General features: G+C 41.9%; 1 protein-coding gene and 1 long non-coding RNA gene across 2 annotated transcripts; one reads left to right on the forward strand and one right to left on the reverse strand.

Moving 5' to 3' along the window:
- Positions 1–51,821: 51,821 nt before the first annotated feature.
- LOC131378583 (uncharacterized) lies at positions 51,822–120,297 on the reverse strand. The gene is made up of 3 exons (XR_009208038.1): positions 120,003–120,297; positions 102,461–102,587; positions 51,822–51,973 (listed from the first exon to the last, which is right to left on the reverse strand). It is a non-coding gene; the product is annotated as an uncharacterized LOC131378583 (long non-coding RNA).
- A 2,667-nt stretch (positions 120,298–122,964) lies between these two features.
- On the forward strand, positions 122,965–127,872 carry C1H18orf21 (chromosome 1 C18orf21 homolog). The gene is made up of 5 exons (XM_040085019.2): positions 122,965–123,050; positions 123,135–123,157; positions 123,921–124,120; positions 127,052–127,260; positions 127,669–127,872. Exons 1-5 carry the CDS (start codon positions 122,977–122,979, stop codon positions 127,820–127,822), a joined length of 660 nt encoding a protein of 219 aa, XP_039940953.1. The 5' UTR covers positions 122,965–122,976; the 3' UTR covers positions 127,823–127,872.
- Positions 127,873–129,928: the final 2,056 nt, after the last annotated feature.

Here is a 129,928-nt window from a genome sequence, read left to right on the forward strand (position 1 = left end):
GAGGTTGGGGACTCTACCCCTCTGCTCTGATGAGACCCCATTGCAGTGCCGCATCTAGCTCTGTGGTCCCAGCACAGAAAGGACATGGACGTCTTGAAGTGGGTGCAGAGGAGGCCACCAAAATTATTAGAGGGATGAAGCACCTCTCCTATGAGGCAAGGCTGAGAGAATTGTGATTGTTCAGCCAGGAAAAGAGAAGGCTTCAGGGTGACCTGACTCTGGCCTTCCAGTACTTGAAGAGAGCCTCCAAGAAAAATATAGAGAAATGTGGTGGTGCAAAAGTTATTTTTATTAGGTTTTTAAGTATTTTATATAATTAATTTACAGTTTTTTATAAGAAGTTTTGTAAAATGGTTTGTTCCCTGTACCCCCGTTCTTCCCAATGGTTCTTATCCCTTATATTGCTCTCAATCCCCTCTCTCTCCTTGGGCGCCCTGTCTGTCACTTTGGGATCATTCCCCGAATTCTGGGAAGTTCCAGGGAGGGTGTCAAGTGATAGGCTGGTGCCCAGGGAACCCCCTTTCCCCCATGGCAGAGTGGTTCCCCTGTTGAATGCCTACATCCCTAGTTCCACCCTGAGTTAACCTGGTTGGTTAATCTGTTGTTACCACCTCTTGTTCCTCCCCTGTTTAAAAGTTACTGCCTGACCATTGTTCGGGGTCTCTCCTGAGCAGCAGTGGTCAGGTGTGGAGCTCCCGTTTGGTCTCCCCCTCAATAAAACCCTGCTAATCCTTCTCAGAGAGTCGCCTTTCTATCCGTCGCCGTGGTCGTGACTACCAGCAAGTCTGTTGTAGGATGTGGGGAACCAAGATCCCACAGGGGGAGGGAGCTAGTCGAACTAGCGACTCCGACCTAAAGCACGTGTGCTGCGGTGAGGAACTGAGCTAGCCCGCAAGCCTGTGCTTCCACGCGCACAGCGGACACCGCGACAGAGAGATTTGTAAGATCATCTTGTGACAGGACAAAGGTGAAAGGACTCAGACTAAAAGAGAGTAGCTTTAGATTAATTAGTAGAAAAAAATTCTTTACTATGCGGGTCATAAGGCACTGGGACAGGTTGCCCACAGACCCTGTGGATACCCCATCACTGCAAGTGTTTACAGCCAGGTTGGATGTGGCTTTGAGTGACCTGGTGTAGTGGAAGGTGTCCCTGCTCGTGGCAGGGGTCCGGAATTAGGTGATCTTTCAAGTTCCTTCCAATCTAAACCATCCTATGATTCTATGATCACAGCTGGACACAAAACAAGAGTTAAGCTCAAGGAAGAAGTATTTGTAAAAACTCAGCTCTAGACATCTCAAACACCTGAGACAGAAAGACATCACGCCTTGTAAGTCAGCAGTCTGGGTGCCCCCTGCCCAGATGAGGATTTTTCTAATGGCACTTTTAGATGCAATGCCACGCAGAGAAGTAGTGCTTATCCAGACTTTCAGGATTACCTTGATATGAAGCTTTCTGGTGTCTTTTGAAGCACTTGCCTTTTCTTTATCACAGAAAGTGATATTTGATGAAAGTGACAATCCACATGATCCTTTCGATCAAAGCAGCAGGCATTACTGTTTAACGAAGCTTGTGACTTGAGGTTCTATAAAATATGCTAAGAGCCTGCATTACAAGATCCAGTAATAGAGAAATTAGCTTATAGTGTACACAAGAGAAAAGCTTTGCTCTGAGACAATTTACAGAGGTTCTGGGAAAGGATTGGCCATAATTTTGCTCTGAAACAATGCTGCTGCTTTTATAGCAATTTTTATTGGCAAGTTCATCCTCAAATGTGTTGTTTTATCATTACTTTTCTATTATTCACAGTGAAAAAATATCACCATAAAAATATTACTTGCTCCAGTAGAAAACTCAGTTACTAAGGTTACTAGATGAGATCTGTTTGGAATGATTTACAGCTCCTAAACACACTTTCATCCCCCAACGAGCTGACTGAGAAGAAGAATCTGCCCTAATAAATTAACCATGGTAAATGCAGACTGACCTACAAATTAAGAAATACAAGGTTAAATACAAACATCGATCAAAGGCAAGAACTATAAATAGATAATGAACTGAAGAAACAATGCCTGCAAAGCAAAAGACTCCTGGAGTTTTCATGTTGGCTGGCAAATGCTACTTAAGTACCCTGCTCAGCAGAAGAGGAGGATACTGCTTACATGCATTCAGAGGAAATGTTGTGCAGCAGGAAACCTCATCACATCTACCTAGAATAATTCAAGAAAAAATAAAAAACATCCTCCATGAAACTCCGCCGGGAAGCTCTGCCTAACTCCTCCAGGGCCAAGGCTTTGACCTGACACACAGTATCACTGCCTTTACACAGATGAGAAATTGTTGCTTTGATTGTGCATTTTCTATTGTTTGACAGTTGGTGAAAAACCAACCAAAACCGTATTTTACAGAGGGGTTACCCCTTATCTTTGGACTTTTTGGTAGAACTGAAATCTGTAAAAACAAGTACAGTCACTAACAATGGAACATAAATTGTACAGGCAAACAAGCACACTCCTGTGTATCATCACAGGTCTATTGCCTTCAGTGATTCACACAGACATTCAGCGAGTGAGGATTCAGACTCGTAGGAATGGGGCTGGCTCTCCCAGGCATGCATTTAGTTTTTGCACTGTTGGTATCCCTGTTTTGAAAGGCAGGTCTGCGGTGTCTCTCTCTCTCTCTCTTGAAGCCCCGGCTCCATTTTTGCCTTGGCTAGCTTGAGAGACAAACCACAGTTGGAAGGATTTTTCCGCAGGGCCCCAAAGATCTCAGAGCGGCTGTGAACCTTTTCCTTTAGAGAGAGCAGGCACCTGTCGATGGCAAAGGAAAGGTCTGTACTTGATTCGGGGGAATCTGGGCTTTATTCAGTCTTTCCCCTGTGGGCCTGCCCCCGCAGGGTCAGGAGCCCCTTCCCTGTCCCCCAGCCAAGAGACCAGCTCCAAGTGCTTCTCCTGGCTTTTACCCAGGGAAGGGGCTAGAGGCGGGGACAAGCCACTACCCAATCAGGGATAAGGTGGGGGTGGAACAGAGTTGGATTACATTCCAATGTGGGAGAACGGGCGGGGAAAAGCAGCAGGGACAAACCTCATGATACATTTTCCTAGAGAACAGGGCGGTACAGAAGAAATCCTTACAAAACCCGAAGTAAAAATGAAATACAATATAAACCCAAATAATGCACAACAGCACAGGTCCTAACCTAAAGCTCTCACCTGAAGTGGGATTCTTTCTCTAGAGCCGTATAATACACCATCAAAGGTTTTGGGAACACCCTGCTTCACTGAAAACGTGATCCTTGCTGGAGGTCCCTGAGCCTTTGTGGTGGTAAATAATGGATAGACAGAAGCCCTTAGAGATGCAGGACAGGCCTTAGGGAGGTGAAGAGACTAGGAAATGTTCTCTGCTAATTAAAGTCCCATTTTCATGTAGCCACCTCTGGCAACAGGGAATATTGTGTGTAGCGCTGGAAGGGCTGTAGGAGCAGATTTAGATCTAGAATGGTACTACTGAGATGAGAACATTGTCTTTGATAACCAAGGAGGAAAAAATCAAGATGGAAAGGATATGGTTTAATTAGGTCACCAGAGTAATAACTCAGCTGGCAGGGCCACTTGGAAGTATGCTGTAGCAAACAAGCATCTTCTTTTACCCTTAAGCCTCTCTTCTTTGGAAGGTTCTGTCAGCTTTCCCACTGTCGAGGCCCTGAGGAAACAGGACCAGCATGGCTGAGGTTGGAAGAAGCCCTGGAGATCATCTAGTCCATCACACTCAGTGCAGCACCTGCTAGACAGGTTGTCCAGGATCAGGACTGCTAGCAGGCTGCTCGAGACTTGTGTTCCGTCAGATTTTGAATACCTCCAAGAACAAAGACTTCACAATGTCTTTGGGCAACTTGTCCCAATGTTTGACCAGCTCAACAGTAAAAATGTTTTTAATTCTTATGTTTAAATTGTTTGGGTTTTTTTTTAATTTTCGGTTAATGCTCTTTCGGTTAATTTCTCTTTGTACTATCACCAGGCACCACTAAAAGCTCGTGTCTGTCTTCTTTACTGCCTCCAATCAGGTACTTATCCACAGTGCCAAGATCTCTCTAGCCATCTCTTCTCCAAGCTGAACAGTCCCTCCTCTCTCAGCCTCTCCGGCTTGCCCCAGATTTTACTTTCAATTCCTGGCAACTGAATGTGCTTATGAAAGAACAGATTTTGCCCTAGAGGTTTGCCACAAGGTGATGCTGCTCATTAAACCTATTTCTCCTACACCCCACCTCTCAGACTGAGATCTTAGAGACTTCATTTCCTCACTGTTATCAGCTAAAGGCACATCAGCTTTCTGATTCACTTAGGATGATTTTTAAATCAAGCTGGTGCTGAACTTGATTCTTTCTAGCTGGTACACTCTGACTTATCACCTTGGAGAAGTCCTAGCCATGCCCTAAATCCTGATGATTAAATCAGCCTTTTAATAATATCCCAAATCATTTCTGTGCAGGTGTACAATAATAATTTTACGAGGCAGTATCTTGGCTGTAGAAAGGCATAGCAGAGCCTGTCTTGGAGCATATTGCTCATTTTGATGCCAACCAAGGGCCATCCTGTCACTGAGGCATTGCTCTATGTGGTGCGCCTTCCTAACCCCCCCTCTGCCAGCTGCTAAAATATCTCTCTTCTTGTCACTCCATTCTAGCCAGTTTAGTGACCTTCCTCAGGAAATCAGCTGTCTGTGCCCCGGGCACACCACGTTATGCTTGTGCACCTGGGCACTGCTCCCTTGGCTCATTCACAGCATCTTGGAGTGGGAATTGGAAGATCACAGAATGTGCTGTTCCACAGTTCCTGTGTATACATGGAGTCAGTGACACCTCATGCCTCCTTGACTTGACACTCTTCTGGATGGCAGAAATGAGAAGGAAGGGTTTTTTTCCTTTTGTCAGGGGAACAGAGTGAGCTCTCTCTTGCATGCTGCCACAGCAGAGTTCATCTCTGTGATAGTGCTCTGACCTGTGAGGAGAGGCTGGTGACCAGATCAGGCATGAGGAATGTCTGAGTGTGGCATCATCCATCCAATGCTTCTGTTTTCCGTGATCCATCACCCCAGTGTGGAGATTTCTATCAGTTGAGGAGGGGCACAGAGGAAGGGTGTGAAGGGACAGGCAAAGATATTCTGACTGTTCTTAGGTCTTCCGTGTTGTGAATCCTGTGGGCCAAGGTTCCTTCCTTCTGAACCCAGCCCAGAACCTGAGGAACTACCCACCGGTCAAGTTGTTTTACATTGGGACTTTCCTCAAGAATCTGCTCTTCTTGAGGAGCAGCTGGAGTGATCACAAAGAAGCAACAATACACTATGACCCAGCAGGGAAAACAGTAGTCCCACATACTGGGAACCTAAATGCTGTTAAATGTTCACCCTCTTTCACTCCCTGTCCTAAAATGGCAGTTTAGCGGGAACAAATTGAAGGCTACACATGATAAATGCCCATACACAGACAGAGAGACAGCTGAGCTTGGGCCTGGCTGTCGGGATGTGCGTGTTGCTGGATTGCAGCCTAGGAAAAGCTGGAGGAAACTGTGACAGCTAACAGGAAGCACTGCTTTCAGATCAGGCAATTTGGATGCTGCTGTGGTGCCCTCTCACAAGGGCTTTACTTTTTGCCAATGAAAGATGTTCTGAAGGGGGTAAATCCCTTTCTTAATCCACTCCCACATCGTCATAAATTCATGACAGCTGATGGGCATAATTTGTTCTAATTGCTTTGGTCCTTAGATGACTTCTTTACCCACGTGTCCTTTGAATTTAAAGTACAATAACCAGCGGTGTAACTTGCCTGCATATCAGTCAGCTGTTATGTGTTTTGGCTAAGGAATAGCACAGTTGAGTTCACATATTTTTTGAATGAGTTACAAAATTTATGAAAATCTGTTCAGATAACCTTAATTAATTGCATTACTGCAGCACTTATAATTCAGAGCTTTGACTGAAAGTAAAGAGGTAGTTCCTCTAGGCACCATCAACCTCTTTGGTCATGGGACAGAGTGCAGCAACCTGGTCGTGCCTCACCTTGAGGAGGGAAAGGAAACCATGGTTGGACAGGTGCATAACCCTTGTGTGGAAACACATGCCCAGATCTCGGTTTGGCTCTGCTGGCAATGGCTTTCTCATCAGCCTAAGTCTAGGTAACGGGTCAGCCAAGGAAAATCTACTTACTTCCACCTCTCTGTTTTATTTTAAAAAGTGGGTTTTTTTCATGCAAAACTGCTTTTTTCTGGTCAAAAACCATTCATCAGCCAGGAGAAGGTCGTGTACCTCTGACAGTACTGCCTTGCATCAGTAGAACAGTGCCCAGCCTTATTTCTCAATAAGGGCAAGGTCAGCACAATGACAGCGCATGCTTTGCGCTGTCAGGAGTCCTGGGCTGAGTTCACTTCTGTATCTGGTTCCTTTCTCCTGGCTCATCACAGCACAAACATGGTCATAAAATCTGATCTCTGATAAAAACATTTCAAAATTAGCAGGTGGGAAAATGTCCACCTCTATTTTCAGGATGACCCTAAAATTCTGTAAGTGTAACAAATACAATGCTGAGGGGATATTTAAAACATAAATGTTCTGAGGCAACCAGATACAAAGTTTGGGTCCTGACCAGATATGACGTAAGTGGCACAGGAAGACTCTATATTAAAAGCAAACCCTTTTTAGCTGAATGATCAGAGAGTACTAATCTTCTGTAGTCTATAAAAGCAAATTTATATAGAGAGAAAACCTCTACAAAGTATAAACAAGATCAAAATGCAGCCTCATTACCGGTTACCCTGGTAAGTGCTGTGCCACACAGAGCTCTACAGGAGAGAATTTCTGAGGAGAAGAAATGAGCCAGCCAAAATATTATCTTCTAGGCTCATAGCCCACTGCTTCCTGTCAGTCACTAGATAAATTCTTCCTCAGGATGATTTTCTTTGCCAAAGGGAGCACAGTGCTGCTGTCTGCGATACACAGTCTCAAAAACATAGGTTTCTGTTTATCGGCTCAAGCTGTACTTGGGCTTCTGTACCTTCACTTGGGTTATCATGCCTAGTTGCTGGCTTACAGCTGCAAATCAGGTGCCAGAGGAGAGTCAAATTCGATTTGATGCTGTAATTAATTCTGTAGGAATAAAAATGCTTGCAGGAATATGATAGCTCCTTCTGTCTGCAAGCAGTGATGTTTGGTTCCGGCAAGGCTAAAAATACATCATATTTACTCAAATGTAAAGCATTGGATTAATTTTCAAACATATTTGTTAACAGCCAAAAGTCTCTGCCTATCACAGAGGAAAAGCACAGCCCATATCTGAATGCCTAGGTCCGGCTGAATTCCTTCAAGCCCTGTGAAGCAGCGTGAAAAGAGGAAATTGGCAGCCACTATTTGGGGTTTTGTGTCCTTTCTCCAGCTAATGCAGAAGTTCTTTTATCAATGAACCTAGAGGAACACTGTAGGACTTGCTCTCTCATGATGTAGTGAAGGACCAAGGCATGAGGTCTGGGTGCAGCAGACTTGCAAAATGGGAAGTATTGGATGGGAATGTCATAGGAAGGACTGTGGTTTGGAAATACAGGATGATGTGGAAAGAGGAAAAAGAAGGCCTAGAAGTGACATATAGGCAAATTATATCTTATCATCTTAGCTCATGAATCTATGTTGGATAGTGAGCAAAACATCCTAACCTTACCCAAATTTTTTGGTAAGGTGTCTTTGTATGAATAATGTACATCTAAGAAGCAGAAATTTATGCTGTTCTCATTCATGGACAGGCTGTGGGATTCTGTTTCTTCAACTGCTCTTCCAATGATAAGCCAAGGACTAAGGATTCCTTGTCCCTTACACATAAAATATCACCATAGGGCCGGCTCTGCTGTTGACCTCACTCTGCCCACGAGTTAAACAAAGCTGATACAGAGCAAGGCATTGAGAGTTTCTTTGTGGACCTCCCTAAATCCTGGGTTTCCATTCCCAGTGAAACTGGACTTGTTCACACACTCGAAACAAGCTCAATACCAAGGAGAGTCCCTTTCCTGCCCCAGTCCTCAGCTGCCCAAAGTCTGCAGGCCACCCTGCTGAGCCTTGAAAGCAGCAGAGATGCTACGGGCACGCTGACGTGGCTGTGAGATGTGCCATCCACTGAGGCTGAATAATGCACTGCTCTCCACATGAGGTTTTTAAAGGTGAAATGCTCAGTGTAGATAAGTAAAATAAATGGTAACTGTGGTTATCTCAGTCACCCACAGTGTGGAGAATTGCTCGTGATGGTGTCCCATCACCTCACCACTCAGCTTCACCATCCTTTTCAAGATAACTTTGTTTTGTAAAAAGCTAAAAATACTTTTCCTTTAATCTAGTTTGTTTTGTCAACAGTGTAATGCAATCCATGGGTGACTGTATTAGGTTTGACATGAAAAACTCATGGCTGCAATGCCTTCCTCAAGGAAGAGGACACTGTAAATATTTGTCACTGTGAACATACTAATGTACTAATGGTTTTGATTTTAAATGGTGATATTTCAAACACCTCATGTGAAAACAGAAGAGAACCAGTATAGGAAGGAAGATGCTTTTCGTGAAGAGTTGGATGTTTTGCAGAAAAAACTCCTTTGACTTTAGCAACTTCAGTGCTAACAACAGCTAAAATTTAGACATCTGCAACCTAATTATTTTTCCTGGGGGCTATGGCATAGTAACATGTTTAAGATTTGAGGAAAAAACAGTAGAGGGGAAAAACCCCACACTTTGTTGAGCCATCCCATGATAAAGATGTGCTAAAAATTCAAGTTTCTCTCACCAGCTGCTTAGAGATTCCATTACCCTTTCAGCTTGGAAAGTAGTCATTAAACATCATCTTGTTCCATTTTTCTTTTTCGCTTCATTGTTTCAGTTTGTCTCACTTGTAACTGTTGTATGTTGTTTTTACTACTTTTCTGCTTCTCTGCATCCCTTTTCTTCTATGGATTTTGTCTGTACTCCTGAAGGGCTCCTCATAAAACTGGAAGCTCAGCATGGACTCACTCAGATCACTTATTCAACTTATTTTCCTCTGTTATTTCTTGCCCATTTTCCCTCAGCATGTCGTGATAAAGACAACAGCTGTATGACAAAGACATGCTAGTCTGTTTGATTCTGTTCCGATCCTGTCCTCATCCCTGACCTCCTCTGTGCACTGCTCCTGCTCTGTCCTGACCATTTCGGTGCTCCTTTTCAGGCTGTCTCTCACTCCCTTGTGGGGATCTAACACCCAGTGATTGTTGCAGCACACAATGCCTTCCCTCTTTGGAAGGGAGTTTTAGAGGTCAAAACCACCGTGGTTTTTGTGCCTCTGCAGCTCAGCAGTAGCAAAGCCCAGCCAACAGCACACTGCCAAGGATTTGTGCCAGAGAGGACCTGGGAGGGGTTGGAGCATGGGTCCCCTTTTCTTATAATCTCACCTCTGACAAGATGTGCCTTTGGTTAAGACTAGGCTTTGCCTAGAGAAACAGGGACTGTGAATAACCGCACTCATTGGTGATTTTCCTTGACACAACCAGCTGCAAGGGCCACCTGGATGACCAATATAGATTCAGCTTTAGTGGGGCTGTTAATGCCCAGCAGCAGGGAGATTTAGGTTTCTCTAGGAGATGCTCCTGTTGTGTTTTAGCAGAGTGGTGTTTGGCACTCATGTTGGGTTATTTATTTTTTTTTCCCCCCAGGAAAAGTGTAAAAAACACACAATGGTGTAGTTTCCTGTGAAGTCCTTCTATCCATCACAGAACTGAGTATCTTCCATTCACTGGGATGTACCTGGTACCCCCTCCTAGTCAGGGGGTTGTAATGTTAATGCGGAATGGGAGCAAAACAGCAGTAGTGTTTTATTTCAGTCAGAGGACTCTGCAAGCTTCTGCCACCGCATGGTCCTACCTCCAACCTGCCTCATTCTGTGTGCTCCTGCAGTCACACTCCCCGTGCTTGTACCCAGCCCTAGGCCTCTCTGCTCACTATGTCCTTATCCTTCTTGAACAGGAGGAGTATATTCTGTCCAGGCACCTTGTCTTCATGCGCTCTCTTACCTTTCTCCTCCTACACTAACTTCAGCTTTTCCCACGCTCTCTTCCTCCTCTGTGCTATTTATCTACATCTGTTGATACTCGTGTCCCCTGCTTCATTGTTCTTCTTTATGTTATAATTAGGATGTCCAGCACAGCTTTAATTCATTTAATTTATTAATCTTTTATCTTGCTCTTCATTCCTCTTTCTCAGAACCTCACTTCTTGCTGTTTTAAGTTAAATCTTCTTGTTGGTTATTCAACTGTTAACAAAATGAGATATAATGACCATCTATCAAGATCCATTTTCCATTTACCCATGGAAGTGTTATGATCACTTTTGATTAAAATACAGATAGGCCTGGATGGATCTGAGTAAAAGCTAAAGTTAACGAAAACTCACCTCAAGGCTTATTTAAAACTTCATCTGATTCCAAATCTGTATTTCTGTAACATCATCCCAAGTCTGCATTCTGTGCTCTCTCATAATACCCGATTTCTTTGGTATTAGGAGTTCACACCTCATTTGTCTTACATTACCTGTAGTGCTAGCACAAAGCCGAACTGTGTAAGCTTCAATTTACCTCCCTAGAACTGAAAATTAGTCATCTGTAAGCAGTCAATCGTGCTGATTATAGTGATCACTAAACCAGATGCATCCTTATCTTACTTGCTCTGTTTTAGGACTGGAAATGGTTGCATCACTTCATTTCTACTACATGTTCTCGCTCTCTGTCTCTCTGCCTTTTTTCCTTCTAGTTTACATTTGTTTTGAACTGAAATTGAAAGCATCACAAATTATCAAAAAAATACAGCTTCTAAATATAAGGTACAGCCCTCAGGGAAAAAACAGCCTGGCTGAACACAGTTTCTCCTCTCTGTTAGAGTACCCAAACCAAAGAGATCCATTTTAACTCCTTGATTAAAATGTTAGTATCCTCCTCTTTGTGCTCATTTTTATTCTAATTATTTTCCCCATCCCAGATGCAACACAATCCATCCATTGCATCCTGGGCAGATCATCATCTTTTAAGGATGACTCCTCTATTACACTTAGTAACAGGTGGAGTCATTTCCTCACGTCTATACATCTGAGAGGTGGAGAAATAAGAGAGCTTGGACTGAGGGCTCCTAACTGCAGGGGTTTCTCTTTTATGTCAGACATATTGAATATGCAGCACACTCACTGACTCCCAACACCTGTGCCAGTATTGATTCTCTTTGGAAATTTCATATTAAATTGCTTTTCAAAGGCATAATGGAGAGCTGGTGACTTGTTTCTGAAAGGGCAAGGTTTCTTTACTTTGCCTGCTCTGCCCTGTAGCATCCATATAATACCATTAAAAATTTCTTTCTTCTGAACTCTGGACAAGAAGAAGCCAGACATGTTTAACACATCCTTCCTTCTTTGGCTCTCAATTTTCAGACCAAAAATGTATCTTTTCCCTTACTTAAACTGCAGCTGCAAGTGCATATCAGATCACTGGAACCAAGGGATCCCTAATTCCAGTATTCCAATGTCCCCACATGCTTCTGGCTGTCAAAGCTACTAAGCATGAAGGATATTAAGCTGTCCAGGTTTCCAGGTAAACTTCATCTCTGGCTTTCTTCACCTGAGATTCTGCAAACCCTCTCTGCTTGAAGACCTGTGCCATAAGGAGTCTGATTTCTATTATCTGCTCAAAACTTTTTTTTTTTTTTTCTTTCCTACATTGCTTTATGTAGAATGGCTCCTCAAAAAACCACATTCCCCTCTAAGTATTTTTCCCCTGTATTATACCTAGATATTAATTGATTCTTCCCTAGAAATCAGCCTACTGTGATGACAGAAGCACTGGATAATAGGGAATGTGCCTGCTGAGCACTGGCAATTGTGGCACCTTTTCTGTGTCAGTTGGTTCATGGAGGTTGTCTCTGTCTCTCCAATTCATCTGGCTGATGAAATTTGTCAGATATCTTGTGGATGTACTTGACAGGTAAAGCCTGAGCTCAGAGGTCTGGATGCTACAACTCATTCCCGAAGAACCTGACTGCTCTAGGCTGTAGAGAAACTCTTCTTAGGAGGTGCTGCAGCCTTGGGATATGAGAAGGACTTGGGACTGTAAGACTGAAGGATTGGATGTCTGGGCTCTGCTCTGGTGTTTGTGTATTTGTTTGCACAAATATGGCCAGACACAGACACGAAGCGTGGGTCTCTCTCCCTCGACTCCCAGAGCACACGAAGCGCAGAGAGGATGTCTGCACGGAGGGAGGGAGGACAGAGAGCTGGCTGAAAGCTTGCCACAGGAGCCACACTGCCCTTGGTCTGCTCCAGCATGCAGGCACAGGTGCGTGAGGCAGCCCAGCTTTGGCCGTGTCAAAGGTCCCTGCCCAGTCCTGGCAGCGTGTGGCACCTTCTCCTGCAGGTGTGCTGCAGGGAGCAGCGCTGCAGCTGGCCTGGCAGGCAGGTCTCGCCCAGCGCCCCAGGAGCAGGGCAGGTGTGCAGCAGCTGGCTGGCTGAGCCCATGTCTGTCCCAGTGCCCTCACTGTCCTCCCGTAGCCCAGGGAAGGGAGAGGGGAGGGGAGGTACCAGCTCTGCTGCTGGGGAGTGCAATTCCCTGGTTCTTTCTGCACTCATCAGGGCATGGATTATTTCTGCCTGCAGCTTTAATGAAGAAACAATGTCGAGAGACAGCAGCAGCAAACCCAGTCTAGCTTCATCACCTTGCAGGTAAGGGCTAAACCAGCAGTGCTGCCATGCCAGCGTTTAGCGAAACGGCGTCCATTCAGAATGAATGCAGTGTGACTGAGCAGCAAGTTCACCATTTAAAGTGAAAATCAACACTTCCCAGCAGTGAGGCAGATCATTAAACATTCTGTTGCATGAGCCAGCATCACTTTTCTAAAAAAAGTGTCAGGGTGTTCAGCCAAATGGGCAATTCAGTTGGCTTAACTTTCCTGACCGCTTTCTAATTCCGTTTTAATGAAGATATAATTAAGAGGTAATGTCAGCAGAGCAGAACATTGTCACACAATAATGGTCTCCTGCTGCTGCATAAATGGTAAATGCAGTAAATACAGAAGGGAAGCCGGGATGTTTATTTTCGAAGCATGAGGCATTGATCCTGGGACACACTTCTGTTTTGATACCTTTATTTCCATTTTGCTAGAAAAATGAGGGGCAGCAGACTTAATCCCTTTTGGCCTGCAGCCACTTCACAGGAGTAGGAGGACAACTTCCAAGGTGGCTCTGCTGCTGTTGGGAGGTGCTGCTGCTGGATGGTGGCTCATGGGTCAGACTAAAAATTCCTCTCTTTAACCTGATTGTCCAGTGGTATTCGTGCTGCCGTGGGGAATGCAACAATTGAGAGCTTCAGTCAGCCAGCACTACAGAATAACTTGGCCATTACAGTGCTGTTTATGAAAGAAAACCACCTTGAGAAACAAGTCCTTTTATTTTTTGACTGGCTGGAGCTTATGATCTTCTTTTTTTTCTGGTGAATAACGTCTGCCTTCCAGCACTGCAATAGCAGAAATAAGGATTTTATGTTCTAGCCCATACCGTTCACCTCCACTGCAATTCAGGCTGCAAAATTGTTTCCGTTCTGAACTTCAGTTCCTATTTTTCTTTTAAGTTTTTGCAGAACTTCTTTGGGGAGAAATTCTCTTCTAAGGCATTTAAGTCAAGTAATAGCTTTAACAGTTTTTGCATTATGAAGGCTGACAAGATATACTATCTCCTAAAGCTAAGACTGTTTTTTCAAGCAGAAAACTGCATGAAATAACTGCAAATGAGACTTATGCTAAAATATGGATAAATCTTGGAAGTAAAAACTTCCTGCGAAATTAGTACTTGCTGAAGAGCACTGCCTTTGTTCTGTCTGAAATATTTGGTGTTCTGAATTTGCAAACTAATGACAATTTTAGAGCACGTGGAGTAAATCTTAAGTCTTCCAGGACATTTGAGAAATAATACCACTTATATAGTGCTCTTAATCAATACCTCTCAAGGCATTTCATGCTGATCAGAATACGGGCTAACCAGATACGGGCTCATTAAAAAAAAATCTGGGGTTTTTCCATTCTGAAGTAGAAGCAAATCCGGCCGTTCAAAAATGCTAATAAAAACCGGGAGACCACTAGCACACCATATGTTAAGCACATCCAAACTGAGGGGGATTTGCCTTCCAGCCCAGAGTAGGCCTTGCATTTAAATGTGCCCTAACTACTGTGTTGCTTGCAGACATTTTGCTCCTGCGGTGGGAGATGTTCACACTGACAGGGACGAGCCCAGCCCCATGTGTTTGTGACTGAGCAGTTGGCTGGAAGATGGAAACACCCAAACTTCTGAACCCCCCTCTTGGTTAATGTGGGTTTGATTTGGGTCTGCCATCTTCTGTAAGAGGATATGCTGCCCCTTCATCTGTTCCAGTGACATGTAAGGCAGAGGCTCTTCACCTATCTCTCCATTGTGAATTACAACTTGTACCAGATTCCTGCTGCCTTATGGGGAGTGCTGAGTTGTTGTTTTCCATTTAGTCCTCCCCAGCTAAGGTCGAGCACTCTCTCTGATGAAGTGGGACATGTCCCCCTGGACCAAAGAAACTTGTCTGCCACTCAGAAGTTCTTATGGCAGATACATTCCTAGGAAGGCTTGTTTTGTCATATCACAATTTTACAGCCAGAGAAAGTTATTTTACCAACCTGCAGACCCCCAAGTCAGCATCACAACATCATCTCCTCAGAGAGCAAAGACAAGATATCATAAGCATGAAGCCTGCGGCAGAGCTGGGTGTAAGACATAAGCTTCCAGTGTTTTGCACATTCAGCCTTAGACTTGGCTGTGGAGAACAATTGCAGTATTAAGAGCAGTGAGTGTTTTCAGCTCCAGTGCTGTGAATCTGGGTGACTACATGAATTTAAGTGTCAGGGGGCTGCAATTACATCAGGGTAACCCAATTTAGTCAGCATTGTGTGGAGCAATTTTGTGTCTTTGTAGGCTGTGGCCAAATCACATGCAGTGATTGTGTTTGGATAAAGTAATATTTGTGTAGGCAAAGCAAATATTAGAAAGTGAAAGGGATCCAGTGTAATGGGATCACTTTGTCCTGAGCCTGTTTCTGCTGAGACCTGGGAGGTGGTCAGCTCCCCCATGCCGAGCCGCTCCTACACCAGCTCAGTTTAAAAGCACCTGGGGACAGCAAGAGTCTATCATCCAGCTGAAAGACTCTAGTGGGTCACCTATCTTCTTCCACGAAAATGGGTTGTACAGCTTACCTATGCTGTCAGGAGCTGAAGGAAATAATGTAGGACCTCCTAAGCTTTCATGCCTTGGATACTTTGGTGAGGCAGTCACGCTTCTTCCCAAAACATGTCCTCCTGCAGCACTTGAGAGGGCACAAGGAGCCAGGGCTCTGGGTCACCCTTTCAGAAGGACATGTGCATCCTTGCCCAGCTGAGAGGAGGATGGTGATCCAGGAGGAGAAATCTCTGTCTGAGGCACAGTGCAAACAGCAGGAGAATGTCAGTGGCTGTAACACAGAGGGCACCTGAGGCTCCTCTCCCACTTTTTTTCAGGCCGAAGCAGAGAGGTGACCATGGCATACTGGTGGCAGGCAGGGGGGCTGCTGCAATGCCCTGGTGCTGTGTGCACCCCAAGAGATCCAGCACCCCAGAGAGCTGAGGAATCGGCCAGAGCAGCTGCCTGGGCTGTACTCAGCCACCCAAGAAAAACTTGAGAGTATGGCAGGGACAGAAGAAGCCCTACCTGAACAGCAAGGGGTAAGATCTCCCTATCCCTAAACCACTGTGACTTGGGAATGTGCTCTCTGCTTCCCTACACCACCAAAAATGCTGTCACCAAAACAGATGCACTTGGCTGGCTGCTGGAAGTAAATCTGGGAGAGAAGAGCAAGGAGCACCATATTCCCTCATGAATAAGAAACTCTCAGGATTTCCCCTCATCCTGTTGGGAGCATTTCATTTTGCAGTAAGCAACACTATCAATTTCACCTATTGGTAGAAGTAAAGATGTCTTATGGTTGTCCAGACTAAGCTATGATTGACTTAAAGTCTAACAGATCATTCTTTTAAAGTCGAACAAATCAATCTCCTCCCACCGTCCCTTTAACCACACTGCAGAGTGTGCCATCTCTTCCTTTAAAGATAACGGGAGAGGGAGGGAACAGCTGTCACCAGCACCCAATGAATGAATGATTGTTGAGCCATCCTATAATTTCCCTCTGCTTGGCTATCGGAACAAGGAGGAAAACAATCAGAGCAGAAATCCTCTGGCATGAAGCAGTCAGGGCCCCTGAGCACCACATCAGGAGCCAGACCAGTCCCTCTGAAGCAGCAGCTGCTTCCTCAGAAAGGTGTGGGGTGCTGAGGGAAGGATGAGGAGCCGGTGGGAGCCTCGCCACAAAGGGCTTTTTGTTGAGAGGAGCTGCACAGCACTGCACATTGTGGTGGAGAGGACTAGGTATTTCCAGGGGAGATGGTGCATTTATACAAATCAGAATGCATGCTCTTTCCTCTGTTGGAATATTGTCATTGTCCTTTATTACATTAAAGGGGAACATCTTTATCTCATGGTGATTTGGGTGGGATATGACATTGCCTAATGTAAAGGGGGACTGTAATATCAAGGAGACAACCGTGAAATAACACATTACACACTGAATTGAACAGCAGGCTCATTTACATTCCTTTAATTTGGAAATATGAACATTCAGGAAAGCTTTTCTCCACTTGCATTCCCTTATTTGGGAAACATGTAAATTACATTTATGGTAATTTAGTATTTAACTGGTACAAGCATTGCAAATTCCAGAAGCAAACATTTTAAAATAGGCAGGAGCTGTGCCAGCCTTCTTTGGAAATGCGTGAGGTAAAAGCCACCTCTGCGGATGACTCGGAACGCGGTGCCTTCAGCTTCTGGACCTGCCCTTGCAAGTGCTTGTAAAGCAGATGGGACAGCAATGGTGAGGCATGCAGGGCTGGACTTTTTGTCCCAGTCACAGTCTAGGCTTATCACATTTGGCAGATGGATTTAATTAATAAAGCTCTTCTGCTGTGCGTGGAGTAATTTTTTTGCAGCCTATGAGGTCCCAGAATCGCAAATGAAAATGACAGCAGAGGAGCTTTTAGATCAGCTGTGCTCAGATGATGCTGAGAGACCTCTTCTACGGTAATTCCACTGCTACATTTCCCAGTCTTGCCTTGGAAACCTTCTACCAATCGTGAGTCATGTTCAGCTGCTCATCAGTCAGCTTATTCTATTACGTGTGTAATAGCCCTTATTATAAAGTCATTTCTCTTGTATCTAAATGGGATTGTTCCACTTTTAATCCAATACCTTTCTTCTATCTCTGCTGCAGGGAAGGTCCATCCTGACAGCACACAAATACAAGCGTTCATCCCAGAGCTAGCCGGGACTCCCTCCTGCCCAGTGAATTGCTTCCTGCCACTCTCCCGCACCTGTGGTTCCCTTCACCATTCCTGCTGCCCATCCTCAGGTCCTCTGTCGCTTTTCACTGTCCTTTCTAGAGAGTGAGGCTTAAAAATGTGTGCTGTGCTCCAGCCCTACCCAGACCGCATAGTGCTGCACCCATCGCTCCCTTTTTGTCACATGGCAGGATCTCTCTTTAACCCCCCCGGGACAGTGATTGCTTTCCTCACAGTGGGAACTCTTTTCATCAGCTACTATAACCCCAAGCTATTTTCCTATAATAATGCTTCCTAAATATTTGTGTTGATTATTGTTATTTCTCTCCAGGTGCAGTACTGTCACATTCTTCAGTATTAAGTAAATTTTATTTTGTTAATGTCTTCCCGTGACTCAGAACATGCCAGGTAATTCTGCAATTGGGATTTGCTATCCTTTTTCACCTATCCGTTTTGTATTTTATTGCTTTCAGTGCTAGTAAGGTTAAACACAGCATTGCCTCATATAAATCAAATGACCTGAGTACAGTGGGGAATAAAAATATTTGGAAGTTGAAATAGGATTAAAAATAAACAAACAAATAAACACCCCCCAAAAAACAACAAAAAACCCCAACCCAAACGAAAACAAAAACCCAAGAATACACTCTTTTCTCATGAAATGTAACCATTGGCTTTAAAATTTTTCTCCTTGCCCAAACTTGAATAAAAACATAGAAGATAAAAAAACAAGCAAACAAAAAACACCACCCCCTCAAATATTTTCTTTTAAAAAACCCATTGAAAATATTTGCCAGACCTAAATTTTTATGCTAACATTTTCATCTGAGTTGTGCATACATTGGGAGCAAAGGTGTTCTGGGTAATTCTGACAGAGGCTGTGAGAAGGCAATACCTGCTTTTTTTTCTGTCTGCTTCACAGAAGAGACAGTACAAAAATCATTGCACTGAATAAGTTTGTCCCCTTTCAGGAGAGCTCTGAAATACTTGCCTGCAGTTAATCAGGAGCCATGGCTCAATGGGCTTCCATGTATCTTTGCTGTGCGGAGCAGGGACTGAAGCAAGAACATGCTGCAAAATTCAGTCAACAGCAGCCCATTGAGCAATGTTTTATTCAAACAAACAAACAAACAAACAAACAAACAAGATAGCCATAACAAAAAACCAAAACCACCCGAAATATATCTGAAAACCAGAAATGTTTATATACTCTGTTATAAATAAAATCGACCAGATTCGATGTATCAAAAATTTAGAATTTTATTGTGAGACAAAATATCAGTCTCAGAAAGCCACAATTAAAAGGACAGCGTCGAGCCCGGGATCGCCACTGGGTGAACACGGATATCAGCTTCTGCCAGCCTGTTATCCCCCCAAGTTCACAATTTTGGTCTCCAGCCGCCCCTTTTTATACACAAGATCGTGGAGTGAAGTCCGAGATTCTGACGTTATCCTCTCCGAGGCGTCTTCATTAATTATTCAAGTCCTGGTATCGGAGGTCTGAATAGACCGGTAGGGTGGAACAATGCAGCTGATGACCGGGCCCGGGTGTGTCGTGGATATGTTAATTTCGACGGAGACGAGTAGAGATATCCATCTGAAGTGATTATCTTGGTCTCCGGACTTGTATCTCCGTTTTCCGTTGTCCTTTGTATCCTTTCAGGGATTCCCGGCAGCGATAGTTTCAAGGCCCCCTCTCTGGTAATTCCAATCATACTTTCCTCGTGTCCCTCCCGTGCTTCCCAAGCTGAGGAAATTTTTCCATTTTGGTTTCTACATTTTACCTTTACCTATGTTAGTTTGAGCACATCTTTAACACCCATATTTATACAGTTAACATTTACCCTTTATAATTTGATAACACGAATTAACTTTAACACATATATCACATACTCATTTCTTGACATTGTCCACAAGCCTTTTTTTTACATTCATGAGCAATTTCCTACACAAACTTGTACAGATCAAGGAGAAGGGACAAGCTGGAGGGAATCCCATCTATAATAAGAAAGGCACAGCTAGAAAGAGGTCTAGTTAATGAAAAAAGACTTTTTTTTTTCTCAGAGACCCCAGTCATTGGACTGAGCACAGAGGAGGAAATGAGAGCCTCATGCCCATTCCTCAGGAATATGCACTTTACAAATTAGCTCTCATGCACTGTGCACTGAACCTGTACCTGCTATTGCATGAAGGTGTAAGAAATTCTGGGCATGGGTGGTCCATGAGGGGCTGCTGGTACTTCTGAAAATAGCATCAGGTTATGTCTGCTCTTTGGCACTAAAACAACCTGAATTCTTTTAATGGCAATACAAACACAGTGCCATTTGACATGCCCTGTGAATGGCTGACCCCCAGATGCCATTATCAGCTCGTGGCCAATGTTTTAAAGTACCAACTTCTCAGTAAGTCTACCTTGTGCCTGTGTTGCTTATTCCCATCAGGTTTGAGGAACATTGGTTTAGGTTATCCCTAAAGCAAAGAAGGGTACAGGAGGGAAGCCCAATCAGGATTCCTTGATTACCTGAGATCTGCTCTGACAGATTCATTTTCAGTAATTGTGCCTGCACACCTGATTTAGGGCTCCTCAGCAGATGGCAGTGGAAGCTGATTTCTTTGAAAGTAAATACCCAGCAGCCAAGACTATAACAGATGTTATGGATGGGACCAGTAATTCACTTAACTCTGTCTCAAAACCCCTCTTTTCTATACATTTCACCTCAGCATTCTCCCGGGCAATCACTAGCCCTGCTAAATTTGTGGTTCTCATTTAATTCCCTGACATGTTCCTTTTTAAGGCTTTATTTTCAGCTATTGAAGTACAAGTAGTTGCCTGGAGCTCTGATTTCCAGAATGGCAAGAAGAGACTTCACCCTTGGTAACTGAAAGGGAATACTTTCCATTTTGGTGTGAGCATCACTGAGGGCCTTTCTGAGCCCACCTGCACTTTTCCACAATGTTCTGTGTTTCCAATGGATGCAAATATTTTCCTGCGCTGTCAGTGCTCAAACCAAGCCCTGCCAATAAAGTAACTTACTCTGAGATTAATGTCTTGGAATTAGGGATAGTAAACACACCACTCTCCCCCAGGGTTTCTTAATTTATCTTACATCAGGGGCTCCACTGGGTGGGGGCATCCAGCTGCAGGGAGCCAGGGTCTGGGACAAGCCTAGCAGGAGTCACCCAGCAGACAGCAGTGCATCCCCTCTGGAAACAGGCCATGGTCGTAGGGGCTGTGGTCACACAGCCCATGGTCACAGAGTCTGTGACTTCACCCAGGTTAAGAGGCAAGTGCTGCCTCTGGCACCTCGCTGAGGCAGGCTCTGGATACACGTAAAGATACCATGAACAGGCAATCATTCTTTTCATGGCATTGCATCACAAATGTTACTGAAATCACTGCAAATTATGTCTGCTGTATAATCTTTTTTCCTTTACCTAGTCTGTAATTACAGCAGCGCCAAACAAAAAAAACATCAAACAGGATTGGATTTTTCTGTCATGATCTGTGTTTAGGTTTTGGCAGGATTCAATTTTAATTTCACCTTCAATGATAACACTTCATTACCTGTGTTCTTTATTTATAGTTACACGCTGCTCATTTAAACCGGTGTAAATATTTTTCGACTTGTATCCAGGAAAGTGCTGCTATCATTGGTTGAAAGAAAAGCAGCTTCTCTCTTTTGAATAGCTGCTGTGATTTCAAAGAGATGGGGTCTACAAATTCATCTACCGTCAAAATATTTAGCCCTTAATCTATACAGAAGAGAAATGACAAATACATTACAAAACCTTTCCTGACAGAGCCTGTCCATGCTCTGTTTTCTAAGAACATTGCACACGGTGATAACATGAATCACAAATAACATTCAGCATGAGTTCAGGCAAGCTAAAAAAAGCTCTTTTTTTTTCTTTGGAGGAGGGAGAAATAAATTGTATTATTAAAAACAGAGACGAGCTGAGAACAAAAATATTGTTTTAAGTATTTTGTGCATTTAGATAACCCAAGAAGATCCCATATGCAATACGAGCAAGTGTTAACAGAAAGATCATTAATCAAGAAATACGCCTACTGGAAACAAATCCCAGAGCAGCTTAGGAAAACAACAGACAAAAAGTTATCCCGTGGTTAGATAAGTAAATGGATGTCAGTGTGGGAGCATTATGGCAAGGAGAAAGCAGCATGAGACTGTGAGCAGTGAAGGGTTAGGCATTTCATCATCCGGCTCTCCAGTACCCCAGGAGTCCTGTACCAACCAGCTGGCATCCACCCAGTGGAAAAAGTGTCCTGAATAGAGTCTGCTTGCTGGAGAGCATGAGAGTGCCCACCGAGAGGAAACCTCCGGTTTATGTGATCCCCAAGTGATCCCCAAGACTGCGGTGTGACCTGTGTGAGTGCAGACACGAGGTTTCCTCTGACTCCAGTCAAGCTGAGGGAAAGCTGTGGGATGGTGGGCATGCCACCTGCATTGTCCCACCCAGAGCAGTCACCTCCCGTCCAAGGCATCCAGGTACGAAGCTCCTTCCCCACCTTCTTCCATCCACAAGCAGGGCAGTCCAAAGTGTTGCTGGGCAGTCCAGATGTTGCTCAGTAATGCTGAAAGTTGAGGAAAATTATGTCAAAATTTTCATGCACAAAGGGAAAGGCCTAATTTTGAAAGAATTCATAACAGCATGGAATAATTTGTCCCTACACACAGGAAAGATGGGAGTCATTGGTTCAGGGCTGCAGAGTGGGGAAATGGGAGATGACTGCTACCATCTTGATGCTGTTTGTTTGTTTGTTTTGCTGAGTGATTTGGCAGAGCAAACAAAAAAAAGCAAGGTTGTAACTCTTTTCCGTCATCACCCTAATAATCCTTAGTGCCCTGAGGAAATTACCACCAAGCATTTTGCACAAAGTACTTGTGGAACAGACCTTAAGAATTATTGTTAGTAAGAAAACAACAGATATTTATGTACATCTTCCCCCAGCTAGTGTACCAGTGGAGAATTTACAAGTCCTAATGTGCACTAAATTTGAAAAGTACGATTTAAATTCCGTCCTGAAGAGTACTTAAATCTAGAAGAAAATTCGCAGCTAACTAACTAGGGTATCCGAAGAACAATTGTCAGAGCTGAAATGTCCTTACTTCCCCCTACAAAAGCAACCAAGTCCATCAGTCTCAAAGTTTTTATTCAATACTCCATTGCCAGGAAATGCTTTCAAATTCAGATGAACGGAACAAAAATAATAAAAACAATCCTAAACATATCATTAAAAGCTTTATGCAGCAAACAAGGCAGACATTAGATCACCAGGACCTTAGAGCTCTTGATTTATGCCAGACATGCAGCCATGCAGCAGCACGAGAGAAATGAGTGCCCCAGGACTTGTGTAACAAGATATCGTATTTTTCCACATGCAATGAACAAAGTCAGAGGAGAAAGAAATCCTCCAAAACCTCCTCACTTTACAGGTTGGGCAGAGATGCTTCTGTAACGATGTTCAGTTCTTGGATAGCTCCAAATTAATAGCATTTTTTGGCCTACCCTGAAATTTGATGCACCTCACAAAGGGAGGGAGGCTGAAGTCGTGGACTGAGGGAAGCAGACAAGATGCACCAGTTTGCGGAGATGGTTCTCCCAACAACAGGTGCTCTTTTAGCTATGTGTGCATGCATGAGTAAGTACAGATGTGTGTGAAGATTGGGGGAAGCAAACCATAGCTTCTGGACAAGCTCAGTCTTCCAGCACATACTCTGCTGTGTCTTGACACTGGTTTACCTTTGATGACACAATATTGGCAGCAAACCTCAGGAAGCATCTGTTTGCCTTGGTAGGTAAATGAGTAGCAGCTGGGAAAAATAGAGTTCATGTGGGGACAGAGGCATTGAAGGGCTTTCTGAACTATTGATTTTTGCATGTTCTCAAGGGAACACAATGGGAAAACAGATTTTGTGTCAGCCCCGGTTTCCCAGAAATTTCTATATTTTGCCAGCCAGCCCAATTTATAGATTGATTGAATCTGGTTAACACCACTTAATAACCATCACAAATGATATTTGAAACAAATTATTAAATATTTTCTAAAAATATGCTCCAAGTCCTTGCTAAAGGATTTGTGTATCTTAAGTTACTACACAAAACATTTTGTGTTAATCATAGAATATCACTAATGGGAAAGGACCCTTAATTGGATAAGGATCACTGAAGTCTAACTCCTTACTTTGCACAGGACACCCCAAGAGTCTGTGCCTGAGAGCAGTGTCCAAACGCTTCTTGAACTCTGTCAGTCTTGGTGCTGTGACCACTTCCCTGGGGAGCTGTTCCAGTGCCCAGCCACCCTCCGAATGAAAAACCTTTTCCTAATATCCCACCTAAACCTCCCCAGACAGAACTTCAAGCCATTCCCTTGGGTCCTGCCACTGATCACCACAGAGAAGAGATCAGTGCCTGCCCCTCCTCTTCCCTCATGAGAAAGCTGTAACTGCAATGAGGTCTCCCCTCAGTCTCTTCCAGGCCAAGTGACCTCAGCTGCTCCTCCTTCAGCTTCCCCTCAAGGTCCTTCACCATCCTTGTGGCTCTGCTTTGGACACTCTCCAATAGTTTAATGTCATTCTCATATTGTGGCACCCAAACTGCCCCCAGTCCTGGAGGTGAGGCTGCCCCAGCTCAGAGCAGAGCAGGACAATTCCCTCCCTTGCCCAGCTGGCGATGCTGTGCCTGATGCCCCCCAGGACAGGGTTGGCCCTCCTGGCTGCCAGGGCACTGCTGGCTCATGTTCAACTTGCCACTGACCAGGACCTCCAGGTCCCTTTCCAGGGAACTGCTTCCCAGCATCTCCTTCCCCAGTCTGTCTGTACATCTGGGGTTGGTCCATTCCAGGTGCAGAATCCAGCACTTGCCTTTGTTAAATTTCACACAGTTGGTGATTACCCAGCCCTCTGATTTGTCGAGTCTCTCTGCACGGTCTCTCTGCCTCTGAGGTACTCGATAGCTTCTCCCAACTTACTTTCAACAGCAAACATACATGTCATGCCTCCAAGACCCATGTCCAAGTTTATGGAGAGACATATGGAGAGCTGAAGAGACAACATGGAAGAGAATACTGAGCTCTGTCACAGGAGAAAAAACCAGTGGTGACCATCAGCTGGGATGGCAGTTGCCCACCCCAGCTATCCCTTCCAACAGGTGGGTGTTGTGTATCAGCAGGGTGCTGGTGTTGTTCGTGTCCGGTTTCCCACTCTGCCCAACCAGACCTCAGGTATCCTGAGCCATCCAGCTGCTGGGTGGACAGAGGACACAGATCACAGCATCTTTCCCCCCATAACCCACATGTTTTTTGCTCCTGTCCAACTTCATCCTGGTCATAAAGGCATTGCAATTACTATAATTTTGCAAGAACACCCATGATGTTAAGATGCAGTTCCAAACCTCTGTATTCCTTGGATTCCTTACATCTCTCCTTGCAAGCACGTGCACAGGTTGCACTTGCTTTAGGACTGTAACAGCTTCTGCACGTGGAGCTGTGCTCAATCCCCTGCTGACACTTCTGAACCAAAGGTTCCCTCAAAATACTTCATACGGAGGCAGGGAATGCAGGATGGCAGCTAATAGCCATTTTCACACAGCTCTTTGAGAAATATCTGCACCCAGGGCCAACTCAAAGCACAGCTCGGCCTCTCAGTGCAACTCTCTCTCTCCTCTGCTCACTCAGCTCTAATCATTAGGACCTGATCACTTCAGCAAAGATGAATATGTTGATGGGGTCTTTTTGCATCCGGTTGTTCAGGAATCATTGTTCCTGTCACAAAATAACTATAATTACTTCTTTTCTAGACCTTTGGCTGATTGTCTTAGCAGAAGTAGAAAAAAAGAACCAACAGAAAAGGGAGGGTGCAAAATCAGACATCTTGGAAATAAAAATAACCTCTTGCCTCTTGCTATTAAAGTTGTTTCCTTTAGGTCAGAGACCATATGCACGCACATGTGCACACATTGCTTCCTCTACTCCACAGTGCCTGGGGTAGTTTGTCCAGTTTTAAATTGGCCAAAGTAGATGAAGAGTGGCAGAAGGTTGTTTTTAATCTGTTAATGTGTTATGGGAGATTGTTGTGGCAAGGAAGCATAGAAGATAGGGGGAAGGCAGAGGGAAAATGTGAAGTTTGTTTGAACAATGATATGAGAATTTCAAAGCTCCTTGTACCAGAGTTTTATAGTAGCAAAAGAAAAAAGAACTTCACCCACCCCCTCTTTTTTTATTCCCTGAGAGGACATGTCCTTATGTACACAAGAGTCTTGGCTTGGATGTGTCTGTGGTACAGGAATAAGGGACCACCTCACTACTGGACTTTTCCAGAAAGTTCCTGGCTGGTTACATAGCTCAGCATAACAAGAAGTGTCACCACTAATACACCCAGGAGCCGTGGATTTTGCGCCACACTGTTAGCCTGCCTGACCCTGGGAGATGGTGGGACCTGACCAGACAGGCAATCAGAGGATATCTTCTTCCCTTGGCAGCTGTCAGGTCCCTGCTATTCCCACTCCTTCCCCTATGAAATATCAATTTATGTATTTATTCCTGCTTCTCATGCTTCTTCTGTCTTTTTCTCCCTTTTTTCCTTCACTTCATATAAGAGAAATCTTAGCAGTTTCAGACGGGTCCAGCTGTGGTTAATTTGTCATGGAGAAAATAATATCAAATGGAGCAGTGCTGGGAAAACAAACAGCCCAGTGCAAAGCCTGCCCCTAATTGATTGATGAAAAGAAAATTAGGGTTGCCTCCAGAAACAATTTCCATAGCAATGGGAGTAGAAAGGAAGCTGTGCTGCAGATTGTGGGCGACCCACTGCAGCTCTTTGGCCTCTGAATTGCAGTGGCAGCGAGGGGCCGGCCAGTGTGCCTGGGGCTCCTGCTGCAGCCAGTGTGGATGCCCTGGGCTAGCATGGGACCACACTGCCACTGACGGGCCCCAGGGCAGGGCACGGCTCAGCACAGGCTGTGTCCCTGGCCAAGCCCAGTTAGGGGGCTGTGAGCACAGTGCTGTACTGAGGGATGGGGTTTAGCTTCCTCCTCCCACTCTACTCCTCCTCAAAAGAAACAGATGCCATGTTTTGTGGGCCTTGCTCTTCTCTTTGCATTTCTTTCAGTAAAAAAAAGAAAAAGATTCTGCCTCAGCTCGAGTACTGATTGCTACCGCTTCAAACGGACTGACTTTCTTTTATTTTCTCTGTAACAAAGTCATCCAGGAGACTTCCCAACAGGATTTTTTTCCCCTTCAGGAAAAGTTCTGCAGGTGCCCATGGCAATTGAGGGACAGTGGCAATTATTGGGATGGTTCAGGTGGCTTGCACTAAAATTGCCTAATGATACGGGGAATGCCTTTTGTTTGCTTGATTGGAGATATCTTAAGGAAGGCCCAGTTTCAGGGAAGGAGGTTCACTGCAGGAGTCGCAGGGTGGGGAAACACAGCTGCCCACATTGCCAATTGCTTTTGAAAACCTTGGTCGTACAAGTTTGTGTGTGCCTTTTGTTTTTCAGGCAGACCACAAAAAGCAAAATCAAGTTCCTGGCAACTAAATAATGAACAAATGTTAGTCTTAATTTGCTGTAGTACAAAATTAACAGTTTACAAATTTTAATAGACCTTAGAGAAAAAGCAGCCCGAAGAGAAAAAAAATTAAAAATAACCCTAATCCTGGACTTGGAGCTTTAAAAAACAAACAAATCCATTTTCATAGTTGTCCATTGGGCACACCTCTCCCAAGTCTTACATTTACCAGAGCTTTATTCCGGCTCTGTAATGGCTCAATCCTGATGGGAACTCAGCACCTAGACAGGAGGAACCATTTCTCACAGCACAGGTGCTGTGGCTGGCCTCACCTCTATGTTTTAAATCCATATCCTTTTCAAAACCAGGATGCACGCTGCTGCGTTTGGCAACGTTTTGATGGCTGGTTATGACCATGAAAGCATCAGAAGTAAAGAAAGGCAAGGCTGATGTGATTTTCTCTGTGCTGCCTTTGTCTGGCTCACTTTTTTCAGCAGTCATTCCTGAAGTAAATGGAAAGGCGGTCACTAAACAGCCTCGCTCCTAATGAGCGGCCTCTTTGTTATTGTCATCAGCACTTGCAGTCAGGAGAACATGTAGAAGAAACTGGCAGAAAGGAAAGAGCCTGAAGATAGAGGGAGAAATAATGGTCTTTTCTGACCTAAATGACCCTACCATTTTATGATTCTATGATTCTATGGCATGTAATGCACCAATTGACCTGAAGATGGATTTCTCTCAAAGCAATATGGTATATTTTTATCAGCCTGCATTTATAGAAATAAATTTTACAGCACTGCTGTTTGGGCAGACAAAAGTTAGTCGGCTCTGAGGAGCATCCATATTTCAGTAATTTGTAAAAGATTTATTTATTCAGTGTATCAAAGACATGACTTAAGGGACAACTGGAGCGATAAGAAGTAAGTGGAAGCAGACCAGTGCTGAGAACAAAGTTGTGCATTGGCAAAAATTTCTACTATTTTGTTAAATACCCTTTCACCAGCATCAGCTTTCTGGGGAAAACCAGAGTTTTCTATTGAAAAGCTATTGAGGTAATGTTGTGTTTGGAGCATTTTCTGATACTCAGCTTTCTAGTCTAGTAATTAAAATTTGCCACAGAGGGAGAACATGCTCTGTTGTTGTTGCTATTGTCAATTTTTAGTAAGAAATCTCTCCTTCCCTACCTTCACTGGGGAATGAAAGCTTGCACTTAATGCAGAGTTAGAGTAAAAGACAAACAAGGAGAATGACAAAATTAGACAAGTCAAAGCACCATGATTTTTTAATCTACTCCTTGGTACTTTCTCTTCTTAGCTTCTTGTCACTTTTTTTTTCCTGCTTTTCAGGGCTCTTCTTTTAGACTATCAGCATTTTGCACAGGGATTGCTATTGAGTTTTCACGCAGGTTATCATGTTTTGGTCTTGACTGGCAAGGGGTGAAGGGTTACAGCAGATGCCAATCACTGCAGAAAGACAGCTAGAAGGAAAGGTCATCCGGACAGACCTTTGCTACAGTAAACAGTAGAGGAACCCAAATAAGAAGGTTGAAATATTCCATGCAAATAATAAACAAACAAACGAAAAACATAAACAGTGATTAGAGCCCTTCTTCTGAAAGAGATTCAGGCAAACAACCAGCTGACATCCATCACAACCAGCACTCCTGCTGTTTGAGCATTTGTCAGGCCCTGGAAAGTGTTGTTGCTGAAGGCTGGTAGTTTTGCTAGGTGCTGTGTTTAGCTCCATCTTTCAGTCTTACATGCCATCAGCCCCAAGGCAAGCCTGCACATTTTCTAGCTGTACTTGGGCAGTCCTCCTCAGCTTGAACTCAAGCACTTGCTTTATGACCTTACTAGGTCTGGGTTGGCAGGGCCCTGGTGCTTGTTCACGTGTATTTATAGGGTAGGCTTGATGCTCAGATGGAAGTGGCATTGTTTCTAGAGAAAATAGATGGGACTAACAGGGTGAGGACAGATCAGACATGACATTGTCAGCCAGAGAGAGGAGCTGATACCACTAGGGTGGAATTTTAAATACACTCTTACACAGTTTATTTGCAAAGAATGAACATAATGCTCCAAGAGATGAAGAACTCCACCTGCTCTAGAGATGTAGCTATAGCAACCTCCACATGATTACATTGCTAATCTGCAGGTGTTGAAGAGGCATAGATAGATGCTGTTGAGTAATTCAGCTTCAAATAGATACTTTGATCTGCATAACAGCTTGCATTCATGTCCCAAATATGGACCTTTTCCAGTTCTGCAATTCTTCCTTATAAAAGCAGCATTCCTATCCTTTATTTTATAGGAGTCTTAAAACTTACCACTGTTATTTAACAAAGTAATCAGCTCCTTTACTCTTGGGTGGGGCAGGAGCAGGGAGGAAAGAAACCTTTTCATTGCCTAAAATGCCCAAATTGTTTGTTGCATGTTTTGTCCAAGTGACTCCTTAATGGGAACAAAACCAAACAGAAGAGAAAACTTGTTCTACTTTCCTGTATACATGATGTACTGACAAATCACTTGCATCTTCGCATTAAAGACGGTCTCTTCCACTGCAGGCTCTGGCAGCAGTGTCTGAACATTTACCAGATCAGGTCATGCTTCATTAACAGCCACAACACTGCTAGGAACATCAAGCTAAAGTCTGTCCTGCTTTACTCTCCACAAGATGCCATTGAACTTGGTGGGTTGCCTGGGATGGAAGTCAAGGCAGAATATGGCTCACCATCAAACAGCTCCAAAGGAACCTGGACCTTTGATAAGCGAAATCTGCTCTTCACTGATTCAGTAAAAGAAAGGAATTCAAGAGCTCCAAGAGAAAAATGACCCTTCATTTTATTCTCCTCCAATCTGCTGGAGCACTCCTTTGAAAGGGTAGTTCAGCCACACACTCATCATTACATGAAAGCTGGTTAAGGGCATTTGATGAAGCCTCTAAAGTATACATCACATGCCCCTTTCCTTCTTTTCCTTTTTTTATATTTTTGCCAACTGAACATCCCACAGCCCAATTGCTCCCCTCCTTTCCTGAAGAACCTACACTGTCTGCTTCCTGCCCCCATTTCATTTTTGGCTTCACAATTTTCTGCACAACCACCTTATTTATTTACCTGAATGAATTTTCTGTGTTAAAGAGCAACAAATCAAAACAGAAAAGCCATTTGAGACTCACTGGTCAATGTTAAAAGCTTACCTTTCTTATGAAGACCGTGCATGGGACACGTGACAGTGAAGTGAACCACAGCACAAGACCCGATTGTTCTGTCCACGGGAGCCTGTCTCGTCTCTTGCCCAGGAGGCAGCTCTTTTAGAAAATGCTCTCCTGTTGACAAATTCACACTTTCTTCATGCCTCCTCCCAGCTCCCACTACCCTGCTGCTGCCTTTACTCCTGCCTCACTGACCTCTGTCCCTATCTCGGTGTCCTGCATTTTGTAACAGCCCCAGCCCTCCTGCCTGCACTGGCCATCTGGGCTACCCCTGCCACCAGGAGCCACCAGGCTCCTCCACCTTCCAGCCTGGAAGTGATTTCAGAGTCTGTCCCTGCCTCCTGTGGCTTTTCCTTACTGCTGCCTATCACTGTGTGACCCTGGCTGGGGGATTGCTCACCCCTTGCAGGGGAGAGGGGAATCACAGGATCCATCTTGGATGAAGAGAAGCAGCATGTTGGTTTTTGCTGTGCTGGTCCTGGGTCTCCTGCATGCCTGAGCCTTGTGCACTGAACAGATTGGTCCTACCTGGTTACCCTCTAGTAACCACGCTTCCCACCTCAGGTGGTCAGGCTGAAATCACAAACTCCTTCTCAATACAGCCGTGTTAATTATATGCCTCTCTTATCACTCCTTATTAATTAAATTTTCCATTAATTTCTCCAATGCTCAGCCTGATATTGATATCAAGTAAACTGGACCATATTTACCTGCATGTTTTCATTTATCTCTGAATTTTTACACAGTATTGACATTGAACTATGAGAATGTCCTCATTATAAAAAATATTAATATTAATATTAGGAATTTACATACACAAGCTAAAAATATTCGGCATTGACTCATGTGGACCTTCCAACTTAAAAAATGGGTTAACCCTAATGAATATTGTTCAATATCTTTCTTAATTAGTAACGTGTCAGAAAATGCATTATTCCAAATAGAGAGCAGAAATAATCGTTGAACAGTTTGGGGGTTTTCTTCATTGCTATTGATGACTGGGCTGTCTTCAGCTAGTAATGGCTCTACGGCATTGATAATTTTTCTGCTAATATTTGTATGTTTTCAAGAAAATCCTCCTTCTTAAACAAAGCCTGACCAGCCATGAAGCTTTTTTCTGATGTCTTTAGTATCCTTTATCAATTTTCTACACCTCATAAACTCTTATTTATATGGATTTTTATTACCTCCCCCTTTTTGCCATATGTTGCGTATTGCTTTTTAATTCATTATTCCTGCCTTCATTCTTCCACGGAAAGAGAATGTGCTTTTCACCAATATTATTCAGCTCCTTTACTGTGAAGTAATGGCTTCTTGGCCATTTAATATGTGCTTCTCGCTAACAATTTTCTACACTCAGTTTCACTTGTAACTTTTTGAGTTTGGGAAACTAGTATATTTAACTATTGAGTGTATGTGGCACTTGGAGTTACACAGCTCATCAGGGCAGTGATGGCAGCTGTCCCTAGGCAGCCTGTTCTTCCTGTTTCAGCAGGACAGCAATCTACACCAGGACTGGGGCTGCAATGGGTCTCTTCACTCTGAAGGACACCCTTTTGGTTTCATAGGTGTGTGTGAATTTATGAAGCCATTCCCTGACACAGAGGCAGAGCAGGTTTGCTGTCCCTGATGTGCCGTGCCCGCCATCCCCAAAGCAGCAATGGTGGGGAATGTGCCACCTCCCCCCTTACAGCCTGTGCCCTGCCCAGCAGGTTTTACCCAGCACTTGTAACACTGCCCTCATACAGACCCTCCCAGGTGGTTTCAGCAGGCCACCTATACTGGATGTCTTCCCATGAGGGATTACTTTAGTTTTCTCCTGCTTTTTTCCCAAACTCCTCTTAGTTGACTATAAATGCATAGAAAACAAGGACTCTGATGACACAGAAGATGGGAAGGGTCTCTGGTCAAATGGAAACCCTGGACCCACAGAGACTCATGGGAATGGGAAGCTTGGAAGGAGAAAGAGGCTGGCTCAGAGGTCAGGACAGGGTTAACTGAACTTTCCTTTTTAATCCTTCACCTTGACTGCAAGACTTACCCTTCCTCCCGAATTGCTTTTGAGCTGTATTGCTCCCAGATGTGCAGAAGTGTTTCTAGTGAGCCCAAATAGCCTCTCAGTTATCTAGCTGAGAGGGAAATGTCATATATTGCTGTAAGAAAATCTTAACTTTCTCTCTGTATGTGCATACCAGTCCATAGCAGAAATAGTTCCATCTACAAAAACATTATTTTGGGAATCAAAATCAGCACTTTTTCTTGTTTGAATGTGCTATTTTTCACTTTGCTTGACACTTCAAGTGCAAGGTCATGTGGCAAATCATTACATGAGCAATGTTTATCTCTGTTTGAAGAACTCTGTCAAGAACTGATTTGGAAAAGGTTTGGGTAGTTGAAATACACTCCCTCTAGCCACCCCCTCCCCGGTTCTAGCTAGCTCAGTTGTTCAGGGGTTTTAGGGAAATAGATTTCATAGAGACAGAATAAAGATTTCAAAAGAGTGTCTCTCACCCCAGCTTCAGTCCAGCCTTTATTCTCAATGTGATGTTCCAAGAGAGCGAGGAGAGAGAGCGAACAGGAAGAGACGGGGGTTTATCTAGTTTTTGGGCCAAAGAAAGATATTGGCCCTGAGCCAATAGGGTCAGGAATAGGTATGATAGGGAAGAAGGGTTAAACTACGTGACACAGGCTTCAGGGGGACTCTGAGGCACACAACAGGTAGTGCCTCTTTTTTTTTTTTTTTTTTTTTTTTTTTTTTTTTAACTAGTCAACAGTTCCATTATTCAAAGCCTATTAATGCAAAATAATCTGTTGCACAGGTATTTTTGTTTCAATTGTAGAAAGAAGCCTGGGGGAAGGGAAAGGAAAAATGCTAATATTTTTGAAGCAGGAAAGTAGTTCTTAAAATTTTAATGTTAAATTGTGTCACATCCACACCCATGGATTCTATTGGAAATTCAGGGAAATGTTTAGAGTTCCCCTGGGGATCACTCGGGCAAGCCGCGGTGTTGAAGCTGGGACGGCATCAACCCAGGTCAGTCCACTCTCACACACATCCCTGTCTCTGTGTGCATGCACCAAATGACAACTTTTATCTGCCTTCCCTATTTTTAGTAGTCTTTAAAGCCTTACACAGGTTGCCATATCTTGGAAATGCGGCTTTTAACACCAGCTGGTTTGAGTCTGCTAAGTGTTTTATCTAGCAGATTTGATTACACACCCTAGGGAAGAAAGCGACTTAACCACACTGTACAGCAGGTAAAGTGCTTTGGGGTCTGTGTTGTGTCATTAAGACCAATATGAGGAAGCAGCAAGACTTATCTTAATCTTGCTGATTGCCTTAATTAACACAGTCCCTATAGTGTCCTCCTTGATATCTAATCCCCGCAGTTTCTTGTTCTGTATTTTGCTCTGACAATGTTATCAGATCATTGTTAAGGATATAAAAGTACATACTAAGTAGGAGAGGATGTGGTAGTTATTTAGAGAAGCCAAGTGCTTAATTAGCATGGAAATCAAGCAATGGACTATTAAGTCTTTCACGTAAAGCAAGAAATGTACTAGAGATGGGCCCTAAAAACAAAATTTTTAAAAAAATAAATTAATAAATAAAAGGAAGGAAAACATGTCCAGGAAAGAAGGGTAATTATAAGCAGAATTCAAAAGCTATGCCATTCATAACAACCTGTCTACTCCTGGCAAACACTTTCATCATTTGGAAATAACTCACAGCAGCATAAGCAAGCAGCAAAAAAAAAGGGGGGTTGTGCTCCCACATCTCACACATTCAAGATGTGGTGAAATTATCTCTTACACTCATGGGACTTTTCGTTATTCCTGAGGGTAGTCTCTACTCCCAGAGCAGCCCTGAGTGCATTCCTCAGTCATGCAAAGACAAACACCATGATTCAGATCTGGGGAACTTGATGGAATGATAATCTATATCTTTCCAGCCAATTCTGCTAGTGATGCCAAGCATAAAGATTGCTGTGTTAAGAAAAAAAAAAAAAAAAAAAAAAAAAAAAAAAAAAAAAAAAACACCACAACAACCATCCTAGCTGAGAATAAAAGTGTTTGAGAGGCTGACAACCTTGAACTGGCAATGAGTGCTGCTACCAGAAGTAATCCCGTGGCTGAAATTGCTTTCTGCTCTCTGATGTGCCATCTGATGCTCTGGATGGCTTTCAACCAGAGTCCCGGGGCCAGGATGCTGCGGTGAGTGAGCACGACCATCGCAGCGAGAGCACCTGCAGGCCCTTCCCTGGGGCAGCAGGGGGGCAGGCAGCACTCCTCCTCCCCGCGGGCACCCTGCATTGAAACCTGTCTTGAGGATTACATCCCCATCAGCACAAACTCTCTTTCCTCTGAAGGCTCCAAATGAGAGCATCCGGTTAAGAGATTTTCCTTATTTTTTCCTCTTTTCCCCATGCTGTCTTACCCACAGTGTGCAATATAAGGGATCATGTTTTGGAGAAGAACGGTGGAGAGTGAAATGTTCATTTCAAACCCTGCATATTTAATCATGTCAATCCCTAAATATTTTATCTGGATCAATCTTTTATATCCATTCATCACTCACTGGGCTCGCTGGGCAACTGCCATGAAAGAGAGCAGCGGGGGCTCTGGTGGTGAACAACTGCTGCGAAGACTTTTTCCTCCCTTCTTTCCTCTGCCAAAATTTTAAGCAATGTACACCAGTTTCTGAGCCAGGAAACCCACTCTGTCTTTTGCATTGCCTTTCCTAACTTAATACCTGACTGTATGTTACAGTGGGATGCCAGGGCAGCAACAAAAAAAAAAATATTTCTGGAAGAGCAACAGATCTCTGCTAGTGCAAGAATATCCCGTCCTTGCTGCTCACAATACAAACAACACCTCATTTGCATTTCTGTAGTTTAAATGTAAATGGTCTAAGATAAGTCATTGTCAGACTCCTGTAAATATTGATGACTGCTCCGGGGGACCCGGTTTGTATCCATTTCTTTCTCTTCTGTCACAATCTGAGGGCGACATATTAGCAGGGATGTGGATGGAGCTTCTGGGAGGGAAAAGAATAGCTTTGCTTAGTAGGTGACAGCAAAAGAAAAGAAGGAAGTTAGGGAGGAAAATTTCCAGATGAATAATGAATTGAGCCAGGTTGGAGACTGGTGAATCTTAATTTGAAATCTGGCACGTCATCGGCCTCCTGCCTTTGCGCTCTCTGCACTCAAAGGGATGCTCAGTACCAGCCACACGTCCCCGTGTTCCCCACCTCTGGGTGACTTCAGTGCCAGTGAGGGAGCCTGTTGTGAGACCAGGTGGGGCGCAGCCACCCACGCTGGGGACAACACTGCAGCTTCCCTCATGCAGATGAAAGGATCGAGAACGTGCCAGCAAAAATGGTGGGAAAAGGTGAGCCAGTGGCCACCCCACCTCCCTCCTGAGATTAGCAGCAGGTCTGGTGAATTGTATTCAGCTTGTCTGCTGTGAATAGATCCTGACACTCCTTCTATCTTCCTATATTATTTTTCCTAATGACGGTTTCAAAACTGCTATCTGAGATGTCTTGGTGAAGTGCCTGAAGTTACAAAGGAGGTAGAGAGAACATCAATCTGCGTCTGCTCTCCGCTGCAGAGAGTTGTCATCAGTCATCTTGTCTGGACTAGCAGGTGAGGAACAGTATGACCCAAAGGGCAGCCCCAGAACAAGGAGGCAGGTGAGGTTCTCCCAGACTGTGCTGTGAGAAGGTCACGTCCTTGGGCCTCAGTTTCTCCAACTGTAAAATGAGAAAAACACTTATTGTTTCAATTTATTTCATGTCTTAGAGGAAAAGTACTCAGTAAGTGCCACGGTTTATTATTCTAATGTGACTGTAAAATCATGATGTCTTTATTGCAAAATGATCTTTAAAACATGAAGCATTAGGATGGTGACTGAAATCATTAGTATCAAATTGTTCTGCTTTTGCCCTGTCACATTGATACTTCAAAGTAAAATTGTCCTGTGGGCGTTTGTAGGATTTTATGAGGATAACTTGTCTTTTCAAACCTTATTCAGGAGGGCAAAAAAGCCTCCAGATGTTTTCTTAATGAAAAAGGGCTAAGGTTTCTGCCTGCCTAATTCTGAAGCTGTCCTTTAATATTTAAATTCCAAACCTGCTAACAATCAATGTGATGAACAATCAACAGGATGAAAATGAATCTCCACTTGCTCAGAAGTGGTGCAGCCAAATGTCCCCGCACCTTGGTCCCATCCAAGGCTGTTGAGCTCACTGAGACTTTGAAGGCGGGAATGCCATGGTGCCTCATCCCTCCCTCTGCCTGCAGGAAGGGAGTGAAGGTGTCTCTTCTCTCTGCTGTGTCTGCTGGCAGGGGCCGCATTTCTCTGCTGCTTTGGGGTCTCTGACACCTAGCACAGGGAAGCCACACTCATGCCACAGCTCTCTGTGGTACAACCACAGCAGAAACACAGAACAAACAAGATGGCACCATGCACTGTGCAGCTACTGGGCTTTTAAAGACTGTTTCTCCAGAACTGCCCATTCTGCTCTGTCCCACAGGCTATATTATCACCAGGTTAACAAGGGCTTGACTCCTTGTCCTGCCCCTCCATCCTCTTTCAGGCTGTGCTGCATTGCAAAATCATATTTCTGACAGAAAGTCCAAAGGTGTTTCAGCAGTCCTGGTGAGTGCACTCTGTTTTGTGGGGAGACACCAGGAGCAGCCTTCCTCCATCAACAGCTCCACTGGAGCAACTTTCTCACTCTCCTTCAACTTGTCACTCCCAGATCTTTCAGACTTTCAGACCTTTCATTGCCTTGCATACACATTTTGAGGATCATGAACATGTTTGTGGAGGCCAATGGTTGCCCTGTTTTGACCCAATCCACATGTACCAGGAGGGAAGTGTGTTGTTTTTTTGTTTTTTTGTTTTTTTTGTTTTTTTTTTTTTCCTTTTTCTTTTCCCAGCCTTGCTATTTAGCAAAAACTGCTACTGGCAAGTTGGCAAGTGTGTTTATTTGCTTTTTCACTCCCTCTTTTTTTCCCTTGCCAGTTCTTCCAAATGACCTTGGGATTTGCTAGGCAGTTTCCAAACAATTTTGATCAAATGAAAGTGGCTCCAAATGCTACAACAATGAATTAAATATGTCTGGATTTGTTCCCTGGCGCAGAACAGTTCTTTCTTGTCCACGTGATTCAACAACTTTTTTCCCAACACTGTGTATTTGGAATGATCCGGAGCTTGACTCTTATATCACGTCCAGGAGTTGCTGGATGAGTGCTGGTCAGCACACGCCAAAATGGGGTAAGGGGTCACCACCATCTTGTGCTTATGTGTAAATGACAGTGTGTCCATAGCCACATTTTAGTTTTCCCAGATGGGCGTGTCCAATGGATATGCCTGAAAATCAAATAGAGATGAAAGCCAGACAGCAGAGAGCCAGGAACCTACACCGAGTCATCTCTTGACACTGGAGAGCCTGGACACAGGACAGCCTCACAACACTGATTTCCTCAGCTCAGGAATGAGTTTGTAGTAACTGTGGACAGAGATGCTCCCGGTCTGTGTGGATGGCCTGACCCAGGGCCATTTGCTCGTACAGCACTGCCCATGACTGCTTCAGAAAATGTGTGGGAAAGTGCTGTTCTCAGGCCTGCACATCAAAAGTTTAACAAGGTCACTGTTTGTGTGCTGGGCAAAGGAGCCACCCCACTGTCCCCTCCGTCATATGGTCTCGGACCCAGCTCTAGACGGTGTGATTGGGGTCACAGAATGTGCTTTCCGGAAGCAGTGATGCAGCTGGTCCTGATTGAAATGGAAAGAGCCTCTAATGGGCTGTAACCCCACCACAAGCCAGAGTGGGAAGTGCCTGTGTTCCTCAAAAAGGGCAGCCCAAAGGAACTGCACAAAGCTGGCAGAGGAATCCGGTTTTGAAGTGTCTGAACTACAGAGGACATCCCACAGGCAAAGCTGGGAACCACAGCAAGTCACCAGGTACAGGGCAGGAAGAGACAAGTACCTCTGCCTTTAACTCTTCCTCAGGATTCCACAAGCTCATGCCTGGCTCTACAATCAGATTTTCAAAACCCACATGAGCAATTTTGCGTTTTGAGAAGTTGCTTTCTGCAGGGTTTCAGGGAACCACCCCCACCCCCCTTTGCATAGGTCTATGACGCACAGCAACGTCTCTAAATTTAATGTCACAAGAGAAGTCCAGTGAAGGAAAGACCCATACCATGGCTCTGAAGCAGCTATTGAGTATGACTACTGCCTAGTTTCATGGCAAACAAGTCCATTAGCATTTAAATTGATTCTTAAATATTTTCGTAGAAATTCACAGCAATATAAGCCTTAAATCCAGGAGTGGTAATATTGTGATTTTTATGTCTAATTTTAGATTTAGTTTTCAGTCCGATAGATTGCACTTATAAGGCCACGAAATTTCAGAGAGCTGCTTTAAAATGCACAGATTAGTGTTCCTCCTTTAATGAGTAAAAGAAAAAAGGAACTAAGCATTATCCCACATCCCTGTGCAAAACCGTTGCCAAATCCTGATATTTTTGGACATAAACCCTTCGTACAGTCTAGTTACATGGCTTACAAATCAAAGGCCTAGACTGAAGATGCCTTTTAATCTGTGTGAAAGATACAAAATATAAATCCCTGACACCTGGACAATTCTGTAAACTGAATGGCACAGATGTCTGTCAGTGAACACCTGTGTTCATAGAAACATAGAATCATTAGGGTTGGAAATGACCTCCAAGTCCAGCATTTGGCCGAACACCACCATATCAACTAAACCTCATGGTTCCAAACTTAGTATGAAACACAGGTGACAAGTCTTGAATGGTCTCCATCCAGCCTCTGAACACATCCAACAGGGCTCAGCCATCACGATGCTCTCCGCTCAACAGCACCTGCTCCACCAGAGCCTCTGTCTGGGGGGAAGCCGAAGATTGCAGGAGGTAAGTCACACTCAAAATATGCTGATATTGATGCTGTGTGGACATAAGCAATAGTCTTTGCCTGTTTCACCTGTGTACTGCAGGCCATTAGTTTCTCTGATAAATTTCTCCACCCACTCTGGAAGCATTAAAAAAAAAAATTTCATGTGGGTACAAAAAGGCAAAATTCGGCATAAGCCAAACCTGTGTGGCTTTTCAGTGACCTTGATGATTGGGAGTATGTTTTTGCTACATTTATTTGATCCTGGTAGTTAATGTCACCCCATGTAAATCCTTAGGAGTTTTGTGATTTTAAGAGGTGGTATTTCTCCAGATGTGGTTTCCATGGATGAGAACTCTGCTGCCACTTAGGTTGGTCATGACTGAAATGTGAGACTCCTCAGAGACCAACAAGTTAACAAAAGGACACTTAGCAATATTGCTCCTCTGCTTGAATCTGTATTTAATCAGCTTGAGGAAGATATAAAGGCTGCTTTTTCAGGTGTGAGTTGGTACAAGACCCTGGGGGAAAAGAAAGAGACTATTTAAGGGAAGGAAGCATTTGTGCTATTACAGCCACAGAAGGCTGACTTCACTCAGTCCTGCCCCGTTGACAAGTGCTGATAATGTTGCACATGGAACACCCTTTCTCAGGCTTCTTCAGGAGCTCTAACATGGGAACCATTTTAGGTTATGAAGTACCACAACACTGACAATCCTGCATCTTCAGTATTGCATTAAAAATAATAATAATAAAAATAATAATAATAATTTTTTAAAAAAGGCTTGAAAAATATCCTGGTTGAGTATTGCTGAAGACATCTGCTTTTGGTGTGAAAAAAGCTAAGTCAAGCTCTCCATATTACTTACCCACGTAACAAGCATTGCTGCAGGGAATGTAGGAGCAGAGAGAAATTACTGTCACCAATTTTTATTTTACTGAGCTATATCTTCAATGCAAAGTGTGTGTTTCTCTTTACCAATAAAAGTTTGACTATGAACTGAATGTCAATAGTTCAGCAGAGTGCATTTCACTGAGTGCTAAATTCACTTCCTTGCCAAGAACATGTATCTGTAGATTAAAACATCAGGCTACTTGCACTGTGTTTGATACTCCATCAAAGGGGACACTGTGCAGCATCCGAGACACGCACATTTCCTCTCCCACACTTCTTTTACAAAACACACTGTACTTGTAAAAATCACAGTTAGAAACCTCAGAAAGTTATGTGAAGAAACAAGATTAAATCAAAAACTTGCAATCAAATCATCTTGATGTGATTTAAACTCAAGGTTACACACAGGTGTTCCAGGCCATTTGATGCAATCCCTGACTCTGAACCGTCGTAAAGGTGCTGATCCAAATGGAACTGTGAACTTTACATCTTTGGCCACCTATATAGTTTAATATAAAATATAATCCATTTATTTCCATAAATCTAATCCAAACTCCAGTACAGTCAACAGAAACCTCACCACTGACATCAAAACCAAAACCTATCACATTACCCAAAAAAAGAAAAAGAGCCAAACAAAACAAAACAACAAAACAACAACAACAACAAAAAAAATCAAATTCATGATGGATTGTTCTGTCTCCACAGAGTACAAAGTGGCTTCAGTTTCAATGCTCACACTTCAACTTTAACTCCCAAACCTATCTGTTTTGTGCGTGTTGTGGAATGTCATATTTACTAAACCATTTTTCATAGGTGTGCCAGGGCAATAATGTAAAAACAAAACCAGGTTTAGGTTTATGCAAAACTGACACCACAGCTCAGGGCTTCATGCAGGGTCCAAGAGGAGCGATCCCTCCATAGTTTTAACCAGGGTCAGATTAGGCCCTTCACTTTGAGTATTCTTCTGTGAAACAGTTCCTAAAATCACACAGCTGAGGTCTTTCAGTGCTAACTTTTCCCTCATCCAGGGATGTTTGACACTGGTTGAACAACTCTTCCTTCTCTCACAGCCCCATGAGAAGGCTGGGAAACAATTAAATGTGTCAGAAAGAAAACTTGTGGAGGTGCCTGCACACCCCAAACTAAGATAAAGTAGTCCCCTTCCTAAAGGTAGCCGGAGTGATTTGACCATAAAAGAGCTGCTATTATCTACCTAAATGATCTTGCTGATATCTCTTTCTTACAGTGACTACATCCTTCTATATCTTATATAGCTGGTGAACCAAACACATAAACCTTTCCCCCTGATAGCCTATTAGGTATGCTTTTGAGGTACAACCTCAGTAATTACTTCCTTCCAATGTAATTGTATTTTAATTACACATTTAAGGCCAAATTCCTTCCTCGTCTATCCCAGCTAAAACTCTCTGAAACCTTATTAATTTTAATTAAGTAGGAGTTGATGCAAAATTTTTAAGTGCTCAATTTTGCATTAAAATTTCAAATTCATTTAAACATGAATTTAATTTCCACAAGCCCTTCAATTGGTAATGCACTCCTGCGTTTAGTCTTTCAGAGCAATAACATGAAACATATGAAACATAATGCCCTTTCCAACAGATGATACTAGGACATAGCTCACCTTTAAATATTTCCTCATTTGCTGCAGCTACCTGAGGGATGTTTGCTACAGATTCTAACAGGACTTCTCTGTTGTGAACGTCAGTAGCAGCGCCGCTCCAAAGGGATGAACAGCAGCTGGAGATAAACTGTCGCTTTCTGAGAGGTGGGACAGAGTTTATGCCATCAGCCTGTGCAGTAGACACAGAAAGACAACCTGGGAATGAAGCAGGCAAACTGCCAGAAGAGACTTGGGTCACCGAGAGCTCAAAATCTGCTTTGAACTGTTCATGTGAGCAGGAAATTGATACATGGAGTTGGCCATGAAAAAGAGTGAGAAAACATGGAAGTAAAACTTTTCACTCTCTCACCGAGCAAAAAGGACAAGAAGTGACTTGAGAGAGTCACTAATTATTTTCAAAATAATACTTGGTACAATTGAACCATCAAGAAAATTATTTGAAGGCTTGACCTGGACAGAATAGGACCATAGAGGGACTCGGTAATTGTGCTCAAAACCGAAAATAAAAATATGAGGCAACTGAGCCTTATGTTTCAGATGTAAGATCTCTGACACTACACATGTCTTTGGAGACATTATGGAGCCCCTAATTAAAATCAAGAGCTGCTTGTGGGATTCCAGTGTGCAAGTGAAATTACTGAGAGAAGCCGATCCAGCCCTGGAGAGAGCAGCCACCATCACAAAGAGGTCCGTGCTGAGCACTCAGACAAATATAATACATGTCACTGGGCCTCCAAAGCTCTCAGGTGAGGAGAGGGCGGTGCCCAGCAACATCTCTGGAATACAGCAAGCCGGGTATGCTGCACAGGGTACCACGCAGAAGGGCTGTTTGCAAAACCCGCTCAGCCCAGAGGGGAGGCTCTGGCAATCACTGTAACCTACTGCCCACAGCAGGCACTGCGGCATGTGCCTGCGCTGCCTCCCAGAATTTCTCTTAGGCAGCCACCCAATAGCTCCAGCAAAGGTCTGACATTCTTACACACAACATACACTGAGCATGTGGGAGACAGGCTGGCCTGAGCAGGCCATATCCTCTGGCCAAGCATGACTGCCCACAGCAAACACCGTCAGAGAGGGAAAACAGTGAACTGGTGGGAGATAGTCCAGGCAAATCCCTGGGAGGGAAAAAATCAAACAGCGTGGACGGATCTGTTTGCTTTCAATAACAGGAACGTGTATAGCCACCCCAGCTCATTGCCCCAGCTCCACAGAGACCAGCTTCCTCAGAGCACCTTTCTAGGCTTTTGGGAGCCCTAAGTGCTAAAGGGCTGAGGTTACAGGCTTTGATGTGGAACAAAACAGTGGTGAAAAGTGATTTGAGTATGAATAATGGAAGGAAAGTCTGTCTAAGAGAAATTCCTGGGAGAGAAGTTAAAAAATAGCAGGAGACAGAGCTGGATGTGAGTAAGACAGAAGACATTACGGTCATGTTGGACATGACACTCCACATAAAATAGTGTGTGACAACAGGTCAGAAGCTTGGTGTGAGTTTCAGGGCTACATCTGCAATTGCCAGTTGTGCACAGTCCCATGACACAGAGGAAAGCGGGATCATATGGATGTCTGCCTGACCCTTCCATACCCTCTCCACTTTCAGTTCAAACCCAGAGAGAATGCAATGGTCCCAGGCCCAGAGAGTCGGGGCAGCCTCTTACCAGCCTCTGCACCAGCTTCACATGAATCCTCAATGGCAAAATCACTAGGATTGTCATCTCTAAAGTATTGTAGACAGATACGGGGCACAGGAAGCCTGAGAGATTAGAGACTGAAGTCGGAGAAACCCCTGGAGATGTTTGTTGTGCGTGGTGTCATTTATTGTTGTAACCCGTGGCATCGCCCAGGTGTCACAAACCCTGCAGTGTGAAAAAGCCCCAGCACCTGATGCCACCCTCAAGCCTGGGAGGAGGTTACAAAGGCATTCAGCTTGTAAGCTCTTGAACAGACAGGAGACTCTGCTGGCTGAGACCTCCTATCTGAGACTGTACAGCACCTGCCACACCAGATCACCACAGCCTCAAAAAAACACCTCTTTTCCTCAGGAAGGGGAAGCCAGTTGTAATTACACCAGGAGGGAACAGCACCAGATGCTACTGGCGGGGCAAAGCCAAAACTGAAAGATGTCCCAATGAAACAGCAGAGCTGCGATGAGTCAGGAGAGAATTGGAGGTCAAAACAGTGCAGGGTGACCCAGGGGTTCTCCTGACTTAGAAGACTGTGAAAAATTAAAAAGGTATATTTAATCATTGCTTGTTTCATATAACTGTTTGCTGTTAGCATGTGTTGTCTGTGCAGTGAAGGTACAAAGAAAGGTAGGATGCTCTGGCACAAGACAAGTGGACCCTGTTACACATCTTACCTACTGACTCTGCTGAAAGCTGTTCCCTGGTAGGCACTCTGCCTGATGGCTGAGAAGTGTGGCTACAGCATCATCCACAGCTGCAATGCCTCTGAAAGGAGCTGTTTTCCAATGAGGAGCATGTTTCATTTTTACAAGCAACGAAGGGATTTTTGGCTCTTGCTCAGCATGTGTTACCTGACATGCCAGGCATTCCCAGAAGCCATGAGGAGAGTCAGGCAGTGAGGAACTGCTCTGTGTACTGAGCTGAACTTGCTTTCTCATTTTTCCAAGTCTTGGAAGACAGGTAAATTTTTTAAAGGTACTTTTTTTCTAAATACAAGGTGTAACTCGTTTTGCTGCAGTCTATCCATCTAATGTTCTGTGCTTGTGGGTACAAAGTTACCAGTACCAGTTAGCGTGACTGAGGACTAAAAAGGAAATACATGGTTTTTTATCAGAGACAGAATGGTTGAAACTAAAAGATTCCAAGGTATTCTGCAGTTTTGAAGCTTGCTGTTCCTTGCCTGCTTACATAAAGGGAAGTGGAGCTAAATGATTCATTTATGCATAATTGAAAATGCACAAACACAGGGAGAGAGACAAAAAGAGAGAAAGCTAACTGGAAGCAGTTTCCCAAGCAAGTTACTTGATCTTGGCCAACAGAGCCTGCAGTTTCAAGCCATTTAGGCACTCTGGAAAATTTGCTCTGGATATGAAATGCACTTTACTCAGCGCCCATCAATTCTGGGCTGCAGCCAGCCCTGGGGAAAGAGAGGTCACTCGGTGGCTGCAGCCAGCACTCTGGGCAGCTTCCAGTCCTCCTCTCCTGCCAACAGCAAATAAAAGCATAATGAAATAAGAACAGCTAATGCTAACGCCCAAAAGCTGATGTTGGAACAAGGAGCGTGAGACCGGAGAATCGCAAGCAGCCTCTCCTCTCCACTGCAAAGCACTTGCAGCCCAGGCACATCCTGGGCCAGGCTGATTTTCTGTGTATTCAGTAGCTCTGAGAGGGTTCTCTTCCATTAATTCCTTCAGCCTTCTCTGAGGCTGCACTACTGATCAATGTTTTCTAGACAGGCAGCCACACCAAGGAAAAAGAGAATCAATATTCACTTTGGTCATGGTCTCTCCAGTCCTCAGCCATTCACTTATTTTCCTTGTGTTAACAACCCCATGTAAGGGATAGGAATGAGATCAGCAGCTGCCTGCAGGGCCCTGTGCCACAGAAATTTCCAAATAATGTTTTTTCTCTGTCTCTTAGGGACACATAATGCAGCTGATACTCCTGCCCTTTTATTGCACCTTTTTCTGTGCATACAATTCATCTGGCAAATATACATCAAAGTAAATTTGAGAAAAAAAACAATTAAAATCTTACAAATGAGCTCAAAAAACCAAATCAGTGTGAAAACTGGTTTTCTGAAGTTTTGTTCTGTGCACATAGTGTATGTTAGTATTTAGTAATATGCACAAATTACGGATGTGACTTAAGCCTTCTAAGACTTTATGTTAGTTTTTTTCTCTCTGAAAAATAAAATTCTCTGTGGAGTAAGCATGGTGTGAAAGAACTAAGAATTGTGATGACAAGATGGTTGGTATTATTGTCATTTTTCCTTCCATATTTTAATTTGACAGAACTAGGTAAGCACCTTTCCTAAAAGAATGAACCCAAATTGAATTGAGTTACTGAGCGAAAGAATGAATTATTTTCTTAATTTCCCTTAGGAAAGAAAGGTCTCTGCATTACTCGTACATGCCATCAAATTAAAATGGTGTGAAGTAGTACAAGTTACTCAGCAATGAAATGTTGTGGAGTAAATGGGAGGCAAATGTTAAAAATCCTCCTCTGAGCAGCCAAGAAGAAAATTCCTCTGTGATACATGTAGGTGACATAATCTTGGCACAGCCTTTCCGTAGGTGTGGGCCTTCTTTGCATGTTCCCCAGGAGAAATCTGCACATCGTCCATCAAAATGTCTGTAGATTTATGTCTTTGTTTTCTTAGAAATATGAATCTTTGTCTATTCATTGATTTTCAGTCTAGAATTAAAGTTTACAATCATGTCGTACATCAGTCCTTATAGGCTTGCCACAGACTTTCAAGCTTTCTTTAAGTTCCTATTTGCTAGCTGAATTGAAGCATGTCTTCTGCAATTAAAAAAAAAAATGCAAAAACAAACAAAACAAACAAACAAACAACCCCCCAAGTATTGATTTAGACACATCAGGTGTTAGAAAATTGTCAGACAGAATCCGATTCCTGGTCTGAGTTGTCTCCTGGTTTTCCTCATGTGGTTCGTTGGTCCCTGGGCATCTGTGAACTCCCTCTAATGCAATCATGAAATGTGATTGAGGAAGTGAAGTTCCTGGTATCTACATAGCAATTGACCTGTGTAAAATATCCTTGAAAACCTATATTTCCATTTAAAGAACTTGGAGAATCTATAAATTTTGAAAATTATTTACCTAGCATCTAAAAGTGCCAGGACTGGACCCTTCAGAGAATGATGCAAGCAGTTTCACATTCTGTAGTTATAAAGTAACGTGTCAGAAGAGGATATTGTTCCTATCCCAACCTTTCATGAAACTTGTTTATGCCTTGAAGCACAAATTTATTTCACTTACTTTTTTGAGACAACTTTTATTCCATGCTGTAAATCAGGGTGGCTTATGGGAAAACAATAGATGAGCGGCCAGTTTTCTAAACCCCAGCACAGTATCTGACATCACTTTCTTCAGCATTATCCTTCCAAAAACTACTAATTCCAGCCCATAGTCGTGTGTAAGCTGAAAACATTGCATAAATATATTGTATCATAGGTACAACAAAGTTACTGTTTGTCAAAAGTAGTCAGTATTTGCCCGATTTTCATACTGATATCCCAGCCTTACCTGATGAGTCAAAGATGGGATGTGTCATGCTGGAAGCTGCCTCCACAGGCACGGGGGAGAAGAGGCAGAGCTGTGACACAGTTTCAAATCCACCTTGGTGGAATGGTAATCAGACATGCGAGTGGAGACCTCAACAAATTCCCTTCTCCTTCTTTGTCCGAGGTCCAGTCACTTTTGGTTTTGATCTTTGTACTGGCATGGTTTCACTGCTGGGTGCAGGGCACCTCATCCTCCTCACGTCCTTAGTCCTGATGACATTATTAGGCATGCTGGTGAGGCCCAGGCCCAGCCTTTGGGAGGGAAACAAAAATTAGGAGTAAAATGGATTTTGAAGTAGGAAGCATTTTTCCCGTGTTCAAGAGTCACAACCCTTCCAAAATGAGAAGGCATATTTTTAGTGATTAGCTGCAGTTAATCCTAAGAATGCTTTAGGCTTTGTAATAAGTCAAACACAATATCCTCTCCTCCATGGAGAAGTGAGACGTGGGGTTTCAGAGTGGAAGAACAAAAGGATTACAAATGAGGTATTTGCAATAATTCCTCCACAGCGGCTATACACGCTACATGATATTTCCCCTGAAAACAGAAATCTGACTTGAATAAAGGAAGAAAATGACATTAGGAGAAAGAAGTCATATCTGCAAACTGCACGTAAATCAGAAGTTCATTAGGGGAGTATGCAGAGAAGCTTTTGGAATGTAATTTTGCTACTAACTAGTTTTCACAAGAGTGAAGTAAGGCTTTCAAAAGCATCATTGCTCTAAGTAATTCAAATTACTTACTCTACCTGATACTATCTCTTCCCATAGAGATTACAAAGCACTTAAATTTTACCCACTTTGTTACAGAAATCCCCGAGGAAGATTTCAATCCATCTGCAAGCACTACTGTGAGAAGAGAAGAAAATATACCAGAAGTTTTCAAAATGACCCCAAGTACATCTAGAGTTAAAAGCTTCTTACAAGATTTGTCTCTGTATCATAAAGTTCTTTGTTCAGAAATTTACCACTGGGTCACACAAAAAAAACCCACTCTGGACCAAAACTCAGTCTACAAGGGTTCAGCTAAGAAACAATAATTCCTGGCGCTTTGTCCCCTTCTTTTTTCTAGCACTGAAATAGAAAAGAGTCTATGTGTTCTACTGTTTCCAAGAATGAGTGTACTCCTATTACTCAGAAAATTACTTTAATTTTAAATCAAAAAGGTGTGGGCTTATAGATGAGATTGCTGACAATGTTTGAAGCATCAGGTGATTGCCGCCGCGCTGGTGGCCATAGACGGCTCAGCTGTCATTCAGAGGCATGCACACTCTCCTAGGACATCTCCTACTTTGTAGCAGTCAAAAGCCTTGCTTTTAATTAGGTTAACCTCCCTCTTGCACCCCCAGGGCTGTGTTATAGCACGGGTCATTAGGGAAGGTATGGCTCGGTTTCTGTCCCTCCCCATAGCAAGCAAGACCCACAGTTTGTAGTGTCAGAATGTACTCTGCACAGACACAAAAGTGCTGGGGCATCTCATGCTTCTCACAGCCCAGAGGGGAATTTAGGAGTGTGGCTGCGTTTTATTCTGGCTTGCCACGGAGCTGCACCAGGCTCTGCCGCTTGCAGTTTTCCAGCAGCTCCTTAGGGGAGCTGAAAGGGTGAGACCTGGCCTGGCTTCAATCTAAACCGTTTCAAGCAAGGGTTTTGTACTGACATACAAGGGGTTCACTGCGTTCTGCTTTGTGTGCTGAAGTTTGAGCAACTCCAAACTAAAAAATAAATAATAATAATAAATAAAACAGAAAATAAGATGCAGAGGAGGCAGACTATGTGGAACAAAAAGGCCCAAAGAATGAAACTTCCCGTAAGTGCTACTGCCTACTGTGCTTTGAAACCCACAGGTGAAAATCCAAGATTCTGTGAACCAGGAGAGCTTTACCTTCAGCTTTGATGTACCTAGGCTTCCAGGTAAGGTCACTACTTTGCTGTCTTTACAGGTCCTGCAGCTTGACATGCCTGCAAATTTCCTGCCAGTCACAGCATCTGCATGAGGAGCACATGCCATCCTGAACAGGGCAGCAGGGAAGGAGCAGCAGGGAAGTTACCAGAAAATGGTCTAGTGGAAGGTGTCCTACCCATGGAACCAGATGATGTCCGTGGGTGTTGGAACCAGATAATCATTAAGGTCCCTCCCAACCCAAGCCATTCTTCCATTCTATGAAAAGACACCGTTGTGGTAGAGTGGGCAAATGCCTGAATTACTGTGTCTGGCCTCTTCCTTTCCCTGCTGCACCTTGCTGCCTGTGTGAATACACAGCTAAAGCAAAGCTAACTGTGCAACTGACCAGCAGCAGGCCAGCAGAAAAGGTGACATAATCAGCGTCTGCTGGAGGCTGACAGTCATCTGAGAGAGCAACTTGCTCCACCAGCTTCTCTGGGGCTGGCACACCATGAAGTCTCTCAACCCAAAGAATGGCCTTCAGAAAGACCTGGAGCTTCTGAAAATGGCTGTGTTGTATCAATAACTGAGGGAATCACAGAGCTAGAGGGGCAAACCCACAAATGCCTTAAGATACAGCATAAAAAAAAAAAAAACAACCAAACAAACAAACAAAAAACCCCAACAACAACAACAACGAAACCCCCAAAAACGGTTTTAGTGTTCTTTCAGCATTGCCTCTTGCATTTACTCCAGCACGCTATATTTGGTATGGCTGTTTCTGTAGGAGAACTACTCTCTGACAAGTCCTCATGTAGAAGCAGCAAATCTCCAGGGAGTTTAAGGCAGCTTTTATTTAGACCCACGCTTTGTTATGATACCAAGTTTAGCCTCAGTCATGCTGCTTACTAAAATCCCTGGGCTGCTCAGGGTCCACATTTCTTGGGTTTCACTTATTTCACAGCATCACTGTCCATGCAAAACTCTGCTCCTGTTAACCCAAATCTTCGACTGCAGCTCAGATGTCTGGCAATGGAGAGAGGGTGGTGTCAAAGACAGCATGCAATGTACATTGATGGGGACAGGAACATTGTGTAGTTGTCAGCACAAAGAAAAGGAGGCTCATCTTGCAGCAGTGATATTTGGGACAGAAGGCTGGAAGATCAATTTAACTCCTTTGATGTGTCATATCTCGCTGGTAAAGATTTAAATGCTATTTCTGTCTGCCACATTGATTTTCATTAACGTGGATCCTCTTCCTGAGGTAAAGGATTTCTCCCAGAGAGGTTTCCTAAACTTGTTTAGCTTGCGGTGATGTTACATTTTAAATTACAACACAAATACCTGCATGCATATATGCACCAGCTCATTTTATTTGTAAGAAATCTGTGTATGGTACTGTGTAATTTTAGTTTTCCATGACAGCAGCATTTAAATTATTTATTTTCTTAAAAAAAAAAAAAAAAAAAAAAAAAAAAAAAAAAAAAAGAAAAAAAAAAAAAAAACATCCAACGAGCAAGTACAATACCCTGTCCCCTTGCTCCTCTTCCATTAATCTGGAGAATGGGAGGCATTAAGTGACGCAAGACCTTTGAATCTGCCCCCTCAGAAACTCTGACAGCTCAGAACATTGTACGTTCTCTGTTATTGTTCCAAAATATCAGCTTGCATACTCCAAAACTATTTAAGAAATACTGATTTAATCATATACTCCCCCACATTTTTTCAACTGCCATCACTACTGTGAGTGCTAATATGCTGAGTGGGACAATGGTGGTGTTTTGCTGCTCTAAAGAAAATTTTTTTCCTCATAAATTCCAGGAATGGGTTCTTTCTGCTGTTTTATCTATTTCATGTGACGAATAATCTTTGCAATAGGAGAATTTGGCTCATCATGCAGATTTGTGTTCTTTATAAGTGGAAAATAATAGCAGACAGTCTTCCTCCTGTGTCAATGCTTTTATTCCAGTCAAGGTTGATAAAATATTCCTTGAAGAGAAAGGCACAAATCAGCCTGCATGGGAAACCTGATGATGATGATGATTATGATGATGAGCGCAAGTTTTGGGGTGACATTCTGGTGTAGCGCAGTTCCTTCCCTATGGCACTTGGGGTTTAGTTGGTGGGGCTTGATAGGAGACCAATAAAAGTTCTCAAGGCAGAGATGAAAAGCATGCATGGTGTTACTGCTGGAAGAGCTGTTTGGAGGAGCCTACATTCCCAGAATAGTACGGTTTCTCTAACATAGCTACGAGCAACACATCGAGCTCCAAAGAGATTCTTTTTTTAGGCTTGGATCTAAGGAGGTGTGGGGGGGGACAAACAGCAGAAGGCTGACAATGACAAGCAGGCATTCATTTGAAGGAAAGTAATACATCTGCTAAACTCTAACAGCATAAAACCTTGGCAATCCCATCACTTTCCCCAAATATAATAATGTCAGGATTTTGGTGGTGTTAGAAAAAAACCCAACGTTTAAGACTATAAAATAGCATTTTGCATCATCATCATCATCATCATCATCAATATAATGCTACCTGGAAATATATGAAATAAGGCCACTTTTTTTGCCTTTTTGTCTGGGCTGAGGTGTTGCTGTTGCTCCTCCATAATCATATACATCAGCCATGTGGTAGCACATGGAGGCCCTATGGCCTCATATGGCCGCGTGGCAGCATAAGAAAGCCACTGGATTTTGCAGTAATTGCACTGTAACTTTAAGAAATATCCTGTACAGTTAGCATCCCACAGCATACTTATTGTTTTGTATAGTCACAGGATTTAATGACCCTGGGCTGCATATTTGAAGGGGTTATTTGGTTTATGTTTTTCCCTGCTCTTTGAAGAGTTCACCTTCCTGAGCAGTCTGGTGAATGCAGTCCAGCATGTCTCAGCTCCTCCATGGAAAGAAAGGAAAGATTTTGTAGTTAGACCCAGACATTTAGATTTCTTCAGCATCAGGTACTTCCTTACCCTCTAGACAGCTTGGTTCTCTGGCTTACAGCTCTGGGTTTCCCTGCTGTCTTGGTCGTGTGCAGAAAATACAATCCAATTACTTCTTCCATGTGGAGAAGATGCAGAGAGTCAGCAGTGATAGATAGATCCCTGCAGATCAGAAAGACCCATCCTCTGCAAAATAATGAACCCTGCAGAAAAAAAAAAAAAAAAAAAAAAAAAAAAAAAAAAAAAACAAAAAAAAAACCCACCACCTCGGAAAAACACAGCTTACAACTGAAGACGCCACGGCCCTGAATGAACTGAAGTTGAAAGTTCATGTATTTTTGAATCATTGCTCGAGGCTCTCTTCAGAGTCAAAGGGATCTCAGTTCATACACTGGTTATCCATTTAATCCTGCTTTAGCAGCTGCAATCAAGTCAGAAGTTTTTACTGTTTGGGAGGGTTTTGAGTGAAAGCTGGTACTGCATGTGGCGAGAGAGAGCTTTCTTCAATTCCACAGACCTGAAATAATCAGTACCACAGTGTGAGCTCCACTTCGTTCAGATGCAATGTAGGCCGAAGCGTCTTTCCTAGTCCTGGATATTCTTCACAGAGGTGAGAGCCTGAACACTTCTGAAGCAAACACTGGCATTATCAATCACAGCAGCACCTGAGCAAGTGATCTGATTTTAAAAGTGATGAAATGGAAACTGTTGGTGCTTTTTCACCTCTGAACATCAGACAGTATGTTCACAGCTTCTTCTGGATGGAGGCATTTGATAGTAGCCACTGTTTTGCAATTTTCCCTCTCTTCCAATGTGTTACAAATGTGGGTTCAAAAACCTAGGTACCACTATTGTTTGCAATGAGAAGCAGTAAATATCCACTCATCACTGCTTCACCAAGATCACATTAATTATAAACACAGGTAATGGGCTGCCTTTGATGTCATTGCATTCATTATTAGGATTTCTTTGCCTACTGTGGAAATCAGTATATTTGGGAACCTTCTTAATGGAAGCAGTTCCATTTGGATATGTAAAAAATTGTTGATCTTGCAAAACAACATCTGACTGTACTTATCCCTCCTCCCCAAACCAAATTTGCCAGTTATGTTTGGGGGGGGGGGGGGGGGGGAATTATATATATATATATATCTCATTCATCATGTTGGGGGAACACAGCTTGGATAACCTTCCCAATGCTCTTTGCCCAACTTGTCGATATGGTGATGTTCACCTTCTCTGCTTATCCAGAAGTCTGAACAGATACTATAAATTCACACTCTCCACACTGCATGTGCACTGCTGTAGTTCACAAGCAGCAGCACACGCTGTTCCCTCAGCAAAGCCCAGGGTGGGTGTTGGCAGCCTTGCCCCCACAGAGGAGGCAAATGAATCTGAATGCATCTGAAAATGGTTTTAGAGGAATCAGAAGGTGGCAGAAGAATAGGACTCTGCCACTGTAGCCACATCTTCCCTGGTGACTTGCGCATTGATTTTTTTTTTCCTGGAGAAGCTGGCAAACACATTTGAAACACACACAGATATTTTTTCAGCCAGTTTAAGCCATGGAGGGGAAGTTTTGTGGACTACAGAATAGGTGAGTGCAGTTTCAAAAACCTTTACCCTCTTTCTGTAGTCTGATGCTTAATGATGGTGAGTTTATTAGCCTTTCCATAAGGCAAATAAACATAAGCTTATTAGGCATAAGCATCTGTTTCCATCCATGATGGACAAACTGAATTGTCTCCAAGACTGCTGATGTTCTCCTCTTAAAAGTCATTGGCAGCAGCTGAGCAGAATCAAACTATGGTGTGGGGTTTGTCGAAAGAGCAACGCCGCCCACACACATCCTTGCCCAGACAAATTGCATTGCATAGATCTCATTTCTCTAGGAATTCAGACTCAAAAAATATTTTATTTTTGCCCTCTTTATTCTATGCATTTCATTCAGCTGGGCTTCAGTCACTCTCTGCCAGCCTTTCTTGCTTTTGTGAGGCTGGAGAAGTCATAAATATGGCAGGTCCCTTTGAGTGTTAGTGCTGGATGCTGTTCATGACTGCTGAGCTGCAGTATGTGAGCCAGCGATACCACAAACAGGGAGTTTATATTCTTTCCCTATTACATATTTTTAGTGTGTAAATCCACAGAGCAGAAGAAATTTATAGCAAAGCGAGTGGTCATGGGGAAAGTAATCTCCATATAAAGCAGTGGCAGATACCTCTTTCTGTCTGGGACTCCGTCTGTTGGGAAGTTTCCCACCAGGCTGAACGAAACCTTCAGCCTCTGCTGTTCTTTTTTTGTGCCTCAGTTTTGTGCCTCAGTGACAGGAGGGTCACTGACATTGTTTATTCATTATTCATTTAGCAATGCCTCTGGGAAGCAACTTAATGTCATGTATTTTTCACTTACATGAATTGCAACAAACTGGTTTCTTCTTCAAGCCTGCCTGCACTGGGGAAATTTTCTAAGCTGTTTTACAGCCAACATAGCTTAAACTGTTTGGAGGCTGCAACAAGAGCCTGGTAATAGACAGCATGAGGTGAGTGATTGGTTTATACCAATGTGGCTTCAGACTGTGGCACTAGCTACATTTACTAAAACATGAACTATTAAGACTACATAACCCAGAAATATTTTGGCTCAGTTGAAATACAGAGTATCTGTCTCCCTTGGACTGAAAATGCTTCTGTTCCACAAACTGCTCATTCTCCCTTGAAAGGACTGCCTTTCAGTGGGAGGTTTGAGTTTTTCTTGCTTTGCTTTCCTAGCCTTCTTTAAAGCAGGGTATTTTAAGTCAATATATCACAAACAAGCCCAGATGAGATTTCAGTGCAGCCTTTACTGTCAGAATCAAAATTACATGAAGTACTGCATTTTGAGGCAGTGATATGTGTGCAGTCAAGAGGAGGTAGATTCTGATCTGGCTGGGTGAAATGCTCTCGGTTAAATCCCATCACATGCAGGCCTCTGCACAACAAACACATTCAGCACTAATAAAACAGAGGGGCTATAAAGAGGAAAAAAAGTATCTCTGGGTCTAATAGGATGGATGTGAATAAATCACAGCTGGAAACATGGAGCAGAACTTTGGTGGATACCCAGGAGACCGAGATGGTAGATCCTTTGTTGAAGGAAGGCAGCTGAGGAGAAAGAGGAGGTGCCACACAGAAGGGAACACTCATGTCTGTCCTCAAGTCCTCCTGATCTTGACATGAGCAGTATATGGGTCACTGGATGTCGTAGATTAAAAATTATCCTGTAGTTGCAAAGACACATTTCCTGAACAAGTGAAATTTGCTGAATTTCAGCTGGAGTCAGATGCACATGCTTCACTCCTTGAGACAGTCTCCAAAAATAGCAGAAGCAAGGTGGGTTGTTAAAGCGTGAGTCCCAGCCCTTGTGTGAAAACACTTCTTTTGGCATGGGAGGCATTTCTACCTCAGGATAAGGCATGGCCAGGTTAGGGTAGCAGAGACTATGCCCACGGAGCCTGCATCAGTCAGAAGTGCTCAGCCTGTCCTGGGAGCAGCACAGGACCCTGCTTTTCCTACAGCTGCCTCCATACTGGGCTTCTGGCATGAGGAGGCAGGGAGTGTGCTTTGCAATGTGCCAGGAATGAGGACACAGGGGAGAGGAGAAGAAGGGCAGTAAAAACTAGTTGTCTTTCAGCCTTCACCAAGCCATTTTCCTCCTGAGAAGAGATCCAGGGCTCCCTGTGAAATCAGGAAGCATGTGGTCATACAAAGAGGCACTAGGAGCATCCAAAAGGAGGGAGAGAGCCTCTTCTAAAGCAGAAATTGTCTGTATTTCCCTTTGGTACTCCCACACCTTCTCAGATGGGTTATGCTCTCACCTCAGGCTGCCCCTGGAGTGGGTTTGGCTTCCAGGGTTCCCACAGCTTTGGAGGACAGTAAAAGGCAACTGGAACTGTTCACTGTCCTCTGCAAAGGGGTTGGTTGGTCACTCTTTCCTTCCTCTCTTCTTTCCAGGGCCAGTCATAAAGGAGATTCAGTATGTTGGCAAGGGTGCAAACCCAGGTTTAAATTAGCTCATGAGGATCTCTGTGTGCACTGAGAAGAGCCAGCTTGTTCACACCTCCATGTCCTCTACCTGACCAGGAGAATGCCTGATTGCCAAGCTGGAATTTCTGTCTGGCCAAGTGTCCCAACATGGGACCCTGACCTGTTCTGCTGTGGAGCACTCCTGGAAGGAAGTGCCTGTCTCTCTTCTCTGCTCCCCTGCCCCACAGACAAAACAGCCTTACACCTCAGGGTCAAAGCGTGGTGCTCAAAGCCAGGGTGCCATGCTCAGGTCTCGCTTGAGCTCTGCACTGAGTGCAAAGAACGCCTGAGGGCACACGACACTTTCCCATCCTCCCAGAATTAGTTTCTCTGCACAACAGTTTTGTACTTGCATGACACTTGAGGTTGTCACATCCCTTCTTTTTCTTGCCTCCCAGCAGCTAAGATTTTCACATAAAATTCAAATGAAAATGGTTTTGGTGGGATATGCAGTAAATGTTGAATGGTGAGACAACAAATCCTTTCTGCCTCTGAGAAATGACTGTATGTTGTCCTTAGTGCTAGACTGCCCAGATTGCCTGCTATCTAATGAACCCTTATTTTGCCTCTACCAAACATTTGACTATAATCGAGGCTTTACATATTTGCTTTAGTCTATTCTTACTTCAGCTGACAGGGTGGTGAGAACTAGTTCTCTTGAGGCATTCCTGGTGGCTCCCCAGGTTGCTAAATCATCCTCCATGCACATCCTCTCAGAATTGGTGGCTTAAACACAACCTCCTAAATTGGATTACAGGATGGAGGCCAAGGGGTTACTCTGACCACTGTGACAAAGACAGCAGCTCCCCTCATCCTTGCACAGCCACTGCTCAGGTTTGCAGTGAGCTCAGTTCTCTCTGTGCAGTCATGAAGCTTATGGGCAGCACGCTACAGACCATGAACTGTCAGGAAACTTCCCTACATTTTCTCCATGGCAGACAGATGTGTAGGTGGAGGTTTTTTTGTCTCAGAAGCCTGAAGCCTGATGATTCACCAGCACAAGCTTTGATGACTCCTACCCTCCAGTGCTGTTTCCTGCTCTACAGTTACACTGGCTGCCCAGCTGGCAAGCTGAGGGGAAACCTGCAAAGAGAGGGTGTGAGAGCCAGAGGAGTCCTGCAGTGAACAGAGAAGGCTGTGACTGGTGTGTCATCCACTTTTAATATGATCAGGCATCCCCTTGGAGACTGTGTCTCTCGTGTATACTGCATGCTAGGCAATAAATTCCTGCGGCATGCAGAAACACGGGAGAGCGAAGCCCTTTTGAGGCTCCATTGGGAGCTACTTGTCAGTGTTTTCCCACCCTAGATACAGGGGTTGTAGTCCCAGGTGGAATCAAAGATCAAGGTTTTTCCCAGCATCTGGACTGTGCCACCCCAGCTTCCTGCTGTGTCCTAACTGGAGGTACAACTCCAGCCCAGTGAGAAAGGGGCGGCAGGTGATCCCGCTCTGCCAAAAGCAGGCATCCATCCAGGCAAAGCAGGGAAGGGCAGCAGCACACCAGTGTCAGCCCCCTCAGAAAAGGGCAGCTCCTCCCCAGAGGGAAGGTAGGCTGCAATGCGCTCTAAGTGGCAATTTGAAGCAGCCCTATTATAGCCACAAAATATCCACAAAATAATTATGGATAACACAACATCAGCTATGGACTACTGAGGAGAAAACAGCAACATTCCTTCCCACAAATTCAAGGTTAATACTTTTTATCCAATTTATTTTCTATGCTTAATTTACATTCTTTTTCATGTGGCTGTGAAAATACTCAGAATATTTGTGATAATAATTGTGAATTGCAGACTCCGTTTAAATCCCTGTATTTATTTTCATTCTTCCCCTTTCACTGAAATTTTTGGTGGCACACAGGCTTCTGATGGGCAATTTGCATGCACATCTGTGGGTTGGTTGTTTGTTTTGTTTTTTTTTTTTTTTACCTGTTATAAGTATAAATATAAACATAAATTATATAAATTATTTCATAGCTAGATACTGCCTTAATTGTTTACATACCATTATCTGGGGACAGATAATGTGTAGCCTAGGCTTTATTTAGCAACTTAAACTGTTACTGAATGGTTGGTAGACAAAAACATTACATTGTAAGGGGCTTGGTTTTTTTTCCCCTTGTTCTATAATATTTTACTTTGATTAAAGCTGTACTGAGGTAAAATTGCACATCTCATGCAAAAAGCAATTTACCTCAGCTCTTATTGAAGTTAACCGTACTTATTTGTCGTAGCATAATGTATTTTTCTAGCTGCATTCTAACTGCAGTGCTTTATCATATGAACCAAGCTAGATTTAATCAAATTCAGTTTGTGTTGTGAATTTTAAGACATTTGTTCAATTAGTTGGAATAAAAGCAAAACATTTGGAAGAAAGATTAAAGCTGAAAAATGCTGTTGCTAAGCTGGGCATCCAATGCTCCTTCTTCACCTTTCTCATCCCAAGACATTTTTCATGCTTGAAAAAGCTCCCCAATCTTTTTTTTTTTTTTTTTTTTTTTTTTTTTTTTTTTTTTTTTTTTTTTTTTTTTTCCCTGTTCCTCAGATTGCTGGTGGTGCTCATGGGATGGGGAAGATAAGAGTTATTTTATCAGGTTTCAACAACCAAGGGTAAGACCTGATGGTTTTCCCTCCTGTTGTGTCTGTCATGAGCTTTTTCTGGGCTCTGATGGATGGGACCACATTCAAGCTGGGGGCTTTCTTAATGTATTAGAGTCCGTCGGGAAGCCACAGTGCAGCTACCCAGTTCCTCTCTAATCTTTCCAGGGCTCCTCAACTGCTTTCCTATTACTCTCCTTGTTGCCACCTGGTGGAAAAGTTGCTATCATTCACTCCTGTTAGCCCTTCAGACCCGTGTGTGCAGCTCAGGGAGACCAGCACAGGAACTGAGGAGCATCAGGGAGAAAGGTCAGACCCTTAACACACTTTCCCAGCAAGCAAATTACTTTCTCCCCTCTATCGCTTCCCCTAAAATGGCTTGTTTGTACACAGACTTTGGGCTATCAGAATGTTTTTACTGTGTTGCCCCGCCAATGAAATACAACATCCATTAATTATTATTGCATTACTTTTATCAAGAAAATTTTGTGTTTGTTGTTACTATGTCTTATTTCCCTCATTTTCCTCATAAGGGAATTCTTACCTAACTTGGCTTAGGTTCTCCAGCCTGAGTGATTTGAAAAGGCCATGGTAAAAAATTATGAGAAATAAAAATGTCTTAGTGAAGTCAGAGTCCACTCTCTCAACTGAGAAGCGCAGTGTTTTTATATTTTGAGACAGTTTCTCAGACAGCCAGACAAGGTGACATTAAACAAATCACACTAATTACAACACAATTTATGTAGAGAGATTTTACTGGCCTACTAATGCTTGGCAGGAGCTGTCAAGTACTAGTGTTTCAAAAAAGAGCATTTCCAGCATTCACTTTTTTTGGTCTTAGAAAAATGATGGAGCCTGTTGACATTCCCTGTTTGTGCTAAGGGAAGCAGAGCCCAGCCCAAGTGCAGAGAGAGACCAGAGCTCAGACCACGGCTCTAAGACAGAGTTACACAGACTGTGCTGCAGCCCCAGGCAAATCAGTCCTGAATGCACCCCATGCCAAAAAAAATCAGCAAGAATTTCTGTGATCCCTGGAGGCTTTGCACCTCTCTGGCTTCACAGATGTCCTGCTGTGTGTGTCATGCCCAGAGACGCAGACAAAACCCTGCCATTATGGGCTGGAAATATTTCACATAGTTGATGGTACATTTTATGACTGAGGAAAACATCTTCTATTAGCTGCCTTATTAACAGAGCAAGGATTAAACACTTACCTATAAAACTTGCCAACAGCACCATGAAATTTGTTTCTCAGGAGCTTGTAAAGTGCTTTAAGCTTAAACCTGAGAGATATGTAGGGCTTTGCCTCCAATTCACTTAGTTTAAGGTTGTGTTCCTGTAAGGCGGTATCCCCCCCCATCCAGCCCCAGCTAGGGGTTGCCTTCACTTTTACAGGACCAACACAAGGGTATGGGGCACACACTCCTTGCCCACGCTGGTACTTACACCATAGCTTCAGCACTACCATTTACAAGAAGCCACCCTGGGCCTGAGAAGCCCTCAGGTGCATCATGCTGATTTTGCTGCAGGGACAACAGCAGCCTGGTAATAGCAAATGGCTTTGGGAACAGGGCCAGGCAGAGAAAGCAGGAAGGGGAGAAGGCTGGTAATGGCCTCTCACTATGAGGATTTTTGGAATGAGTCTCTGGCATGGCTGTATGGACAGGCCTCCACTCCATGTACTGCTCACTGATCACACAGAGACAAGGGACACAGAATCACAGAATATTCTGAGTTGGAAGGGACCCACAAGGATCATCAGGTCCATTCTCTTACATGAATAGCCAGTTTGTGGGAAAGAAAAGCTCTGGGTTAGACCTCTAACTCAAGGGAGAGTGAAGTGCTATGGGGAAGAGTCCTTGAAACCCTGCTACTAGAGCTAAATGAGCCCAGACCCTCCCTCTGCTTCTCTGGGGCAGCTGGAAACAGAAGGCAATTAGATAACCATCTCGCTCTCTGGAAAAGTAGAAATGCTCTGGCACGCTTTTCCTCATGTGCTCAAAGGAAGACTGTGAATCAATCTGAGCTGGACATTCTCAAATAGGCTGGGGGTGAAATGTCTTGCTCTGGAGGTGGTTCAGATCCTTCTCCAAAGCTAACTGAACTCAGCTCTCTGAATTGGTAGCTGGATGCAGGGCTCCCCACACTCAGCCAAGTTGCTCTCATTTTCCCATAGTCATTCATGTAGCCTGTGCCTGGTTTTGGTATCATTTGGAAATGTCTGCAAGCATGGGCACACCTCTGCAGAGCTTGGGCATCTTCTTTTTTTGGGTTTCTTATATTTTGCTCTGAGCTAGATTTGCAAGCAACTCTTCATCTGTGCTTCCAAGGCTTCATGCTGTCTGTGGGAATTTCTCTCTGATGAGTCCTGGCTACTTGTAGAAATTGCTCAGGAGGTAAGCTGTATTTTTGAGAGGGTCATAAGGACTCTAAATAGTATATTTAGCATCAGCTGGAGACAGGAACACCTTAAGGGGCCTTGGCAAAGGTGGCACTTTTTGCCTGCATCAAGGAAATGCAAACTCCTGCCAACCATAATAGCACGTTAAGTCCTGCAGGGCTTGCACATCCAGCAGGCATTTGCCAGAGTTACAAAGAAAAGGTTTGAGGGGCGAGAGCAGGGTACTGCAAGGGGAAAAGCCTTCATGGGGAGTGAAGCCTCCTGGTCTCACCAGGAAATGCAATTCCTGGGAACTGAAGATGATCAGCACCTTGTCTCAGCAACCTCTGGGACTTACTCCTGACTACCAGCAGGCATTCTCCTGCAGTGGTAACACACAGAGCTCGTTTTCCCACACAGCTGTACCCAGTGGCACATGTGACTGTCACTTGCTGAGTATGGGCACATTTTCACACTTGACTCACAGTTAGCCCAGTGCCACAAGCCAGCACTGCCCGCGGTTACATGACAATCCAGTAGGAATTGAGAATGCGTATAGCAGGGGAGAGAAATGGGTCAGAAGAATTATTTCAAGCAGAAGTGGGTGATAGATGTTGGTAACAACACTAAGTTATCAAAAGGAAACACATACATATATCCTTTCAGAATAAAAAATGAGCATCTGCACTGGAACAGGGTTTAGTGATTGCTAAATGGCTCCATCGTCAAGTAAAAAGCCTTATGAACAGAAGGGTTTGCATGAAGCAGTTGTTGTTTACACCTGAAACTGGTGTACAAATAAAGCCATCATTCTTTGCTGCCAATTCTCCTCTTCTCTGAGCTAGAGCAGCCTGTGGAGCTGCATGATAGCCCTCCCTGCAATTCCTCCATGCAGGTGTAGCTTTTATATGTGTTTGCTAACGGTTGTTCAGGTCAACTCACACACAGAGCCCCATTTAATTCAACAAAGCAATGTGTTAAAAAACACATTGGGAAGGGAAGGCATTATGCAGAAAAGGGAACTTTGGCCTTGGATAGAAAAAGGAGAGCATGGAGTTAATTTTTTGCTTTGAATTGCCCTGCAGAGATTAGCTTTTTCCAGTGAGCTTCAGGGGAGACCAGGGACATAGGACATCACGGACAGAAGTTTCCTAGAGCAGCTACCTCCCTTGCCTTCCCTTCCACAGGCTGTAATCACAGCCTCACAGACTAAACTTCAGCTGGATAAAAAGAAAGCCTAAATTGTAAAACACTAAAACATTAGTCTGAAATCCAATCTTCTTCTCCCTCCCCATTACTGGAGGAAAACAACTTTTAGACAACCATCACCATCATCCCTTTCTCCTGCATCTTTCTCTTTCTAAGGTAGGTCACATGAGGCGCCGCCACCTTGAGAAGATCAGTCCTGGGAGTTGTGACCCTCTGGTACCACTCCCTGCAGCTGCACACCTCCTGTGGTGGCAAACCTCAGCTGCTACAGAAGTGCTGGGGAGCCCTGTGAACCTCAGCACCAAAACTGTCCTCTGTCAGGTGTAGAAGGAGGCAGCAAGCTCTGAGTGATTGCGTCTCTTAAAACCACCAGGAGCCCGGGGTTAATTGTGCCACTGATGGAAGGGACATGAGAATGGGACCAAGGGACTAAATAAAACTTTTCCCATACTCACTGGGTGCTTGCATGACCAGGAGGAGCACAGGGAGGTGGTGGGAAGGAAGGAAAGTCTGAGAAAGGCAATAAAGAGGGGAGGTGGGGACTGGAGTAACCCCAGGAAGAAGGGAATGGAGAAGCAGAAAGAATTAGGAAAGTGAGGATGTATTGATGGCAGGAGAAAGCATTGTTCTACTGTGCTGCATAATTGTAATGCAGTGTTGTCACAGCTACACTTAAAAAAACCCCACAAGCTGGATCATAGAAAAGCTTAAAATGTACTGCTTAAAACAATAGGTTTGACCCTTTTTCTTTTCACTTCTCATTGACAAAGGAGGAGATTGGTCATATCTTCAGCCCTTTTTTCTAGAAATTAACATTTAAGAAAACAATTCTCACCAAGCTGCGTGACTCAAAGAACTGGGGCACTGGGGGAAACATCAGCTATCACAAACCTTACCACTGAACGTCAAGCACTAACAAGTCAGGGATTAGGTTTTCCCTGGGACTGCCCCTTTAAGTTCCTGGTAGCTTTGATCTAGCAGCAGACAGCTGATGTGGGAGGACAGATCACTCACTCCCTCCTGGATATTTTCCTTTTGTAGTTGCATGTGATGCTGTCATTTAATCTTGACTAGAAATGGGAATTGATGGTTTCTCTTTTTGTGGGGAGCATGGATAGGTCCCATGAAGGCATTCTCAGCCATTCACAGATTTGAAGAAGCAGTGGGAAACTGGGCCCAGCCCCAGCTATGTTTGCTTCAGGAGACAGTTTCCAAGCAGAGGTTTTGGGGCTCATTGCTGCCTAGGCACATGTGCAGTAAAAAGCCAAGGCACAGACCCATAGCCTGCCTGTGAAACACTACAAGGTACAATGTTGCCCCCTGGCAAGCTTTGTTTAGCACTCAGAAACTCCTGACAAACAGCAAAAGTCTTCAAACTGTGTCTGGGCAAAGTTTCCAAATGGACAAAGAGCATATATCTTTGAGAAATGTGGGCTGTATCCAAAGCCAAAAAAAATCCAGTTTCCCATTCAGACACCAAGGGAGAGTCAGCCCCAGCCTTCAGATTCACAAAGGCAAGCCCAGATCTCTGCATCCCTTTAGACAACATGAAAACTAATTTTGGCATTTAAAGGTAATCCAGATAAAATCAAGCTCTCCTTAATCTTTCCCCCAATTAGACATTGGATGTATTTGAAACTTTATATCATCTTTTCAAAATCACTCGTAAAGTCTGAAGTCATCACACCCATAATAAATCCCTTCACAGAAGTTCAGTTTCTTGGAATTAAATTAGAATAGGAGGTATCTGGATGGACAGATACACAAAATAAAACAGGCAGGGTGGCTTACAATGATGTACACCATCTGTAAGGGAATACATCAGTGGTTCCCCATATAAAAAACACCTTTCTATAGCTATGATATGTATTAAATGACACTTTTTAATGTAGTTTTTTTCTTCTCCAGTAAGAAAAAGTGATTTCCCTGGTTATCACTCTTGCCTGAGCCAAAGCCCATGGGGTGTATTGTCATCCGTGTCACTGTAAATATTTCTGTAAGATCTCTTTCTGAGGATTCTTCCTCCAAGCTGACATGATCAAAAACAACAACTACAACATGTCGTCATTTGCTTCCTTGCTTACAGGTGTTCTGTCTCCTGAAATGTATCTTACAGGCATTGTCAGTATGAACTGGAAGACATAATTTTTAAATTCATAAAGAAATGCATGTATACTATAAATCAGTCCTATTCTAGATTAGACTACAGATCTTTCCTTTAAAGGTAAGCCATTTGCTTTTCCATTTTACTTTATATAATACAGAATATTTTCCAAGATTTGATAGATCACCCAAAGCCACAGATACAGCAACTCTCAAACAAGTCTTCATCATTCCTTGGAATTCTACTTTTTCCCAAGAAAGAAAGTCAAACCAATAATTTTTGCCTACTATGTTCAACCACATTTAAACTATTGATTACCCAAAAGGTTTACATAGTTAAGACTGCTAGATGTGAAGCAGCTCCTGATGACACCAGGTACCTCTGTCTTGAGTCATGCTGGCTCTGTTCACCCTTTTCACCCCAGGAAGAAAAATAACCCCCTCCAAGAGACACTGATACTCAATTGGAAAGATTTTCCATCAGACACAGATGGCAGAGATTTGGCAGAGGCCCTTGTTGGTACAGTCCCCTGTTCAGGAGCTCTCTTGGGCTTGTGCTGAGGCCCTTTGGGGCCCTGCATCACACCTCCCCATTGCTGAAGGCTCCCTTACCCTCTGCTCCAGCTCCACCGGGTGACACTGTCCTCTATCTCCTTCCACCTAGGAATGTGTATCTCACAACATCCTGCTGAGTTTCCTCTGCACATTGACAGGGGATTTATGGTTGCTTCTGCATGGCTTACTGGCTCTACCAGCTCTGGTTTCCCACTCAGCATCTTCTTCTTGACTGTGGATGGAAGAGAAGCCAGTCAGCAAGCCCTTTCCCTTTTCAGCTGTTTCCCAGCAAAAGAAACATCAGCATGTCAGACTGCCAGACAACGCACCACAGAGATTCTCCCACATATTGCTTCTTTCTTCCTTTTTTCACATCAAGAGCTAAAGAGGTGGGTGACAGGTTTCCGGTGGAGGAGGGGGGAAATTATGCTGAGCACTGCTATTGTGACCTCTCTGTCTTTTACACTTGAGTGGGAAGGGGCCCTGCAGTGAGGCACTAAAACCAACAGCCTATCCACAAAGCCCCTAGGTAATTAGTCATTAAAAAATAAAATAAAATGAAAAAAAAAAAAAAAAAAGAAAAATAATTGCAATCTGCCAAGAGAGGAGAGAGGGCTTTAGAAGGATGTACCTGTATAGCCATAAATCACTGAAGAAGAAGAAGAATTACAGGATAATGTACAAAGGGTCAATGCAATAAAAGGAGTGAAGAGACACCTGAGTTTCCTTGAAGTCACCCGGGAGGCAGCTGTGCTCGGTGTGCTTGCTGCACATACATGTAGCTGGATAATTGCTTGGTTAGGAACTGAAATAGCAGCATGTGGGCATCAACCAAAGGAGCAAGTACACATACAGGGAAAAAAAAAAAAAAGAAAAAAAAAAAATCACCAGTCCAGCCTTGGGCAAAATTTCGATGCATGCAGAGTAGATCAACAATTTATTTCTGAAATTTACACTTTGTAAAGCATAAACAAGCGGGGAGGATCAGCGTGCACCCTAGCAATGTACATACCCTCTGACAGACACTGTGTTTGGGTCGCTCTAATGAGGGCAGCCCCAGAAACACGACTACAGAGCTGCACGAGCTGTGTGCTCCCAAGTTGCTTTCCTTTAAAACACAGCTCGATTAATCTGAAGGTTTACTTAATTAAGTAAAGCTCACCTCCTTATCAGGCTCCTCTAGATTTTAACAGCACACTAGGTACTGTGAGGCCATTCATTAGGCCTTACAATGTGCCTCTCAGCTAGGTAAATATGTGCTAATTGCGTCTCACTGACGAGTTCAGATAAAGGCAGAACAGTTAAGCCCCAAGTTTTGAAGTCTGGCCTTGGAAGTTGTGTAGGAACCCCAAGGAAAATCCGGGTCAGGGAATGAATTCCACCGTGCCTGTGGGACCATGGAAGTCGGACAAAGGAGGAGAAGGTGACCAGAAATTAATCCTCCCACAAAACACCGATTTGTGTGCTGCACCAAGCTTTTGGTGTGCTCCCAAGGCTCTTGAGGCTGGGGTTGACTGCAGAAAAAGCACAGCCACGCTGCCCTGCAGCTGGAAGACCCCAGGGAGCCAAGGGCCCCGGGATCCTGTGATAATACATCTTGTTTCTGATCCATTTTAAGGTCCTGCTTTCCTCTTAGACAAAAAGGAGAGCTCACACCCATCAGCGTGTGTCATTTCTGGCAGGGAGATGACAGTGCAAAGCCCCAGGGAAACCCTGTGTGCAAACACAACCTGTGACACCTGCATGCAGTGAGGAAACCAAGCGACAACCGGCCTCTGACTCTCTTGAGTGCCTAGATGTTGGTGACAATGCAACACGGAGCCCAGGGCAGCGATGCATGCATGTGAACACTGGAGACCGGGGGAACTGTCTCTTGTTCTTACGTGATGTGATATATGTGCTAAAGTTAATTCGTGTTATCAAATTATAAAGGGTAAATGTTCACTGTATAAATATGAGTGTTAAAGATTTGTTCAAACTAATATGGGTAAAAGTAAAATGGAAAAACCAAAATAAAAGAATTTCCTCCACTCGGGAAGCACGGGAGGGACACGAGGAAAGTATGATTGGAATTACCAGAAAGGGGGCCTAGAAACTATCGCTGCCGGGAATCCCTGAAAGGATACAAAGGACAACGGAAAACGGAGATACAAGTCCGGAGACCAAGATAATCACTTCAGATGGATATCTCTACTCGTCTCCGTCGAAAATTAACATATCCACGACACACCCGGGCCCAGCCATCAGCTGCATTGTTCCACCCTACCGGTCCATTCAGACTCCCGATACCGGGACTTGCATAATTAATGAAGACGCCTCGGAGGGAAGACCGTCGGAATCCCGGACTTCACTCCACGATCCAGTGTATAAAAAGGGGCGGCTGGAGACCGAAGTTGTGAACTTGGGGGGGGTAACAGACTGGCAGAGTCTGTTATCCGTGTTCACCCAGTGGCGATCCCGGGCTCGACGCTGTCCTTTTAATTGTGGCTTTCTGAGACTGATATTTTGTCTCACAATAAAATTCTAAATTTCTGATAAATCGAATCTGGTCGATTTTATTTATAACACGTGATGAAGAAGGGAGTTTGTACTGCTGTCCTACAGTCATATATACTGCAGCAAAAGAAACCCGAAAGAACTGGACAAGGTCGACAAAAGAGAAAAACAAATCTGAAAGAGGGTTTTCGAGGCATCCTGACTTGAGTCCATGTCCCAATTACAGTCTTCCTGACTGTCTGCACATTCCTTACCTCCATTTTTCTTTTCCAATAAAAGCCAGTTGCAATGTTTATTTTTGCATGGAGTGCAATGCCATAATCAGGTTAAGAAAACAATTGACTGAATGCTGACGTATATTACTAAAAACTTAATTCTGAAAAGCTTCATTTGCTCATTGGGGATACTTGTCTTGTTTACAATGACACTTCTGTTACAAGTGTTTTTAAGGACAGATACTTCTGGGAATGAGAGGAGCCTGACAGTCTTACGAATTTGGCATGCAAATTTGCCAGGCAGATTCAGCCTTTGTTCCCCTCACTATCACTGCTAGTAAAAAGAATGTGCATTGGCCTTGTTTGAAAAAGAGAAAGGAACAAGACAAAGAGAAACATGCAGAGAGGAAGGAGGTTGGGGGGAAACGTGGACCTAGAGCAGTATGAGGAGTTAGCAGCAGAGGTGAGAAGAGCTGTTTGTACATCACTAGTGCATTGTCTCTGTTAGCATTACACCAGTTCTACAGCTGCCTTGAAAATACATTCCTTGGTGCTGCTTAATTACCGTAGTTACTGAAGTTTCAGAGACAAAAGCATCTCCCAATAACCCTATTTTCATCTTCTCCTCAGCATTTTCAAAAATGCACCACTTCCCACCCAAACCAATCTCTTCTTCCCTTTTCACCACAGATCAATTAATGTAAAAACAGTACACAGTCATATTAACCTTTTTCCAGCTTACTTCAGAGCTTCCTCAGGAATTTTTATACCGATTTACATGAATTAAAGTGTTTGCTTTCAAAGCTGATTTTTCCCATATGCTGCTGCTTTGGAGGTAACCTCAGGAGCTGGTTAGGATTTTCCCTTTCTCATACTAGAACTGAATCTATGTTTTAAGAACACATTTCTCTCATTGTCATGCTCATGTTTACCTTATTTTAAACAAGAAGACACTTCTTTTGAAAAAATCAAATTTGTGGTAGTACCAACCTGTCCAAGTTTGTCCTAGAGGAAAAGCTACGTGCACTCTGACACAAGAGATCAGCAGTGTAATAAATGATCAAGCCAAATTTCATGAATCAAAATATAGAGTTTTATTTTGAGACTTCAACTTAGTCTCTAACAGCCAAATTAAAAAGGAACAGCGTCGAACCTGGGTTTCGGCACTGGGTGAACACAGAAATTGACTCTATTGCTCTGAATCTACCCTGTTCACGAAGTATGTCCCGAGCTGCTGGTTTTTATACAGTCTTTCGCTAAGGATGAGGAGTTTCTTCATCCCTCGTGTCCCCTCTGCTTCATCAGATATTCATGTGCATGTCTTCGGTCAGTTGAATAGATTTCCTGGGGTGGAACAATGTCTTGATTGCTTTGTCCGGAGTGGGGTTTAGAGATGTAGAACTCGGCTGGAGCAGATAAGATACCCATCAGGTGTTGATCGCTGCGTCGTTAGCAGGTTCATCTCCGGGGGGGACACGTCTTATCTGGTCACTCCTTCCATTCACTGGGTAAACGAGTGTTCTGTCCCCCTCACATTCCGTTTCTCAAATCCCACGTACATTTTATATTTTACAAAGTTTAATTCAGACCGAACGCGAATTAACTTTATATTACATATCACAAGCAGCCAATAATTGTGGAAGTGAAAGTGTCTCTTCACTGCCTCACCTTGAGAGGTCTTGGGCATACATGGATTTGCAGCTCTAAGGAGGCTCTCCAACCCTAGCCATTTTTGAGGGACTTTAGATGATCTCCACTTCAGTACCTCTGCCCTCAAATGAAATCAAGTGTATTGGGCAGCCTAACGCAACTAGTAGAACTCTGCATGTTGCTGACTCTTTTCTAAACTGGAGCCTTTGGCATGTGAGGTCTCATTCAGCTGACAACATAGCAGAAGTCAATGATTCAAAAGTGTCCTCTCTAAAACAAGAAGGACCCATTTAACTGGCAAATCACCAGCAGCAAGAGATTAAGACTGCAAATAATGAAAGCATAGAAGAGCTATAGTTGATAGTTTATAGAAGAGCTAGAGTTATCCCCTGAATTTTGAGAGGTTGACTTCACAGTAAAGAGCCACAGGGGTTTATGCAGACCTCTCCTGGCTCACTGGAAAGGTCGGGAGGAGAGGTCTGCATAAACCCCTGTGGCTCAGGGTGGTGTGCTAGCAATCTGGAGCTGAGAAGTACATGCTGAGATAATCCTGTAAACAATCCTGTAAAGCAAAACAAAACAGGAGCAGAACTGGAGTCACTTTGTTAAAAGAAGTGTAAGTGGAAATACTTGCCAAGCTGTGTGGGACTGCCAAACTCACAAATGATCTGAGACTCCCTCTCACTTCAGGGCTTGGAAAATGTATTCTGTGTTAAGAGCTACAGGTGCTCCTAGAAGCCCATAGTTTAGCCTAAAAGTCAGTCTGAATAATTCACACAAAGGCTAGGTGGGAGCAACAAAATAGAGATGGGGGAAAAAAGAAACTAATTAAGGCAAAATACACTTAGGAGTTCTGTGGTGGTGGAGATACTTGGTGCTATTAACAGTCAGTGGGACTGATACTGGGGCACCCTTAGAAAAATCAGCAGATAATAGGAAACAGCATTAAGAACAAATTGAGGTGGGTAAAATTTACTGCTGTCTCCACTGAGACTGTAAATGGAAAACTTGGAGAGAGATGGTGAAAATGCTAAAAGAGGCCAAACAAACAAATCCCACTAGAACCAGCAGAGTGGTTTTAAATCATGTCCCTTAATAATCTACCACTCGCATTACCGTAACATGTCATTGCATTATTCTGGTCTGCAAACAATTGTTGAGTTCCCATCTTCTGCTGCTGGAAAAAACAATGACCTGGGGGAAGAAATTTTTGTAGTAAATACCTCAGCATGAATAATAAGATGAGGTTATTTAAGCGACTGCTCCTTGAGAAATTAGCCTAACTTCCTAATAACTGTACTACATAGCTTAAAGAAATCTAATTTTATCTCTGCCTCCCACACAGTAAATCTCCCTATCACATTCTTTCCTTGCTTCATTGCTATTTCTTTGCTTAATAATCACCTACTTAAAAGATTGGGGATAATATTAATAATGGGCAAATTAGACACACAGAAAAACAATGTCTTCTGTACTTTCAGAGATACCCAGCAGGACTGTCATTAAACCAAAACCAAGGCTTGAGGAGGGAGCACAGAATCATAAGCAGGCATCAGTGGAACAGGGCAAGGACTCTGGCTACCTTAGTGTTGAGTAGACAACATTAGTCAGCGCTGCAATGCTGAAATATTTAACAATGGGAGCGGCTTTCCCCTTCAGCATTTTTCTCCCATAAACTAATTAGGCTATAATATTGTGAGCACTTCCTTTGAGGCTAGGCTTTCCTCTTAGCATGACTCTTGGCAGGCTGGGCAAAGCTGGGTTATTGCTGTGATGAAAAAACTGGCACTACATTTTGCCTCAGTCTCCTTTTTTATTTTTTTCAAAGTTCTATACAAAGCCACTCACATGCCCAATGGCTCAATCTCACTTCCAATTAAGTCAATGATAAAACTCACATTGATTTAAATGGGAGCAGGTTTGCATCCCAAAGGCTAACAGTCAGGGCTTTTAACAGTCAGACTACTAATAGGGAAAGTAGAAAGAGTTAGAAAATGTCATCATCATCTCTTTTCTTAGGAGCAGTAATTCAAATAGAGTAGGCATGTTTGATTCAAAATTATTTTCAGGGAGAAAAAGTACGTGGTGAGTCTATTTATAATGTGGTGATTCAGCTCTTCTTATAATACATGTGGATGGTTCCATGGCAGAGAAGAAGGCAGCACATAAGAATTATTGACTCTCCCTTTAAATAGTTTGCAAAGACTTTCTTAGCCCTTACTATATTCAGCCTTTACTATATCACCTAGCCTGTACACTGCTAATAAAAGGCTTTGGCCAATTAACTTGGTTATATTGGAGTCCATTGCTGAAAAAAGAGCAAAAGACCTGGAGTGCCCCAGATGCTTCCTCAGCACTGGCCTCTGCTATGGACAGAGACCATACAAGGCCAGGGAAAATGAAAATATTGTTTTTCTTTTTATAACATTGGCAAACTTAGGCAAAAGGAAGATATTAGATTAACAATGGCCACAGAAATGTTAATTTTCTTGCGTGAACAAACATACTTTTGGAGGAGGAAGGGTAATCCATGAGTAAAAAAGCCTTTAAAGTAGCTGGGCAGAGATGCCCAGCATTTAAATTTCCCATGAACTTTTCGAGGGCAGATAATTCCACTCAACACCCCCAGCCTCAGTGTGATTCCCACTCCTCACAGAGGGCACAGGCACCCACACAGAAGCACAACCCTGTGGGAGCAGTGGTTTAGGTGACACCAATTTCTCGTCCTTTCTCCCTTCTCCCCTATCCTGCAGAGGACAAGGGATGCAGGTTGCAGAGTGACTAAGCTGCCGTCCCCAGCACACAGAGGTTTCTGCCAGCAGGGAGTGAGAAAGGAGGACATTGCCACCACTGACTGGGCCTTGAAATCTGTTCCCTTGCAGATCAGTGTGCTGCAGTGACTCAGTCACCAACGGAGACTCAGCTCAATTCCAGCATGCACGCAGCTGGACAGCCGCTCCGTGCCTGGATCTGCACCAGTACACACAATGGAGGCATTCTGGAGAGGACAACACCATGGAAAGTTTGGAACCTTCTGCCAGCTGGATTTGGTGTTTCTTTAGGATGTCCATGACAGCCACAGTTGTAACTGGACATGGTGTGTGGCAATAGGGAAGCCTGGCCTGGCCTGCCTTGCCACAATGTTGAAAGTATTTTCTCGCTATTCTGAGTATTGTTTGTTCGTCAGCTGGCGGGTGCTTTCCACCTGTAGTTATGTCTTTTATCTCAGCGCCTTTTCTACTCCTTGCTTTTCCCCTGCTAGCAGAGTAGAAGGAAATGTGTTTGCCTTTTGCAATGTTTATTATCAAACAGAAAAGACTGAACTGTAGCACTGCCTGAGTAACCTGGTGTGATACACCCATGCAGGGGGGAGAGGTAAAGAGAACAGCTTTTGTGAATGACATTCAGGTTCAACTTGCAGGTTTGCAGCTCTTCTGAAAAACTGAAATGACTCCTGCAGCAAAGACAGTGAGCAAAGTTTCATGAACCATTACTTTAAAGGGAAGCCAGGTGGCTCAGCAGAATTTGATGGAGTTGCTCTGGAGGAACACATGGGAAACAGGTGTCTCTGACATTGGCTCCCAGACATTTGCACCTCTTCTCAGCCCATGATCTGCAGAGTACACCTGCACACACCCACACACGCTCTGTTTTTGTCTCCTTTTCTGCACCACTCTCCATTTCAAACCTTTTTTGATTGTCATGGCTTCAAAATTCAAAATAGTCCCAGAGTCCTTCTGCAAATAAAGCAGAGATTGTGGCTTTTCATTTCTCTGTCAAATGCTGAGGGCTAATGGCATTCCAAACATCCATAAAGTTGAAATACTAGGTCAGTACAAGGACACACTGCAAAATCTCCTGAAGGGGAGGCAGTGTAGCCCTGCAGGATGTGGGTCTGGATCCCCTCCTCTTCCTCCCTCATCCCCTGACTCTTTCTACTTCCCTCACAGCCCCCTTAGAGAAGAATGACTGACACTGGTGGCCTTTGCCCACTCACATGCTGCCCTAATGGGACACCCTAATCCCAGCCTGATTCCATCCTGCTCCAGCTACACCACATAACCTACAGACCCCCTCTGGGTCCACATAGCTCAGAGCTCTTCTCAGCACAGTTGTGGTGAGGAAAACGTACCAATGGCATTGCATAGAAAATCCCACTTCTCTCCTCTGCTACTGGCTCCACTAGCAGTTTCTTTCCTTTGGAGAGCAGAATCAAGGGAGAAAAGCATCAGAAGTGCAGTGGGGCCAGACAAGAGCCCGTGCTTGAGGTGAGAGCACCTAGCGATTGGCACAGCCTGGTATCGCGTGCATGAAGATCAGCAATGCTGCCGCAGTGTCATGGTGTCAGCTGGGAACAGGATGCACGAGGGCTCAGGACATGGCTGGTACTGCCACGGAAGCCACTCAGCCTTTAAAAAGGTAGACAACTTTGAAAAATGTCCTCTCACAGTAACTGGCTTTGCAGGCCAGCGTGAAGAGGGGAAAAATACCCTCCTCACTTTTCTGCTGCCACAGGCACCAATCACTCACCCTATCACTCCCACTGGGATATTGTGTCAGCCCTCTGTCAGATTTCCAGGACTGCTCTGGCAGATCTTGCCCTGCTCCTTTCCTTCCCCTGCAGGGAGGAAGCATGTACCTACAAGTGGCCTGCCTTGCCCAGCCTGGCCCCATTCAAGGAGCACTTTGGGTACACCGATGATTGTCATGCCTCTTTGGTGAGGCTTAATTTACAGGGACAATCTCTTTTCTGACTACTGAAAGTTCACCCAAAGCTCTTAATGGATGTTTCCCCTGAATCATGACTACTGATAAACATTCTTCATTAAAGTACTAAATTAATCTCTGCTGAATATATGTGATGCAGCCTGAAGCCCACCTCAATCTCCATTAGCTGCATTGTTCTTGCAGCTGAGAGAAATGAGAAATAAGATTTATTTTAGTCAGTTAAGTGAACAAACACCACCTGTGAACCACTCAGGAAGCTGACCTGAGCTAGAAGGTGACATTTTTACTGTTCCTTTTTGACTATAACGAAGGCTAATGGTTCATGGATTATTATGTTTCCAGCAAAGCTGCCTTTTTCAGTTGAAAATGAGGTTTTTGTCAATTAAATACTCAGTGAATCAAAGACATGTAGACCATACATATGATAATTCAATTTAAAAATACTGAAAGGAGCTTTAAAGAATGGCACTGTAAATGACAGATGAGATTTTTTGTTGTTGTTTGAGTGAATTGCCACATTTGTTCTCATGCTCTATATGGTGATCGCAGACTCATTCAGCCTGCAAATATATAGATAGATACAGATATAGATTAGATATAGATATAGATATAGATATATAAATGCTCCTTTGCTTTCCAGCAAAGTTACTGGCTAAAGTAACTTATACAGTGCCACTGTCTTACTGATGAACAGGCTAAGTCAGCTCCTTATCCTGTCAGTATGGAGCTCTGACATTCACTAAGTTCCATGTTTTGAAGACAGATGGAGAAACTCTCAGTGAATTGCATGTGACTTGCAAAGCAGAAGTAGAGCACAAATGAAGGCAAGGGTGGCTCTTTATTAAATCTCTTTTTCACAGTGAAGGTAACCCCTGGAAAGTTCAGTGCCTGTAAGACTGCAGGCCTTTTCCATGTATTTGCAAAGCTGGTTTCTGCCAGCAAAGTCAAACAGTATCTGCCAAGGAGACAACGCCTTCTCACTTTGTCCTATAAGATGTACTGTGCTGGATTTCCTGCACATGGATGACAGTTAAAAATACAGTCAAAAAATTATGTACTAGAGCTTGCATTCTGCTATGTCCTCTGTCCTGGGACTGTCTGAGGGTGCCTGAGCCTTAATAAAGCTTAATGACTTTAGTGCTCATTAAATCAGAGAGGGCTGAGAGAATTCAGAGAAGGGGGAGGAGGAGAACAGGAAGCAGAGAACAGATGAAATCCAAAAGAGAGAGGAGGGAGGAGAGAGGAGAGGGAGAGGAGAGGATAGATTCTCTTCTCGTCGATCTTCTCTTCTCGCGCTTCTCTTCTCTTCCTCTCTTCCTCTTCGCTTCTCTTCTCTTCTCTGTTCCTTCTCTTCTCTTCTTCTCTTCTCTCTTCTCTTCTCTTCTCTTCTCTTCGCTTCTCTTTTTCTTTCTTCTTTCCTTCTTCTTTCTTCCTCTTTTAATGGGATGTTCAGGAAGCAAATCTTGTGAAGCAGGTAAGACAAATGCTGTAGTGATTATTACTGTCAAAGGCACCTAACTCCTTCAGATTCCCTGGAAAATCCCTGAACTGCTGCATGTTGCACTGATGGAACTGAGTACAGGCTCTGACTAGTACAGAAAGAAATAGCTCCCACCATTTTCATGCTTCATCCATGGTTTCCATAGCAGATTTGGCAACATCTCAAAGCTTCCTCAGCCCTACACCTATTATCAGTTACGTTATGTTACAGTGCTGCATTTTAATTGCTGGTTTTTCTGAGACAGAGGGAGCTGAATCTAAATATATCTCAAGCGCCAGCAGTGATATTTAGCACAGCTACTGTAATCAAGCATTCAGCCACCGCCAACAAATGAAACTTCTCACTTGAGCAAATAGGTTCTCCGAAAAACACCTGAATCTTTGACAAAATTTCTTTTTCTGTTATTTTAATATCATTAGGAGGCTTCAGCTTTCTTGATTGGCAGCGTGTGCATCTAAACTGCCAAGAAATTACACATTTTCGATCACAGCTCTTTTCCTTTTCTAAATGCAGACACTGACAGCTCTAACAAAGATGCTCAGCTAGGAAGCTTTTTCTCCAGTAAGAGAAATGAAATATTGCTGAGTTAAAACCACTAATTACAGTTTATAATAACAATACTTCCTGGGGAAAAAAAAAATAAACTATACTTAACTGCTGGGGTTTTTTCTTTAAACGAGGGGTTTGGCTACAGTCTGATGGCTAACTACTTGCAAAACTCTACTCAACTGGTACAGTCTAGCTGGCAGATTCCAGAGGAAAAAACTACACCTCTCCCACAGTATAGGTATATTTTTCTGTCAAACCATTTGCTTTGCAATTCAAGTGCAAAACGTAATGTATGCAATAGGAAGCAAAGTATTTGAATCAAGATCACTGAAAAAAACTGAAGTACATCCTTCATTTTCAGTATTTTAGGAAACTCTTGGAATTTTTGTAAGCCCATATGGGATATTTTAGGAAGGGAAAAAAACACTAGGTAAAATGCTTAGGCTGTAGTAAACTTTGCAATTGCACAAATTTACACCCAGAGTTCTGTTCTTCTATCCCAGTGGATGAGTTCTGGCTCTCTCCTGAAGTTTTGACAACTCCAAGGCTTTCCACTGAGACGGGAAAGTTTTTCTCAGTCCTTTTCCCCTCAAGAAGATGTCCAAACTTGACTTGTATTCGAGAATACTGAGAGATGGAGCTCCTCTAGTAAAATTTTTCAATATTATTAGGTTTTATCCTTCAGGACTGAAAGAAGTGCTGGAGGCAGAGACATGCACACACAGAGATGCAACAACTGGGCTTTTCAACCCAGTGGGAATCAGTGGGATAATAGATGGTATTGGACTATTGGTCTCTTGTGGGTTATTTTGTTAATTCATTCTACTGACTTGCACCAAAGCTCAAGAGATCAAACAGAAAAGTATAAATGGCATTGAAAAGTCAGCCAGTGACCCAAGAGGCCACTTTCTTAATGAAAGCACTCTCTCTCATTTAAATGATAACTACAAAAAGTGCGCAGAAACACTGAGCCTGATCAGAGGAGTGAAGGTGAGAATATTTATTTACATTTCTTAAAAGTACTCTTTTCTTTTTCCCCCTCAGAAAAAATAATCCAAAATGGAGTGCAAAAATAGAGCATTTTCCTGGCAAGGCTGTCTTCAAAAACTCTGTCTTTATGATAACCCAAGGTTTAGTTCCTGCTATTCTTAACTCCTTGATCAGAGCTTTATTTCGTGTCTTGCCACTGAAATCAATGAATAGAGAATGGGGCAAAGTCTGAGCGATCAGAGACAGTCTGGGAACATATTCTAAATTATTTACATCAAAATCTAAATGTGTCTATTGAGACGAGGAGGACACATGAGTCATTGCAGTTTCCTAAAAGAAGTCAAAATGGAAGGACTGGAACATGAATATTTTTGATCACCATTATTATGTTATTTTAACAACTCAAAAGTACAAATCCATAATCCTCTTCTGAGTATTTCAGTATTTCAATATATTTTTAATCCATATATTTCAAACATTATATCTTAGTGTATCCAATATAATGTAGCATTAAAAAGGAAGATTTCAGCTGAGTACACTTTATTGGATAGGAGGAAAAAAAAAAAAAAAAAAAAGGCATCAATGTTTTAAACAAGTGGCAAAGTTAGGCCAAAACAAAGAAACTGTGTTGTGTTGCAGCTCCTACCCAAGATGAGGCACACTCTGAAGTCAGCTGCTGAAAAAAGTGAAAAATTTGTCCCAATGAGAAACAAAAACTTCAATGCTAATCACAGGCATGCTCTCTGCTTAAAGCATGTGAGGATATTTATTTTAGTTCTATTTCTATGGAAAGCTCATACCTACAACTGCTGAAGTACAGAGACAAAACAGCTGAGTTTCAAAAGGACAGATCATGAGATAATTGCAAACTCTTTAGTGTTTAATTCAGTGATCATTGTCAAATTTGCAGGAAAAAAACCAAAAGTAGCAATGCCAGTGGCGTTGCAAGTACAGTAACTTTTACTACCTGATTCAGAACTTTCAATCTGCATTCAAGATCAGGCAGAAATATGACATCTCCTCTGGATCTAGGAGAAAGCTTCAAAGGCTAATGCCAAGGATCACATTCCTGAGTCTGCTTCTTTAGATGTTCAGTGAAGTCCCACGCCCATACCTGTCTCTCACTTTCTCTTTACATCTCTTTGGCGTTGGTTTCTTCTCCTTATCTCAGACTCTGTTGAAAAGATGTGCCCCTCTGGCTGCAACACAAGACACGAGGGTTCAGAAAAGCTCCCATGTCCTGTGTTGTAGCCGGAGGTCTCACAATAGTTTAGAGCAAACCCTCTGGTGTGCAGGTTCCCTTCGCAGGCAAAGCTCTTTTCCTGCACTTTTGAATTCAACCTACGTGTCAATCTGCGAAAGAGAATTGGAGAAGAATGGAAATCAGGTGCACAGATAACACTGTGTGCTATTGGTACTGTCAACACAGCAAATGGAAAAAGGACCTGAGTAGCTGCCAAGCTGGGGCAGAAAAGCCAAGTTCTGACCTGGAATCTAAAGCTGCCATTTAGTTGCCCTCAGCAAAGAGACACTAGCTCACAGCAGTTGGAATCAGCCCTACTGATTTTCAGCATGATCTCCAGATCTTGATGGCTGAAAGCATTTCCTTGGCAACTTTGCCAGCACCTGTTCTTTCAACAGTATATAAAGCTAAGCAAATAATTAGCAACTAATCGTGTAAAAATAAATGCTGCCTTTTGTTTCTTGTTTGCAAATTGCCCTTACATGGATCACAACATTTCCAAATTTGTTATGCAAAATTATTTATGAATGCCTTCATAATTAATAATTCCAAGTCTGCAAATCACTCATAAAGAGTTGTGAACATTTGTAAATCACACTGCATTTCTTAATTATATAAGCCATGTAAAAGTTATTTCTGATGAGGTTAGTTGTCTAATTAACTGACTGACACTGTGGATATGCAGCTCAAGAAACCACTTTTGGTGAACATCCAAACTTCTGAATTTAAAGGACAGCAGTTTCTGCTAATAAAACTCTATACCAAATGTACACAGAAAACAGCCCCTTGAAATGGTGCAAAGAGTTAAATTGAAATTCACTTGTGAATCCAAGTAGATATTCACAGGACAGCATGTTTTCTTACTGTTTGCTCAATTCAAGTCATAAATTAATGCTAACGAACATATTCACGGCTGTTGTTGAATTTCTTATGAGCACAGTATTTACTTCTACGTGTTCTTTTCCCCATGGACTTACATTTCACTCCCAACTGAAATGGTTTGAAAAGCAGAGCTTGAAAATCCCCTTATATACTTACCCATCTACAGATAGATATAGATATATAGATATAGATGATATAAATATGTGTCAATCCAGTACAATATATTGCTATGCATTATAAAAAAGATCAGCACTTTGAAGCCAGGTGCACAAGACAAGATTATTGTAATCTCAGTTCAAAAAATCTTTGGCAGATTTATTGGGTTTTTTTGCCTCTGACTCTCCACGTATTAATTTTATGCTGTCGCTACTTTGTTTGGTACTTTTGCTCTTCCAAACAAACTCGAAGAAGCAGGCGAGGAAATGAAGTGTACTTAGCTGCTATTTTTATGAAGATGACCAGCTGAATGCCTATTCAGGCACTCTGTTGATAAGTACTCACATTAACAGAATTAAGCAAATTACATAAGCTGTTTGCTCTAAAATGTCAAACTTCTGTTCAAAAGATTTTAATTTTTTTTAAGCTTTCCTATCTACTTCAAATAAAAGTATAAAAGTCACAGCTATCAGTTTGTTCATTTCCAGATTTATCTCGCATGGAATAAAGTGCGGTTCAACTGGTCCAACCTTAGATTAGGCAAAGGACAAAGCTATGAATTAAAAGGCCTTTCCCTGGGAGGGCATCAAAATGAATGCCATTAGTATTTTTGACAGTAACATGGCTCCTAAGGTTGCCTAATGATAAGTGCAACTACAGTTTTTAGCTATTAGTCTGCAGCCTGAAGAATCCCCAAATCTTTCTAAGGTTTTTTGCTACAAATTATATATTTTATCTAGAAATTAGTTATTTCCAGCCACCTGCCTTTCATATCTCAGCTGCATAGTAAAAAAATACCCAATGATTTTTACATTCAGTGTGAAAAAAAAATCATGCTAACCAAGCTCCATCTGTCTTACCAATTCCCTAGACTCTGCCTATATAGGCACTAAAAGGAAATCAAAACATGGAGTACTAGAAACTTGGGACCCAGAATTAATCTGTTTTTTTACAGAAAAAGTATGTTCAGATAAAACTAAATGATTCACTCCATCCCATTTCTACAGCAAGAAAATTCAAGGTCAGAGCTGAAATTGCATCCTTAAAGATTTGCTGATGCCCTGTGGAAAAAGCACAAAAATATTTTGAGTTAGAGAAGATTCTACTTAATTATTCTGCTCTTTCCTCCTTTTGTGTCTCCTCGTTTTTGTTCACTGAAAGCGTTCCTGAGAGAAGTTAGTCTGAGCCCACAAGGCTCTGTGGAAGGGTCTCATTGTCTGCTCTGTGTGACACTTCAGACAGGAAGCAGGATGTATTAGCAAGCAACCTGCTGTACACAGAGCATCCTTTTACCTGTTTTATACCACCAACAAGGATAAGTTGATTTATGGATAAATGGGAACCTGCTCATTCCTCAGGATTCATTTCCCTAGTCTGACAGTGCAATCATCTTTCACTCCACAGCTATAAACTTTGAGTCACGATGAATACTGATGGAACGGAGGCAGAGATTTGCAAATCACCTCTTGCCTGGTGTTTCACTCCCTAGTGTCAGAGGAAGCTGGAAGCTGCAGGGAATGCTCACTGAAATCTGGCCTCTCAGCTAAGCTGGCCAGTGTAATCCTTGAAGTGAGTCATTCAGGAACCATCACTGGCAGATATCATTAGCCAGACAGTCATTGCTTCTGTGGTTTGCATAAGGAGCAAGAACATATGTGTTCATATAACCTCAGAGGTGTCCAAGGGGTTCTTTCTCCAGGATGAGGAGATGCCATTCCATACCTGGTCATCAAATCAAATAAAACCCCTAAACTGGAGGTCTGAGAGGAATTCTGACTTCCACCACCAAGCCCACTCATAAAATTCAGCGGTGTGGTTGGACCCAAAGTGAGAAGAGAATTATTTTCCAGTTTCAGAAACACATTAAAGGAATAGTGAAGCCACAGAATATGAATTTGAACTCAAGCCAGGGTGATTTTTCCTCATCTTCTCATCCCATTAAACGTAAACTAGCACTTTCTTTTGGATCTGGATGCTGTCTTCTCTGCCCATTACTATCATTAGTTAAGGGAAAAATTTCTTGCCACTGTTGGAATCAAATTTTTTTTTTTCCCCAAGCCCCCATGCTTTGTAACAATTTTTGAGTTTGTGACAAATACCCTTTAGTTCTAATTAAATTTCATATCTCTTCCACACCAATTCATCCTTTTCTTTGGAGAGGACAGTTTTGCTGGGGCTAAAAAATTCTGTCATTTTATTGAAAAATAGATGTATGTGTTACAATTTACCTAATCACTGTGCATTAATTTTCTGTTTAAAGTGACACTGTACTGATTACATATCAGGACATTAATGTAGCTGCAGGCTGTAATCATTTCCCTTCAAATGAACAGTACACACTTCCAGCATAGTCCTCAAGAACTGTTTGGAATTCAAGAAAGCAATAATCAATTCTCTTATGTTGCTACTTCAATATAAAGCAAAGAACTGGCTAACTTTATTTTTTAGTAGATCAATCTCTATTTATTAGTAGTAAAATGATTTTGACAAACTGCCCTTGCATGAGCACAAACCCTTGTGGTACTCAATAGGTACAAATCACCTCAGGCAGAATTTGGCCCTCAGTGATCTTAAGTGCTCCATGAGCCTCATCTTCTTCTGATCTGTATCCACTGGGGGTTTTCTTCATTCCAGACTCCAAAGTCTATAAGCCTGCAGCTTGGGACAAGGCCTCTGTGGGTCATGTAGCAGTTCCGCTTTGACATGGTCATACAGAAGCATTTATCAGTGATGACTGTTAAACTTTAACTAGCATAATTTGAGAGAGCAAAAGAAAGGAATTTACTCTTAAATGTGGAAAACTTTATCTGGTATTTTCTGAATTAAAGACCACAATTTAAAATAATCCTGTAAATTGAAAATCTATATCTGATGTGGGTGAAGAGGGACTTCTAAACCTAACTGTCTTAAATATAGATTTTAAATCAATATGAGTAGTTTTGGAGCATTACTGTTCAAGGATTTTGTGCCACTGCTGTTAAAGTATTATTAATTCATGCTCTTATCTTTTTCATTTCATAAAGTGTATGAGGGTTTTTTTTTTCTGCAAGTCTATTAATGTAGGAACTATAATCCATCTTTTTCTATTTCGCCTCGGTATTGTCTCTCCAGATCAAAGTTAGATTATAACACAGAGTGAATTTCATAAATTATTTTGAATGATTTTAGTGAAAAAGAGGGAAAGGAAAGAAAAAATGCAGGTTAAAGTCAGAAACACATCACATATCACACAATTTACCAAGAAGCAGTCAAGGCTGCTTGAGATAATCTGTTAAAACTCAGCAAAAAAAAGTTTGTTTAATTTCTAAAGGTGGCAGGTGTCACAAAAAAAAAAAAAAGAGGCTGATGCAAAAATAAAGCCTCCAGAGTCTGGCAGTTCTGTTTGGATGTCAATAAAAGATAATGTAACCTGTCAAATTTGCAAGCATGTTTTATCCAACCATCATATTCTACCTTCAGCACTCAAGCATTATCTTCCAAGAAACATCCGCATCTGCCTGATTATCCTAAAGTAATTCTGATGAAGAGAGCAGACTGGAAATTAAAAAGTGTCTTCCTCTGACTAGTTTTCTCTATCTCCCCCCTCCCCACTTTTTAATCCTTCTTTTTTTACAGTTCAGCTAATTTTTTCTTGAAAGGTTAAGGAGTTAGTAATTATTTCAATGGCTCTTGCAGCTCTAGGCTATGTGTCTCATCTGGCTTTTATTATAAGGAGCTTTCCTTCATACTCCATGTCTCTCAGTGAGCACTCCAGAGCTGTGTAACTTGGAGCTACTAGCAGAGCATACAGACCATGGTATGGAGACGGCCTGTCGTGCTTCACACTCCATTGAGCTGGAGTTGCACCACCAGACAAAATTCTAAAGGCTAGTTCTTGTTTTATGCTGATTTAGACATATTCTCTCTAGGTAAATATTATTTATCCCTATATCCACTATGAATTCTCCAAACATTTTAATTTGTCTTCTATTAGTCCGCCTTCACTTTCTTTTACCATAAATTCATACATTGTGACTTCTCAAAGTTTCAGGGGTTGCTTAACTTTTTCCATTATATATTTTCCGTTCTGGAAGGAGGCCCAAAAAAGTGTACAATCTCAACAAATTGAACATTTATTTTGAGGCTTCTGCTGCCGGTTCTCATCACTGAACTGAGAAAGTTCATATCATATCCCCATGATATCTCCTCATGTTGTTATGCTTGATAGATTCAATCATCCTAGCCACTGTGTTTGGAGAATCTGTTCAGATTGTGGATCAGTCTCCAAAGAAATCTGGAAAAGCTAAAGCTCTGTTGCCCGTTTTCCAGTTGCACAGCAAACATGCATAAAATGTATGAATCAATCAAGATCACAGTTATTTCAGGAGCTCAGAAGGATGGAGCACTGGGTCAAGGTAAAAATTTTTGTGCCATGATTCTCTGGCATCAGTTCTTAGCAACCTCAACCCTGTGCAAGCATTTCCTCCTTAAGCAGAGCTAGTTTATGCTGTGAGGGGGCTGCAGTTCACTGTCTAGAAGCTTGGATAGCACAGGGAAAACTCATCGCCACAGACAAAACCAAAACTGAGTCAGACATTAATTCCTAAAGGAAAAGTGGGTTTTTCCCAAGTCAAGGAAAAGAGTGGGAGCTGGCCCAGCACTTCCACTTGGCACAGAATAAAACCTTTCACCACAGGATTGGCATCAGTTTGGGAGAAAGGCCATCAGCACAGGTTCTGTCCTCCCACAGCCTGCACAGCCACGTTCTCCTTGCTAGATGACCACTGGCACATGCAGGCACATCCTGCAGCAGGGATGCTGCGGATTGCACAGCTCAGGCTCCTTTGCCTCCCTGTCCCTGCAGGGTAAGGATGCACAAGGAGACTGTCATCGTCATTATGACAGGTCATAATTTTTTTTTCCACTTCTTATTCAGCTGTGATTTGAGCTGTTCTTTTCCCATAGAAATGAGCTTGTGTAACAGCATTTGTCTCCTGCTTGTGAGCACTTAACACCATCTTTCCACTGCCTCTCAGGTTCCAATTTACAAAGCAGAGTTAGGCAGTTATTAAAACTGACTTAATAAATTGAATGAAATAGCACCAAGGGAAGGCATGTGGACTGACATAAAAGTTTCATCTAGTGGTACCCTTGACAGGCACAGTGTCTCTCAGGCCAATGTCTCCGTGGGCTGGAGTTGGCCACTGGAGTGGAGTGCCACTGAACGTTGCTTCCTGGAGAACTGAGCAGCTATTGTAGGTATTTTACATCTGGGATCCCTGCCACTCCCTGGCTTATCTACAGTTATATGGAAAGTGTGGGCCAGAATTAACAATGAAAACAAGATTTTAAAGGTGGAACGGAACAGGCACCTGCTGATTTATGTAAAAATCCTTGGGAGGTTTAGAGCTGGTGTCCAGAGGGCACCAGAAAATAGGATTGGACACAGAGTGACTGGTGTGTTACACTGACACAGAAACGAGCCTCCCAGATACCATGAGGCACACACAGCACTTGACATGGAGCTCCTCCCAGTCAGCCTGTAACTGCAATTTTGCAGAAACTGATTTCCATATTTACTGTTAAGGCACCATCAGTGATGTCTGACGTATGTAACTGAAACAAGCTGGAGAATGGAGCTGATGATAGATTTAGAGATGATCTAAATTTGCCAGTCTGTAGGTGGTTTTGTCCATGGCTACTTCCTTCCAGTACTAAGAAATGACTATTGCTTCCAGAATTAAACACTCTATATGAAGAAAATTTTCTCATGGCACAACTGACAGAAATTTGAAATGAAATAATAATAATGTACAGTCCACTTGCTGTCTAATGTATGTGTGGGCTTGAATAGTACTTTGCAATACATTCCCTTCTTAGCAAATTACTCTAATGTCAAACTGAATGAAAGTACTTCGTTGTCACTACATCATTGAACTCTGATAGCTGGATGAATTCCAAAAAGCTGGAACTGTAATTGCTTTTCTTGCAGAAATTCACAAATAAGGGGGAAAAAAGAAGATTTATTTAAAAAAAAAAAAAAATAAAAAAAAAAAAAAAAAAAGAGAGAGAGAGAGAGAAAAAATAAAAAAAATACATTTTTAAAAATTTCATTTTCTATGCTCTGCTTCATTCACCAGTCTGGAAAGTACAATTAAGATGTGAAACATGTATGAGGGGGAAACACTCCACGCAGGTGGCGGTCCGCTGCAGGATGTGCTCCCACTCTCTTCCCCTGCAGTAGTACAGCTCTGGCTGAAGCTGTGTGTTTAGCTGTGCACCAATCAATACACTGAAGAAAAACACCCCTACTGGTAACTTTTGCAAAACCGTGTAGATACCTGCTACTGAATTCAGCCTCTCACACCCTTAGCTTGTGTCCCTCTGTCTTCCTTTAATACCAGCTATGTTGAATTGTGTGCGAACTCACCAAAAAATGGATTATAAAAATTTATACTAAATTATTGCACTATACAAATATTGCACCTAGAATCCTACCTCCAGGACACTTGTTAGCACTAGCTTAGTTGCTGTTTAGGCAACTTAGGTTGCAGCTGTGACTGTAGTGAGTCATGCACTTGGGCACAGCCACCTACCAAAGCATCTACACCACAGTATTTACTTTTGAATGGGTCCCACTTTTGAATGTACCACGATGGTGAAGGAGCAAAGTCAGTAAGGAACTGCAGTCATCAAGTCTGGTGCCTGTCTGCATAGCAGACTTCCTGCTCTTGTTGCATTTGCCTGGTAGTGAAGGATGTAGGCAGACTGACAGCCTGATGAAACTGACTACCAGGGAATCATCCTGCTGTGCTCTCTGTGTCTTCAATTGCTCTTTAATTCAGGGAAAAATTTGTGCAAAGTCCTTCTGACTCTGAACAAGCATATGTATGTCCATTTCAGTTCTTACAAACATGAAAGAACATAAAAGATTATGTTACCATCCCGTCCACAGATGCCCTTCTGCTACGCAGCCTCCACAGAGAACAAATGCTTTCACTTAAGGAAGGAATAACACACAAGGCATTTTTTGAAGTTCAGACTATTGAAGTGCAGTTTTTCAGCATTTCATATACTTCAATGACTATTCTTGCAGCTAACTGCAAAAGAAAAGGGACAGACACCCCAAAATAGTAAGGAACTAGTCTGAGGTCACACACACCGTGGCTACAATGTCTGGCAAGGGTAGGATCAAAGCTTAAATATTCTCAAAACTAAACATGTCTGCTGTACAGGGGTGAGCCTGAAAGCACTTTAGCTGGTATAGCTCAGGAACACCCTCCGGAGCATGTGCCCTTACAAGACCAGCACATCAGTGCACGGCTTTCACAGCCTCACACACATCCTCCGCTGCCTGCCTCCAAGGCAGCCACTGCAAGGACGTGAGGGAGGAGGCAGAGCACATCACCCTTGCACCTGCTCTAGAGACAACCCCTTCAAAAGGCTTTACATATGTCCAAGACACTGGACTTGAATAAGATTTAATGCTTTCCCCATTTCCCTAGGGGCAAAGGTGCTTTAGGGAAATGGCAAATTTTGGACAACTTTGGGGGCACCATGTTCAACACTGGAAATGAAATGGAGAGATAACAGAACAGAAGGTTCCCACATATAGCTGCGGGGGTGAAAATGGGAAGAGAGAAACAGAAAACAAAAGAATCAAGCATCCATGCATTCCTTACAGAAATCATTTGGTAGTATAACCTTTGGTTACTCCAGATGCCATTAGCCCTTCTGCAGTGTTGTTCATATAAAGCAGCATACAAAAAGTACTTCGGCTGGATTTTGTATTTAATTAAAATGGCTTAGCTTGATCAGTAAAATCCATTTGCATAGAGTGCATGTGCCATCTGGGTAAAGTGTCTCTAAGTAAATGTAGATTAGAGCCTGTAGTCTGTTTTTAATTCAAGTGAATCGTCTATAAATTAATTTAAATACAGTAAATGGTGACCAGAGCATGCTAAGGATACTTGGTCCAGGGTGGGTTGAGCTTCAGAGAAGATGCTGTCCAGTGATAGCAAATGCAGTTGAGTTGAATACCAAGGGACGGCAGGGAAGGTTTGATGGGAGATGACATAAACTTGGAACTCTGAACACTTTCTAAAGTCAGTCAGGTGAGAGGACAGAGCTGGAGAAGGTTTACAGGTATGCACATACAATAGACAGTGAGAATCACCAGTAGTTTTCAGTGAGATGTTTGCAGCAGTCTGGATTCTTTGTTCATGGGAAGCATCATGAGAGGACCAGTGCATGTTGTGGTACATATGATACAGGAGGGGAATGTGGTGCTAAGAGCTGATCCTTGTGGTGGAGCTGGTGGTGACCTACACTGGCTTCGTTTTTGCCAGCACTCCAGTGCTAAAATCCACTGAGCACCAACCTTCTGTCAGCTTCAGCAAAAGAATACATGCTTAAATTATCTTTGAGGATTCGTGTATCAAATGGTATTACTGCTTTCATCTGTCAGTCCACCCAGAGAATTCTTCATCTCCAGCTTGGGAAATACTGATTAATTAACAGAGGGTGGGAGAAGGTGGAGGTCTGGGAAATTTGTAAAAGAATATATTTTTGTATTAAAAAAAATACTAGTATTCAGTAAATTAATTTTCTGATATTCTTAAGGAGATGTTTATTTCTCTTTAAGAGGGCACAGACAGGTAGAATTAGCCCCTGTAGATGTTTTGGTATTCAGATAGACAGATTACCTTTGTAGTCCTGCATAAAAGAATGCAGGTAAAGGAGAAATTAACTATTGAATAAAAACATTTTTTTTGTATTCAAATGTTCAGAATTTTTTCCTCTTGTAAATACTGTTTTTGTAGCTCAAATCCAGGTTAAAAAAAAAAAAAAAAAAAAAGAAAAAGAAAAAAAAAAAAAAAAAAAAAAAGAAGAAGAAGAAGAAAGTAATCTCTATCACTCCAAATTATGCTCATTTACAAAACATATACAGGGATCATGCTCTACAACAAATCCCTGTGTCTTGTTATAAGCAAGGAGGCATCAAAATCCATAGTAACAGCATTTATAAGAGAAAGATCAATATGGCATCTGGTATTTCAAAGGCAGAAAATGATTCTATTAAATTTCTACTGGTAGAAAATGCACTAACAAAATATCTAAAACCCATGGTGCATTTTAGCCTCTCACACTGTGCCATTGGATAATCATATGGAAACCATCACAAAATTCTTTGTAAAAGATGCACTAAGACCTGCTTTACCTGCTTCAGATTGAAACTACAGCTTTCCAAGAGAATATTGTGGCTCAAGACATCACTGACATCTTCCAATGTGCATCTTATCAGAGCATCTCTGTTGTTACTGGGATGTGGGGATAAAGCTTAAGATATAGGGGGTTTTGCCTTAGGTGCCACTGTTCTAATATTGTCTGTGTGTGTGACTAATTCAGTTGTGCTGCTGGAAAAACAATAAAAATAATAACAAAGAATGAAATATTCTGATTTTGATTCCCATTTCAGACACATAAAAGCAAAACCTGAGAATGTCTACAGGGGGTTAGACCAAGGGTCTGTCCACTCCAGCAGAGCATCCTGTTCTTACAGAATTGACATTAAGAGAACTCTGAGACCAGTTTTTGCTCCTGGGACTATTGACAATCTCTTGTTCTGGTATTTCAATTAAAAAAAAAAACTCCACAAAGTATCTCCATAAATGGATGGTTATGGAATCAGAAGAACAGGACAGCCATATGTGAAACTTGCTAATAATCTCTTTGCCTTTAATGATTTTAGCTCAGGACCTTATTTCTCTGAATGTAGGCTTCAAGCATTTTGAAATGCTCAGTGGATTAATTTTCATGAGCTTCTGTCACCCCCTGTAAATTTTTAGAATCTATCAAGTCCTTTGGCAAGGACTTTCACAAATGATCTACCTGTCATGGTAAGAAGGGAATGAGACAGCCCCAGCCAGTGGGAAGTTACAGTGTCAGCCCACTGGCTGTCAGTGTTGTCATGTACTCTGCTGGGGACTCACAAATGGATCTGCAGGGCAAAATAGTTCTGAAGTGTGATGATGAAGTAGATGTTGATGGATATTTGCAGAGGGCAGTCCCTCAGCACGAGAGACATCTGAGGAGAAAGCATGAAAGGGGCTGCTTAGGCGGTGTGTAGGAGGGACCAATGTAATGGGTTTCCTGGAGGGAGATGGTACTCATGGCAGCCTCAGACTTTCCCAGAATGGGGGGTTCTGGGAATATAGTACTGAAGAAGAGCTCATAAGAGCAATATAGAGTCAGACTCCATTTAAAATACAAGACACATACCACTAGGCCAGGAAGAAGTCTACAAAGTTGCATCTTTGTTCCTTAGCCTTTATATAATTGATCAATCATACAGTTCCTTCATTCTTCACATGGAATGACTGCATTCAGAGAGGAGGCTAGACTAAAGCACTCGCTCCTCTTTTCCCCTTGGAACCTGTGTGAAGGCCCATTTTGCTGCAATCAACTGACCCTTTTTACAGTCAAATACAAATACGACTACTCATGAGACCTGTAAATATTTTCAGCTTGGAGTGACACTTAGGGCAGAAGATGGAGAAATTAAATTGAGTCAGAGATTGGACTTTTAGATGCATTTGAGACAAAAGCATAGCAACTGTACAGGACCTAAGGAATTGGTACATTGGTAGTAATTAATACCAGTCATTAACCTAGGAACTACAAGGGCTGGTGTCTGAAGGCCTCCAGTGGTTGCTAATAAATCCAGGCTTTTATAAAAGGAACAGAGCAGTTATGGATAAAAGCAGTAGGATGGATGTGACAACCAGCAATTTTAACTTATCACCCTGTAGTTTTATTTTTGAAAGCTTTTACTTCCCACTGATTGCAGGCTTCCAATTTTGTGTTGTCATGTAATAAATTACAAAAATTATCTTCTTCTTTTTTTTTTTTTTTTTTTTCATAATTCTTTATAGACAAAGTGTAGAAAAAGCTTCTTTTTTTTTTAACAAAATGAGACAAGTATTGCTGCCATGGTGATTATAAGAAGAAATCAGCACCAAAAAGTAGCCTAGAAATCTAGATACAAATTCAAAATTCTCAGAAGCTAGGGTATTTTGGTTTAGTCTTTTCTAACAGGAGGATTTTGCTGTGTGTTTCAGGGGGATGGGGATAATTTTGAGAAGTAGACCTTTAACCCTTTTCCTGAAAGCAGAGGACTGTCTAACTTAATATGTCTGAAGGAGATCTGAAGGATATCATAGCAGGGAAATGAACACCCTCCTCTCATCAGGGGTGTGAAGGAGAAGGAGAAGGCATCATCATCCCTGAGGTGGCTGTAAGGGTGGCACCACTGTGCTGATCCTTTAAAAGCTGTCCCATTTGATCAGGGACTGCCCTATTTAGCACCAGGGTAGTCTTGACTCTAACATTTATTAACATTCACTGCCACATTTACTGCTCAATATATTCATAATCTAAGTAATCTGGACCAAAAGGTCTACTTGTCTTCCTTGCTGACAGTGCATATGCCTTGATCATAGCCATCACAAAATATCAATAATGGATGAAGCTAGTAAATATGTTTTCAATATTTAAGTAATTATCTCCTATGCATTACACACAAGAAGGGGACAAAGGTGTTGTGGGTTAATTAGAGACCTAAAAGCACAAAGACATAAAAAAAAAAGCTTTACTCAAACCTGCAAGTTTTCTAGAGCAGATGTAAAAGCAGAAATTGTCTGTAAGCAACAGAGTAAAAGGTAAAGTCTTTGCATCAGAAAAGGGTGCGAAAGCAAAGATGCAAAGTTTTTGCCACTAATGTCCCGCTGTGGCTGGCTTGAGAAGGGAGTCCAGGGACTGACAGCTCAACAGATCTTTTCCAGGGACACAGAGCTGGTCAATTCAAACTGCTCTGTCCTCTATCATGTGCAACATTTGAAATAGGTCACATTTTACGATCAGTGACATTAAACTATTTCATAGTGATTCATGTGCTATAAGTGATAATATATTACTCAGAATATTTTAATCACCTAAGGTTCCGGGACCTCATAGCACATATTAATTAATGCTTATTTTAATTAGTTCTGCCTCAGAGAGAGGAAGAAGACAAAACTCTGCAGCCTTATTAGCACTACACTCCAGATCTGTAATTAAATCCAGAACACACAATATAATAAGCATAAGGACTTAAAGCAGTGGAATATTGGTCACCACCACAGCAGCCTCCCACTGTTACAGCTTTCTTGTTCCTTAACATCACACTTCTTTCTTCCAGTTTCCACAAGGGAAAAGGCAAAAGCGTTCTGCTCCTCATGGGTGAAACTCAGCTCTGTTCTTGCAGTAACAACATCATCTTTTGTGGAATTATTCTATATTCCATTGTACTCAGAAGAATAAACTATTATTATGAAGAAAAATCTTTTTGGCTACCAGCCACTGAGTATCTGCAGGCACAGAAACCTCTGTTTTGCTGCCTTCAAGCATTTTGCCTCTTTCACTGTCCAAGAATTGCTGAAGATGCTTTCTTTTAAATTTCACAGCTGCTGGATTCTGAAAAGAAAAAAATGGCTTCTTCTTATTTTCTGTCTCTTCATGATAAATTAGCTGTGGGCTGAATGGGCAAGGCAGTGTGAAAGGGTCATCCAGCCAGTCACTGGAAAAGCATCAATACAACACCCAGCAGCATCAATCTCTAGCCTCTTACCCTTGCCAAATGACCAAGCTAGGAAATTCCAATCATGCTATTTGAGCATCTTCTTATGTGCATTAAAGATATTAAAGACAAACAAAACTCCAATAAACTGACATTCTAAGTCCCTGAAAGTCAGTGATGGTATTCCTGTTGACTCCAAGTTTTTTAGGATAAGATCTTCAGAGCCTAATTACAATTCTGGGGTAAAAAAAATAAATAAAAAGAAAAAAAAATCTAGTTCTGTACTGGTGCTATCATATAGCATTAGTTTTCACTCTTATTTTGGTAGCAGCTCATTAAAATTTACCCCATAGTCTTGATTTTCTTAGCAAAGTTCTACAGACACCCTAAGAGTTGTTCTCACATTCTCAGACAGGTATGGGTCATGTACTGAAAACATCTGCTGCTAAGGGGAAGAAAATTATATTAATTAAAAAAAAAAAAATCTCCTAAACCTTACCAGTAAATAAATATGGGAAAGGTTTGTTTTCTTTTTCTTCTTTCATAGTAATTAACTTTTTTTTTTTTTTTTTTTTTAAAAACCCTTTAATTTGCAACAAATCCCCTCAATTTCACTCCTCCTGCTCCATTCCATGGAATTTCTCCAAATAAATAATGAAGTTGAATAGTTATGCTTGCAGAAATTGCTATTACTTTATCAATGCCTGAGCCAACAGAAGAATTTTTCATGCACCTGCACAAAAGAGAAGGAACTGAACAGCTTTCAAGAAATGTGTTATATTTCAATATGTCCTGGTGATATGCAAAAGTTCTACAATTATGAAAGAAATAGAAATGGAAGAATGGGTGGAGAGGGAAATTTTGTACACTCATGCTTCTTTGTAATGAATTCACCAATATCAGAACAAATAATGCTGCCTTGCTCCAGGAACAATTCTTGGCCAATAAATTTTGCATCCAATTCTAAAACATCATTTTAGTAATCTCTAAAATGCAAACCAATGTTAACGTTTCAGTATCTTCTACACTTACATGTAATATTTCACTTTATTACCTCCTTGTTTGCATTTACTCTTATTTTGATTTTCTGCATTCCAATTTATTTTGCAATTTTAACCAATTTTGGGATATATTTAAAGTGGTTTATGAATTCTGATAGTTTTGTTAACACAACTTGACAGCACATTTAGTGGATTGTAGCAGGTTTCCATCTACTCTTCAGCATCAAACTGTAGAGATATTCACGTATGTACAAATTAGACCAAAGCAGCAAGTGAGTTTAGACTAGATTAACCTTCCCCAAAGTTTTAGAGGAGCTCATTAATGTTGCTCTGCACAGCATTTATAGTCTTATAATGAAGACATTATGCGATATTGCTTTGATACTTTCTTGCCAAGCAGCCAACACCTTTCAATCAATTGACTTTTTATGCCCTGTTATTCATACAGTTACCATTTTTTTCACCACAGTTCCTAACTTTGACTCCTCTCGTAAAGGTTCCTGAAGTCCTGCTTTTATTATGTGGGTTTATTAGAAGGACCAAGAAGAAAGAGGGAAAGCAAAAGGCCAGGGTGCCACTACCCTCATTCATACCTATGAATAATGCTTTACCCCATAAATAAGGCACTGAACTCACAGCATATGGTACAGGTGCTAGTTTGCCAGAGCTTAGCCTCATATGGATATAAATAATACATTCATTAATATTTGGGGATTGGGAGAAGACTTGCTTTTCATTTGAAGTTGAAAATAACAGAAGTCAAATGTCCTAGGTTACAATGTAAGATGTGCCCAAAGTATGTATTCTATCACCATCTACATGAGATGTTGAAACTAGGTTGGGCAGCGTTTCCCTTGCCCCCTCCCTCCAGACTATCTTCTGTTAATGGCCCATCAATGCCCTGCTGCATGACTCATAGATAACTCCCTCCAGGAGCTATCTCTGTTTAATGGGCAGTCAAGGACCCATTGCAAGACTGATAAAATGGTATCAGCCCATTGTGAGATGCTCCACCCAGGGGGAGGAGCCAAGCATTCCCACCTGGATATAATCTGGGATTTGGGACAGCACAGCTGTCCCACAGGCAGCTTTACCCACTGGATTCCCAGAGGACAAGAATTACCAGACCTTTCTATGAGATCATTGCTTCCACAAGACCACTTCATCTGGACTGATACCACCATGGTTTCAGGTTGTATTCTGACTCTGTCAGTGATCTTTTGTACCATTTCATTTGTTTTATTTTATTTTACTTTTTTTTTTTTTTCCCTCTCCTATTAAATTGTTTTTCTGACTTGGAGTCTCTTGCTGGTTTTGCTTTCAAGCCAGCACAGTCAACCAAAATTTTATGAAAACTGTCTACAATATAAAAATACACAGTTACATTAGTGCTTCAGTTGCAGAACTCCAGCCTCAGGATTTAGCTTGAGACAAAATCTCATCTCAGAATGCCTCAAATTTGGACAGATGCAAAACTTAACAGGTTCATGGAGACATCTTTAAATAGAGCATAACAGAGTGTTCCGTTTACTGGGGGCAAATGTTACAGACAAATTTCATTGAAAACTGACTTCATTTTTTTTCCCAGCTTCTGCTTTCTCGTTAATGCATATCCATGCATAAATTGTGAAAGCCTAACGAAGATTTTAAAGAGAAAATCAAAGAGAAAACAAAACAAAGCCAACAGGTTCAATCCCTTCTGCAGAGCATTTGCAGAAGGATATCAAGACTAGATATTTTTAAGTTAGAGAAGAGCAGGTGGATGGACACAAAGACTGACTTTCCACAGAAATCTGACAGTTCTTTTGGAAATATAGAAAAAAAAAAGTAATTCTTTCTTGCTGTGTGTTCTTGGTTTCATATTGTATTTCATTTTTATATTGGGTTTTGTAATGGTTTGTTCTGTACCCCCCTAGTCTCCTGGAAAATGTAATATTCCAGTTTGTCCCTGCCCTTCCCCCAGTCCATCTCACACATTGTTCCCAGTCCCCTTCCTTGAATGTAATCCAACCCTGTTCCACTCCCACCTTATCCCTGATTGGGTATTGGCTTGTCCCCACCTTTGTCCCTTCCCTGGATGTAAGCTGAAGCCACATGTGGTCCGGCCTCTTGATCTGGGCAGTCAGACAGGGCAAAGGTCTGCAGCAGCACCACAGAAGAAAGACTGAATAAAGCCTTGGTTTCAGTCCTTGTATCAAGTGTGAGACCTCCTTCCTCTGCCGTCGACAGGGACTTGCTCTCTCTGTTAAGGGAAAGGTTCTTGACTGCTCCTGGCTTTTGGGACCCTGAGGAAACTCCTTCCAACTGCAGTTTGCCTCTCGAGCTAGCCAGGGTGAGAACGGAGCCGGGGAGCTCCGTGAGAGATACAATCCACAATTCTTTTCCGTCTCTTCCCCCAGCTTCTTTCCTCTGTAATCTTCAAGGAACTAACTTTTTTTTAACCATGAACCCAAGTGCATTGGAGCAACTCCAATAAATTAGGCAACAGCTGTTGCTTTTAGAATTCCAGTAGTAAGAAAATGATTAATTAACTATTAAATATTTCATCATTAAATATACTTCCTGAATGTGTGCCTGCTAGAATGCAAAATGGGGGGCCCAGTTTTTTAACTTTCTACATTCAGGTGGTAGAGCCAGAAGTGGAAAGCAAATGGAACATGGCAGATGGATATTCTGCTGCTGTAAAGAAATCTTTGGAGTTGTAAAAGGTAATGCAGTCCAGCTTCTGTAAGCTACACTTCAGGAAAGATGACTAATAGGAATAATCACAAAAACAGCAATATAAAGGAAAATATAACTTCCTGCAATGAAATGAGAAAGTCATTCAAAACAGAGACAAACTGGGAGGTTGGCTTTGCAACACCTTGTGGTAATGAGCAGTGATCAAGATTACAAAGCAGAGATTCATGCCTGAAAGCTGGCCTGCTTCTTTCAAGTATAGCAGTTGATCTAATAAAATATAGTATCTCCTCTAAAGCCTTGCCTCTCTTTGATTCTTGATCAATTCTGATTAGAAAAAAATAGTGCTATTTCATTTTTCATTGCAGATTTTAAAGAGCTTTACAAAGAGGTTTACAGGTGTCACTGGGATTCTTGATGCATGAAGTACGATGGACTACATCCTTAGAGACCATCCTTGGTCTTCCAGACATCTGGAAGGCTGATCTGATGAAGCTGGTTGAGTGATGCTGCTGGAGATAGAGGTGCCCTTCTTTCTCCCCTCTCCCCAATACAGGTGCAATCCTGAGCTGGGACTTCCACAATTCATCATTATGTACTATCTCCTGGAGATGGGTACTTAAGCCAATCCTTACTTGCAAAATACAGACAACATCCTCTCCAAACATCATGGAGCTCTCACTTGCAATATCAAATTCCAGCTTCAAATGCTTTAAATATTTGAAAATGTTTGGCCCCTTCTCCTCTATCTCTTGGTACAGTTCATTCATTCTCCTCCTGCCATCCCTCACTTCAATGAACATTTAATCATGTCATAGAAATTGGAACAGCTTGAAACAAGGGAAGGACAATCTTGACTCCCTGTCCCATCACCCTTTCTCAAAGCTTACTCTGAGCCTGTTGTTTAAGGTACTTCCCCAGAGAGGCAGAAAATGCAAATACCTATCTTCATAGGCAGAGGTAGGATTTGAAGTGGGAGGAAGTGAGACCTCCCAATTGCTGGAAAAACACCACTAGACCAGAACTGAGTGTGTCAGCGCCATAACACCGAACCTTGCATCCATTTCTAAGTTTGAAATCCTGAACTCTGAGGTACAAGACATGCTGAAGTGCTCAGTAGTCTCCAGGCTGGAGACACACTGGGCATGTCGAGTAGCAGGATATAAGGCACATCAGAAACACCTTAACATTAGATGTTTAGGCAATACCTGATATCCAGAGACAAGTGGTTCTGTCATATGGGATTCCAAGACCCTTATATTTTCTTATCTTGGAAATAATACCTTCACACTTTAGGAATTCCCAAGCACCAGCACCTTTCAAATCTAGAACACAGAGCAGCAGATTATGAACAGAAAAGACATTTACGGTACAATAATTTCAGCTTTTTTAATTAATAGCTGATCTGCTCAATAAGAGCCTGGATATTGTAGAAAGAGAGAGAAACCTGATGATAGCATAAAGGTGTGCTAGGACCAAGAAAATGAAGATGAAGCTCTGCATACCTGGGATCAAACTCTCCAAGCAGTCTCAGTTAAGTTCTGGTTTTTTCATATGGCAGTTTCACGTGTGCACATTACCTGTGCAGCTGAGCATATCTGGGCATGACTCCATTTGTACCCATTCTCAGTCAAACTGCAGGCACAAACCCTGTCAAGACTATGAATTACACCCTGGAATTTGTACAAATCTCTCTACATGAGTAATCTTATATTCATACAAAAGGAGGCTTTTCATATCCTTTGCCACACAGCTACCAGAATTTCATGGGTGTATGAGATGGACATATTTCATGACCCTTTAACTAATTATTGTGCCATTGTGCCAGACTGAGTATGACTTTCCTTTTATATTCATTTTCTTTTAACTCTGATCTGTCCCTTTTTTGAAATTCTGAGCTAGTTTTCATAGAAATCTTATCTGAAATCAAAGCTCTGTTTCTCTGTAATGCTTTGGGATAAGGCCTTATCTCATGCCATTATTAAAAACAGGAAGTTCTTTTATTCAGGTATATTTTTGACCTCTGCTCTTCTCTATTGGAACAAAACCTACAGCATCATGGCCAAGAATAGAAGCAGCATCATTTAGTTCCCAATTCTATACTTTAAGCACTAGATGATGCTTCCTGTGAGTATATAAAATTTCATTTAAATGCAAAATCTCATTATGTTTGCTTACAGTAACGATGTGTTAATATTATTTTTTATATCCTGCCTTTCCTTGACCTCCCTACTCCTCCGGGGTTTAGCAGATTTTCAAAGTCCATTACAACAGTGGAAGAAGGTTTATGTGACTACTTGTCACTCAGCCTGTATGTTAAAGGTTCCCATAAAACAGCTGGGGACATCTATTACACCATAGTCAGCACTCTTTGAACAAAGCACTCCATGACTCTGTGTGAACAACATTTCTGACAATGCAGATATTTTAGGAAACATTCACAAATAGTTTGAGGATATTACCACCAGCCAGGCACTCGTATTTTCCAAGAGTTCAGCACTTTCAATATGTGATGAAATGTCCAAAAGTACTTTTTTTGCAACCACATGTATAGAATGGGATGCATTCCACTTAAACAGAAGACACTATATTTCTATAAAATAGTGTTAAGACAGCCTCAATCCCAACCCATCGTAATTACAGTAAAAGAAAAACAAAATGTGGTACCATAGATAAAGTTACCAAGTAAGTGTATAGAGTTATTGTTTGTATATAGCGCTCTGCCAAGGAATTACTACTAAGAAGAAATTAAGAAATAAGTAGAATTTAATAAAAGGCTCAATAAAAGTGGCTATATTGCACATCAGTCTATTGCAAAAGCTTTGAATAGTAAAACGATGACTTATTTGTGACTCTGGCTTACTGTGTAAGTTTGAAGTTGTTTTCTGAGTGCAAAAGGAAGGTAGAAGAAACATTCTATGTTCTTCAAAAGCTTGACTTCTATTTAAAAACGTTGTCTACCAGAAGTGGAGTATCTGAGGAAGAGCAACTGTAACAAGTCTCATTATCTTCTGAAAAACCGAGGCATCACAGACAATGTATTCGTCCAACAGTATAATCATATGTTCATGTTCTTTTGATCAGCAATAACATTAGCCAGCTAAGCTACAAATTTGAACAGCACTTTAGTACCCAGCTTTTCATTGAGCTGGCAAACAGTCACAGTGAATGAAGTACTCACTGCACTGAGAGATGCTCAAAATTGGAATTTCTGTTCTGCAGGAAACTCTGACCCTTCAAAATTTGATGATGCTCTAAATCAGAAAGAATGTGACTACTTCAGAATTTCCCATTAAACAAATGGCCTGAAGAAAAGAGATTCAGGAATCTAAACCAAAAGTATTTTGGTAATGACAAAACAATTTCTTTTGATATGATTAATGGTTTTAGCTTGATATGGTAAAAAGCTTTGCATCAATTGTATTCTGAATGCTGTCTAAACTATTTAGATTACATTTGATGTCATCACAGTAACATGGTTAACATTAATATATAATGTAAAAGGACAAAATAAAGAACCAGAATTACTAAACCAGAAGATTTTTATGGGAATGAAATAATTATTTCTGACAGTTGTCCATGGATATCTCCACTGTATCTGTTATAAAATCATAACATACAACTACCCTTCATTTACTGGTAATAAACAGCATAATCCTCCCTTTTCCTGCCCCAAAACAACTCAGTTGAAAAATGTGATGAGGCTTGGCCTTTCTGAAGTGAGTGGGAGTTCTGGCATTGACATCAATTAAGTCAGAACTTTTTTCACTGATTTCAGAAGGAGTAGTTGCGTACTTGAGAACATGCAAACATAAATCCTGTATTGATCTGGAACCTTAACAACAAAACTTCAAAGGAAATGATCCCATCTAAATCCCAGCTGAGAGTATAGACCAAGACTCTTAAACATAGTGCATAGACTCTTCAAAAAGCGATGGTATTGTCTAGCCAGATTCTGAGACCATTTTCCATTAATTTACATCATCTGGAACAACAGCAGAAATAGATTATTTCAAAATCAGTATGACCAGTCCACCAAATTTAAAGCATCTTCAACCTCAGGAAAAAGGGTGACACTATTTTTATCACACACTTAGAAAAAAACCATTGCTGTTACTGCATTATTAAAATCTGCATACTTATAAATAAGGTAGTGATTTCTGACGTGAATAAGATACTGTTCTTAACAGTCAATATAATAAAACTAAGCTATGTAGTAGGATACACAAGAAGAGAATTCACCAAACGTGGGAAATATGCCTCAGGCACCATCTCTTATGTGCGCATCTGCCCACAGAGCAGATTGCCATCATTAAGCGTTATCAAAAGGCTCTACATATTTCTCAGGAAACAAGCACAAACACTCTCAATAAATCATGGTGCTAAATATACATATATACATTCCTCTATCAGTAAGCATTGTCTTCTAGCTTGGTTATGTCTGAGAGAGATTTTTCTTTTTTTTCTTTTCTTTTTTTTTTTTTTTTTTTTTGGGTGAGTTCAGATTTTAAAAAAAGCGTTGATTCTCTTCTTCCCTCCTGCCTAATCCCTTGAGCATGTCCTTTACTGCAGACTTGAAAAGCCTTGTGGGGCCCTTTTGTCATGGTGCAGGTAGGGCCTCATTGCCAAGCCCATCTACATTGCCTGCCACTTTTCTGATGGTACCTGGGAGACAAATTTCTTTGGATGTCCACTGGCCTGCATATAAACATGAAGCTAAAGATCTTCACATAATTTTTGGCCAGTATAGTCTAAAGAATATTCCCACTGCTGCAGCTGATGAAAGACTAACAACCATCTTCATCTACGTCCAAAATCTGCAGGTGCAAAGTAAAAGGTGTCTTAATTTCCAACAACAGAGCAGCATATTTAAGAGAAAGTAGAAAACAATATTTCAAGCACGAAGCATGCAACACTAATTATTGCAAAATGGCATTGAAATGTTCAGAATGATCACTTAAAAGCCTCTTTGTTTTCTTTTAATGAATGTTTATTTTTGATACATTAACTCAGTATTTTTGGTATCAGTAGGTGGAATGCATACTTTAAACTTGGTAAGAATATTAGCCAGAGCTTTGCAATTGCTTTCATCCAAACAGATGACTGTATTTAATACTGCAGTATAACCTTGCTTAGTTTCCAAGATAAATTTGCAAAGGGAGTGGATTACTCTGCGGATAATTAACATGATAGGGAGGGTTTTTTTAATCTCAATGTCATTATTTGAAACTGACTTACATTAAGTTACCTGGGGCACCAAATGGAATTTGAACCCTTCTTCCAGGTACAGCCATATAGTAGGAAACAAAGCTGTGCCACGAAGCAGGCTACCCAAAGAAAGTAATTCTGTCAACCCCACTGAAACTGGGCAGAGTGACTGAACTGTGTTCTCACAGCAAATACACCACAGAGGTGGAAAACAAGCAGTGATCTCCCAAGTACCAAGGTCTTTACTACAAGTCCCAACCATTACTAGGGAAGAACCTGCATGGACCCCACTGGATCTCTATTAGAACTATGCCAGCCAGAAACAAGACAAAACAGAGATGGGGAGCAAGTGTGCATCCACTGAAATGTGAAGCTAAGGACCACCTCTCTGTGTTGACAGATGTGATGCACCATTTTGACAATGAAATTCCACCGAGGATCTGTAATATCCATTTTAAGTATTGTTGGATATTGTTTGTGAATTTTCCACGTAATTTTTAATTATCAAAACCTTGCTCTATCAATGCAAATTTTTACCTATGTTTATTAATTATGTCTATTGACAGCAAAAGCATGTAAGGTGTTTAAAAGCGATGAAAATTAATGGCCTGGTGGAATGTGCAAAAGGTTCACTAGAAACTCGTGGCTAATGGCCAGAAGTCAACATTACCACAAGCATAAAACTAGAGTAACTGCAAGAATGATTCCAGGCCAATTAGGGTTTGGTAAACATTCAGCATCTGTGGGTTCCTTATGTTTTTTATTAAGCCAGAATGAAAGGTTTATGCACATAATTCTGCACCATTTTTTCCTTATGCCTAAATAAGGAACGTCTCCCTAAAGGTCTCCCAAGGTCTGAATCTTTCACTGCATTTAATCACTTCTGTTGTCTTTCCTTCTTCTTTGCAGCAATTTTGCCTAAGTACTCCTGGGACTGGTGTTGCATTACAGATTCATCAATGATTTGCTGCTTACTCTACATTATCCCACAAGTGCTGAGGCAAACAGTTCCCTGCCAGGATCAAATAAATCCTCTATATTCGCCTGCAGTTTAAAATCTTGTTAATGTTGACACTTCTGACGACAGCTCCATATTGACACTGGAATGTGTGAAACCTGCAGGCTTTGGTGATTGCCACATAAACAGGTACCCAGGGCACAAAGTTTTTTCTGGGTCCTCTATTTGCCCACAGGGACATAATCAACTTAGGCAACGTCTTCACCAGAAACAACGTCAAATAGAACAGCTAGCACAGCCAGTCTGTCTGGAGGTGATGTTGCTGATGGGTGACAGAGACTGCTTGCTATCCAATGTTGCTAAACTAGCGTGTCCGAGGATTTTGCTCTAAAGTCAATTAACTTTAATGGAAAGACTCCAAATTGCTTCAATGATCTTTGGACCAAGCTCAATAAGAACTAATTAGGTCTCCATTCCAAAGGTTAGTTGTCAGAATTATTAATGGATTTTTGATTGTTTGTTTGGTTTTAATATTGGACAAGAGGGTCTTTTTTAATTATTTGGAGGAACTGATATAATTTGGACAGTCATAAGCTGCAAATACAGGTGCCAGTATTAAAAAAATTTATTTCATGTAAACAGACAAGTAAAAAAAAAAAATTACATATTGTGCAAATGAGGTCCACTTCATGGGGACAAAGGAAACACAAACTAAAGTTAGTAACATCTGTAATTTAGTTCTGTGGTATTTATTACACTACACAGCCTTACCAAACGTGCGTGTGTTTTACATGAATACAGCTAGGTTTACTGACTATAGTCTCCAGTTCTGACAACAAAATCCAGGACCAGGGCTGGACTTTTCAGAATTTATCTCACTCCCTCTGGTGAAAAATCTTGACACAGGAGAAGATGATATGTCTGAAAAACTTACCACAGGAGGGAACATACTTGACAAAAGACTGCCATGAAGGGTCCTCATGTGGGAGTGATACCACAGCAAATGCCTGTGCAGTCTCAGCACTTTCTACAATTTATTTATTCTGTCAGCAGATCATCACCTGCAAATCAAATTAGGAAATGCTCAAAATCTGAAAGGCACAAATTACACCAAATTTTCCTCCTACTGTTTTCTTCCTACTTCTCCTTCCTAATTTTCCTTCCTTTCTTTTCCTGGAAACTGCAGGAAATACTAGAAGTTCAAAGTACAGCAAATATAACCTAATCAAATTGCATTTATAACATACAAGACAGGAAACAGAGATGTAGTTCTTCACGATGAATTGGTCAGAAAACAAAATTATTTAACTTGAAATGTAGTGTTCAAAAAAGACCTAAATTCACTCTTAGGATACTAGAGTCCAAATTCTCTCTGGCACTAACAAAATGTCATGTCATTTTCTGGAAGAAGAGGGTCTGCACTTTTGCTGCTGAGCTCTGAAGACCTTGTTATAAGAGGAGAGGAGCGTATGTCTTGGTGGTATAGTGGAGGGGATGAGAGGAAGGTCATAGTTCACACCCTCACATGGTGCATATGAAGGCAGAGACACAAAAAACTTTTCTTGTGGACAGTGACTGCCCTTCATTCTCCCTGACAGGGATTAAACCCCCTGAAATGCAAGAGAGTAAAGAAGGATTGCTCCTCTCTCTTCCATCTCCTGTCCACCTTGCAGTCACCAAAGGAGTAAGTTCAAATGAATTCTGACACAGAGATTTTCCCCAGGCTGTACCACCTGCCCCTTTGCCAGAGGCCTTGTCAGCTGAAAGGTGTGCCTGCTCTGTACCTGCTCCAAGTCAAGGTCACTCACTGTCTTAAAGCAGATGAGACACCAGGATACAATTATGATGTGCCAAAGGTTACCTCATGGCAGTCAGGGTGGGCAGAGGAATGTGCACACACATCACTTGCTCCGTGTCTGGACACAAACCCTTGGCAACCAGGTTTGGTCTGAAGTGCTGGGCTAAGGGCTGGGCTGCAGTTCACAGTCTCTGGCAGAGATTCAGATAGACTGTGCAGCTCTGGTGTTTAGAAGCAGTGACACTTGACTTGAGCTGGAGACAATGAAGATGTGGGCAAACAGCCTTTTTGAAAATCAGTTTCTCAACAGTCACAGAGTCATAGAACCATAGAATGGTTTTGGTTAGAAGGGATCTTCAAAATCATTGAGTTCCAATCCCTCTGACACAGGCAGAGACATCTTCCACTTGATCAGGTTTCTCTAAGCCCCATCTAACCTGGTTTTGAACATTTCCAGGGATGGGGCATTCAAAACTTCTTTGGGAAAGGTCTTATATAATAGCACTGAGCAACAGTTACTAAGATTTCGAATCAACAGACAGACAATAAAAATATTTTGGATTAATATGAAGAAAAATTGGAAGAGCTTAGATGCACTACATCCCTGCACCAAGCCCAGACTAAAGTCTCAATTAGGATGTGTAAGTATCTTTGCAACCCGTGTGAAGAATAATAATAAAATTTGCATTAAATTAGGCACAGTCAACCAGAATGATCCATAATGTGGAAGTTTTTAACAAGCTGCTGCCCAGCATTTTTGACATTTTTTAAAACAAGCCATGCTGATCACCCTGTAGGCAAGTGTTTCTAAACTTAATGGCTCTCCAAAGAAGAGAAGGCATAAAGATTTAGTGACTCAGCAGACATGACTGCACAGATCTCTGCTGCCAGCTTGGAAATGACAAATGATTTGTTAATAAAGAAGCTTCCTTTTTGTATTATTTTTTTGTCAATGAAGTGAAAACAGAGCACTGATTAAGCAACCCAAGCTGAGAAAATTCCATCCAAATTGGATGAGAGCTTTCAGACCATCAGCTTCAGACCAGGTTTCAATGCTTTGAAATACAACTTCTGCTTGTTGGTTGATGCTTAAAGATACCTATCCCGGAGACACAGACAGTAATTGATGTCAAGCTGACACTGTAGTTCACAGATGAGTTTCAGTTGTGTGGGCACAACACTTGTGTGAAAAAATGCTTTCTGTCTCAAATGCTACAAACTGAGAGAAAGGATTAATAGAGACATCAACAAAAAAGTTCTCTGCACAAATAGAGTATGGCTGAAGAATACCAATAGCCCAACATGCTCCTGACTCAAAATCACCCTTCTCTTCCACCTGTCAGATGAAATCATTTGTACAAAAATTCAGACTGAGCATTTCATTCACAATATTAGGTTTCTGCACAGCTGAAATCCTAAACTCATATCCTGTGGAATAATTTTACGGAAATCACCATATGTATTTAACAGTAAATAAAAACTAGGTGTCTAGAGTTAATTAAAAATATTTGCAGGTTTTTTTCCTCTTGCAGAGAAGAATTAAATTTTCCAGGGGAGCTTTAAATACAAGCTCTGGCACTCACAGATAGTAAAGTTTGAGTGACTCATATTCTCATTCCCTTGTGCAGCGACATTACTAGACTGTGTTTCCCGCAATTCATCATGGAATAGGCTATGTCCATAGCCATAAAGCAGACGTAGCAGCATGGCATGGAACACTAGGTCCAAACAGGAAAACAGGCCCCTAAGTAGAACAGGAGCAAAAAGCATCTAAATTGTAGTACTCAGAAGGCATTACAGAGCCTTATTTAAATTAAAAAATATATAAATTTTTAAGTTGACTATTTGGCATCTGGGGAGGGGGGGGTATTAAAATAAACTTGCAAAAAACCATGCCCTTTCACTACAAATATCCTAACACACCCATAGAAAACTGCTGCAATGAAAAATTTTCACCTTAATCAGGTCAGTTTGTCTGGATGACTGCTGGGTAAATAGCTATGCCATTCTATTTGTATTGCAGCTCTTGCTCCAGAGCTGGGAAAAATCAACATAGACACATAAGCCAAGTAAAAAATATGCTTTATTTTTAACAGATAAGCATTGAAAGAAATGTTGGTGGTGTTTTCTTTTATTTTTTTTTTTTTTTGCCTTTTTTTTTGTTTGTTTTGTTTTGTTTTTTAACTATTCATCTGTATATTTTACACATCCAAAAACTAAACCAGTTATTTTTGTGTCTCTCGATTTTAAATCAACACCCATCATTTTACAGCCTGTTAACAAATGGATTGACCCTGATGTAGCACAATTGTTTTCCTGAAGAGTTCATGCAGGACTACAAATCCTAAGGCTAAGATCCTGTTTTCTGAAAATCTTGCTCAGAAAACAAGTACAGATATGGGAGGATTTCCCTTGCCATGATTTATCAACTCTATTTAACCTATTATCTCCACATTCTTTGTCAAAAAGTTTCTAATTGTTTGAATAACTCCTTCTTCCCTGGAAAAAAAAAAAAAAAAAACCCAACAAAAAACCACCAAAACCACAACTAACCCTAAACCGCAAAACAATCAGAATAAAGGAACAAAGGTTTGTGTTGATTGTTTTAGAAAAGAAACTGAGGAAAAAGCATTATCGGTGATAAAATAATTTGGGGTTTTTTTGTTGCTATTGAAATGAATTACTGAGCACAACATTTGTTGGGTGAGTAACTGCAACACTGGTGCCAGGGGAGACCTTCTTGCAGCACTCTTTGTAACACTGTGGTGGTACCTGGAATTCTATTCATAGTCTGAGTACCATCTTGATCAGATTTTCCTTGAAATTCCTTAATATAACATTATGCAAGCACTTCTATGAGATTTGTTGTTCTTCTTTCTATAAATCAGAGAATCATAAAATGAAACATAGAATGGTTTGTGTTGGAAGGGATCTTAAGGATCATCTAGCCCCAGCCCCCACCCTGGACACCACTCACTAGACAAGGCTGCTGAAGGCCTTGAACACTGCCAGGTTTGTGCCTCCCTGGACAACCTGTTCCAGCATTTCACCACCCTGACAGTAAGGAATTTCTTCATAATTACAGTTATACTAAGAACTATTTCTTTCTAAATAGAGTACGAAGTTTCACTGCCTGAGAGGGAAGTAATAGCTCAGTACATACATGAAATGACACACTTCAAAAGAGAATTCTGCTTCCATTTCTTTCCTGCTTTGATGTGAAGATGACATAGCAGGTAAGTACTGAAACATATATAGATTCCTCCCTAATCTCTCCTGTATCTTTCTGACACACAGAGAACTGACATTCCAGCTGACTTTTATTGGTCAAACTTAGACTCACGATGCTGCTGAAGTGAATGCATGTAGTTACATGTGAAAGAGATTTGAAGAGGGTTTTTTTCATTTTCACAGCAAAAAGTTACACTATTCAAATTAGTTGTGTCCATTAGAAACAAAACATTATTTTTTTTTCATTAACAGATTATTTTAAATACATTTCATGATTTATCTGTAGTGGAAAAAGGATTTATAAGTAGAAATCACAGGAGAGTCAAAATTCAGGTCACATTTGTGCAGCTCACCAGCTAATTTGAAAATCTAAATCTACTGAGACTTTTTGGTATCTTCTCAGAACTGTGTGTCATATTACTTATGAATAGACTCAATTCAAAAGAAAGCTTCTAAAATACAAAAAAAAAATATTTTCTGCATTTTCATCTACTTCTTTGTTCAGTCTGTTCATCTCTTTTGCTGAATATTTGCAAATTAACAGACAAATTGGGTTTTGACCCATCCACTGCCTCCTCCCTATGACAAATTAATGGCTAATGTATAATCCCACTGGCTTGGCTATAAAATGCAATGGCTGCAGTAGAGAACATACCACGCTTTCCCCTTTTGCCAATTGCTTTGTGTATGGTGACAGATTATTAAAGTGAAACAGCAGGAGGATAAATGAAATTTTGTCTCCTTTCATTCCCAGTATCCTACTGAATTTTCCTACTCCTACTAACAACTGTAGTGGATGAAAATAGGAAAAAAAAACAAAAACAAAAACCTTCCTGTAACTGAGAAATTGAGACGTCAGGGGGACTGGGTGCAGCTACTGGTTGTGCCCCAGATGAGTTCTGGCTTCTTTCCCACCTTCCACAGTAACCATGAAAATGATGTTTGCTTCCTTTGGCTCTGAATGTGTTTTACATATTTCAGTTGCAACTCTTTGGGGCAGCTGCTAAATATGTTTTTCTACTGTTAGTGCAACACAGCCATGACACATCTTGAGAACTAACAAAAAATCCAAGCAATAAGTAGTTACCAAGGAACTTTTTCCATGCAACAATTTAGTTCTGTGAAAGACCATTTTCCCAAGCACTCAGAACAGTACTTGTACATTTGCAAATCACCAGCGTGCCAAAAGAAAATCTAGTAATATTTAAAAGACAGAAATAAAACATGAGTCGATTGGCAAAAAGGCCATTAGAGAAATACTGGGCACCTGAACAAATCCCTGCATTCTTCAGTTTCCAAGCAGTTTCATCTTCCAAAACGTTTTGCATTTCTTTTGATACTGCATATGTGTCTCTTAAACAGCTTTTACAGCACAGCTAGAAAAGCCACCACTGTGAAAAAACGCTGCACCTGGTGGAAGTACTTCAAGGAATGTAGACCCTAATCTGCGACCCTTTTCTCTCACAAATAATCTTCATAGCTTTGATTCTGACATGAGTAGGATTATTCATATAAGAGAGAAGAAAAGTAGGCATGGGAACTTAAGAATTGCACTAACATAGTAAAGCATTGTAAAATGACAATAAAAATGGCATTTAGACTCTCTTGAGTTATGCCTATTCTGCAGTACAGAAAAGGGACAGTAAATTGAACAAGTAGCTTTTACAAAGCTGTAGCCAGCAACCAAGCAGGACCTTGTAAAATGGAGGTACTAGAAATAAGCAGAGTTCACACAATGCCAAAAGTACTGTCCACAACCTAGAAACAGCTAAGAAGTCAGGAAGTACAAAGATAAAGTTTGAACTCCCATGAACTGACTTCGGTCCTGCAAAGAATTTGAAAGCACACACTAAAAGGCTCTTTGGTAGTATTAAAAACAAAAACAAAAACAAAACAACAACAACAACAACAAAACCAAACCCACAAGGAAAAATGCTGTGCCACTGTGAAGGAAGCATGGAAAAGAGATTAAAGGCAAAAAAAGAAAGGCCTCAACTAAGTATTTCCCCCCAGTTTTCAATCAGAAAATTTTAGATTAAATATACAGACAAAGATAGGGCGAATAATAAGAATGTGGATATGCAAATAGAAACTACCACAGCTAGCAAAAAAAAAAATTCAAAAAGTTAAATGCTTGAAGTCTGATTAATCACCATCTCACACTTCTAAAAATTTCTCTCACATGTAATGCTGGTCCAGTGATGAATATTTTTAATAGCACCATCTATCTGGGGGAGTGAAGCTGAAAAATAGTAGATATGGTTTCTTTACTTACAAAAAAATCTGTGAAGAAAAATAAGAGGAGATGGCAGTTGGGAAATTACAAGCTATTTCATTGGATCTCATTGCTATGAAAGGCTTTAAAATACATTTTGAGAGAGACAATATATAAAGACACAGAGGTAAATGAAAAATGGGATAAAGTGCAACAGGAATTTAGCAAGAGGACACCATACAAATCATCCATATAGTTTTCTTAGATGAGGTAAAAGATTTTGTGAACAAATGAAGTGTAATAGATCTCATCTTTCAGGACTTTAGCAATGCATTTGACATCATTTTATATGCTATTAAGGAATTTGAGGACTAAGACTTTTTGCATAGTTAAAAAACAGCTAAAGGAGAAGTAATAGCAAGTAAGTGCCATTAAGAAGGGATGCATTGAATCAATTAAGATTAGCAGTGTGTCTTCAGGATCTATTCTGGGGCTACAGTTGTCCTTCCATAGCTCTTGAGCGCTGTGACCAAGGCAGAAGAGTACCCGTGCACTCTAATGTCAGTAGAGTAGTAAAACTATGCAAATGGAGTGGCTTGAAGATGTGAGCCAAAGAAATGGGGTAAACAACAAGGCACAGGGCAGAAAATGAAAACCTAACCTGGGAGATGACCCAGTAATGACAAATGAGGACTTACAGTTGTCCATGAGTGAGTGACTAAACAGGTAACCTGATGAAAAAGGCAAGTGAGGCTGTAGGACATGAGAATCGGTAATTCCAGTAGAACGTGGGAGACAAGGAGATTTCCCATGCAAAGACACTAACAGAGCTGAGTTGTTTAGCACAGCAAGAGAAGAGCTAACTAAGCATATAACTGCTGCCTAGAAATACCTTGAGGCAGATGCCTCCAGGTAGACATAGTATTATCTAATTCAAGGAGCAACAAGAGCGTGGTGAGGGAAGGCAGTGTACCTGCCACACACTCATCTAGGCTGTACAGAAAGGAGGCAGCTATAAGCCTTTGAGTTTCTCAAATAGTCTCTCAGACAGAAGAGTGGGGGCAAAATGACAGCCTTGGAGTTGGAGGTTGATACATATCTGGAAGTATCACATGCTGTAACACCTTCTACAACCGCCTGGACCTGATGCTTGCATCCACTGGTCACAGAGTGTCCTTTACCTCTTCCATTATTAGTGCAGTACTGATATTGTTACTGTTTTGATGTTACTGGTTTCATTTTGGGGGACATATCCAACCCACCGTTCCATTTCTCACGTGCACTTTTCATTACAAAATCCATGTAAAACTAATTACAGAGATAAAGGCTTTTGCGATAATGCAGGCTACTTGCAAGTGAAAATAAATAGAAGAATGTAGAGCCTAAGATGATTTGAACAGCTAGGGCTCTCACAAATATAAGGTAAATAATAATTAAGTGTTTTCTGAAATAATTAATAATAAGTATTTTGTGAAATAATTCAGGGCAAACTGCAGAATTATTCCTAAATTATTCCTAAATTATTAGCTGCTGAGAAGAAGTTTGTCAGATGGGTGCTCTAAAGAGAAATTTAACCAAAACTGTATTTTTAGAACTTGTGGGGAGATGCATTTCTCTTGAAGAGAGTGAAGATTTGGCGCTTCATATGAGCAGAGATGATCTGGCCCAAACGTTCTTGTTTGCAAATGATGACTACTATATTATTCACTTTGTGTTGGCGCAGTCAGTCAATAGAGGGAATGCAGCAGAATAAAAAAAGCTTTTTCTCTATTTGCTGATAACATTTTTAGAACATAAAAGGAGAAATATGAAGAACCATAGTAATTTCTACACCCTAGAAAATGTGTTGAGCAGAGAGAAAAGGACAGAAAGGACGTCAGGAGTTGCAAAATACAAAACAAAACAGAAAAATGTCTCCAAAAAGGGAATGTGAAGTAATAATCCTTAGAATACATTGTAAGAACATATTTGAAAGAACCTTTCCAGGAAATAGTGCCTATTTATACCCATTAAGTTTACACTTACTTGAAAATCAGTGGATACTATACTAGGGATGAATCTAATCCTTGTATCCAAAATAATAAATTCAAAGGATTAGCCAGGACAACAGCATTTTTTATCAAACAGAATTCATTTGTATCCATCCTCACATTACCAGAAAAGTAGCTCTCCTAATTAGCAGATCTTGAACATTAACCTTTTGTCTTGACTGCAATCACTTGGATTAGTGGTAATGTTCAGCCTCCTCAAAACTTCTTCTTTCATAAATTGACTATTCCCATGGTAACAGCTGCTACTTTCACTCTACAAACACCAAGAAAATGTGATTTCCTTTATATCAGTGGGCCAGGCTGGCAGTGCAACTTTGGTCTTTGTCAATGCTTTTTTTCAGATAAAACTGTTTATTCCAGAAGAAGAGGAAACAGGTGCAAGCACAATTCAGGAAGCAGTTGTTGACTAATCCACGAAGCAGGTTTGGCAGTGCTCTGAAAGGAATCTGTCAGACGGCCTACCTGCAATGCCAATATGTTCTGTGGCTGCATGAGGGAAGGACAAGCACATTCAAGAGCAGCCACCAAACTTAAATCAGTATTTTCCATGAGTTGTTGTTTGAATGGCATTTTATTTCCTTTTTACTTGTTTCATCGGTGGCTCCATAAACAGTAGCAAGGCATCAGCTTAATATCCCCACAAGAATAGTTGAGAAATGCAAATCAAGGATTTTAATTCAAAAAATATTGAGCTTTAGCCAAAAAAGAACATAAATTCATGGCTGAGATGCTGACACAGCTTTAGTGATTGGTGGCTTCATCTTCAATGCTCACACGGTCTGTAAATAAAGTCCTAATCTCAGCTGAAGTGAATTCCCAAAGTAACATCAACTTTGGTGGGACCAGCAAACATTCACAACAAAGGTACTTCTTCCCCAGCAAGTCATGCACAATTTTTCTGAGTTTATCACATCTGAAGCTTTTTCCAGAAAACCCATCTGTTGTCTATGAACTCATCTGATACCTTTACCTTCTTTGAAACTGAAGGTTTCCAAGTCAATCTGTCAGGGTGAGAATGGATAAAGTGAGATTCACATCTACTTCTCCAGCAATCCACTGAAATAATCAAGTTTTCCCTTAGTCACAAATGTAAGATTCTGTCAGAAAATAGAGCTGCAATTTTCCAAAGTTAGAATTGCATGCTCAGTTTCTTAAATTGGTCTTTAAAATACATTTTTAATTTTTTTATGAAATTTTTAGCACTCACATAAAGGACTGGCAGACAGCAAAGAGACTGAAAAATTAAACACAACTCTAGAAGCCTTTATTTTTTCCTTCTCCTTAATTCCTCACTAACCCTTTCGGTACCAGACCAGGTGATTGCCTTTCTTGCCTTATATACTTTTCATTCCAGGCATAACCAATCCCTGTTGTTAATTAGACACTGAAAACCTGAACACTGTTTGGCATTAGGCCTGCTCTTTTTGACCAAAACTATCAAGTGTTTGAGGACAGAAAAATCATGGGTCTGCTTCTATGAAAGTGAACAGTCAATGGCTGCAATTGTGCAGCCTACATAAACTGTCTCTGCTCATTCCAGCAGATGTTAAGCTTGCTGAGAAATGGACTAATTTCTGACCCTCGTGTCTGAGCATTTATCATGCTTCTATATCTGCATGTTCTGTTGCCATCAGAAGGTACCAAACCCAACTCCAACAGTAAAGCCCACAGCTTCTCCCACTGCAGCCGAAAAGGAAAATGCCACCAGTTAGGAATGAATAGGAGGATGAAAATATATTGCAAGCCCTAAGCTGCTGTATTTATATTTACATGAATATCACACTGCATGCCATTCAGACTCAAAACCTCACTCTGAGACGGGATCATAACCAAAAAGGGGCCAAATTAAATCTCTCAGTTCTGGACTCACATTGGGGAAGTTTGAGCTGGCACCCAGCATTCCAAGCTCATGTTTATTTTCACTCCAGCTCCAAAAAAAAAAAAAAAAAGGTGAATAATCCAGAACTGCTCATCCAGGAAAGATTCCAAAGGCTTGCCAAGTTCCAGACTACAGTCCATGGAAAAAACCAAGTGCACAGATTTGTTGGCAAGAGATGCCTCTATCCACGCTCAATTTGCACGTGTTCTAGGGTGGATCTTAAAAATGGAACTACCTTGGGAAAAGAAGTACGAGGGAATTAATTAAACTCTACCTGTGAACGCCACTAATACCCCTCAACTTTAATGCAAAGGAACACCAAAAAATAATTCAAAGTAAGCAAAGAAACTGAAAGTATTCAAAGTAAACAAAAAAGAAACCAAAATATTACTGATCAATGAAAAGGAGGAAATGGTTGGCAGGAAGGGTTATCTGTAGGACTGGCAATATGGTGGTAACAAAATCATTTTAAAGGACAAGTCATGTTCTGATGCTACAGCCCAGTTTTGCAGTCGTGCTACAGGCACCAGGATTGTTAAGGTATTGCACACGCATCCCACAATACTAGTCCATATCCTGTTTGGCGCCTTTCTCTGCAGTCTGGCCCATCTTCCACCTTGCACCTTCCACCTGCACTCGCCCTGGAGTCAAGAGAGGCAGAGGAAGAAAGCAGTGCTCATTTTCCACTTTCCTCAAGGTTTGTTCTTTCTGTGCAGCAAAACACCAGAGCAGAGCAGCTGTACCTGTGTTTTACAAGGATTTGTGGATCATAGTAAGGTCAAGGACTGGCCAGAGCCAAGCTAGAAAGTCCCATACTGCAGAAGGACAGACAGAGAGGAAGGGATCCCAACTACAATGCCTTCAAAATTAAATCCTTAGAGAGTGAGTCCTGGCTTCTTTCCTACCACCCCTGCAACAATATCAGCTCAGATCTCACAGAAAGCAGGCTAGGGAGGAGACCACTGTCCTGATCCACAAGTCCTATAAATCTCACCCATTCTTGGGCTCAGGAATATTAATACAATTGCCACATTTAGTGTCTTTACTATATTAAAAAAAACCAAAAAAACAAAAAAACAAAAACAAAAACAAACAAACAAACAAAACCACCAAAACCAGTAATATGAGGGATTCAGTATGTTGGTTTGTCTTCATACTTCTTTTAAGTGTCTCCAATTCCTGCAAAGCAGTGCACCACAGGTGCTTCCTACCTCACGCTAGGGAAACATAAACAGCATCCCTGCATCGCTCTTTGAGTTTTGAGGGTTTTTTTGCATGCTTTCACCATATATTAATGGAACTTGTCCCACACCAATTGGTAAGCTAATTGCTGTCAAAGCAGATGGTAAGAGATGCCTGAAAAAGATATTTGGCATCTTTATTTCATGTGAGGGGAATGTAATAGGAAAATTATGTCTCTTCCATTTTCCAAGGGCTGAAACAAAAAGGAAAGCAAGCTTTTATGATCAACAGAGTTTGAGGAACAATTACCTAGTTCCAGTGGATGCATACCTTGCATCTAGCTCCATCTAATTCCCTCCTCTGTGGTTTATTTGCCTCGTGGGCATGCCACATGCTGGGGGCTCCTCGACTGACAGCATGCTATCAATCTGCTCCAGGCACTGGTGCTCAGAGAGCAGCATTGTGAAGCAAGTCAAGATACCAAAACCAGGAGCAAACTCATAAGGTACTCATGATAAAGAGGTAGCATTTTTTTCTATATTCCCTGCAGTTATCTCAGAGGGGTGCTGGCACAGTAGCATCCTCAATGGGAAACTACTGCTCAGTGCTGAATTCCCAGTGTTGGCCACCTTACATATTCAAGAAGAGATAAAAATAGCACAGCGTTATAAAAATTAACAGCACCAGAGGTCTGTGTGACGATCAGACCTCGAAACGCGACACTGCGGAAGAGATGCTGCATTGGAGCTATTCAGGCAGAAGGCTCCGCATTTGGAGAAGGAAGAAGAGCTTGCCAATTGGCATTCCAATAGTTAGTTGCTGGCCAAGATTTTCAAGGTTGAACTTTATACCCATAGCTTCACAAAGGTCACACTTAGCAAACTGTTGGGGCTTAGTAGACCAAGGATGCCTTTGGCTCTATTTCCAAGGCTCTTTCCTTGATATTAATATTGATGACAGTGGAACAAACATCTCAATAGCTGCACAGAAAGGCCAATGCACAAATGTGCTATACTCAACATATGGAAGAAGTCTGAAGCCTTTCAAACCACTTAATGAGAAATCTGTGGATAACAACAGCAGAAGGAAAAATCTAAAATGGGAGGAAGAAGCCTGTATCCTATCATGCTAATTTATACTGTTAGAGAGGAAAGGACATGGCAATGTTAGCTATGCTGAGGATTTTCAAAAGTTGCATACATTTTTGGTTTTCTTTCAAAAATAGTGTCTCAATGAATATGCATCATGCTGGGTTTGTGGCACTGGTAGTGTGTTGATCACCATGGTACCTGAGCACTCAAGCCAATGATTAACCAGCGGAGCAAATGAAACAGAAGCTGAGAGCCAAAAGGCACTGTGACAAGCTCTTCACAGGCCTTATGCATGCCACAGCATCTCTGTCTAGACTTCTACTCCTTCAGGCTTTCCACTGTCTGTCTTCCCTGCTCTTAGGATAACCGGATCTTTTTTTCCAAACAGAGATCTCAGACTGGCTTAGGAGAAAGGAGGAGATAAAAAAACCCCAATGAACAAACCCAAAAAAACCAATACACAAATATTTTCATTAGGAAAACACTGCTTAAGCACACAGTAAATATAAAAACTAATTTTTATTTCCATAATTTAAAAAATAATAATATGAAAAAATATAAAAAGTAATTTTCATTTCCATAAATTGATTATGAATTGACAAACTTTGTTACGTCTGCCCTGCTATCAACCTAGTCCTTAAAATTACTGTTCTGAAGAAGGAAGACAAGTCTTTGCTCACGAAGGAAATGACATTTCAAGGGACTGATGCAGACCATACTTGAGCTCCACTGTTACCTTTATCTAATAATAATGAAAAGAATACATAAAAACATATGGCTATGTGCCTTCTTGAAAAAGATCAGATTACATCAGCCCCTCTCCACACTGCCAATAAGCAACAAGTTAACACAACTCTGATGATGTTTGTTTAACATATGTGCGTACAACTAGTGTGAGCTTTTTCTGGCTTGGGATGCTTAAGCAGAGGCCTCTGGATTTTAGAAAAACAAATCTTCTGTTGAATTATCTACCCCTTGCTGATTTGCTTTCTATACAAAGTCTTTGAGGGGCACAGGAAAGCTGAGGGCCTTGCATGCAGGCCAACTTGACAAAGGTTAAATCCTTTCAGTACTGGGGAATTGTGCAGCTATAATACAACCCTCACTGAAGAAGTTTCCTGTTTTCCATCACTAATCAAGGCAATGATACTGCATTCTAATTAAACTGGTGTCACATGGAGTTTTTCCTCTTTACTGTAGCTGCTTCACACTTGGGAGGTAGTTACATCCAGAGTATCCTTTAAAAAGTTTATCCTTTAAAAAAAGTCTTTTAAAAGAGGAGTAGGTTCTGGGGACAAGGCCCCATTACCAGCAATGAAAACCCAAGTGCTCACTTCCTAGTGCAGTTACAATATGTTGTGCTACCACCGTGCCTCAGCAGCAGCAGCAGCAGTTTTGAAGCTGATATGAAGCGCTGCACCACCCACCTATATTTGACCGTGAAACTCTGGATTAAAGCTCACTCCAAGCATCAGCCTGATTCTGTTACCTCTCCTGTGTCTAAATTATATCCATCACTGTCATCTCTAAAGATTCAGATCCTCTGTGCACTTCATCGGGCATTATAATCAAAGCTAATGAAAGACATGTTTGTTTAGCTGCTGTAAATGGCTTTGAAGATCTTGGTTTCAGCCAGGGTGATGAATTAGGGATGTCAGCTGGGCAAACAGTTTAATTTGGAATGAATTTAGCTAAAATGGATTACTGAAAAAGCAATATGGATTTTTCAAATTTATGTTATTTCACATACTTTAGCAGTAAATGTTTCACCCTTTCTTAATGTCTGAGTCACCAGGCATAGAACTGGAAGAATCAGCAATGACACCAGCTTCTCAAACACAAGACCAAGTTAGGATACCATAAACAGGTGTGAAAAGCCACATTTTGATTGCAGCAGGGAGTACCGCCCTCAAACACGTTATCCCTCAGCTGACTACACTTCTGCCTAATAGCATCTCTGCAAAGCAGCCTGAACGTGGCAATTAAAGCATTTTTTGACAAAACTCAGAAACAAACAACAGCAAAGAACTATTCCATAACACAGTTTATTAAATAGAAGTACCTGGCTTTCATTTTCCCCAGTGCATTTAAAAATGAATCAAAATAATAACTTAAGGGGAAAGAAAATTATTCTTAAATAGTGTTTGTTTTTCTTTTTTTTTTTTTTTTTTTTTCCCCCTCTCCCAGGTAATTTGGAGTCATGAGAAATCCGAAATAACAGCATGATTGTTGAAAATTACAGGGTAAGGCTGGAAACCTCTAGAGGTCATCTAGTCTACCCTCATTCATGCTCAACCCAGTGCCACCTTAGAACAGATCATTCAGAATTAAAAGGGAAAGGAAATAATTAAAAGCAAAAAGAAAAAAAAAAAAAAATGAAGTCTTCCTCTACCCCCTTTTGCACCACAAGGAAAAAAAAATGCAAGGAAATATTTTCTTGAAACATATAGCTCTTCTGTGTTGTTTGCAAGTGCAACCAGCCTGGCAAAATTGACGAAAGCTGCCACGTTTGGTTGACCAAATTCCCTTTCTGCCTTCATGCAGGTAACATTTAGCACAATGTGTGGCAAACTCCGACTCAGTTGCCAGCTCTGCTCTGCCACACTGCTGGCCAGAAAAGGCTGGGAATGCTGCATGTTCGGCTCCAGTGACAGGGAAAACGCTCCGTATCACTCATTAGCAGTCTGCTCCAAGTTAATTAAGGGATGGAACTGACAGCTGCTGAAGCAGGTTCCACCCCATCTATTCCTGGGAAAGCAAGGCCTCCAGGGCAGGGCCTGGACTCCACAGCAAAGAAGAATAGGGTGGGGGAACCTTGTAAGATCTCAGTGAAACCCAGATGACTCATCAGAAAGTAAAACGTTTCTATTTTGGCAGGAGGCTGAAATAGCAGCCCTGGGTTGCACTGCAGCACAGCAGTAAATGACCCTAAGTGCCCGGGACAAACTCCTGTGCACACTGATATTCCTGACAGCAGGGGCTACTTCACATCTCATTAAGCGAAGGGGTTTACATGACAATTAGCACATTAATTAGCAGCATCTTTTTCACATGTGAAACTTTGGCTGTAGATTTCAACATTTTAAGACAACTGTTCTGTGAGTGAAAATTAAGGAATAGTTTATTATGACTCAAGGTGACTCATTAGGCAGAACTGTCATAGGAGTATCTTTGTGTGCGTAGTGAAGGACACTGCAACCTGGTGATGGCCTTCCCCATAACTTGCACGGAAGGAGGGCCTCCTTGTACAATCTGCACGCTGCCATTCAAAGCCCAACCCTTGGCATGGACAAGGTGCCAGGCTGGCCCCTTCATGAGCTGACCATAAACAAGCCTAATGTACCGCAAAGTCACACAGGGACAAAGCAAGGCCTGGACTTCGAGGAGCAGTAGCTCCCACTCCTCAGCCCCAGCCGCTGACCTGTGTGGCTCCCCACTACAAAAATCCCTTTGACTGTATTTGTAGAGACAGAACACCAAAAAGCAACCCTGCTAATTTCACTGAAAACAGGTATCAGCTGTAAGAGAATGTTTACTGCCTTAGAGCTTCACATCTTAGATACAGAGTTAATAATTTCTACCACAGACCACTTGAAAGAAGAGTTGGCACTATTAAGCTGCACAAATATTTCTCTCTAAGTTTTTGTTCAATACCATCTTTAATTTACATTATCTTTTGAGAGAATGGTTTTAAAAGTATACAAGAAGATGTAGAGTACTGGAAATTGAATGAAGGGATGAAAAAATTGGAAGCTGGAACTTGTAGCTTTCAAGATCAGGTGGATTCTGATAGTCATTGTGTCCATTCCCTATCAGATGGATGTTGCCAACCCCCGGGAAATAGTAGCATGCTTTGTATATGTTATCTTTCACCTCCCTCAGGTACATACTGCAAAGAAGCTGTGTTCTAAACAATGTTCTAAACTATGTTCTACACTAACAAAAGCACACTAATCTTTCACATGTTTTGGCACTCAAAGCATAGATAAATCAGTGTCATAGCCTTACCTATCATACCACTTACAAAATAAATCCAGGCTCAGGAGGAACACCAGAAAACTTGTCCTTTAATTAGCTTTTAAAAGCTGAGGTTTGTTTCAGAATATGATTTACTTCTTTTATTTATCAGCCTGCCTTGTTTCAAAAGGGTACTGTCTGGCTGACCTCTAGATACCCTTGCATTTGCCCTGTGATATTCCCAGAATGTCAATGCTTTGATTCTTCACCTTTCATTTCCCAAACATTTCTTATTGGTCACTTCTGGTAGCGGTGGCAGCTGAAGTGGAAGTTTATCCTCTGATAATCTGTACCGCTTTAATGGTTCCCGGCATCCTGAGGATATTTTCCAAGTGTTATGGTGACACCAGCTGAGATCTTGGCAATAGGAAAGTGTTTAACATGTTTATTTTCTAACTTAGTCTCTTGTGGTTTTTTTTCTGCTTTCCCAACCCTCTGCCACCCCCTTGATTTCTATGGCTTAATGCCTTTTGTTATTACTATATTCATAGTTATCACTACTCAATTTATTTCTGATTAAAAAGCCTTTGAAAAACCTGAGGGCATTCCCACTATGTATCCAAAAATCTCTTAATAAATTTCTCCAAACCTCCAAGTCACATTTGTCTAAAAGCTGAGCAAAAATCCCCTCTAAAAGGAACAACAGTAGTCCCATTTTTAAATACATTTCTCTGTAAATTCGAGTCTAGGAACTACAGCATATAAACCTTGTAAAATGATGTGCACATTTCAAACAGTTCTAATACAAATATGACACATAAAAGAGGTCACTGGATTTAGCATATCTCCAAAATAACATATGCTTGGAAATGCTTATCCTTGTAGCATCAGTATCCTCTTTTTTTTTTTTTTTTTTTTTTTTTTTTCCCGTGAGAAAAATGAATCTTGCAGAAGCATGCCTGAAAAAGCAAAATTCTCATATAATTTCAATCACTCAGTTTGTTCATGACTTTTACACAGCTGACTGAACATTTATTATCTCACGTGAAAGAGAAGCTGTGAGTTTGCTCACCTTTGTCACCTGCAGGATCTTTGAAATGCCTCCTCTTCTCTTCCTTCCAGAGTACGTTTCCGCATCTCCCAGTCCATTCCCGAGTCCACTGAACATGCAGACATCAATAAGTTCTGGCTAAGTTATCCTACGTAACTCTGAAGAAAAAAGGAGAGACTTGCAGATGCTGCAGAAGGTTTTCTCCACTCTCTTTGAAAATTTTGTTTTCTTGGTGGTCTGTCACAGTCAGGTCCCCGGTAGTAAACTGAACAACCTATCCTCCTGGCTCTTCTTTTCTTCTTTTTCTTTTCTGTAAACACATAATCAGGGCTTCAAATCCTTTAGGCATCACAAACTGCATTTCTCTATTGCCCTCTACTGACTGCTGGCTCACGCCGCCTTCCCGGGGAAGCGGCGAGCAACAGATACGCGGTACGCGCTGCGCGCCGCCCTCCCCCGGATCGATAATGATACACGATGACCAAAAGTCAACACAAATCATTCTATTTTTTCCTTTGTTACAAAACACCGGGCAAGATTTACAGCCTGTCGGCCAGCCGTGCTAGCTGCAAAGCGCTAAACAACAGAAGCAGGAAGCAGTCCGTAACACGGCTCTGCTAACGTGGGCTCTTTTTGGTGAACAAAAGCCAGGAAAAAGTAGAGACGACTGCGTTCTGCCTCGAAATGCGGATGAATTCATCCCACTGATGCCATAAATACTGTGCCAGGGATCTGAGAGGTCTGGTTTTAAGGGTTTGGTCCTGCCAGCACTGGATGCACAGAAATACTGCCTTTTGATGGGAGTTCTGCAGGAAGAAGGGGCTGGTAGAGTGCCATGAATTTGAGGCCACGGGTTTTGGCCATTTCCCCTTTGTTTCTAGTGCTTTGTTTAGCACACTCGGCACCACACCTAATACGGGAAAACCTCATGTGACGGGGACCCGGGATGAGGCACATCACCCTGCGTGTGGATGGCACTGGGAGTGGCTGTTTGCCCTGCTTTTTGGACAAAGATGACCTATAATGCGAAGAGAATCCAGCAAACTAAGATTAAAAAAAAGGAATGACCCAGTGTTGTCTCAGGAGCAGAAGAAAAGTATATAAGCATTTCAGGTAGACTCAAAGAGACTGAGAGAGAAAAAAAGCAGGTATATAAAGAGTGTAAGAGTGAAGGTGGAGGGGGGTGGAGGGGGGAACAACATTGGCAACATCCATAAATGAATCCTTTGCATTGTGTTAGTCGCTGCTTAATAAGTACAGCACATGCTGGTTAATCAGGTCGCTCAGGCACTTGTTCTCACAAGAAAAAGTTATTCCCAGGTGCTGGTGCAAATGCTCAGGCTCACCTGCACCACTCCAGGGGCAGGGAGGAGTCAGGTCCCAGCTCCAGGCAAAAGAAGAAATCCCTAGCACATTTCCCTTTATCTAGGCAGAAGCGGGGAGAGAGCATGGCACTACCTTGCCCCAACATTCTTCCTGTGCAACCAACTTCCCTAGGGAACAAGCATGCTTATAAAATTATAAACACACACCCACTCCTCAAAAAGGTGTTGGAATTATCTTTGCTTACTTGTGTTCAAAAAGTACTTGCATTTTCCTCCCCCAGTATTAATAAATGGAAATGTTTAATTTGCCAAAAAATCTGTTGACTGATGAACACTGGTTGTGGTTTGAGTAGATATTATGTGACATCCCTGCTCTTCCACTAAGAAAAGTTCACTCAAAAATTAGGATCCAAAAAACCAGCAACATGGCAACTAAAATGTAATATGGAAAGGTTAATTGAAAAAATTAGTTTCATTTAAAAAATAGAGTCAGCAGAGACCCTAATTATACCTATTATGAACATTTCATTAACAAGTCCAGATTTATTGACTGTGCAGTAAAGCTCTCTTAAAGCAAACCTTGAAATTCCTTTTTCCCCTTGCTTTGCTATTTCTAAAGCCCTTGGCTCCTCCATGTGAGAAAATAAAAAGCAGAAATGTTTATTCAAATTCCTTGATAGAATATCGAAGCCTGCTCAGCAGAATACCTCTCCTAAATGAACACCATTACCGATAGATCAAAGGATAAAAACGTCTAGCAAATGAACAGGGCCGAGGGAATTAATAAAACACACATCAAACGCTAAAAAGCTGAGGGCTTGGTTTTGGAGCTTTTTCGGGGAACTGGGGAGGAGCGGTTTTTTCTGTGTTTCTTTTTTTGTTTTGTTGTTTATTTGGGGAGTTGTTTGTTTGTTTGTTTTAATGGGAACACATTTGCAGAGTGATAAAGCAAAGTCTGCAGTCACCAAAATCCACGGAAAAGGCAACTCAGGGAGGGTGACAGATGAAGTTCACAGCACTGCTGAGCATCAAGCGGATTTCTGGAGCTGCTGCTACAGATCTTTAACCTGACATCTCCTCACAGAGAATTCTGTGGGGTTCTGAGTTGTTTTTTCTTCCACAGAATCACACAACTGCTATGGTTTGAAGGGACCTTTGGAAATTAATCCAGTCCAGGATGACTCCTGCCAAGGCAGGGTCCCCTGGAGCAGGTGACACAGGAACGCATGCAGGTGGGTTTCGGATGTTTCCAGAGAAGGAGATTCCATGACCTCTCTAGACAGCCTAAGTGCTATGCCGCCCTCAGCGTAAAGCAGTTCTTCCTCACGGCTTTTTTTTCCTCTAAGGTAGAAGTTTCCTACGGGAAAAACTTTCCACACGGCTGGGGACACAAGCGGCTCCCCGAGGCGGGTATCGCGCTCCGAGCGGGCTCGGGCCGGGCTCCGCTCTCCCGGCCCGTCCGCCCGCGCTCGCAGCCCCGGGCCCACAGCCGGGGCCCGCTGCCCTCCCGCGCCGGCCCCGGCCCTGCCCCGAGCCCCGAGCCCGGGGCCCGCCCCAGCCCGGTACCCTGGTGCTGCGGCCGCGGTGCCGCCGGGGCTCGGCCAAGCGCTGCACATCGCCCGCCTTCCCTTCCCTTTCCTTCCTTTCCGGCGGGGCGGGCTCTCGGCGCCATGGGGCGGCGGCGGCTGCTGCAGGCGGCGGAGCAGCTGGCGGGGGCCTGCCCGGGACAGGCGCGGTTCCTGCTGTAAGGAGTCGCGGCAGGGCGGGGACGGGCGGTGGGAGAGCCCGGCGGGGACGCGCCCTGACGCTTTCCCTCTCTCCCGCGCAGGTGGATGCTCCGCAACTCCCAAGGCGAGTGAGGGGCCCCGGGCGCAGGCGGTGGAACCGGGGCCGGAGGAGCGGCGCTCCGGAGCCGGGCGCCCCGTGAGGCCGGCGGGCTCCAGCGGAGGCTCCTGCCGCGGGAGAGCCGCGCCCGGAGGCTGCGGAAGGACGCGAGCGTGGGGATGAATGCCGGCTCGCCTTTTCCCTCCGTTTTCCCCTTGTCCCTGTACTGCCCCCGCAGGGGTGTGCTTCGGGGCTGCCGGCAGCAGTGGCGAGCTCGCCGGGAAGCGGGGCCAGGTGTCCCTCGGGGGCTGAGGGAGAGGCGCCCGAGTCCAGCTCCGGCAGCTGGAGCTAATGAGGCAGCTGCCAGGAACGAGCCTCTTACTGGGTCTGAAATTCATCTCAGAGCGTTTCTTTATTCTAGCCTGAGGTCGTGACATCTTCTCACACTTAAAATGGGCAAAGAGCTTTACAAGGCTTTGATGTCCCTGATCTGGTAGAAGATTGTGCCTACATGGAGCTCTTTGCAGAATTGTGAGTCTCCGTTGCTAAATATTCTTCTCAAGGAATTGCAGTTTTTCAAGAAGATCTACAGTTTCATATTGTGGAAACTTGTGCCATGCATTAACTTAGTCTGAATTGTGTTTAGGAGAGCACATTTTGGTGCTCAGCTTCCTCTTGTGTTCTAGTGTAAAACACAAAAACCTGTACTTGGGTAATGTTGAAATTGAAACACACCATTTTAAAGTTTGCTTATAAAACATAGTTATTTCATCCTTTTGCCTTTATTTAGCTAATGAACATGGATTAGAAAGGATATGTCCTTACTGCTTCCAGTTCCTGGTTCCTGACAGCTACCGGGTACGCCTCAAACCAAAGATGAAAGTGACTCCACAGATAGAGAAAGTTCTTAAACAAGAGGCAAAGAATCATAAACTTAACATGAAACAGACAAAGCTTTTGAGAAAGTACAGGGAGTCAAGAAGCATTCTGGTAAGGATATTTTTTTGCAATTTACAAGTACATGATACTTCCCTAAATTTCATGTCCCTATTTCAGTGGCATAAAAAAGAAGATACAGAAGCCTTTCTCTTAGAAGAGGAGCCTACACATTTCATTTTCATGAACATAATTCCTTTCTTTTTGAAATAACCTCTGTGCATAAATGACATTTTTAAAATCTACCTCCACAACAGATAGATCATGAACAAAATGACAAGACCAGTAAGCTTGTCTTCCAAAAAAACACTCGTGATCCCCTGTGTTAGAGAAGCTACACAAGCATCTCATTTACTGCCTTTGTTTCAGTTCATCAGTTGTTGAGCAAATACGTTCTGACACAAGCTTTACTTCATATATTTCACTAGCCTCTCCTGGCTGCATCAGATTATTATTACCATCTGTATTAATAGAATTTTTTACATTTGTCTGAATCATACTGTTTATAGGAATTTTTTCAAAACTAAACTACAGAGGGAATTTCAACAAGTTGATGTTTTTCTTATGGCTACAGTTATTTTTCCTGAAAGTACTCAGGAATGTGACATTTAATTACTATTAGAAGAATAATAGTATACATTTATTCTAGTGTTGCCAAGGTATGTACTGTTTTTAAAACAGATTACGTGAATGGTTGTTATAATAAACGAACAGCACCCTATTATGTCCAGGAGTTGCTGGCACACTTGGCATTTTCTTGGATGAGGGTCTTGTAGTTTCAGGAGTAAGTTTTGGGAAACCAAAAATTATTAAAGAGTCAATTAAAAAAAATTAAACTGAGAAAATATCACCAAGGTTCTTGGCTGTCAGAGCAAAATAAGATGCATCATAAAGGCACTCTCCCCAAGTTGTAGATCACAGCTGAGCTTCAGAGAGGACATCTGAAAAGGTTCTTCCCCCAGAGGGTGGTTGGGCAGTGGAACAGGCTCCCCAGGGGAGGGGTAACAGCACCAAGGCTGACAAGATTTTAAGAAGCTGTGGGACAACACTCTCAGGCGCATGGTGTGATTCTTGGGGTGTCCTGTGCTGGGCCAGGAGCTAGAATTTGATGTTGCTTGTCGGTCCCTTCCAACAAGATGTTCTGTAATTCTGCAGGCTGAAATCTTTGCTTCGTTTTTCTGAGATCACAAATGTTGAGGGTACATTAAGAACATCTCTTTAAGCAAGTGATGAACAGAGCACTGTCCTATGAAATAATGGGCTCTTAGACTTGTTGTGTAGCTGGAGAGTGTTAGTAGGGACACACTGTGCATTCATATGAGTAGTTTAAAATTCAGTTTAAATATGTCCAGTTTAAATTCTGGGTAACATTTTGATCTTGGTATGTAATTGCAGTTTGCTGTACTTGTGTCCTGTTCAGTTTGAATTTGTTCTGTGGATTATGATTTAAGTGCTTCTTGTCTTAAGTCTTTAAAATGCTGTCAACAACTGACAGCTTTCAAAATTAGCAGTGTAGATCCTTGTAACCTAATACCTGAGACTTAGGTAAATGAAAATTCCAGTGTGGTTGGAAATTAAAGCAAGCAACAGTGAGGCAGATTGAACCTCTGAGAACTTTCTTAGCAAGTAGAACTTGATTTTAGATTGCTTCTGGCATAAAAAGGCGTATAACATAGGAACTGTTTCAGGGCTCTAAAAATTTTTGGAGTTAACTGTTGATCAATTTCAGGGAATGGAAATTAGCTATGAAGCACTGTGATTAATCCAGTAATTCCTGCATTGTAAAGTAGTCACCTCCATTTATATTCCATGCAGTTCTAACTCACCATGAGATGCTGTTTGTTTCCCACCTGAATTTCATTTAGAAGAACTAAAAATACATCGATACTGAGCACTAAAATAGGTAATGTTATTTTTTTTATTTTAGTTCGCCAGGCTGACAAAATATAATGTCTAGAGGAAGTCAAAACACTTAACTAAAAATGTTCCATTTCAGCATCTCTAAATATAATTTTTACTAAACAATCTGAATTTAGTTAAATTTACACACTTTGAAATGAAGAATGATTTGATGTAGTTGTTTTCAAAACTGCTTAGACATTTTTGTGACAGTCTTTTGAGTACGTTATTTTTAACCAGAAGCATAATTTAACTGCTTTTCTGTCAGTCTAATTGGTGCCTCCGAAAGTTGGCTGGCTGTATTCCTCTCATATCTCTCAGTATGTGTAGTTGCCATGGCAGTAAGGGATATCAGAAATGCCCGACAGTCTCTGTGACTGGGTGACTGATCGGTTCTGATGCATCTCTAAGCTTGGTGTGCTGCTGAAATTCCCTGCAGCCTAGAGGTACACAGATAGGAGAAGGTGCCCTTTGTTTAGAACAGCCTCCTTGTAGTAAGTACTTTGGCCCTTATACAAAGCCTTGTCGTTGTTCATTGAGACTTGCTGGTTTTAGTAAAATGGATGACTGGGTTTGAGAGTTTGGTAGTTTAAATGTTTTATCCTGACATTCCCTGGAAAGTGTGCAATATAACTTTATTGGGCGTCGAATAAGCTAATGACTTTAGATGACACAGAGTGTCTCATTTTTTAGCCAAATACCTAATGTATAGTAGTAATTTAGTATACTCAGTGTATCTTGTACACTCAATATATGATTTGCCCAGTTCAGGTGCTGTTTCATCTGTCTTGATAGGATTGTTATCTGTATTTCACTGTACAATATTAGTACAGATCTCCTGAAATCAGTTTGTAGGCAATTGGAGTAATTTCTAGATAAACCCAAAGAATGTGTTTGGCTTAAGAAGCCCGAATTAAAGTACTAGTTATAAAGTGTATGTTACTCCTTAGTATCTCATGTTTTACTTAAGCAAATATTTGTGTCATGGTATTTGGAGAACAGTTTGGATAGTTCTTCTAATGGCTTTATAATGTAAAGGTGGAACGACTGAAAGGCAACCTGACATTTCCTTTCTTCTCTCCATAGCTGGTGACTTGCAAATCTTGCAACAAAACAACAAGACATTATGGTAAAAGCAGGGATTTTCTGGCAACCAAAACACAAAATTGTGGCACTCCAGGTACGAAATCTAGCCTGAAGACACCAGATGTAAAAATTCAGTCTGCAAAGAAAATGACACCTGTAAGCTGCAGTAGGTTGGGATCTAAAGGGAACAGTCCCTCGTCACTTTCCAGGTACCTGTTTCTTTCCTATTTTAAAGCGGCCTTTTGCCAAGTAGAGTGTATTACATCTTTTAGATTTTAGACCAGTCATTTGATAAAGCTTTAATTGATAACTTAGTGTATTTCTGAGTTGGTATGGTTGAGGAGAACAATTTTAACTTTCCAACCTTTAAAATCAAAGATTCTCATGAAAAGCTACTGTGTGCAAAGGATGCCCAGTTACATTTGTGTCATTATTGCAAAATGTCTGTCCTAAAATTTGCATGACAAAGTAACACTTTTGACTCCTCACTTGGACATAAAAATGCACTGCTTCTCTTGGATATTTTTCACTCAAATTATGTATGTGTGCTTTCACAGGTTACTGTATGTTAATTCTTATTTCTCCCCTTTAAGACATTTCAATCTTTTGTTTTTCAGGACACATGAATCTGGACAGGCAGCAACCAACTCTGCTTCCAAGACTCCCCGAAACTCCAAATTTCACTTTTCTAAGCTGAAACGGATGCTTGATTTAGAAGAAAAAGAGAAAAGTCAGAAGGCAGATTTCAAAACCTTCTTGACTTTACTTTAGTTATATGTTATTTCAAAGTAATAAAGATTACAGCAATAAATATTGCTCCAGTTTTAGTAAATCAACAAAGTGATTTCTTTAAAACTCAAGCTAACATCCTCTACCTTGTGAAAGCATACACCATATTTTTTAGAAGGAAGCTCTGGTTCTAAGGGGAGTGATTGCCAGAGGGAGATGAGAAGACAACCAGTTTAGTATGCTTGGGAATCTTGAACATGTTTTGCAGTTTCTGATGCCCCAACAATTAAAAGCCAGGATTTATCCTTTGAGGAAGCTGATGATGATCCCACCAGGACCATTTAATTGTCAAGATTAAAGTTTTTCAATTTATGTTTGGCACAGAGATGAGAGAGGACAGTATAAAGTCAGTGTTCAGAACTGAGGTTACAACCTGTCCTGCATACAGCCTGCAGTGATAGTTCTGCACATGGTGCTTCACATTTCCTCCCTGAAAAATAGAGCCAATTAGTTAAAAACATTTACTTCTGTGGATTTAAAGGTCTGTATTTTCCGTTTCTTTTGCTAGTTTAATGAATAGTTTACTTTAAGCGACTTCAGATTCAGTGAACACTGCTTCAGAAATAAGACCAGCAAATAACTTGGTGGACTGGGAAGCAGTCCAGGGCAGGGGAGAATAGTTTGTTGTAAACTATACTTTAGAGTCTTGGGGATTGGCATGTAACCTTTTTATATCTCCTGTACACTTGCACAATAACTGAAGGGTTCACTGCTCTTTGTCTCCCATGTATGTGTAGGATAAAATGAACTGCCATTCTTTAATCAAAATACAAACCCTGGAGTGTTGCCTTTTCCAGTGTAGAACTTGGCATTAATTCACCTGTTGCTGTACTTATAATCCAGTCTCTGGAAAAATACTTCATTTTGTTGACGGAAAATGTGCATTGCACAAATACAAATTTCGCAATAAATTTCCTTATTAAAAGTACACACGTTAGGTACTGTTGTGCTTCCCATGAGGCCAGTGTGAAACCAGCACAGGCATCTGTTGTGTTTCAAGGTGCCCCAACACTGTGTGTGTTGGATCAAAGCATGTTTTCACATTGTCCTGTTTACAGTGCTTCTTGCACAATACCTTGTGGTCTCAAGAGTGCATTCATTTTGGATAAAACTACAGCTAAGGAATAAAAAATGTGAAGGGGGGAACACCGACAGTGTGCAGAGAAAACTCATGGGCGATCTATCCACAGGATCACAGGAGAGCTTGTCTAAACTGCATTTCCAAATATGTTTTGTGAGTGGTAGGCACTGAGCTACAGGCATTCTGCACATCAGGTGTGTTACCTATGCAGCACACTATTTGTTAACAGAGACAGAGCCTTGTCATGCTGCAAACAACATATTTTTGGAATTTCCAGAGTGTTTAGGTATGTCCAGATGTGTTGTTAAAGGGGATTGTTATTGTGAGATATTAGACTTTATTCTGGGAACAAAGGGAAAAAGTCATCCGGTATGTGCCTTATCTTGTTTTACAAATATGCTTCAAAATGCTGGGTAGAAATAATCTCCAGTGCTTTTATATTTTTCCTAAGCCTTTAATAGAATCTGTTTTTTCTGTTAACTGGACTTCCACAGAATTGATGTACTGAAAGACAGACACACATATGTGTAAACATATCTCTCTACATTATATATAGGTATACACATACATACCCACACACCAGAGGCTCATATGCAGATATATATTACACACACACACATATATATACATGCATGTCATGCACTCTTCCCTTCAGGACACATCACCTTCCTGTACCGGATGAAACACTGAAGGCTGTGAGAGACTTGCTGAGCTCCCCTCCAAACCACTTCCAGGCCACATTACTGGCTTGTGTTTGAAGAGCTGGAAGAACAACCTAAGAGAGGAAATGCCTTCACTCCATTTCAGAGGGCAGAACTTCAGCCAGACTTTGTAAAGCAAGAGCAAGGTCTCTGTTAAGCATAGAGCCCTGCAAAGAGGCTTTTTATTAGACAGGGAGTTACTTCCCAGCTCACACAAATTCTACTGGGCAATGATATGTGTATCACTTGCTGCACTTGAGTCATACCACACTGAAAATGTTACAAAAGTGTGTCTTAACCAGCACA

The sequence above is a fragment of the Hirundo rustica genome, chromosome 1, assembly GCF_015227805.2.
Source record: "Hirundo rustica isolate bHirRus1 chromosome 1, bHirRus1.pri.v3, whole genome shotgun sequence".
NCBI lineage: Eukaryota > Metazoa > Chordata > Aves > Passeriformes > Hirundinidae > Hirundo > Hirundo rustica.

Coding starts and splice junctions, on each gene's coding strand:
- C1H18orf21 (XM_040085019.2), top strand. CDS start 122,977: ATGGGGCGGCGGCGGCTGCTGCAGGCGGCGGAGCAGCTGGCGGGGGCC. Junction 123,158..123,920: donor GATGCTCCGCAACTCCCAAG/GCGAGTGAGGGG, acceptor GCCTTTATTTAG/CTAATGAACATGGATTAGAA. Junction 124,121..127,051: donor GGGAGTCAAGAAGCATTCTG/GTAAGGATATTT, acceptor TTCTCTCCATAG/CTGGTGACTTGCAAATCTTG.